Source organism: Sinohyriopsis cumingii, chromosome 15, assembly GCF_028554795.1.
Source record: "Sinohyriopsis cumingii isolate HCF-2022 chromosome 15, ASM2855479v2, whole genome shotgun sequence".
Taxonomy (NCBI): Eukaryota; Metazoa; Mollusca; class Bivalvia; order Unionida; family Unionidae; genus Sinohyriopsis; species Sinohyriopsis cumingii.
The window spans coordinates 48,135,219-48,279,397 of NC_142975.1; the positions used below are offsets into that span (position 1 = coordinate 48,135,219).

At 36.2% G+C, this 144,179-nt stretch overlaps 4 protein-coding genes across 6 annotated transcripts; 2 read left to right on the plus strand and 2 right to left on the minus strand.

Annotated features, from left to right (window-relative positions):
• Positions 1 to 26,161: 26,161 nt before the first annotated feature.
• On the plus strand, positions 26,162 to 48,713 carry LOC149781755 (NXPE family member 2-like). Of its 2 annotated transcripts, none has more exons than XM_089935882.1 (8): positions 26,162 to 26,384; positions 26,636 to 26,864; positions 31,498 to 31,750; positions 32,733 to 33,039; positions 35,069 to 35,241; positions 36,713 to 36,988; positions 40,046 to 40,101; positions 47,789 to 48,713. In XM_089935882.1, the coding sequence occupies exons 3-8, from the start codon at positions 31,638 to 31,640 to the stop codon at positions 48,586 to 48,588; spliced, it is 1,725 nt and encodes a 574-aa protein (XP_089792008.1). In that variant the 5' UTR covers positions 26,162 to 26,384; positions 26,636 to 26,864; positions 31,498 to 31,637; the 3' UTR covers positions 48,589 to 48,713. The 2 variants fall into 2 exon arrangements, with proteins under 2 accessions (XP_089792008.1, XP_089792009.1); XM_089935883.1 differs by having other exon boundaries at positions 26,165 to 26,384; positions 31,498 to 31,828.
• A 20-nt stretch (positions 48,714 to 48,733) lies between these two features.
• On the minus strand, positions 48,734 to 54,438 carry LOC149781756 (uncharacterized). Its single transcript, XM_089935884.1, has 2 exons — positions 54,238 to 54,438; positions 48,734 to 53,337 (listed from the first exon to the last, which is right to left on the minus strand). Exons 1-2 carry the CDS (start codon positions 54,436 to 54,438, stop codon positions 52,705 to 52,707), a joined length of 834 nt encoding a protein of 277 aa, XP_089792010.1. The 3' UTR covers positions 48,734 to 52,704.
• Positions 54,439 to 60,394: 5,956 nt separating this feature from the next.
• LOC149781757 (uncharacterized) lies at positions 60,395 to 83,583 on the plus strand. Its single transcript, XM_089935885.1, has 13 exons — positions 60,395 to 61,047; positions 65,805 to 67,030; positions 67,425 to 67,595; positions 71,726 to 71,810; positions 72,513 to 72,673; positions 73,822 to 73,916; positions 74,803 to 74,882; positions 77,624 to 77,722; positions 78,136 to 78,249; positions 79,062 to 79,163; positions 79,674 to 79,814; positions 80,109 to 80,210; positions 81,098 to 83,583. Exons 1-13 carry the CDS (start codon positions 60,933 to 60,935, stop codon positions 81,259 to 81,261), a joined length of 2,655 nt encoding a protein of 884 aa, XP_089792011.1. The 5' UTR covers positions 60,395 to 60,932; the 3' UTR covers positions 81,262 to 83,583.
• A 25,009-nt stretch (positions 83,584 to 108,592) lies between these two features.
• LOC149781758 (hillarin-like) lies at positions 108,593 to 140,536 on the minus strand. Of its 2 annotated transcripts, XM_089935887.1 has the most exons (10): positions 140,112 to 140,536; positions 125,187 to 125,299; positions 123,244 to 123,447; positions 122,529 to 122,761; positions 121,081 to 121,644; positions 119,473 to 120,458; positions 118,611 to 118,778; positions 115,473 to 115,753; positions 112,975 to 113,160; positions 108,593 to 111,950 (listed from the first exon to the last, which is right to left on the minus strand). In XM_089935887.1, the coding sequence occupies exons 2-10, from the start codon at positions 125,226 to 125,228 to the stop codon at positions 111,855 to 111,857; spliced, it is 2,760 nt and encodes a 919-aa protein (XP_089792013.1). In that variant the 5' UTR covers positions 125,229 to 125,299; positions 140,112 to 140,536; the 3' UTR covers positions 108,593 to 111,854. The 2 variants fall into 2 exon arrangements, with proteins under 2 accessions (XP_089792013.1, XP_089792014.1); XM_089935888.1 differs by lacking the exon at positions 125,187 to 125,299.
• Positions 140,537 to 144,179: the final 3,643 nt, after the last annotated feature.

A 144,179-nucleotide genomic window follows, 5' to 3' on the forward strand; every position in this document is an offset into this window, starting at 1 on the left:
AAGATAAAAGCCATAAAAGGGAAAGCAACTACCTCAGCCCCAAAAATTAAATATGCCATAACAAAAAAAGATAAGGCAGACCCCCTAGCGAAGCATTTTTCGAACATGAGTAGCAACAATAATCACACCAGAAACTTTCAAGAACACAAAAAAACTAATGGAGGAAACCCAACCTCAAATGTTTCAAGACCAAGGAACAAAAGAATCTCACCTAAATAGCGACATCACAGTACATGAATGGGAGATAGCCCTACGATCCAAAAACGAAACATTCCCTGGTAAGAATCAGTTAGGTTACATTATCTACAAAAAAAACTACCTATCAATATAACAATAACCATAATCAAACTCTTTAATAGGATATGGGATAAAGGCCAACTACCCACCAAATGGAAACAGACTATAGTAATACCAATCCCCAAGCTAGGCAAAGATCCCAACAACATAAATTCGTACCGACCCATCTCCCTTACAAACAATATTTGCAAAATAATGGAGACAATAATCGCAAATAGGTTAAAACACCACCTAGAAACCAATAACCTACTCTCCATAAATCAATATGGCTTTTGGAACAAACGGTCCACCACTGACCATCTTCTCAGATTGGAAACAGACATCAAACTCGCTTTTAACGCACATAGGAAAACCGATCGCAACCTCATAGCGGTTTTCTAGACCTAGAAAAAGCGTTCGACCTAGTATGGACCAATGGACTAATGGCCAAATTAAACCAATTTGGAATAACTGGACGCTTGTTGAACTGCATTGGCGATTTCCTCACAGGCCGCAAAATTACCACAAGAATAGGCAACACCCATTCGGAAGAATTTTCACTTGAAAATGGAACACCGCAAGGCAGTGTAATAAGTCCCTTACTATTTAACCTAATGGTAAACGACCTTGACCTCAACGCAGCCTCCACAAAATAAACTTGTCACAATTTGCAGATGATAGTCACATATGGAGGAATGGAAATCCTGCCAATAACACAGTAGTTAAAGAAATCCAGCAGAGCCTAGACAACATAAGGAGATGGGCGGACAAATGGGGTTTCAAAATATCTCATGAAAAAACTGTGGCAATCATATTCACCCCCAAACGAAATAACAACTTAGTCTATCCAAACTTCTATATACAACATCAATTAATCAAATACGTAACAGTAGTAAAATTCCTAGGAATGTTCTTTGACAAAAACCTCACATGGAAACAGCACATTGAACAACTCATCCAGAATTGTAACAAAGATCTCAATTTACTCAGGAACATCACAGGGACTGACTGGGGATCCAACCTGGAAACCCTCCTCACGATATATAAAACCCTAATTAGATCAAAACTGGATTACGATTGCCAAGCATATAACTCGGCTAAGCAACCTGTACTACAAAAACTTGACACTATACAGAGAAAAACCTTACTATTATGCACAGGAACACTCCTCAACATCATTAGAAGAACTACAAACACTAATAGGAGAACTACGCTTAAAATTACGTAGGCAAGAACTGCTCTTCCGATACTCCATTCGATTAGATACCCACCCAGACAACCATCCCACCAAAATAGCTATAAACAAGTGTAAAGTTTTTTCAAACCCAAAATCATACCCACCACACCAAGTGGCAAAGTAATCCTTGAACTAAGAGAAAAGATACCTCTACTAAAAAAAACAGGTAACAAACAATACAGACCAGAACAAATCACCATGGTTACAAAAACCACCAAGGATTAACATCGAAGCTACCAAATTAGGCAATAAAGAAGGATAAGAAGACTTACTAAAACCTGTACTGGTAAACTAAATCAACCAAAAATACCCTGAAAATACCCTGAATTCAATATACAAACGGGATTTAGATTGCCTGACTATTGCTCCATTTACACTACTGAATTCTGGGCTATACTTGAATCACTACAATGGATCAAAGACAACCAAATACCTAAATCAGTCATTATAAGTGATTCCCTAAGCGTTATCAAATCGACCCAAAATCGCAATATACACTCTAGGGAACAATTCCTCGACAGAGCATGCCAATTAATCGACGATATCACATCAATTAGTCGAGCTCATGTGGATACCGTCGCACATTGGAATCTCTGGCAACAAAACAGCAGACAAAGTTGCACAAACCAAATTAGGAGATCAAAACTTTATCAAGCTTAACTATAGCTCTACAGAAGCACTAAACTTCGCACAAACATATTTAAACCAAACATGGCAAGATTTTTGGAATTCCTCCACAAAAGGTAAAATCACCATGAAACCCAAAAAACCGTAGATAGAAACATACAGCTACCTAAGGGTACCTATTTAGAACAGAAAACCATAAACAGGTTAATAACTGGAAAAACTAAACTAGCAAGCAGTTTTGGAAGGTTTATAGGACCCAAACCAGAAACCATTAACTGCTTTAACTGCCACACCACCGAAGATCTACACCAATATATGCCCAAAATATCAACCCGCTCGGAAAATATCTATCAAAAACCAAAAAGATATTGGATCACCACACACATACCCAGAGTTACTTATGGACTCTAATAAAATTAAACAATCAGCGTATAAAAATATAAATAAATTCATAGACGCAGCAGGACTTAGGAACAAAATATAATTACTAATATAACTACTATCCCCACAAAACCAAAAGACCCAGTAACTAACTAAATAAATTTAGAAGCCACCACATAAAAACTCATTATATATCATTCAATGTTATAAAAATAATAATAAATAATTCACTTACGAAGCACCTATCAAAAACTAAGGAAACCACAAAATCGGATGTCCTAGATGTCCTTAACGAACCGAGTAATCAGCTAGGACTCCTGTCCTAGATCTCCTTAACGAACCGTGTAATCGGCTAGGGCTCCGGTCTCTTGCTAAATAAAGTACAAATAACATTCAATCTCTAAAAACATTAAGAAATAAATAACGTGAAGAGGCAATATCTAAAACTTATAAACAACATAACGTAGGAAGCACATCCTAAACACCTCGACTAGTAATACCATAATAACCTTGAAAATCTCTCTTCATACATGATTTGTACTAACAACCTCTATAAACATTATAGAAACCCCCTCCCCCTTTTTTTTTAGAACATTTTGAGAAAGAAAAAAAATCGCAAGAAACACCAGGAAAAAGAAACCAGCGATGTAAAGCAAGCAGGACCGTTCCCGAGCTCTCCTTCCCACTAATGACAGCCAACCATTCAACTGTAAGGGATCTTTATAGACCCATAGATTGAGGCCAAACTATCAGGGTTCCTTGAACCCATAAAAGCCTGGGGGAGGTGGCACCATTCCCTTCCCCAGGAACAACTAGCAGACTGCGGTGCAGTCAGAAAAAAGTGGCACATGCACAATTGTGCGCACGCCACTATAATTAAACTCAATAACAACAACATGAATTCGACTATCTGATTTTTTCTGAACAGTTCTCTAAGAACATAGTAGGTCCTGGCAAGGAACAGTTTTCTTGAGTTAGGGTTATGAAATTTGTTTGACTTGACTATACTAACGGATTCGCTGATAATTACGGCTTTATGGATATTGTTATCTTTAATCCATTGTAAAGTTTCAATAATTACCCAGAACTTCGTAGCAATTATAGAGCAATCATCTGGTAGTCTTGTTCCCATTTGGATACCGTATTCGGGGATAACTACTGCAGCTGCTGCTTTTGGAGGCTCAGCTGTTTTGATCCGTCTGTGGATATTTTTTTACGAAACCAGAGTAGGTGTCCTGGATATTCTTTGCAATGACGGATTTTAGCATAGTTTTTTTGTTCCAATTTGTTTCCGTATTCACTTGCTTTGGTGTTTATTCTTGGTTTGGGTTGTAGCCAGGGGGTGGATCTGGTGGTTTGTTGAATTCCTCCTGTTGTTCTAGGATTGGCAAGGATCTTTTTTAAGTTCCATGATTTGTTTACCACCTGGAGGGTTTGGGACTACTTTTTGACTTTACATTTGTCAATGGCAATTTTGTGGGATGCCTATTTGGGGTGTTTTGCCAATCGTATTGCATATCTGAGTAGCATTTCATGTCTTCTTAGATTTAGTGGACGTTCTCCGGTGAGTTTTTGGTTGTAGCGCTTCTAAGTTTATGGGTTAAATTATTGTTTTCCCCTGATGGTTTTTATCTTATCCCAGACTTGTTTAGAGTTGGATTTTAAGTTTAGTTTGGAGCAGAAATATCGCCATGATTTTTCTTTAGATTGTTTTATAGTTATTTTAAGTCTTTTATCTTTTTCTTTTGTATGGATAAAATCTTGTCAGTTTCCCTGTATGCTTAAATTTATTTAGGGCTTTTTTTATCTTTATATGCTTTTTGGCATAGGTCATTCCACGAGGGTACTGATTGTTTGGTTTGTGTATTGACGGTTTTTGGAATACTTAACTTGGCTGCATTATGAATAGTTTAATAATTATATTATCATAAAAGATATTTATATCTGCATGTTTTAAATATTTGGTATTGATTCTAGTTAAGATTTTTCTAAATGTATCCCAATCTGCTTTATCATATTTCCATCTGGGTGGAGCTTCAAGGGGGTTATGTTGTACTGACATTTGGATAGTAATGATAATGGGGAAATGGTCACTGCCTAGTGAGTTATCTTGATCCACCCACCAATTAGTTAGTTGTGCTAGTTTGGGGTGCATATGGTAAGGTCAATAGCTGAGAGGAAACCATTCTCCGGATTTAATCTAGTTTTGGATCCGTCATTTTGTATGATCATATTGACTTCAGCTATCCATTCTTCTATAAATTTGCCCTTCTATATATCCTCTTCCCCCCCCCCACCACCACCACCACCATAATTAATTATGTGCATTGAAGTCGCCACAAATGATAAATTTGTTTGCTAAAATTTGGAAGATTTGGTGATAAGAATATATGTTGGCTGGGTTATCATTTCCTCCTGGGTCATATATGTTAACAGTTTAAATATACGTTGAACCAGAGTTTACGAGGATTGATTGAATTTCAAGGTTGGAGTTATTGACGTTGGACGTAGGAACTGTTATAGTTTCTGAATAGGTTAGGATTTCGAGTAGAAAATTGTCAGGACTCTTTTTTTTCTTTCCTTTGGTGCGATATTTAAATATGCCTGGGGAATACCCTGGTATCTTAGGTAGGCGGATATGATTCTTGGATATATGGGTTTCTTGTAGGCAAATAATATCCGGTTTGATATTAGCATAGTTGAGTTTATATAATAGTTCCTTGAGGTTTTTTGTTAATCCCCTACAGTTCCATTGCCAAACTACTATAAGGTCTTTTTTTGGTTGCGCTATCCATTGTGGGTGCTGAATTTTACTGTTGTGATTGGGGCCTGGAGAGTGATAGTTAGAGTGGCGTGGAAGTGACTTGAGAGGATTGTGTTTAGTTTAGAGACTATGGTTTCTAATGTCAGTGGTTTAGTGCTGTCTAATTTTGTTAGTTCTTGAAGTAGCTCTATGCACATCGGCGATGTGACTGTGTTATCCTTATTTTGGGTATTTATTTTTCCAGGATTGTAAGAGTGACTGCGGTGTTCATCTGGTTCCCCTTCTTTAGATGTTGTATATTTTGTAGTGTTTGACTTTAGGGGTGGTTTTCTGTTATCCCTGGCGAGATTTTGGTTACTAGGTGTGGTACTAGTTTCAGGTGTTTTGAATTGATTATTGGTATATCTTTTAACCTCAGGTAATTTTGATGGCGAACTGTTAACCACATTTTTTGTTGCTAAGTACGTCAGGTGTTTTTCAATCATGAGATCAGGTATCAGTTTCTCTTTGATGGTGTGGGGGTATTCCGCTGATCTCAGGTGATGATGTTCGTGGCAGTTGAGGCACTTAATAGTTTGAATTCGGCAAGTACCCCTGTGTTGACCACCGCATGTTTATAACGGCATTTGAGGGCGTAGTGTCCCCAATGTTGACATTTGTTGCAGAACCTTGGCTTGTTGATAAAGGATTCCAGTCTGTGGCGTACCCCGTATGGGTCTAACTTAACCTTGGTGGGGAGTGATTCAGTGGATTCTAATACTGCCTTTGATGTGGGTTGCTCTTTTAGATTTTTGAGGCGATATACTTTTTTTATCTTATTTCCATGTTCCTCATGTTTTTTAAAGAGAGTGTCATTATTTAGGTCTTTGTTATGGCCTCTTAGTGTTAAGACGGCTTTAAAGCTTGTATTTTGTGGTTGTTTTGTGGGTTCTTTGTTGGTTTTCGAGTCGTTTTGTGGTGTCGGGGTTGGTTTATGTTTGGAGTTGCAAGGGAGAGTGTGTTTATTTTGGATATTGAAATATCTATCTATTTTGAATTTGATGTGCCCTATGTTTTCTACTTGTAGGAAATTTTCAACCTGGTTGAGGGTACTGCATTGTATGATTAGGTAGTTGGCATTTAGTCTAATTAGGCTGAACTTCCCCTGGTGTACTCTAGCAAAGGCTCCTGTCATACTTGAAGAACTTAAATAGTGAAGTTGACAAGTTTTCCTGCTAATAAAGAGTGCGTGTTCAAGTGAGTAGTATTGTGGTTTTGCTTGTTGGGAGGGGAATGAGAGCTGTTTGCCCCTGAGTTTTTTAATCCATTTGGTTAGAGTTCTCTGGGTTTTTTCCTTTCAAAAGGTCCCTTCCCTTTTCCTGAGTATGGTATTTGTGTAAGGGCCCTATCTTTATTTGGGAGGTGGTCGGGATGTGATTAGTTTGCCTTTTGGAACTTGGATGTTACTCCCTTCCCTTTTGAGTTCCCTGATGGGCCTGCAATTTGGGTCCCCTGCCCAGAACTTCGAGGGGCCGGGAGTTAGACTATTTTGTATTACATCTTTCTTTTTTTTCTTTTTTTTTTTTTGTTGGGGGGTGGGGGTCCATGTTTAGTAGTGCTGGTTTGTTTTTGTTTTTTAATGGTGTTGCGTTTGGTAGACTTTTGATGTTTTAGTATTGCAGGGGTGGCATATTTTTATTGATTTTTGCTTTAACTGATCTGTCAAAATTTGGTTGTTGTTAGGGTTATATGCTAATTGAGGAGTCATGGTTTATTTGGAGTCCAATAGGTAATTTATCCTGTGTTAGTTCTAGCATTTTGAATGTTGGTTTTGGAGTTGTTGTTTGATTCAGGTTTTGGTCTAAATATGGGGAGCTAGTGGTGAAATTTCCTTCCATGAATTTAGTCCTTTCAGACAGAGACATGGGGAGAGTGTCATCCAGCTCCTCATATTATATCGTTATATTGGGGTCCTTGAAGAAGACCGGAGATACTGTGTAATCATGGCTTTGTGCAACTATATATTTGATTGATGGGCTCTTATTCATGTTAATTGAACCAGTACTTATGTGAGGAGGGGGGCTAATGTGTCCCTGTGGTTGAGTTGGGATATTCCATTTGGCCATGAGTTTGGTGAGGGAATGTGTCCTCCCAGCTAAATTGTGCCTTTGGTTGAAAGAATCTTTGTTAATTCCAGTGATTTGATACATTTTAAGTTATAAGGGTTGCTTTAATGCTACTCTGCTATTATTGAAGTTTAAATTATTGGTTAGATATAGTTTGTTTTCTTGCTATGTTTAAAAAGTTTTAATTAATTTAGTGATAAAAAGGGATGAGTAAAGAAGAAAAGTTTGTTATTTACACTGATTAATATTTGGTGATGTTTCTCCTATGGCAGAAAGTCTATGCAGAAGTTTATTAGTGCATATAAACTTGCTAGGATTCTACCCAGGTGTTCACTAGTGTAGTTCCTAGTACACGTTTTCGGGGTTTTATTTTTCACCAGAGGGGTTAGAGTTATAGTAGATGGGGAGATGTATAGTAGGTTTAGCGTTGCTAGTTTTCCGATAACCGCGAATATTACAGTGATGTTCTTGTGCCTGGAAATATGCAAGGACTCGGTCCAGGAAAATAGTAGTGCTGGGTCCTAGCACCTGTTTTCGGAAAAAAGGAGACAAAGAAAAGATATTAAAAATAGGGATATTTCAAGAAAATTAAGTAGAAAAATAGTAGGCGTTTCTGGACTAACCTATAACCGAGAATCTTACAATGATTTTCCGACTCTAGAAAGTACGTAAGTGTATGCTGGTATGGCACCTAACACTTGTTTAAGGACTTTGGTGCCGATGTTAATAATATTAGAATGTAGAGTATTAATTAAGGTAAGAAGGAAAAGAAAGATGTATTTGTTAACGGTAAATAATTAAGAATCAAATATTTAAATAGCACGGAAAGGTAATGTGCCCATAGGCTTAATAAATGATCTACCTGGTTACTTTTCTTTGTTAAGCGTGTTTCTTTGTTCCTTTGTTTCCTTTGTCCTTTCGTTAACTGCTGGGCGGCTGCTATTATTGTAGTTGTATATAATGTTTCTTCTTATTATTTTCTTGTTCTTCTTCTTCTTCCTTGATTCTTGGGGGGTGGGGGTAATCTGCATTAATTTGGTAGCCAAAAGATTCACAACCATTAACAAACTACACCTTGCACGTATGTGTGGTTCGGAAGCCGTGCTTAGAGTCTGAGTGGTAATAAAGTATGTTTGTAGGACAAAAGTGAACGTGAGTGTTTCGTTTAGGTCCGCGCGTTCCATGCTGTTGATGGCGGAGTGGGTATTTCATATAGAACAAGAGGGAACAGCATCGAAAAATACGCCAGAGAGAATCAGCTTGTAATATTAAATACCGGCACACCCACCAGAATGGACCCCATCCACGGAAAACTGACACCTACTGATTTAACACTCTCAACACCAAGCCTTGCACTTATCACGGAATGGGAAGTGCTGAAACAAAACTCACTTGACAGTAACCACTCCCCGCTATGTATAAAAAAATACATACAAAGTCCAAAACCGCAACAAGTAACCATACCAAATGGTAAACAAAGCAAGCCAATTGTGACCTCTTCCAACAAGCCTTAAGCAAGATGCAACTAGAAGAACTTCAAAGTAACGATGCAAATCAATACTATCACGACATAACCCAGGCTATCAATGAAGCGACACAAAACAGTTTACCTAAAACTAGCGGGAAATCCGACCACAATAGTATACCATTGTGGACAGACAATTGCCGCAAAGCCATCAAGGAAAAAAAGAAAGCCCTTACCCGTTTTAAACACACAAAACTAGCTTCGGACTTTATAACATATAAGCAAAAAGAAAACAACACAAGAACAGTAATACAGAAAGCAAAAGCTAATTCATGGCGAGCATACTGCTCCACACTCAACCATCACACCAGCTCTAAATAAGTCTGGGCAAAAGTCAAAGCCATGAAAGGGAAGGTCCAGGCAACATCACCAAAAATATCAGGAACCGACACCAATCAGAACAAAGTAGAACAGCTGGCACGACATTTTGCTAATTCCAGCAGTAGTAACAATCATACCCAAATATTTTATGGAGCAAAGACGGGCAATCGAAGAAGAATTCCCTCACATATTCACGGACCAAACCAACAATGACTCACAACTAAATGACTCATTCAATCTCGATAAATGGAGAAAAGCACTACTTAACAACAACAAAAAAAAACACATCCCCAGGTGAAGACAACCTCAGCTACGACATCTATAAACATCTCCCCATAAATATGCAAAGAATTATACTTGACATGATAAACATAATATGGCACACTGGAAACATTATGGAAACAAGCAGTGGTTATATCCATACCTAAACCAGGAAAAGACCCCAAAAACATAACATCATATCGACCCATCTCCTTGACTAACACCATCTGCAAAGTCATGGAAACAATGATCAACAACCGGCTAAGGCACCACCTGGAACAAAACCATATACTTACTGAAATCAAAGTGGATTTAGAACCAAAGCTTCGCCATTGATCATCTAATTCGACTTGAAGCGAGCATTAAACTTGCCTTCAATGCCAAACGGGAAAAAAGATAGGCACTTAATTGCGGTATTCCTAGACCTTGAAAAAGCGTTTGATATGGTCTGGACTAAAGGCCTCATTTTCAAACTCAATCAGTTCGGCATAACAGGAAGAATACACAGTTGGATCTCAAACTTCCTAACGGGGAGGCAAAACAAAACCAGAGTAGGCGATGCACTCTCTGCGACTTACACTCTGGACAACGGAACTCCCCAGGGAAGCGTAATAAGTCCAACACTGTTCAACCTCATGATCAACAACCTCTGCAACAATATTACCAACAACCTAGTCGAACTGTCCCAATTTGCTGACGATAGTGGAATATGGAAGGCAGGTAATCCCAACAGCCAAAACAACATCAAGCAACTACAGCAAAGCCTAGACACCATTGGCAAATGGTCAGACAACTTTGGATTCAAAATATCTGATACTAATACAGTAGGAATGTTTTTCTCCCCAGCAACCAAGAAACCTACTACATACCCAAAACTCTACATCCAAAATACACCAATCCCATTCGTAAAAGAAACATACTTTTTGGGAATGCTACTTAACGAAACACTTAATTGGAAAACGCACATAACAAACCTAATCAAAAAATGTCAACAAGACATCAACCTCCTAAAAAATATCAAGGAGACAACGTGGGGAGCTGACCAACAAACTATGCTCATGCTCTACAAATCATTAATCAGGGCTAAACTGGCCTACGGTTGCCAGGTGTATGCCTCGGCAAACAAGGACCTGCTTAAGAAACTGGACAGCATACACTATAAAGCAATTAGACTATGTACGGGGTCTCTACCTAACATCTCGCTCGATGAGCTACAAATACTGACGGGAGATCTACCGCTGCACTTCAGACGAGAAGAGCACATATTGAGATATGCCACCAGAAACTATACATCAAGACACTAACCCAACCAAAATGATGATTAAAAAGTGCAACATTCCGTTCAGGCAAAATCGAACTCTAAACCACCCAGCAGGTAAGAAAATACACACACTCTGTGATGAAATTCAACTACCCGGAATTCAAGCAGAACAATACAAAATCAAAGATCCTACCCCTTGGAAAAACTGCACGCCCAAAATAAACCTGTCTGCCCAGAACTTAGGATCCAAACTACAAAACTCACCAAAAATACTACCAGAAATCCAGAAAAAATCATCGAACAAACTTACTCTGGATTTCTTAAAATCTACACAGACGGATCTAAATCGAAAGAATTAAACAGAACTTCTGCTGCAATAGTGGTGCCGCAACAACAAGTTGAATTTGGTGCAAGACTCCCGGATGGCTGCTCCATCTATACAGCAGAATTCTGGGCAATTAATGACGCCCTCAAATGGATTAAGACCCAAACCCACAGCCAGTACGTCATTATAACAGACTCTCTAAGCGTATTCAAATCCTTAGAGACTGGCACATCAAAAAGTAGAGCAAATATGCTAGAAGACACTATGTTATCCATCAGTGAGATCGAAGATAAACAGCAAACCATCGAATTCCTTCTCGCATCAATCTGACTGGCAACGATAACGCTGACCGAAGGGCGAAATACAATCTCCTGAACAATGTAACAGAAACACTTAATTACAGTGTGTATGAGATATATAGCCAGATAAGAAGCAAAATGAACAAGAAATGGGAGCAGCTCTGGGACAACACCAAAAAGGGCAGACATTTATACCAACTGCAAAAAGCGGCCACAAGGGAAATCAAGACACCTAAAATCCTTAAAATCGTGGACATTATCAATAGGATCAAAACAGGAAAAACCTTACTCCGAAGCAGCTTTGGGAAACATCTCAGGAAGGAATTGAACCAAAATACTAACTGTCCACAGTGCCCTACTGCAAAAACACTGGACCACGTATTCAACACCTGTCCCATATAACATAATCAACGAGTCGGTTTCCAAGATTACCAAAAGAATATTAATTCCCCTACAACATACCCTGAATTTTTGGACAAGGTACGCAACAAAAACATTGATACCACATACATGAACATAATAAGGTACCTCAAACAAACATGGCAACATATAAATACAACCACAAGTAATTATTATAACAATTAATAGAAGGGCTAAAGCAGTAATGTAAGACTGCTAACTGAAGCGAACGCCCATGGTTGTTGTTGTGTGTGGCTTTTGGTTTTTTTTATATATATTTTTTTCTTTCTTCATGTAGGCATGCAGCTAACACAATACTAACCATCATGGCCTGAGAAAAACAACACATATATTCTCATAACTATGTATACATATTATAAAGGTGGCAAACTCCCGCCATCAGGCCCAGATACACACGACAAGAGATGTAGAATATAAACGAAAACCATTCTTAGGCCCCAACTATCTTAAGACATAAGGTGACCTAAGTCAAGTCAATAGGCCCCCCCAGACAGACGGACACACACACACACAATGCGGACTTTAAAAAACAACAACAACACAGTCCCCAATTATTAACACGACATGTAAATCCAACACTGATACTCAGACCAAACATACTAATTTATACAACAAAAATGGGCACAACATACCTTCCAAATTCAATATAGCTATTAAACAAAGAATCGTGGCGATAAAAGACCAGTCGCAAAATCAAGACCTAAGGCAATGGAAGTCGAGTCGAAACAGAACAGCAAACTCTTGCAAAACACTACAACAGCACGAAGAAGAAAGAAAGAGGGTATCACAGAATGAAGAAGTAAAGAAGAAAACGGACATCGACTTTCAAATTGCCAATTTATATGAGGTTCCTTCGGCTATTGAAGACCTCTTTCGATACAAGCTCTATACCCACAACCCTAACTCGATCCGTTGCATACCACCATCAAAAATGAAAACCGAAAGTAAACACAGCGTGACCCAAACAAGTATAGGGTGCCTGACACCCAGCTGATTGACAATAATTCGGAAAAATCAAAAGTACACCATGTACACCAAATTCCAACTTTAATTAAAAATAGTAATGAAATTACACAACTCAAAGGATTAAGAAAATTACAGGAGTGACTTACACACCATTGGAATAGATTTCTGTTCACTAGTACAAATGGACTTGATTTGATCTTACGCGCTTTGCCGTTTCTGGGCGTACAGCTTTCCTGTGGCGTTTCGCGTCCCGCAAGCCCCTTGCCTCCTCTCCTCGGCCGGACATGTTCATGAATTAAAAAGTGTGACATTCGCACATAAAAGCGGAACTGTAGTGGCTCCATTCCTACAGTCCCAGTCAATTGAAAATCTCGACCTTCGAGACTTAACCAGTCGCGAAAGCACTAGTTGCGTAGGCGACTTAAATCCTTTAATTGATTGTATTGTTAGTTTGTATGCAAGGGGATGTTTTTCTACACGTCCGCGCTTCAGGTATATAAAGTATAGCGTTCGTCGGTCTGGCTACTCCAGCCTTTACTCGTTAACTTCGAAGAAGATAAACAGAATAAAAAACTGTTGGAGCTCCAGATGCATCTGAAATATGCTAAGCGACTCCTCGACCAAGTAGCCATGGAAAAAGCTAGAACAGAAGAGGAGGAAAAGGATAAGAAGAAAAAGAAGAAAAGGAAAGAGAAGAACAATTTTGCCTCACCTTAACATGAGACAGGTTGTGAGGTCAAACCTACAGTAAGAACACTGTCACTACCACCATCACCACGTCAATTACAACCACCAGCAAGAGCTGCTGTCCCCCAGACATAAAACTGGGAGGAGGAGTTGGAAAGACAGCATCAAGAGTGGGAGCCGCAGCGAGAGCAACCACGACAACCACAGCATCGACATGTCGGGCGTAGAAAACAGAGGGTACAAGTGAAGTAACTCATGCCCCCTCTACACTCCCAAGAACAACACTGAATTTGGAGTAATATTGGAGTAGGAGATGCGTGTGTGATGCCCGACCTGGAAACTGCCAGCATTAACCAGATGCATTTGGAATTAGAAAAAACAGCACTTCTCGGGTCTAAGCAGATCTCTAGAAAAGAGAGACTGATCAAGTTACCAATTACATAATTAGGTGTGTTTATTTGTGTGTGCATATGTGTGCGCGTACGTTTGTGTGTGTGTTTGTGTGTATGGGCGCGCGCAGGTTGTGTGCATGTGTGTTTGTGTGTGCATGTGTGTGCGCGTACGTTTTTGTGTGTGTGTGTGTGTGTGTGTGTTTGTTTTCTCCTTAACAAAAAATATTTGTCTCTACACAAAATATTATTGTGTATGTGTGTGTGTGTGTGTGTGTGTGTGGTCGCGTACGTTAGGGTGTACATGTGTTTGAGTTTTCCTTAACAAAGTAACTTATCCCTACACACAAAAATGTGTGTGTGTGTGTGTGTGTGTGTTTCCTAAACAAAACATACTTATCCCTAACAGAGAAAGTTGGGTAGTAGTGTGTTGTTTTGTATAAATATTTATTATAGGTTGGCACTTACATCATTGTGAATTGTTTGGTAGGTGATGTGAGTTTTGGGTGAGAGGGGATGTTTTCCTTCCTGTCCGTGCTTGAAAAATATAAAGTGGGGCATTAGTCAATCGCGCAATACAACATTAAATAACAAAAATGTGGCAAGCAATCACGTCAACAAAATGCAAAAGTCGCAAGAAGTGATGGACGATATAGTGATGGTGGAGGAAATATTGGTTACATTGGAAGATATATGGCATAATCCTCACAGAGTGAAAATGGATATAAATAATTTAAGAAAGGCCAAGGAATAACTTCGAGAACTTATAAAAGAGGAGGAAAACAAAGAGGAAAAGGAACAAATGAGAGCCGTCAATACTAATCTTGAAAACGAAGAGAATGAGAAAAGGAAACAAGAGAAGAAAAAAAAAGGATAAGAAAGAGAGTGGAAAGAAGGAAAAGACAAATGTAATGGATAAGATGAGAAGATAATGGAGAATAAGAAGAGCGGAGCGAAATTATAAAAAGTTAAACGGAACTCTTTAGGGCCACCTCATTGACTCGAAAGGTATCTCTTTTGCCTAAAAAAAAATTCAGTCGATCTTTTGTGATATATTTATGTTCATAAATATATGCATGTCGATGTCTCTAACCATGTCTCTATGTCTATGTCTCTATTTTCCTGTAGAGTATTGCGTATTCAGGCCAGCCCTTGCCACACTGTTCCGCCCGACTGTTTGAGATTGTTGCCATTGTTTCCCCAGTGTTCAGTACCGTTCCCCTTGTCCCTGTACAGTCCCATCCATTTTCAGTTCTAGTGCCCCAGATATTCGCACCATGTTAAATTCCCATAGACTTACCCACGGTATAACCCCCTGTTTTTCCTTTTATGTTCTCATATGCCCCACAGAATCCCCCACTCACTACTCTCCTGTCAACTGCCCATACAGCGATTTGTCAGGCTGTCCATATGGCTTGATGGGCGGAAACTTTCCGGGTGGAAGCAAGAGGCGACACACGAGAATCGGAAAGAAGGAAGACACGTTGAGACCACGTGGGGGATATATCGTGACCTAAGCAGTCGGGTGGAAGCGTAGTACCGGAAAGAAACTTGGAAGAGAGTTCCGGAAGTGAAAGGAGAGCACGGAGGGTACCGGAAGTAGCAGAGGACAGATGAATAACAGAATCAACACCGAAGGGAAACACCCTCTCTTAAGACTGTAATTTTGCAAACGAATAGTAATTGGCAACGGGATAGGTCGCTGTTTCTATTTGTCGAAAGCATTATTTGAGAAATTGTAGATGAAATAGTTTAGTATGTTGATATTTATTTAATTGTTATACCTTTCACCTTGAGTGTTTTATACTCATAGTCTATCGGCATTGCTGACTGACGACTCGAAGCTATCTAAATTTTAAATTGTCCGTCCTTCTCCGGTGTTAGAAATAATACCGTAAGGGACACGTGACACGATATTTAATTTCTTTATTATATCTTTATTCGAATTTTATACTTGTGTATCAGCTTAAGATATACTTTACATGAAAACCTAATGTTATAGATGAATTTAAATTAACATAACTGGTCAAGAAACCGGTGTTCATTTGTACATTATTTAGAATTCTGTTCTTCATTTCATATATTAAACAGTTGTGAGAACAAACTATATTGTAATCCAATTCCACAGTTTGTCACAATCTTAATCATGCTTAATTAGTAACTTTGATTCAGATTTCATTTATAATGTAAATAGTTAAAGCGTTTCCAAGCACCGCATAAAATGTTTTGTTTTAAGGGATTGGTGTGAGTTAAAGTCTTCAGCTTTAGTATGGTTAGACCTTATGACTTAGTGTCATCTTAAGCAGAAACTGGACAAAATCCAGGACCAACCTGGTCCTCCAGCAAACAAACACTTAGTTGTTTGTTTGTGGGATTTTTAACAAATAAAAGCAGCAATGGTAAGCAAAAGATAAATTCCATAATGCCCAGAACTTTAAAAAAAAAAAAAGAACTTATCGGTTGCTGTGCCACGATTACAGATTCTTCAACGCAAATGGATTGAAGCAGATAATGACTGCCTGGATCAAAGTCTATGAAATAGAAAGAGAAGTGCTTTAACTTGTATTGTTTTATCTTGAATCAACTATCAAACCCCTGTAACCCATCAAAGAGATAAGCCGACTTTCCTTCCTGTGATGTGTTGTTTCTAACAATCACAGATTAAAGGCGGCAGGGATATGGAACAACAACTGTATGAATAGATTACGTCGCCTTCTTATAAACTTTAATGTTAAGACAGTTAACTTTTAAGACAGAAAACACTTTTTACAGTTTGTCGGTAGATTAATATTGACAGACATATATTTTCCGGTACAGGGCAAATTTTATCAGTGAAAACCGGCATATACCGGTGTATATGTCTATATGTTGGAGTGTTATGTATATTCATTTATACAACGTGCTTGATCTTTGTCCGTGATTGAGATTTGAGATCGGACCTACTTGACTATTGTCAAGTTTTTAAGATATTTTCTACACTCTGAGTTAAAGATCTAACTTTGTTTACGAGCTTCGAATGTTTTGGAAGCAAACTTGTTGAAAATTAGGCGAAATTTTCAATCGGAAATTGGGCATTCCAAAGAAATCTATAATTGTCTCACAATTGAAGTGAAATATGTAGATATTTTTATTTGATAGAAGAAGAAAAAAGTGCATTCCAGTTTCATAACAGTTTTCAGGAATATATGGTCAGAGCTTGCAGTTATGTTCAGATCTTATTATAGAAGAATTATTTTCTAATTATTCATTGAAATTACAAAGTCCTCATTCACTGTTAGGACCAAAACACAAAATATGGTCATTGTCTGTTTAGAGTCAAATCTATGTTTTATATTTTATCTTTCTTCATTGAATTATACGTTTTCCTGAAACGTTTAACTTTCTAAACCTTTGTTCACGTCACTTTGCATATCTCAAGCTTGGCTCTTAAATGACACTACTTATCCATTAAGCACTACATACATACATACATACATACATACATACATACATACGTTGTGTTTATTGTTAATAAAGAATCAATGCAGAATAAAATCTATTGCTGCATCACTTTACGTTACGAAATACACTCTATCATATCATACATTATATATATATATATATATATATATATATATATATATATATATATATATATATATATATATACTTGTAAAAAATTGTTAAGCACATCGATTTTAAAATCATCTTCCACTGATCGAATAAAACGGACAAGCCATATTTAATTGGTGTTTATTTATTTTATTGTTGACACCTATTAGCATTTACCCCAACTTTTAATGATTGCGATTTCTCCATATATTATTTACAATAAATTGAATTTGAGAAATAATCTAACACAATATGTTATTTCTTATCAAAACTTGCAAATTTCATAATGTTGATTCTAGCTTTTGGGGTACTTTTTCAACAAAAGAACGCGGAATATATGGAGGTTTCATTGACCTTCAAAATATATCAAGGTTTGATTGTGATGTTCTTCACATTAAACACATTTGGGCCATTTCTTTAGGGAACGTGTTAACAAAACTGTTCAATGCAGTCCTGGACACGACAATATGTAAGTATTATTCGTTGCACCTGTACCACTGTATCAATTAATTAATGGTGATGATGAACGTCATGTATACATTTATATTTCCACGTGTTCTTTTTCAGTGGATTATATGGTGTGTCGAAAAGGCTACGTATGGGATAAAGTTGACACTTTTTCTATAATTATAATAGTTTTATGCAAATTAGTCATGGTTTAGGGGAATCTTTTCTGTGTTTGTCACAATTTTTTATCTGTTGGTGTTTTAATAAGTGGTTAGAGATTTCAGTTCCCGAGCGGCAAATAAAATGAGGGAAGGCAATTTTATGAATATTTTTTTATGATTGGATTAGGACTATACCTACATGCTGAGATATATACATTACTTAAGACATCTACAGAGAAAAATCAAACGTCCTTTCCGTCAATTTAGCTAAGCACCTTTTAAACCCTGTTAAATAATTCAGTTTTCGACCAGCGTTCTTGCAATCTGTATCATACTATTATATAATCGAACTATTTGCCGAAAGGAGGCAAGGTTAATTCAATTGTAAGAGGTGAGTTTGTTTAATATGCATATCGATATATGCCTCATGGCGCCAGAAAGCTTTAATTAATGTTTTTTCAAAGGATTTTTTTAATGTTCAGATTCAGTCGTTTATGTTCATGCTTCCCTACACAATTCGTTGTGCAGTATGTTAGTATACAGCGATGCGACGTCTAAGGAAACAAGCATTGCATCTGGCAGTAATGGTTAGCTTGCTTTGCTTTCTGCGGTGATTTGTCGTGTTCAAAAGATATGATGACAAGTGGTCTCATGAAATGATCCAAATATTTTGATACCCTTTCTGTGGGATGCCTGTAGACAATTCGCCCACTAAATTCCTAGTCAGACTCCAGCAGCTTTGTCCTAAAACTCAATAACTTTCAAGGTAATGAAGCAAACTACCTCCAAATCAATGAAATCGCAACAACTTTTAGCATCAGTAGAATTTACACCATACCAATGGGTACGCTTTATCGATGATATAGAAATGTAGTGGCAACATGACATATAAAATCTGGATTATTTCATTTCAAAGGCAAACAACTTCTATCATTTAATAAAATTCACTTGTGAAGTCTCCAACTCAAACCACGTTTTCCTGGACACACCAGCCTGACTTGTAGAAAACAAACTTCATACAGACAGCTACTCAAAACCAACTGATAAGCACCAGCCTCTTCTCCCTACCAGTTGTCATACAAAACACTGGATTCGGAACATCCAATGTAGCCCATTACCGATGGTACGCAGAATCTGCTCCGACGATGAAATATTCCAAAACAGATCTGAAGAGTTATCTAAACATAACCGAGGCTACGACAAAGACCTGAGAGCGGAGGAAACCTAATGGGCTAAACAAATGAACCACAATGACCTCATAAGATATTGAGGGAAGGAAAATATTGATCGGATACAATTTTTCCTGGCTTACCATCCAGACCATCCCAAAGTAGGTAAAATCATCCGGCGAAAAAAAACTTGCCCATCGCGGAATCGTGTGACGCGCTCAAATTAATCCTCCCGGTCAAACCAGTAGTAGCCTACCGGAAACCAAAATCTCAGACATCATAGCCAGGGCGAAGCTAACGGCAATAACTAACGAAGACCACCCTAGTAAACCTGACCCATGTGGCGATAGAAAGTGCAAAATCTGTCCATATATAATAGAGACCAGCATATTTTCTAGAAAACTGTTTACTGAAATACTGAACATACATGGTCCAAACAGAAGGTACAAATCAGAAAATGTAATTTATCTCATCTCACATAAGATATGTAGCCTTCAGTATGTCGGAAAAACATAAAAGGTTGCACAAACAGATCAATTTTCACAGATCTGAGCGGATGACAAAGAAGCTGTACAGACGACCAGTTGCAGACCACTTTTCTTCCTTTTCCCACGCTTAAGATGTGATGTAACAGTTATTGCAATTACAACCCCTACTGGAGTTCCGAAACCAGAAAAATACATAAATCGTAATAAATACACTGCCTTAGAACTTCTAAACTAAGCCTTTTAAACCAAGACGACTAAGAAAAGACAGCGCACACACACACACAAAATCATTATCTGATTCACATTTTCATTTAAATAATTCTTTCAACTTGCTTTTAGTCACCCAATAACCTATAATTACTACTAACACAATCGAAGATCCATGAGATTATTTGTCGTTACGATGCCGATATGGCTCATCAATTACTAGGTCAATATAACATATTTTTCAGCATCAGCATCAAGTTGAAACCTAGTTGAAACATCAAACATTTCAAGCTTTTATTCCTATTGAAATAGTAATGTAATTTGTTTTAACTTCAGCGCTATTTATTGTCATGGCTCAGTTTTGTATTTGGCTTTGAAAAAGACTCATTTAGAGTCGAAAGCGCTTAGGCTAGATAAATACAAGTTTTGCACTGTTCGTTGCTTATTGCATTTATCTCAATCAAACCCTGACACACACGATCCCCTTGCAGGATACAGTCCTCTTGAAAGGACTGTTATTCGCCATATGATTTGCATTCATTATCCAAAACTTCGTATTTTGCAGGGGTGAGATGTATAAATCTTCTATTGTCAATCAACCCCTAATGCATCTCCTGTCAAGTGTGCAGCAGACAGTTCAGAGCTAGACGAGTCAGTAATGGCATGTTTGTTTTCGCATTCGATGGACGAAAAACATCGTTTTTGTTTTCGATGTATAGGTATGTTCCAGTAAGAAGAACTCCAAGTCCTCAAAAACAAAATAAAATAACAAAACAAAGTAAACAGTATTGGTGAGATTACTTCCCCTTCCTCGAAACCAATTGAACAAAGAACTATATCAAAATATGCAGGATTTCAACACAATGATTTTACACCTTCATATAACGATTTTATAATGTGAAACATTTTGCAACTTATTCCTCACTTATAACTTTTATAGAACACCCACTACATTTCAATCTGTTGAACCAAATCAACGAAGTCAGAGTTCGGCATTTTATGTTCACTTAGATATATCAGGGATCGATGGATGCTACAAATAATACCATCTCATCATCATTTCTCTTCGTTCCCAGTCGATCGTTGGACCTCACTGCAGCTCTCAATTCGACTCATTGTAAGAAAACCTTCGGAACCTAATTACTGCAGCTCTCAATTCGACTCATTGTAAGAAAACCTTCGGAACCTAATTACTGCAGCTCTCAATTCGACTCATTGTAAGAAAACCTTCGGAACCTAATTACTGCAGCTGACAGTTTGACTCAGTGTAAACGTTCGGTACCTAATTACTGCAGCTCTCAATTCGACTCATTGTAAGAAAACCTTCGGAACCTAATTACTGCAGCTCTCAATTCGACTCATTGTAAGAAAACCTTCGGAACCTAATTACTGCAGCTGACAGTTTGACTCAGTGTAAACGTTCGGTACCTAATTACTGCAGCTGTCAGTTTGACTTGGTGTAAAAGTTCGGTACCAAATTACTGCAGCTGTCAGTTTGAATCAGCGTAAACGTTCCGTACCTAATTGTGTTTCGTTAGTAACATAGCAGAAGTATTAGTTTTGATACACTTTGACCGACTACCTACTCGACTATTAAGATAATCTGCAGCTTTGAGACATACCCTGCTAACTAAATGGTATGTGGCTGCTTTTAAACATACCCTGCTGACTAAATGACATGTGGCTGCTTTGAGACATACCCTGCTCACTAAATGGTATGTGGCTGCTTTGAGACATACCCTGCTCACTAAATGGTATGTGGCTGATCATAAAAGTGTATGTATTTTACCCTTTCTCATTTCATGTTTGTATGGATATCAATATTGCAATACGTGTATATTTAATGACATAATGGTCACCTCCTTCTGTAAGGTCATTATGAAAATCACACTGTAATATAATTAAAATATCAACACGTTTTACTTTTATATTATATTATTACCCCCGCTTTTCGGATGCAATCCTCCAATGTCTCCTAAATTTTAACGGTTATATTCAGTTCGTCATAAAATTTGCTCATATCATATACATTGGTTTGATGCAGTTTATGAACTGCATCCAACCAATCTTTATGCGTATCGATGTCATACCTTGATGCTTTTAAAACCTTGTGGGGAAAGGGTATTTAAAGCTGAATTAGTAAATTTAAAGAAACGTTTCTTACTATTATTTTCTATTTTTGGTGCAGGTTTAAATGTGCTTTTACCCTAAAGGTAAATACGAATATAAATTAGCGCATACTAATTTCTGTTAAATATCCAATTAGCGCTATATAGTATTACTGGTTCATATCGAGAATGAATATTATTGAATAGTACATCGAGTATACAATTCGTCAGTAATTTATAAGAGACATTAGATTTAGTTGACTACGATGTTTTCTTTGTTTCCTTTCCAAGGAAGCCTAACTGTATGGCATGACTGGAATAACCCCTTCTATTTTGCACGATTGTAAAATCCTCTTCTGTGTTGCATGACTAATAAACCCCTTCTGTTTTACATGACTGTAATAATCCCTACTGTACTGCATGCCAGGTTTAACTCCTGTCTGAACTGCAAGAATGTAATAACCCCTACCGTACTGCATGACTGCGATAACCCCTGTTTGCGTTGCATGACTAGAATAGCCCTTTCTGTGTTGCATGACTGTAATAACCCCTCCTATAGCTGTATGACTGTAATAACCCCTCCTGTAGTTGCATGACTGTAATAACCCCTCCTGTAGTTGTATGACTGTAATAACCCCTCCTGTAGTTGCATGACTGTAATAACCCCTCCTATAGTTGTATGACTGTAATAACCCCTCCTGTAGTTGCATGACTGTAATAACCCTTCTGAATACTTGACTGTAATAACACCTCTCAGTATTGCACGACTGTAATAACCCATTCTGTCTCGTATGACTGTATTATTTGTTATTTCCTTGTCAAAGGGGGCTCGTATTGTTTATTTCTTCCCAGTATTCTCGCTCAGTTATCTGTTGAAATTCCATTCTTCTTTCTCTCCCGCCGGACTATAATATCGATGGAGGTCATCCTCTGGATAACGCAGCCAAACCCAATTAACCACCACTTTTATAAGAGGGCGACGTTACACTATAAAATTGTAATTCATAACAGATATTGTATCTTGAAGATCATTGTCAAGAAAGACTGAAATATTCTTCCAAGATGAAATAGATGGGGCATCATACAAAATATTTTTAAATGTCAATATTGTCTGTTTTTTCAAAAATAATTGAATTTATATTTAATAGCGATACGCGTGATTACAGTTGAACTTCACTATTCTTTTCATATAAGCCAGGGAACTTCCAGCTTTTTTTTTTACTTTCGTGCTAGGGGGCCCCGAGTGGCCGAGTGGTCTAAAGTGCTGTCTGTTACGGATCACTGTCATCTCACCTCTGTCTGCGTGGGTTCGAGTCCAGGATTCGGCCAATGTGGGTATGTGAGAAAGCTTGTCAGTCGCTTCTCGTGAGTCGGTGGTTCTTCCCAGGGTTTTCCCGGGTTCTTCCTCCACCATTAATACTGGCCGCCATGCATAGCCTATCGTGTGCTGAAAAATGGCGTTAAACCCCCCACAACAACAACTTCCTTGCTATAGGGTCACTTAATTTCAATTATAATCTATACATCATTGCTATGAAGTAAATACTGTTAACGACAATTAATCAGATTTTTATCTTGAATATACGTGTGATTAATATTAGCAAAGGTTTGTTAGGGGCTCAAAATGGCTGAGCATGCTGCATTGTGGGTATTTAAGTAAGAAATCGTGACATCTGTGAAACCCATAGTCTCAGATGCAGTTCTTGCTGCACTGAATAGTTCGGTAGGCGGGATTGAAGATAATGCAAGTGTCATTCTGTTCTTCTGTCATTCTGTTCTTCTCTGCAGTCAATACATACTGGATGGAATTGTTATCCAGGCTGTTATTCTTTGATCGAATCCAGGTCAGAACTGCGTTACTTTTGCTACATCATAACACTGGCATTATCAGAAATGTATTCGATGCAGTTTGTACACGAGATATGTTTGTTTGTTTGTTTCTATCCCAAAAATATATCAATCATATTAGAGAACGACTATTTATTTGGGGTGGGGGATATAATGTTTTCAATCTTTATTTGGGCCTTACATGTAATACAGCAGTACTAAATGTCAATCTCCAGTACAGGTGTTAATGCAATCTCTGTATTAACACAATAAACCTGAGCGCGTGACTATTTTTGTCTTTTAGCCAATCTATGTCACGGCTAAAGTCATCCTAAAAAGCATGTTTTTGATTAATAATTGGAATTTTAACAAAACTGACATAACGAATAAAGTAAGGAGAACATGAATATTCAATTAAATACGTTGAATATGTTCCGGCCTGCCCCGATGTTTAAGACAGGTGGTGCTGCGATATCATCTGATGACGTACACTTCAGAATGTCTTATGTTGATGAAAGAGTCTATTGACACGGACGCAGTGAAACTACTTTTTATAAAGCGCATTCGCATGGCCACTATAAACTCAGCTAAACATAATATATATTCCTCGATATCATTTAGGTTTTACGCCGATTTATCGGATTATAAAACACCATTAAACAAAGCAAATTATTCCAAAGTGTCTATTTCGTATTTTGGCCGTATACTAAGGTTTACAAAGACTATTCACTGGGCTACCTTTCGATAACAGTGTTTGCATTGCGAGTGGTGTCTGTCTCACCAGGTGGATTATAATTATTATGATATGGTGTGCAAACAATTTGATTTAAAAAGTCAGTGAATTAGTGGTTTTCATAAGAGAAACAATTTTAATCATTCAGTTTTACTATAAGATTTCCAGAATTTTGTTTTTACAATGTAGTCATAATATAAGCTAAGACATTTCATCTTCTAACGCATAAATCGTTGCAGTCGAGTGGAAATATATCGACCTATTACACAAATGAGCCAAGATCTAATTTCATCCTGTTTTTATTTTTAGTATATTCTTTGGTATCTTGAATTCAAAAATAATTTTTATCCGATTTACTGTACTAACATACAAAAATTGCAGAACATAAGCGTTAAACAGCTGACATCGCATGGGAAATCTCCTTCTTTTCAACACTTAATACAAAATTAACTAACCAATTTATTTGATCATTAAATGAAAAGAAAATTTGGGGGTGGGTGAGTGAAAACAGGAAGAAGTTCATCGACTGCGTGATAATACTGGTGTCTCAAGCTCACTGGATTCTCTTAGTCATTTTTCCGAAAGTTTGTATTTCTACGGAGGTGAAAGAAAATAGCATTATACAAGTTTTAACAACAACGACTTGTCAACATGGAGTTAAAGGTAATCAGTTGCAACAATGTGTATATTTCACAGATCAGGTACGCGGCAGCCGTACAAATACCTAGCTGTACGTAAGTTATACATAAATTATGTACACGGTGGCCGTACGATTAGTCTTTCTAAACTAGAGGAATGGCGGCCGTGCAAATAGTGTTCCTTCGTTAAGGTGCAAAGCAGCCGTACGAATAACTAATGCCAAAGTCGATATGCGTTTATAGTATGTGCGGTATATGCAAATAATGAATTCTCCCTCACCCCGCTGATGTGCTTAAATAAGTCGTACAGTGTCCACCAGGAGCCTTGGAATTATTGTTGTTGTTATAGGGTTTAACGCCATTTTTCAGCACAAGATAGGCTATACATGGCGGCCAGTATTAATGGTGGAGGAAGAACCGGGAAAACCCCGGAAAGAACCACCGACCCACGAGAAGCTACCGGCAAGCTTTCTCACATATCCACATTTGCCGAGCCCGAGACTCGAACCCACGCCTTGGAATTAAGTTTTACTGGGCTTTACTTGATTCAATGGCTGCTCATTGTTTCCTGAATCGCAGCTAAGTTTTGATATTTTCCATTCAAAAGTTAATCAGACTTAGACACTATTCCGACTATTGATATAATCATGTTTTGCGTTTTATACAGAGACTGAAAATCCGACCGCAAAGAAAACAAAATCGCCAGTAATCGTTAATAAAGATGGCTTAAATATCCTCATGCAAGGCAATAATATGTAGTCAATTTTATTCTTCAAAACGCATATCTTGGATTTATCCATAACTTTAAATGAAATGTGTTTTCCGCTTTGTGAAATTTGCATATGTAAGCTAGCATACGAGGCTGCACCAGAAAGTCATCAAAGGACTTCACCCTAGATAATGTCGGCCAATTATATAATATGAGAAATAATGGTTACTGATGCGTGACTGCCTTTCCTACCTGTTGTATCGTGATCAGTATCTGATTAGACTGTACCAAGGATAGTTTTGCATTAGCAGTTCTGTTCACTGTTCATACATGCTACATGTTACAGGCACATACAAATAGTTCCGAATGACTTCGTCAACCGCCATATTTGGGGTCAGTTGGCAGATTTACCGTTGATTTTATAAGGCGTTTGGAAAAGCTGCCAAGTCGTCCGTCGTCCAGGTAAAATGGGCAGAATATCGTATGTTAATGACGTTATCGGGAAGCATCTTTTGACGTGCTTGTTCCCGTCAAGATTACTGAAAAGCGAGTGTTTTGGAAGAGGGTTGTGGCGTGGGTTGGGAATAAACGGTGTTTTAGCGTGAGGTGACATGTTACATGGTTTAGAATACGTAAACATATAATACAAAGGCCAAACTATGGGATAATAATGATACATGGGATTAAAGAAAAAGTATTTTATCTCCTTTCAGATAGAGTCTTGTATTGGACGGAGATGAAATGCTAGTGGACAGAATAGTGACCAGCAGTCAAGTGGTGATGCAGGAAGACATTAAACATTACATAGTGACACACATTTGAAGCAGCAAACATGTATTAACGTGACTGTCCATCCACCGAAATTGGGAATAGTATGTGTGTGATAGCAGATTCAGCTATTCACAAGTTAAAAACCAAATGACGAACTCTGGTAATGACAAGGTAAGGTAGATGGTGCAGGGAGAGGTTTGTCGATTTTCACCATAATTAGTACATAACAGTACATAAATCTGAAGGCTGAATGGCAAAGCTCTACATTAAATTATATTATTATAAACAATATAATCTGATATGGAATTTTGCATATTCACAATGCATGCAGCTTAATTTGTACCCGACTGATCAGGTTTATGCACAGTTAAATCCTGCTTCTTCTACTAAAAGGGAATTGTGATCTTTACAATCTATACACGATGGGCATATTTCATGTAGCCATGTACATTTTTAAGATCAGAACAAAAGAGAACATAATTTTATTGATTGGACGTGTGCAAAAGAGTACAAAATTAACTCAGATGATATTTTTCAATATGTCAGATAATAATTATTATGTAGAATGATTACCAGTTATTAGGTATAATGGTTAACAATTTTTATTAAGTAGAATGGTTAGCAACTATTAGGTATAATGGTTGGCAATTATTGGGTATAATGGTTAACAAGTATTAATGGTTAACAATTATTAGGTATAATGGTTAACAATTATCAAGTAGAATGGTTAACAATTATTAAGTAGAATGGTTAACAGCTATTAAGTAGAATGGTTAATAACTATTAAGAAGAATAGGTAACAGTTTATTAACTAGAGTGGTTAATAATTATGAAATAGAAAGGTTCATTGGAATATAATATCAGTTTCTGCTACAATGCCACACGTTCTAAGTCAGTGTCTCAAGCAAATGTAACAAAAGAAAGGAACGTTGTTGGTATTAGACTTGGTTTGTGTTGACTATTGTCTCATACGCAAGTTAATAACACCAGCGAATTATATTTTATACCACTGAAATATATTTCTTATCCCAATTCTCATTCTACGGCATTCTTTATGGATTAATACAGTGCATAAAAAGTCTGTTATCATCAATATTTTCTCATTATATATCATGCCACTGTATCTGTAAACAACCGTTACAACTAGTCTCAGAAAATATGTATTACTAGCAAATCACACCATCATAGATACAGAAATTTGATGCATGGATTACTAGCAAATCACACCATCATAGATACAGAAATTTGATGCATGGATTACTAGCAAATCACACCATCATAGATACAGAAATTTGATGCATGGATTACTAGCAAATCACACCATCATAGATACAGAAATTTGATGCATGGATTACTAGCAAATCACACCATCATAGATACAGAAATTTGATGCATGGAGTACTAGCAAATCACACCATCATAGATACAGAAATTTGATGCATGGAGTACTAGCAAATCACACCATCATAGACACAGAAATATGATGCATGCATTACTAGCAAATCACACCATCATATATATAGAAATATGACGTTTGCATTACTATATAACATCATCGTCGGTATACAAATATGATGTACGCATTATTAGTTTATCACACTATCATAGGCATAGAAATATGATGTACGCATTGCTAATATATCACACCTTCATAGGTATAGAAATATGACGTTTGTAGCCATAACAAATAGTGTAAAGGACAACTACGAACAGTATAAAGTAGAAAGGTGTATTCGTGTGTTTAGAAAAAAGCCACATTGTGACATTTAAGTGAGGAACAATTGAAAAGGAAATCATGAATAGTGGGTGCAAATTAAGAAAACATTCACCGTACTTAGTGTTATTGGGAATCAATCAATACAAAGCTGCCAATATTTTAATGTCTGAAGCTTCATTATAATTCAAATACATTTTGTTAAAATTTAAAGCACTTCTAAAAATCTAAAAGTTTAGCATTATTAACTTATAATACGACTGTCAAAAGCGCTGAAAATTTAGTTTGTTGCTTCATTCATGTACTCCATATGAAATATACAACCATATGCCTCCCTAGTAGAGGCTGGTTTCTTTTGTACATTTGACATGTGATCATAATGTCATGTCACAACCATCAAACTGCCTGGTAAGTTCGTTGCTCATCCAACTCGTATGCCTTGCTCGAACTACAAAGCCATTATTTTCAAAGCATGAAATAAATGAAGTGAAAAGGTACCAGTCAACATATTTCAAACTTCCATGTAGTGTGCAAGCATAGGACGACAATGAAATCTGAAGGAGCCATCATTAAAGTCAATGTTTACCAAACAAAATATTAGATTTTCCAGGAGCTTTGCCTGAATTTCAATCATTTATAAGTTAAATAATTACATTGAAACATCAGCCATTGCTCATAGTACTAAAATGGGGGTGGGGTGGCGTATTTGTACAACAATTCGTGCATAGCTTAGGATATTAACATAAATAAGATATTTCAATAAGGAATTACAATTTTGGATAATAAAAGTGGATAATGCCTATTGTGTGTCTGGCAGATGTGCTTAAGAAACGTTTAAAACCATCAACTGTATCCTCAACTAAATGTGAAAATTCTGACCCCAAGATGTTCTAAACAGGGATGGATATTCTTTCATGCGGTGCATGTAACCAGTATTAACAACAGTGGTTCAAAGTTAATTCAACTGATTTTTGGATCATTACTGGTGTATGTTTCAAAGTTTCATTTTGCGATTATTAAATAGAAAGGTTCAATGCTATTTGTTATCAGTTTATGCTTCAATCCCACAATATGTCATCCTAAATCTCAACCACTATTAGCAAAACAAATGAATATATTTAATGCTGTACATGTTTCACTTTGCGGTTTTCCTACATCTAAGCTAAAGCGATCAGTGGAACTTATATTTTATACCTTTCAAATATATTTCTTTTCACATTTCTCATACTGTCAAAGTTTCAAATGTGTGGGTACATACACAGAATGGGCTGTACTACAGCACCTTCAAATGGCTTAGTAATTGAATGAGTGGGCTGTACTATAGCGTCTTCAAATGGCTTAGCAATCGAAAGAATGGACGGTATTATAGTGTCTTCAAATGTTTTAGTACAAAGACAGAGTGGGCTGTATTATAGCGTCTTCAAGTGGTTTAGTATTCAAATGAGTGGACTGAACTATAGCTTCTGCAAATGGCTTAGTGCACAGACTGAGTGGGCTGTACTATAGCGTCTTCAAATGACTTAGTACACCGACTGGATGGGCTGTACTACAGAGTCTTGAGTCTTCAAACGGCTTAGTACACAGTATGGGTGGGCTGTACTATAGAGTCTTCAAGTGAGCTGTACTATAGTGTCTTCAAATGGCTTAGTTCATCGTCTGAGTGGGCTGTACTATAGAGTCTTCAAACGGCTTAGTACACAGTCTGGGTGGGCTGTACTATAGCTTCTTCAAGTGGCTTAGTACACAAACTGAGTGGGCTGTACTATAGCGTCTTCAAGTGGCTTAGTACACAAACTGAGTGGGCTGTACTATAGCGTCTTCAGATGGCTTAGTTCATCGTCTGAGTGGGCTGTACTAAAACGTCTTCAAATGGCTTAGTACACAGACTGGTTGGGCTGTATACTATAGCGTCTTCAAATGGCTTAGTTCATCGTCTGTGTGGGCTGTACTATAGCGTCTTCAAATGGCTTAGTACACATAGTGGGCTGTATTTTAGAGTCTTCAAATGGCTTAGTACACAATCTGAATGGGCTGTACTAAAGCGTCTTCAAATGGCTTAGTACACAAACTGAGTGGGCTTTACTCCGTTTTCTATAGCCCAGACTGAGTGTCTATAGACTGCGTTAAAATTTGAAGAAAACAAATGAAGCTATATCAAACAGTTACTTAGTGAAATTCCATATAGTTGTTTAGAAAATAAATTGACACGACATTGTTACGTATTTTTATTCTTTATTATCTGTTGGCTTTTCTTAATGATTGTATATTATGTATAATGGAATTTTTTTATTTGACCTTGTCAAAACGAAGTTCGTGGTGTTCCTGACCAGTGACATTTATTTTGTAAATAACAGCATACATTGCTAGATATGTATCTATGCGTGTGGATTAACTATTCAGATCATTAATGGCTAACATTTTTATAGTCTTGATTCTGACATGAGAATGTTCTAGAATGGAAGTTTCCAATAAGTGACAGAGAATATTCAGAAATGGTAATTGCGACCTAGATTAAATATAATATTGTTGACATTGGGATTATTTATTCTTGCCTTAATATCTTGAAGCAGAATTAGTCTTATTGTTGTGTTCAATTTTCATTTGGGTGGAATTATTTATGCAAAATACAATTCACTGGAAATACAAAGTGCTCATTCTTCAACAAACATTGATTTGAAATTATAGTGAATTCAGATAATAACATTGTTGAATTATATTATTGTGATACACCAAAAGACTGCTAGCCCATCATCACAGATCAGGCTACTGGCATATTAACAAGTTCTAGACTACGGGTACATCAACACATTCGATATAGGAACTTATTTGGAAATGTATTGGAACTTCTTACATTTGAACTTGGAATAGAACCTGTATGACTATTTGGGATTTATTTCACAATACTGTGAGTTCATTTTTAAGTTTTCACTTAGCATTCTAGGGACATAAATTATTTGCTGAATTTTACAAAACTTGCTTGTTTTCGCTCTTTTATGTTATTTAGTTTAAGACCATATAGTCGTAACAAGATCATCTTGATATCGACCAACAACACTGACTTTTTTTGTCTTTTCTTAATTTCTTGTTTAGGTATTATCAAATTTACTTCGCTAATAACGACATAAAGTGTCGTTGCCAATATCAGCCGGGCACCTGCGAATAAATATTCCACCGCAAGGTGACTAGTCATAAAGTACCTACAAACACCAGTTTCAGTTTTGAAAGTCATCATGTCAGACAGACCCGAGACGAGGCGCAGACGATTTGGCCACGGAAAAGTTGCATTGCTAATCATAACATGTGTGTTTCTGTGGATAATAATGGATGACTATTTCCAGATCAAGTAAGGACAATGTTGTGAAGTAGTCTCTACTCCCGTAAACCAGTATAATGCGGCATGGAACCAAACGCAGTTGATTCAGTAATTTTTATTCTTTTTAACTTCATAATTATTAGGAAATCTACTAAGTCTGATCTTATGCTCAAGTTATACGGGATAGGCTTGATGATATATTGCCTGATTTTATGCTCGAGTTGTACGGGATAGGCTTGATGATATATTGCCTGATTTTATGCTCGAGTTGTACGGGATAGGCTTGATGATATATTGCCTGATTTGATGCTCGAGTTGTACGGGATAGGCTTGATGATATATTGCCTGATTTTATGCTCGAGTTATACGGGATAGGCTTGATGATATATTGCCTGATTTTATGCTCGAGTTGTACGGGATAGGCTTGATGATATATTGCCCAACTAAGTTTGACTTTATGCCTTTTCATGATTTTCGGTTCTTTTTTCCGTTCCCGTACCAGGGTTGCTTAGTGGAAACTATTGACTAGAAGGGTTTGGGTTCAATTCCCGCCATCGCATCAGTCCGAATCGACTACTATAGTACGTACTTGGGCACAATATAATCTTAAAAGTGTTGCTGTACCATACGACCTTGACATAAATATAAGCAAATCACCATCTTTTCAGTTCATATAATTGTGTTGTCCTGTCAGTGTTACACACACACACACACACACACACACACACGCACGCGCGCGCGCGCGCTTAAATAACCATATGTAATACGGATGTAATCACTTTAATTCCGTTAATAAATGTAATATTAACGTTTTATACTCAGCAATGAACTGGATGATACAAGTAAACAGACTATAAGATGCATGACTTAGTAAAAGGTCCTTTTTGACTGTCTAAAAATTGTTTGTTTATTGTGCCCACGACATTTATCTAATTTAGGCTTACAAATAAAATGTCGTATTCGCATAAAGAAATAACCAGTTGATGTTATGATCATATTTTAAATTTTGCAGAAAGAAGATCCTGACAATCGGTAACTTCCAGCCACTTCAATCCAATACCTTGCAGGAAACGTCTTTCGTACTGGGTGTTTGTAAATTCTTCGTTCTAAAAGACAACCAAACCAAATCAAGAATATGGGTTGAGGACTCGGCCCTATTTGAAACTCCTGTTTCAGATCACATGACCGTGTCTAATGCGTCTAAATCAAAGTTCATTGTACTGAACCAGAAGCATTCCTTTCGCTTGGGAGAAGAGATTCATGTTCTTGTCGAACTCTTTGATGGTTACGGGCACAAAAGAACCATAGGTGGAGACATGGTATGGATAAAGACTATAAAGAAATAGATGAGAGAGAATGGGGATGGGGGAGGGGTGGAAGGGGTTCAGCTGTTTTCGAAGTCATATTGGGGCATTTTAAAATCTTCTATTATTGTTATCTTTCTATTGCCTCTCATCGGTTCCCCCTCCCCAATATATAATTTCAAACAATATACAATATTAAAGTATAAGATCGATAAAATACATTTATTTTAAAGACGCATATGCATTCTCTATAGACCTACGAGTGCAAAATGTTAATTACATTTTAAAAATGTGATATAATTTGCTGTCTAGATGTCTTTCTTAATCATACAGACTGTTAGTTCTGCCCACCAACGCCTTTTTTATTGCCTGGCAAACAAGACAGTGAAAAGCGCATTTTTTTAAAAATCAGCATCTTTGAAGCTTGGTTATGAGCGTCAATCTCGGATTGCGAGGACAAAGTAAGTGGTCAATTTGATTTTCGAATATAGGCGTCTTCTTATCACTGACTTTTTTCATCACAAAACTCGCCTTTGCAAAATTGCAATGGTTCTCAAATGTGACAGATTTATAATTAATTTATTAATTGCGTTTTGATATATTGGACGAAAGTTTAACGGTTTAATAATTGGTATCGTTTGACAAAATGCGACTACCTCAGTGGTATTAACAATCTTTCTTCCACTATAGAGAAATTTTAATACATTTCTAACTATATCAAGGCCAGATTTTTTTTAAAAAATATTTCAAATATTAACATAATGTGCCAATTAGCAGGTCATAATTACGTTATATTTAAACTTTATACCAGTTATATATCAGAGTGAATGCATCTAGGAGTAATAGTGACAGAGAAATAAACTTTAGTGTAGCTTTGGCTTCAGAGTTATGATATTTGTAAACCAATCTGGGCGCTTAGCTTAAGAAATATATTTGTAAACCAGTCTGAGCGCACAGTCCTGATGATACAGTATTTACTGCCCATGAAATAAACTTAGAATTCGACAAACAAACGTGCATTTGACCTGAAACATTCCATAGTTTAGTACCTTTGACACTACAGATTTAAGACAGTGATTAAACATACAAAGTACTTAGGATATTGAGATGTGCCATGTGTTAATAATGGCTGTATAAACTACCTAATAAATGTTAATCCGAATCCAAGAACAATAAATATTTACCGAGTCTTTGTTCAGGTTGTAAATTGGGTATATGACTCACCTATCTCTATTTCAACAAGGTTTCGGTCGATCAACGGAAATAACGCAATTCTCAAGACATTGTTTCAAAGGTAAATGTACATGTACTAAGTACCAGATAATAACATATAACTGACTGTATAAATGACGCCTACATCTATTGGACCATAATGGAAGCTTGAAAATATTGTTTAATAAAATCCAGAATCGTGTGTCATTTTATTGGGATATTTGCTTGGTTTGAGTGAATAATGGATTTTTTAACTGAGTGAGTGAAAAACAGTATTTTTATCAGTAGCGCAAATATTTTGTTGGGGGTTGGGGGGAAGGGTCAACTCACGAGATGAAATTATCAGTTATATTACAAGGAAGAAGGAAATTCTTATTATGTTATGGTTATGTGCTTGTTTATATCATGAAGGACAGCAAGACTGAGGAGACAGATATTTGAATTAAAATGAAACTGCCAGTTGAGGGTCCTTAGAGTTCGGAATTAGGTAAACAAAAAGAAAACATATTCCACGATTGTTGCTGAAGGTGACTTTTAGCGACTTCAGTAAAGATTGCATATGGATATAAAATATATTTCAAACTATAATAAGAAAAGGCACAATAAAATTACTGCTGTAATGGCATAGCTTCTCTATTCACACTTCATCAAACATTCTTTAACAGCTTTTGATTTCAGGGGCAAATCGTCAAAAGTCGAGGTCACTGGGATTGAAATGTTTAAACTGGTCTTTTGCATAATGACTTAGAAAATAATCGTTTCTGCTTTGACCTTCTTGTCTAATATTTCGACCCTCCCAAAGCCAAAATTTCACCTTTATTGTGTTTCTCAGGTTCGCGTATGGATGCGTGAGGAAACTCTTAATGCAAGTTCTGCAGCCCGGATAAGAGACAATGGTAACGGAAGTTACACAGCCACACTCATTACATTTTGGTCAGGTGTGCCAGAAATAAAAGTCGTCCTGATTCATCCAAAGGAAGTTATTGACACATCCTTCAGAAGAAGGTAATGGCAAAAACCTGTTGGGCTTTTTTCTAACGTGTTTGTTTATGACAATCATACAGTGGCGTTGTTAGATAAATAGTCCTCAAGCAACATTAAAACTGAATGTTATGCATAATCTAAACACTAGTTCTTAACTAGATCGTTGATCGAAGGAAACCTATAATATGTCCAATTTAATAACTTTTGGAATATGTCTGACAGAATCCAAATGATGAAGCCAATATCAATATCCGATTGACTTCTACATTCGGATTCTGTCTGACACTATCCAAAATGATGAAGCCAGTATCTATATCAGGTTGGCTTCCTTATTTGGATACCGTCTGACAGTATCCAAATTATGACGCCAATATCAGATTGACCTCAACATTTGGATACTGTCAGACATATCTAAAAAGTTCGAATGAGGTTGGGCACTGGAAAAACCCAAGAATACTATTCTTTTGCACACACGCAAAAATATTAACCTTTAGAAGTGGATAGAAAAGCTGAAAACCGCACTGTCCAGTTAAAAAGCAGACGAATGACAACCACCGTACCAATTCTATGATTACTTACAATCATCATTAACTGATATATTCATAAATTGTAATAAATTATACATATTTAAAAGAAAATAAATATGTTTGTCACTATTTCTTTATATATGTTCTACTGAAAAGAATTTCCAGGAATTCAAGATAAGATAATTTCTTCATTTTAACTGCTAAATGTTTAATCCATCGCTGATATCCATGAATGATACGAATTTCGCGTTCACCGCAATGGCTGTCATAATGGACATAAGATCAGCACCATTTTCATTTAAAACACAACTGTACACGAGTAAATGGTATATGGTGAAACCCCGTGCCAATATGACCGTCCATTCAGGAGAATTGGCGAGAAGATGTTTAATAGGCTTTTGCGGCAGCCATATTGGACTTTTGCGGGGCACACTTTTTATTTTGGGAACACGTAGATATTATAAAAAGGCTTTTGTGAAAACCCTACGTTAATATGACATACATACCTGATGATTAGCGATAACAAGATTTTCAAGATGACCGCCATTGTGACCTTATTTCATATATAATCAGCATCGATTTCATTGGGATAAGCCAACATAACAAGATGTGTATTCATTCAGCAACTTTTTCTGGAGTTTATACAATCTGTCGTAACTATGCGTTTTAATACAGGGAGACAACTTTTATTGACTTATCGCTGAAACGGAACAAGAGTTATATGGATGTAAGTACACCGAACACATATAGAAAAATTGCTTGTCAACATTTACCAGAATTTGTTATCCACTATGGCAAGATGTATAATATCAGACTTCAGGAATAAAAATCATTACTCCAATGCCTAAGATGTACCATTCCAATGCAGTCGAACCTGCCACTGACTAACAATGCGTCAGAAAGATTCGTGGAAACCGTAAGTATCTGGGATGATCAGTTCGATTATTTAATCACTTTAATTTCAGGTTTACGTGTCCTCAAGTCCTTTACCAGTTAGCTGTCTTTGAGCATCCCGTCGATTCCAGCATCAAAGAGATTACAGTCTGTAACATAGATGATTTCATACCCGGTTATTCCGCGATATGCAACCTAACGCATGACAACTACGGTAGTCCTCTGTACTGCGGAAAACCTACAAATCGCCGACTTCAGTGCAGTGATTGGACAAGAGTTGGCGCAAAATCGACCTGGCCTAATAATGAACCACATCTAACACCTGCCGAGCGATTACTGTTACAACCGTAAGTGTGTGTTATTTAGTGTAAGCTACTGTGCACGTCTTGATGGTGTTGCGTGTAATGCAGAATTGTTAGGTATATGTTTTACGGTATATATTTTATTATAGTTGTCGCCTAACAACTGAAAGAAGAAGAAAGAGGAGGAGTCCTTTTTACTAACACCACCATTGCTATTACTAGCGCAAATTTCAAGTTTTCTACTCTCCTGAATAAGAAAACTATGGAATCTTTTCCAGGATTCATGTCCCCTTTCGTACTGAATTTAATATTTAGGGCCAGAAATATTACATTCAGCAGTCCTGCAAAATGTGGTATTTTCTTAGAATTCGTTATTCAAAGTACTTTTATGTAATATTACGACTTTAGACCGATTATGAAACAAAGAAACTGCCTTAGCCATTGCGTTACGGTCAAATTTGCTGTTACTTCAAAAATAACGTTGCCACGGTGGGTAGAAACTTTGTTTGATTTGCTATCAGTAGTGATGTCACGGTCGGCTTAGGCTTAGAGACCGGACACCCGATATTATAACACATCAGTGCTACTACCCCAGATAGTTTTCAAAGGGACCACCGGTGTCAAATCGGAACTGAGATAAATTTTTGAGCGGGTTTCTCGCGCAGCCAGACATTATTCTGCTACATTCATTGTGAACGAATCAATGAATGTTTGGACGCTTCGCGAGAGCAGAACACAGGGACGTTGGGGATACTAGAATGTGCTCCGAGTGCCGAAGTTGTGCGTTCGTTGAAAGGGCCGGATGGGAGTTCTAGGAACTTAGAACGAAAATTTTCAACAAAGGCTTCTGCTGAAGCTTTCCATGTGGGATAGGCCGCCACCAGAAGATTAAAGAGAAGGAGACGCTAACAAGTGGAATTAGGCAGTTATGCGAAGGCGCGGAGCCAGGAGACGGAAACAAGGAAACCGGAGGTACCGACAAGCAGGGCCGGGAGACAGAAATAAGGGTGACGGAAGTACCGACAAGGAGGCCGGGAGAACAGAAAGAAAGGTACCGGAAATACCGACAAAGGAATACAAGGCGGAAGTTACAAATGACTAATATAAAAAGGACACTCGAAGGAAACACTCTCATCTTTAATTTCGCGCGATAAAATAACTGACAATTTGAATAGGTCTTGTATTGATTGCATTTAAAAATTGTCCTGTATTTGTTAAATACCGAGCTATAATACGTTAAATTGTTATACCGTTCACCTTATTATTTTTATATTGTATACACCTAAACCGTTGGTTTTGCTGATTGGGGGCGGGCGGAGTTATTTAATCTTTTAATTGTCCGTCCTTCTCCGGGGTTAGTTATAATTCTGTAGGGGGCATGTGACAATGATAACGACGACGATGCTGAAGAAGCAAGACAAGAAGGATTAATTGTATGTAAAATATGATGAAAATGAAATATTTATTAAAATCTTCCCTTAAACTTCTTCAGTTTTGTTACTGTAGTCGACGACAGTCCCTGTGTCAAGAACTTATCAATATTTGTAAGCTATTTTAACAAGCAAAAGAGTATATTGCCCATTACATACTACAGTTAAAACTGATGCGGTTTTTGCAATGAGCTCGAAATGATGGCGAGAGGATGATAGTACGTGTGGATTTTACTTAAATTTACTTTTGTTGTAATATTGAAAACTCTATCATTTTCAAGTTACTTAGTGGTGAATGGTGATGGAGAGTACAAACGGAATGACCCGTTTGTATTAGCTCTGTTCTATTTAAGAGAGGTTCGGTATGCATCTGAGCTTTCTTCTGGGGCATACTGGCTCAGACTTATGGGCATAACTATATTGCGTATACCATTTTTTTTGTTTTGTTTTGTTGATTGATTTTTAACCCCTGCGCATCGGCAGACAAAGCAAATTGTCTAAAATTATGATGAAGTCAAGGGAAGTTATTCCTCAATCCGCTTTCGTTTCCAGGACATTCCCATTGGAATATTTTAAGAGCAAACAGACACACATTTATAATTGTGAATGAAAAGGGGAAAATGATAACAGAAAGTAGAAGAAAAGAAATGGAAAAAGAACACCTTTTGTAAAATTTAACAAACAATTGAATTATCAAAGTTATACAGGAAATGTGAGAAGAACTTATTGTATTTTGAATTGAATCCAATAATAGACCTTATAAAGGTCTATTAAAGTCTAAAACGAATGGAAAATTCCTTATACATTTCAAAACCGGGAATGCAGTGGTCCACCAAGAACCGTGACGTTGTCAAGATGGCGTTGTCCAGACTTTCTTTGAATATTTTTAACAGTCCCAGAATAATAATATAGTCCATATAATTAGTACGTTATATTTCCACTGAACAGTCCAAACAAACGTGTTTTCTCTCGAATAATATTTACGTACAACGTAAAACACGTATGCAGACTTACAACAGGAACACAGTAAGTGTGAATGACTCCAAAAAAATCGGAATCAGTATGATTGTTTGAGTCTCTTCTTATGTACACAGTATATAGCGGCTATATTTCGCCGCTTTGGAATATTCATGTGACCTAGCCCAAGCAATGGGAAGTTACGGAATTATTCTAGAAACGTCGAAACACCATCAACCAATGAGAAATTAAGCAACAAGCGTCATTTGACTTTTATTAATTAAATTATTATTAATAACTGTCAACACACATACGTAAACATCTATTTATAGATCCTATGCAATAGTATGATATTCATGACAGATTCAAGTCACGCAGGCAAACCGAAATGAATATGTTCTGTGCACATTACAGTCATGAATACAAATTATAAAAATGAGATAAAATCATGTACGAGGAGTTACTCTCTCTCTCTCTCTCTCTCTCTCTCTCTCTCTCTCTCTCTATATATATATATATATATATATATATATATATATATATATATATATATATATATATATATGTGTGTGTGTGTGTGTGTGTGTGTGTGTGTGTGTATTCCGGCACTGTTCCGAGTCTCAGAGGATATTTCTAACATGTATTTGTAAAATTTATAGCAACTATACTTCCCAGGTTCATCAAGACAAATGGACTTCTGTTTATAATTTTTCAGAGAAAACAAGGCAACATTTTTGCCCGGATCAATAAGCATTCAAGTGAAGGAAGCAGGTAAATAATTTATCCCTCACAGAGAGTATATATGAGTAGATGAATTGAGAAGGAAACTGGTAAATACGTCTTCTATCACTGTAGGCATTATGAATATGTGAATTGTTGCAACTTTTTAATTTATAATATGGAATGAAAATAAACATTTTATGGCAACAAACCAATACTGACTAAAGTGCGTGACGTGAGGCTTGCTGTGCGTGTTATTTAACTTTTTAAATGGCTTTTGTTTTAAGAAGAGACATTTCTCTTCTTAAAACAAAAGCCATTTAAAAAAGTTAAATAACACATCACTATGCACGTTATTGTTCCTGTATCAGATTTCAATATAATATTTTCCAGCTGGGAGATATTAATATTGAATAACGACTAATCAGGACCAAAACATACAATTGAAAATAGTTTAATTTATGAGTGTTGCTTTCACAGTTATTTCCAGTTTTAGTAGTTGTATTATTTATCAGTAAAATAAAGTAAACCTTAAATTTGCCCAAACCTGGTTTGAATATATTTAACTAATAAATTATCGATGCAACATATACAGTTTTATATTATTCGTTTCATTTGTACACTGATAATTATATTTCACAAAGACTAAATCAACGCATAATAAGGACCAGATCCAAACCAACCTTCATCCTTAATTCCTTCCTTATTGGTCCTTATGAAATAATAAAATATCACGGATATTGGAACATGACATGTTCTAAAAACGAACTCCTAATTATTACGTGTTGTTAACTGGCAATATTGGAACTCAAGAGGTTGATAATCAGTCCATAATATTAAACACTTTATTTCACACAACTAAAATATTGCTTTCCATATATTTATATGATTAAAAGTATATATTCCCTCGTGTTACTTGTAAATATTATGATACATTTGTGATTTTACGTTTGTCATATATTATAATATAGGCAGAGAATATTTTATTTTCATATGTAAAAAAAATACGGTATATTGCAACACGTGGTACAGGAAAAATGATATTTTAACGGGTGGCAATCCCAGGTGTTAAACCATCGTTTTTATACCAAAACCTACAATATATCCAGTATTTACATAGGAAAAGACGCTTTGTTTTGTTATATACCGAGCTTGCTTCTTAGCTGAATCTTAAAAATTAAAATCTTTGGCACAAAGCCCCCAGTAGCACCAAGTGCCACTACTAAAGGATGCTGGTGATCACAATTAATTTTATGCATATAGCAACCTCGTTACGCTTGGCAAGTTCTTTACAGTCGTAACAATACAATAGTTCTGTATCCGAATGTATTCACAGTTGAAAGGTCAACTGCCCATATATTGTGATTTTGCACAACTGATTTGGCAGTAATGAAGGTCAAATGAATTTTTCGTAAGCCATAAAAGGAAAAAAAAAAACAGTAAACGACCATAATAATATACACTTGTTTGTGAATGTTTTTGAAAAAGATTGTAGTCGGAATTTTCTTAACAATAACAAGGATAAAATATCTGCCAAAATTTGTGTAATACCCCGAATTGTGTCTTTTTAAGGTCGTTTAAGAACGGTACGTCTCGCTGCACGTGCCAACGCGCAATGAAAAAAAAAGCTGATTAAGATAAGAATACAGCATAACTGGGCTCAAAAACACATTTCCTTTTCAGAACAAAAAGCAGATATACCAGGTGATACAATTTTTTTTTAAAACGTATGTTTGTTTATACTAACTTTATCAACAAATTTTCGTATCACGTGTGTGATGCAATATATTCGTTATTTTAGACTTGTCAAATAGAACATGGCCCGATATCTCAGAAAACGATGCCTAAAATTGAACCAGTTCATTATAAAATGAATTAAATTGCATCAAGGTAAAATGAAGTTAAACTGAAAATATTCATATTGAGCACAATAATAAAAAAAAGTTCAATCGTTACGCAGAATTTTGAAGGTAACCAAATGAAATCTTGTCGAGACCTTGTAAATGAGAATATATGCAGAAAATCAAAGTGTAGTCTAATGTACCTCTATTTCGATAAAAACCTAAAAAAAAAAACACTTATCATTTTTTCAAACAACTCAATGCCATTTCCTTTTCTGATTCAACATTTTAATACTTGACAGTGCTTATTTATGAGCTATGTAATATTGCTCAAAATAATGGTCAGAATTATATTTTTTAAAAAGTATCACAATTTTGAAACTTCCTAAATTTAATGTATAAACGTCAAATTTGAACGTTTCATGTTAATTTATTTTAAAAGATTTATAAAAGAGGGATTTATATTTGAAATCTACACACTCAAATGATGCGGAAAACACTCCCTTTTGATATTTTTATGAATCTGGATAAATATTGTTATGTTATTACCCCGATCCATTTTTCTGAACTTCACACTTTTAAACTAATTCATACTCATAACACACACAAAAAAAACCCACAAAAAACATATGTCAGTGATTTAAGAGCATAGTTGATTGTAATAATGTGATCTGCAGCGATACATTTCACAATTTGTTGTAATAAATTTTTGACATTTTGAAAACTATATTAGAAACTAAGTCCGGTTCAAGCAAATCAAATGTATGAAATAGCTTTTCGGCATTGATGCCATGATACAGGGAAAATAACTTTGTAGAGACGCGAACACTATGAGTCAAAAATTCGGGATGAGGGCAGTTTCGGACAGACGCTGATTTTAAGACCATGTGAAATATTAAATTTTGTCTTGGAGGTAAATGTGACATTTACATTTGTTTCACATATAATAATTCTCATGATTTATCAGGTTCGATGAGATGTTCAAAACATCATGAAAAGACTCAAAACTTGTATTTTGTGAGATAATGACGCGGTTCTGTAATCTAATGGAATAATGAAAGATTGCTAAGCTACCAGTGCAATTTAACAGTGAACTATTTTCTATGAAGCGTTTTCACATTTGTTCTAAATTGAAATTGTTTACTTTTTGTAATTACTAACATACTGACAAGACAATCGTAAATGTAATGTTCATTTTCGTATTTTTATTTCGGAAGTGTTTCACCTTGTAATAACAAAGACGTGAAGGGCGGCGGCAGTAGGAGAAGAGTCGCTACATATTTATATATCGACTTCAGCGGGTTATTTAAATAAATTCTATTTTACTTTTGCACCCTAAGTCTGAGCTATGTTCGCCTGTGCGAAAATATATCATATATACTAATAGTGCTATGAAAATATTATATAGAAAATTTGACACTTGGGTCCTGTCAAATTCGTTTAATTCAGTACTTTTTCAGGCATTTTTATTTATAGTAACTTATAGACCTGTTATTTTGTGGTCCTTTATTACTATTATTATTATTATTATTATTATGTTATTTGCTATTATTATTACCGCTTCGGTGGCCTAGTGGTTAGAGCGTCCGTCTCGGAAGTGGGAGGTTGCGGGTTCGATCCCCCGCCGAGTCATACCAGAAGCTTATAAAATTGTTACTAGCAGCTGCCTCGCTTGGCGCTCATCATTAAGAGGTTAGTGTTGTCTCCGCTACAAAATATAGTTCTATGTCTTTTGTGGCGATTCACGTGCACCTTTGCATATTGATAAGTAGGTTGTTCTCCTTTTTGCCGATACTGTTTTTATTCACATTGATTAAATCAGTATAATATATAATTATGATTTAAACTTGAGGTTTTAAGGAAGAAAGTAGAGCACTACAAACACTGAACGCTCAGCCTTTACCATACCGGTGCATGAAAATACGTGTAGCATAAGCGAAATGACGAACCAACAAAAAGTAATTACAATATTTAATGCATTTACAGTTGATCTAAGTCATTTTTCAGCTTTAATTGTCATTACTACTGACCATTCAATTATCCCCCCCCCCACTTTTGCCCGGATTGACTTAACTTTTGCCATCTTTCACAAGTCTAGAGACATCGTTGTATGACGCTCGTATTTTCGTGTATTTTCGACCGTATTAGGCTACGATTGTCCAGAGAGAGAGACAGACAGACAGACAGAGACAGAGAGAGAGGGGCCTTTGGAAATTGTTTTCATATTTGATTTATAATAATCGATTTTATGAACATTTTACTAGGTTTAAGAAACAACAACAATAAAGCATTAAATACATTACAGTATGTGTGTCTGGTAACGAAGACATTTAACGTATAATGTCGACAGTCTATTGCAGCTTTGTATCATTGATTATATAAACACTGTAGAGAAATCCCAAGGAAAGTGTACAGATACCGTTACGATGAACCATATTCTTATAGGTTACCTGGTGCAGGTTAATTTTCATAGTTTTCATCCAGCACCAATTCTTTTTCTCTCTCACTCCATATTTATGCGTATGTTGTTCCTTATGCATGAATCCATGAGATAGGAGGGGGAAAGGAAAGCAGAAAGTATTTCGATGAAATCGTGTATCATATTAAATTAATTCAGAAAAAGGGGATTATTAATACTTTTTATCGTTATTTGTATTCTTTACTAATGATTAATGAGTGGAAATTCATCATTGATCTAGAATCATCAGCACACAGTGGCAAGGATGTTTATATGTGCATACTATTGCGCCACGGGCGGATCACAATTTGATATACGAGTGTATGCTCTTAAAATAAGTAACAGCAAAGAGTAAAAGACTAAAGATTTCTAAAATGTAAAATAATACAAAATTTTCTGAAATATTTTAGAAACTTCGTATCCCAAGGACGAGCGCCCAATTTTCTGTTTACGAATCTATGCTCTTAAAATAAGTAACAGAAAAGAGGGAAAGACAACAAGCTTTGTAAAAAATATCAAATAATTTTATTTCCCTAGAATACAAAACGAAAATATGAAAAACAATCTACGGTATTGTGAATTAAATCCCAAAATTATCCAAGAATTAAAGTCACAAGTCCTAGTAATTTAAAGTCCTGGATAAAATTCAGTAAAAGTTCCAAATAGATCCTAAACTGAAGGCGATGACGTGAATGTTAAAGCTTATGGAGTGCTGATGTGTTAACAGTCATTTTTGAATCATAGTAATATAATTCCAAGTTTGAATATAATATAAATTCCATTGAATGTCTTTATCCAAGAATTTTTTCAGAGCACGTTTGTTATTCCAGAGAAAATAATCATCTGAATTCAATAATTTGAAGAACATGAAACTCAGCCCAAACTTGTCACAACAATACAATTTGAAGGTGCTAGATGTTAAAGAACGACTGACCAAATGTTCACAATCACAAGATTAAATAGCTCTCTACTTGACCTCGGGTCACAACTTGCAATTTCTATAATAATAAAAAAATAAATTACCTAAATGAAAAATAACCTTCTAGAATGATCTAATGAGTCTTGTTAACTTACAAAACAATAACCTGTAAAATTCACTTAGGAATCTCCAAAACACTGACCCAAATTAACATATTTACTCCTTCTGGTTTACCGGAAGAATAATCCTGGTATTAGGCTCATACACATAGAGAATAATTTAGCTATGATGTATTAGTTGTTGACAGAAATGAACTCAGATTTGGACAAGGTCAAGTCCAGCATACAATGTTACATTACAACAGCATGTAATGAAATTTAATAAATATTGAAATAACAAATAAACAATTAAATTAAATATACATAACACAGTAGTATTGGTATATCGAATTGCTTTATACCAACACTTTAAAAGCAATGTTATTTTTACATACAGGCTGGCAACCAATTTTATAGGTGAGAATGGGTGCATTATATCGATGCCATTCTACATATATTTTTTTCAAATCCCACATTGCCAAAATGGTGAAGATTGCACTGCATATAATTTGTATAAAGATTACGGTGTATATAATGTTATAAAGATAACACTGTATATAAGTAAGTTGCATAAATATTACGCTGTATATAAGTTGCATAATGAATATACTGTACATAATTGGTATCAAGATTACTCTGTCTATAATTTGTATTAAGATTACGCTGTATATAATTTACATAAAGATTCTTTCGCCAAGGTATGATCTTGTTTTTTGCATATTTTGAACGACATCGACAAAAAATGACGAATTGTTTTCTATACTCCATCGATCTAGAAAATTGTTTGCCAACCTTTCTGTATTATATATTTTTTACATGGTTGGGAAGATTTACATTCAGTGTTTGCCGTTTAATATTTTAATTTGTCAACATAGTATATCACATTCTGTGCATCTTATTATTTCAAATAAGCCCATGAAATTGTTGTGCATTATCTGCATTATTGATTAGCTGCTACCGTGGGAATATGTTTTGCCCTTCCTTCTTTCACCTTATTTTATACTATAACTATTAGCAATCGAAAACGAAAGCCGAATGGACATTGGTCATTATGAAAATATACGGTTGGAACACACAGTAGTTCTTAACGTAACTCGGAATTTGACAAATTTACCCTACTTGGAATTATCGGAATGTAAAGCTATAGCTTGAGTTATATTGTACCCCACCCAGAGGACATGTGTGGTTTAAATGTCAACCTAAATAGGAGTAAATAAACTCACATATATTATGAAACAAATGGCGACATATGCTTGTCTCGGACAAGTCTGAAGTTATCTAAATATATAGACATTGTAAACCGTCTCATCGAAATCCATATGAATGGCGCTTCAACTTCTCCCGCTGACCTGACCTGGGCGAAGTATATGACGTCCAACGGGAATTTTCATTCGAGATCTAGTGTTGAAAATGATGTTTTCCGTGTCAAATGTTCTATTGATTTGGAAGGACATTTGCTCTCTGAATTATAATTTGTGAATATAGTTTAAAATTGTACAGATTATCGATTTGTGCATTACTGATTCAACTCGCGTCTAGGACTATTTTTTCACTTCAGAGAATTTTAAGGTGCATCGCCTGAGCAAGAATTTAATGATATGATGACAATCATCTGTCATCCTTTTGGCTTTTCTATTTTTTTCTACTAAAATAAAAACTATGTGATAAAGAATCTCAAATGGATAAAATATAATATTAACAATTTATGTAATTATTTGAATAAATTTGATAATTAATCATTACCCATTTGAGATCCTCTATATCTGTATAGGATTCGATTTGTTTCGTTTCTACGGAGGTATTCCGAAACGTTCTTACAACAGCAGTAGAGTTTCAAAGGCCTGTGGGTTTTAGATAGTAAGTGCTTTTACAGTTCGAGGGAGAAGTAAACCTTAAAACCAAAGTACTTGCGACAGCTCTAAAACTAAACAATTCCATAGCATAATTCTTTTGTAGTCATTTTTGCATCCACCGACCTGCAGCAAAACCTAAACTGTCAACGTGACGGTTCTAGAGAGTATTAGCACTTTCACCAACAGACTTGTATATGGGATATGACAACGCTAAATTTGTATCATTATATACCAAAGACTAACATTTAGATGACATACATCATTATACTTTGGCATTAGTGTCTCTCTTTCTAGTTTGCCTATCAGTGTAAGTGGTATACGTCCGTAACATAAAACCAAGTGGCAGAATGGGTGGGCTGGTTCGAAGAGGACAATGCTCTAAAGTACACATGGCCCATGTCTCTCGGGAGTGGTATGCTGTCAAAGTGAGGCCGTAATCAAGGCAAAACGTTTTTCTGAGTCGTTCATATTGGGTAAATAGCCTACATACTTCCTCTTCAGTGTTGAATTAATTGTATAGGGATTGTACACAGGCGCGCAGATTAAATTTCATTTGGATCTAATTTCAGGAACTCCAACGAAAAGGCTGATTGAAAGTTCGAGGCCATGTTCAGAAATAGACACAAGAACAGTTTGGAATCGGCCTTCTCCGATAGGTTATTTTTACAACGGTATTTGGTACGACAGACATTGTACCAGACGCCACACTTATCAAGACACCACGCTGAATAATTGCCTTGTGAATCGTTCAATGTATCTGCTAGGCGATTCCACTCTCCGTCAGTGGCATTACGTCATACAAGACCGCATTAACTGCACTTTCATCACCGACTCATGGGTTGAGAGTCACAAACATCGGCCAGCCACATGCGTGGACCGGAATTTAAATTTTACTCTTCACTGGGCTCCGCACGGACTTCCTTTCGCAACAGACAATACACCTAGGCGTTATTTCAGGCCAATGGCGTCGAATATTGATGAAATCAAGGGAGATAATCGTGTTATCATTCTCATAAATTTGTTCGCTCATATGATGTCCTTTCATTCAAATGCATTCTACAATAAAATGCACACAATAAAAAATGCAATACAAAGATTATATCAAAGATATCCAAATGCAACTGTGGCCATTAAAGGACCACATTATTATTCATTCGAAAAGCAGACATATCAAAGTTTGTGGATGCTTGATAAGTATGCAGAAATCTACACAAATTTAATGAGAGAACTGTTCGTAGACCTTACAGACAGAGTTATCTACCTTGACGGCATGGACATTACAATTTCAGCGGAAACAAAGCACATACACCCATCACGAGAAACGGTGGTACAAATGGTGGACGATATGTTTTCTAAAATCTGCTCATAACAGCCAGCTCTATAAATGACATGTTTATAAATGTAGAGAACACCAATATAATGTTTCGTAGTATTGTCCTTTATATGGGGTTTCCACGATTTCTGAGCAAAAATATAATACTATTTCGTGTCCTACATGTTTTACAGATTTTCAATTCCTTTATTCTTATTTTGCTATTTTGCTTCTATGCTAGAACTACGCTAACATTAAAATTCGCCATCCCCACACCCCCACCTGACATGTTAAAATATTCGACTGGCTATCGCACTGACCTCGAGCTACGTCACCTTTGTATTATCACTAGCTTTGTACCACTCGATTTGGATTTGATATTGAGACCAAAGGTCAGAAGGATCTATTTTGCAGATCGGAATATACGTGGATTTTTATGTTTGCTTAGGATACCAGACTTCGAGCGATAAATGACTAAATTTACAACCTCTAGAAGATTTTGTATGTGAACAAGCACTTCATTTATCATCTTCAGAATAAACGATTTGATATGAGGGATATTTCAAAAGTGTTGAATATCGGTGTTCTGAACAACAACAAAATTTGTTTATCAGTAAACATTACATTAGTGCATTCTCTCAAAGTATTGTCAGTTTACCTCTCTACGCTTCCTCATTCTCATCATTTACTTTTTTGTCAACTTGCTTTTGGCATTACGGTTGCAAAATGACGGTATTCAGATCGTCTGCCCCTCAGTGAATTCTTGATGACTAAATTCGAACCCCGGTCAAGTCATACCAGAAACTTATAAAATTGTTACTAGCAGCTGCCTCACTTGGCGCTCAGCATTAAGAGGTTAGTATTAGAAAGGGATGGCCTGGTGCCAGGATAATGTGACTGGGTGGAACATGGTGCTATTTGTCTGCAGGATGATGCCCCATTGCTAGATATCACTATAAACTGCCACATTGCAAACATCGTAGCGATATGACTCAGATTGTTAAAGCTACGTTAAGAAAAATCCAAACAAGCGAACAAACAAAATTCATTGACAATAGTAGAGATGTATGAAGATTATGGCAAAACTTGGATGCTGTGCTCCTTCATTAGCAACGTCCGGACGGGGATTTTTTGAGGCCGTGTTGTCATGGCCTTGTTGAAGAGATACAATACCAGTTCGTTCAGAGTTGATTTGTTAGCTTTAATCGACTTTGACAACACAGTAGAAGTATACAAATGCCCAGTTTCACTAGCCAGGCACCTACACCAGGACGAACGAGTCTGTTGCATTGAAAAATAATTCTAATTAAAAAAAAACTCTTGACTGTCCGACAACGTTCAGCAATCTGTGGTCTGTACTCTTTTTCTCTAATCGAAACCTTTGTTTCTTCTCTAGAATCGGGTTTAAAAAATAAGTAAATCTATGTTTCATCATTTGTTCAAACTCGTTCCACGTCGGGCGAGTAGCTCTTAAGTTATTTTAACCCGAGTACATTGGGCTGGTAGCTCTTTAGCTACTTTAACCTGAGTATGTTTGTGACCAGACAATTTCAAAAATAATTTTTCATTATATTAAAAACAAAGGACTAATTAATGCCCACGATAATATAAATAGCTTCAACTGTGTATGGATCATTTTTGTATATTCACACCGTTATAGCATCCACTTCCAACTCACCAATCGCATACTAACATCTTCGAGAACATCGATCGTCTTCCATTTACTTGCTACCACCTTTTAGACAATAAACCACCTATAACTCAACCGAATGGCAAAGATATACATCCATAAACTTCATTCAAGTCTGTCTGGATATCAGTCACAATGTATCCTAGAGTGCTTGGAATTTACAGTATGCTTTATGCACAATAGCTTAATTGTTCTCCTTCTCACACCTTTTAGGTAAGTCTAAATGTGACGTTACACACACACACACACATCTTATTGTATTCGACCTTTGTGTCGTTGTATAGAGCGTTAGCTTGCCTATCGATCTGAGCTAAATTTACTACCAGGTTCAAAGAAATAAAAAAAATTGTAATAAAATATTCAAAACTTGTCAAACTCACCCTCGTAGAAAAGACCCATCGCATCGTTTCATGTTACCGCATTGGTCTGTTTCTGTCACAGATTAAGTTTTCAACTGCTCGTGCTAAATGTATTTAATGATACTACTTACATGCTAGTACATATAACTGTAATGTATAGTATTCTAACAACCTCTTGCTTGTTTTTAATCCCAACCGATTTTTAAAACAGGAGGCATCAATGATATCATGCACACAATTTCAATGATGTCCACCCTGATTGCCGACAGGGGGTCCAAAAGAGTTTCTTTTGCAACACGATCGCTATATTTGCTTGGGCCTGTGAAAGTTTTCAAACAACAAATGTGACGTAGTTCACCGTCTTTGAAACTCTCAATAATTCTGTAACTTTTGGATTTACATCTCTTTGAACACATGCACGGCAGAGTTTCTCGTATTTATTTGTTCAGCTTGCTTTAGAACAGTGATTCTCAAACTGTGTGCCGCGGGAGATTTGCAGGTGTGCCGTGGAAGTTTTGAAAAATATTTAAAATTGCTAGCGTTTTGAAACCTCGAACATATCGAAAAATTAAATGGTAAATCAATGTGGCAAAAGTTAAAAAAGTAACATATATAAAAACGCAATATCTGTCAGTCTGTCATTCATTGGTTCCTTTCGTAACGCGAGACTTGTGCGAGATCTCATCCCCGAAATTCTGGACACACTGAGATACCTACAATCGGCACTGCAGCATTACTTCCCATCACATGCAAGTGATGAATATGGATGGGTGATTAATCCATTCGGAAACAACGAAACTACAAATCTTACAACCGAGGAAGAAGAACAGCTCATTGATTTAAAAAACGATACATTTTTTCAGTCAACATTTCCCGAAAAGAGCCTGGATGAATTTTGGATCTCAATCAAGAAGTCATATCCTGCAATCAGTACAAAAGAAATCAAAGTAATTCTGCCATTAGTGTCTTCGTGGTTTTGTGAGTTTGGATTTTCAGCATTGACTGAAATCAAACCGAAAAAGAGCGAGAGACTTCTTAAAATCGATAATGAAATGCGTGCTTGTTTGTCGACTTTCGAGCCTCGCTTCAATCTGATTTGCTCTCGAAAGCAGGTACATCCTTCACAATAAATTTAAAATTAAATATATATGTAAAAATAAATAAGTTCTTCACCACAAAAATTGTTAAATCTTTTCAGGTGTGCCGTGAAATTTTTTAGATCTTTCTAGTGCGCCGCAAGACAAAAAAGTTTGAGAAACACTGCTTTAGAAATGTTAAAACTAGACATTGCAAATAGTGGATGTAGACGATACAGTTTTGACTCAGACAGACTATTCTAGAAACCAGAAATGACAACGAGCAGTCTGTTTGCTTGTTTCATCGGGAGCTTCCGTTTGCGTTGAAACGCCAATAATTCGAGTGTTGGGGTCCTTTGGCGACAGTCAGACTAGAAATTATAAATCAATAATTTAAATCACTAAGTTTTGTGCATTTTTTATATCCTTGATGCTTTTCGTTTTTAAAATCGGTAGGGGGATACAATCGGACGGATATGCGAATAATACAGAAGAGATTATTTCAAACGAAGATCGCAAATTAATGTTTCCTTACTACTTTCTCTTTTAACTGTTCCATGGATAAATACGTTTTCACTGTCTTTCTCACACTATCATATACGTCAAGATTGCTTTGTACACCAACATGTTTCGGTTTATAATATCCATATGTCAACTTACTACAGGTTGGGTAAAAAATACATAAACTATATCTCACCTACCCACCCATCCACCCACCACATCCCCACCCCCAAATAAAAAAAGTAAAAATGAACGATGACTAACAAATCGTGCATTAAACACATGTATACATTATATGCAACAGAAAAAAATCCTTTATCACAGTTTTACATAATTAGCACTATTAGAGTGAATTATTGTTAGAATCATGGTCTAGCAAGGAGATTTTCTTGTATTTCTATTTCGTTAAAAATAAACGTAGTTATAGTATTTGTTTAAATCTATCTCCGTGGATTCCTAAACTTTGTCTCCGTGGATTCCTAAACTTTGTCTCCGTGGATTCCTAAACTTTGTCTCCGTGGATTCCTAGACTTTGTCTCTGATAGATTTACTGCTTCTTAAGTGCACTGAGGTTAACTGCAGTTTGAAAGTAGACAGGACCCAGTGTGCTCATAGTCACTTTGGGTGCGGCAGTTACATCTCTGTCCACTACATTCCTTCTGTCTATCAAAGACACTCTCCTCTCCAAAACCGTGTCTCTTCCACGAGACTCTTCTCGGTGCGTCTCCACTAAAGAGTCATTCTGTACCATTTCTTTTTGATCATCCTGTACACACGCTCTTGGTCCATCTGAATTTACGCCATTGTCATCTTCATACCTAGTTCTTGGAACATTATAGTCTTTCCAGTGTTTCCTATCGCTCAGCATTTTGTAGAAGGCATAATCAGGGATGGCCGGGTTAATTATGAAATTACTCTCCGCTTTATTGTGTTCCAAAAGTTTTTTCTTAAAACGACGTATCTTCCTCACCGGATCCATTTGTCTGAGTTTTCGTCTGACCTCTGGCCTGAGGGATTTCATCCCAAACCCCGAGTTAAAAACTCGGCTTTCCAGAATGAATCTCCTCAAAGATTTTCTATCCTCTGTGTCGATATCCTCGGGATTAAAGTTTTTCTTCATTGTGATAAAGTTGTCCACTCTGTAATCTTCTACAAGGACCCGATGCAAAGCTTTTCGCTCCTCAAAATGCATTAATAAATACAAATTAAAATTAAATACTTAAATATACCAACGAGACAACCTACCTTTACAGATGCATCCATAAATCCGTCCACCCATACCTACCTACCTACCCGCAGACACACACACACACAGATATATATATATATATATATATATATATATATATATATATATATATATATATATATATATATATATATATATATATATATATATATATATATATATATATATAGATAGATAGATAGATAGATAGATAGATAGATAGATACATATATACATACATACATACATATCGCAATTTGAGCAGGCGAATTTGTAAATTAGTTGCTAGACTGTGTTTGGTACAAATCTACCAGTATTTCTTTCATTTAATGCTATTTACATGATTGTCCTGATATTCGGAACTACCTTGGCGGAAGACGGTTAAACAACTTGGATATATCTTGCACTGAGTTTGATATCTAAGCTTCAAGTTAAAAAATATAAGTCTTCATTTTCTTTTTAAAGAATAGAAACAGTGCAATAATATTCCTTGTATGCACTAAAGCAAAAATTTTAAATTATCTTCTGGAGACTGTATTTAGGTTTTGAATAATACTCTTTTTCGTTTTATGTCTTCACAGCTGATCATAATAACTCAATTCATGACTCGAATTCATTATTAAAAAATCACGGAACTTATACAAAGGAATGAAACTCCCAAAAATCAGATATGACAAGTACAGAATATATATTTCATTAAAAGTATCTTTCTAGCAAAGTAACCAGTCATGAACAAATTGAGAAAGTTTGTTGATAGGTACTGAATTCAAAGCTTAAGAATTTCACAGTTTTAGTTTCTGGTTGTGAAGTCTATTTCTGTGTTCAATAAGAATTAGAAATATGTTTCCTTACTTGTAAAGATTTTGTCATCCTTTCCATAATTCTTGACTGTATAGCCTCGCTCTCCTTTTTCTCCTTTTCGATAAATTTGGTAATTTTTTCAAGCCGGCTGACTTCTACCTTGTTGATCTGCAGCGCCCTCTGTCGGTTTAAGGCACACTTATTCGCTACTTGTTTGTGTACGGAATCAGGTCCAGTCGGACATAGTGTCATGGCCCGTAGAGCCTTTAAATTAGTAGCTTGTGGCATTGTCTGATGATCTGTGTACGAAATGTAAATTATTGTTGTGGTTTTTTTCGTTATCATTGCTGGTATCATAATCCTAAAATTAACTTGTCGCCATTTTTCGGCAGAAAAAAGTTGAACAGTTTCATCTCGTAATCGGTCGTACTGAAATCACGAAGTTTATGAGTTTCAATCTTTTGGGGTTTCAGATGCTAGTATAGTGAATTAATTATGACTTTATCTTATCTTAATGTGAGTCTACAAATAAAAAACTATAAACTTAAGAACTGAAATACTCATCATCTCCCCACCACCACCACCACCACCACCATCACGCAGCGTTATTTCGTCGCCCTCTTCTTTTTTTTACGAACTTTACGTATGTTGCCCCCCACCATTATCATTACTGCATTGTTTAGCAGCAGAAGTGGAGGTCTGGTGATGAATGAAATGGAAGATCTTACATCTGGACTATCGTTTACAATAAGTTTATGAAAAGAATTGATTAATTCCCATATTATCCAAGCCCAGAGTAGCGACACGTAAACCGCTGGATCATTACATATATTTCACATGCAAATGTCTGAAACAAGGTTATGTTTATCGTAGGACAAATGATGTTAGGTATCTCATGCGTCTCGCACGATTACGCAATTACTTGTTGAAATTAGTAGAAATGTATGATAAAATATTTATGAAACGTCTTAACGGCGATGCAACATCACCGGGAACATAGTCAATGTTAAACTCAATAATTACAGCGTTTGAGTGAGAGCGACCGATAAACAACAGTTTATTCCATTTTTTTTTTCAGGCCAGGTCGTACGCACGTACAATAATCCTTCCTCTCTGAATGACCCATTACGATGAAAGTGTTATCTACCTCTTATGTTTTTGTTTTAAATAGGTGACTGTAATAAGCTTAGGAATGATATGTCCAACAGACTGCATGATAGTATAAGTTTGCAAAAACACAGCTCAACTTTACGTTTCACCGTATCAATGTAAAAGCAAGAAATTGTTGAGGATGAAATAGCCACTAATAACAGTACTGAAAGCTTGCAAATATCTGACTGAAAGAAAAAAAAAGACGACACATTAGAACTGTTGTTTGTTGCAATGATAAGACTGGAATATATTCATTTATTACACTTGTCTTCTTAGCAAGATCTTCTATATAACATCATTATATGCAGAACAAATTGATGCCATCGACACAGCCACCACCCAAAAATATCCGTATATTACCAGGTAAGATTGTGTGGTAATCACACCTGGACATGTATCGTAATCACACTTGGGAATATGTAATACTGTCCAGAGTTTCTAACACTAAACCAACAAAAATGAAGAAATCTTTCGTTCAGGTTTCTACGTAGGGTCACTATCCAGCTTGTACAATCTGGATTACGCTGGCGAATAAAATAATAAAAGTTAAAACACACTGAAGCAAAATAAAATACAATTAGAAAATGTACAGCACCCTACTTTAATTGTAAATCAGACAATTTATAGCACCATATCTTGATTTTAAGTTTATATAAATATTTTCATTTGAAAGGATAAAGTATTTTAATTAAAATCTTTGCAATCAAAAGAAGTTGAAGAGAGAAGAAGATAGATTTACCTCTTGTCTCGCTGTTTCAGAAGAATATTTAATAATGCATTTCTTCTCAACTAGATGGCGCAGCAAGTAGTCTATGCCTTATGGTCGTGCTAAATTAATCTCCAGGTTTGTCTGCTATCATCAAGCGAGCAAATAAACCGGTGACGTTGTCGGTGATAACATTTTACCTGCTTGACACATGTAAATACTGAAACTGATTCAGTGTGGTTGTTTCAGAATAATGTTTGATAGTATTTAGTGCCCGTGATATGGGTTTTTATTAAAACGTGATTTTGTTTTTATTTGACATGTTAAACTTTGATGTGTACATGAAACCATTTTTACATTACATGAATCACTTCATAGATTAGCGTTTTTATATTTCGAAATATGGTTCTATATTTAAAACAGAGAAGTTAATTCTAACGTCAACATTAAGACATTTACAAAATGCTCACCATATAGGAAATATGATCGTACAATATATTCTGATGGCATATACACGTCGTGCCACAAACATAATAATGTCAGGCATTAAATCGGGCCATGATTGTACATCTTAAATAAAAAGTGGTCCGAATGGCGGTACTCGTGCCATATCCATGGAAATAAACCATTGTTCTATACAGGCAGGTAGGTAGATACACAGGCAGTTAGACAGATAGAAAAGATAATACATGCGACAGAACTTTAGGGATCAACTAAAAGTGGTCATTATTAGCAAGTAGTCTTCATAAACAGGTCATTATTACTGACTTTAGTTATACATGGGACTTTTATGCTTAATGTCAACAGGTGATATCTGGGATTCAGTAATGTACACGTGATATACAAGTTCGTTTAAACTAATTGTGGGCCCCCGACTACATCCCTTTTTGATATATTTTTTGTTAGTTACTTATTTAAAAATGCTTGCCTAATGCGATTGTATACTGCTTGGCCCATTCATCTGATTACACAATAGGGTCTGCATTTCCTACGGCACTCTCAGTAGGTCTGATTACACAGTAGGATCTGCATTTCCTAAGGCACTCTCAGTCGGTCTGATAACACAATAGGGTCTGCATTTCCTAAGGCACTCTCAGCCGGTCTGATTACACAATACGGTCTGCATTACCTAAGGCACTCTCAGCCGGTCTGATTACACAATACGGTCTGCATTACCTAAGGCACTCTCAGTCGGTCTGATTACACAATACGGTCTGCATTACCTTAGGCACTCTCAGTCGGTCTGAATACACAATAGGGTCGGCATTTCCTAAGGCACTCTCAGTCGGTCTGATTACTCAATACGGTCTGCATTACCTAAGGCACTCTCAGTCGGTCTGATTACACAATACGGTCTGCATTTCCTAAGGTACTCTCAGTCGGTCTGAATACACAATACGGTCTGCATTCCTAAGGCACTCTCAGTCGGTCTGATTACACAATACGGTCTGCATTTCATTAGGCACTCTCAGTCGGTGTATTCTCTTTCTCCATCACATACAAAACCACGCTCGCGTTTATTACGAGATTTTCGAAAACATGTTCATGTCGGTTGTGTAAACTGAACCTTTATGTTTTGAACTGTCCTTTGAATTATCATACATTTCAATATTATTAGATATCCAAACGGTTAGAAGATTCACTATCATCCTTTCATTTCTATTATTTATTTTTTCTTTCTTTAGAAATAGTAGTACTAGTAGGAAAAGTATAATAATAATAATAATAATAAGTATGCATGTATCAAGTTCGAGTCTTCTACTTTGTTGTTTCACTTACAGTTACGTTGTGATAGTAAATAAAAGGAGATAACAGCCATGATGTCATACACTGAAGTTCAACCCGTCTGAAACATCATTGTGTACAATATGCTATGTACAGCTTTTGCTTAAACATCAGGGAAAGAAGCTTGCTTGGAAAATCATCGCAACTTTAAAAAAAAGAAAATGTATATTATGTTGCTTCATTCTGTAGAAGCATCTTATTTCCCATTAGATTCCTTAAAGATACACCGTACTTCACACTGGCATTTGTTATGTCCTATTTTCCACGGACATATGTCCCATCACCCACCCCGCTGATGATATCTGGACAGTTACTGTGCTGTTGGAGGTAAGAGTGGATGTCATAAGACTTAATTCTCTGAAACCATACGGTATCGATACAACGTTGTCGCTGTACACAGGAAGCAGCACAAAAAAATTTAAGTGACTATGATGCTAACTCTACCTGCTTGAGATCATTATGTAAAGTATTAATTGGTTATGAGAATTAAAACAATTTAATGACTTTAATCAGACAAAATATTGCTAATTAACACATTTTAGGAATAACTTTTACAGAATCACACAGCCTTGTTTAGTCACATGATTACCAAATCTCGAAGCCCGCTTATTCTAACGCAGTCAGCTTATTTTTGGACTTTTTAGTACAACACGTAACTTCTGACGCACCCGCCGCCCCCGAAAAATGCAGGCACATTTGTAGCTTCGATGTCATTTGTACAGATCATACCTCGAATATATGCAAATAGCTGCAATTGGGACAACGTCGGATTTAAGCGAAACAAGGAGTGAAAGAGAAATTGTGAAGGCTTCACCATTTTTTCTTCGCAGCTTCATGGCTGATCCAACGGTAACTCCAATCGTATAAATAACTGAGGTAGCTAAAATATGTCGTGTTGTTCTTTCTTAAAAGACATTTCCGGCGAACAAAATGTATGATTTTTCTGTAAATTACTGTGACTGCATACATCAGAAGCATATATTATCTCGCAGAAAGTACCGAGGTGGATCGAATGGAGGCGTTAGTTTGGTGAATTGAATATTCGATTTTTATTTCATAGGAGATGCACTTTAACCACCAAACCCCTCCCGCAACATATTATTATTATTATTATTATTATTATTATTATTATTTTCACAGTGTAAAGGTAAGATGCAATTTTTCGCCCAGAAATTTATGCAGAAATGCCACCAATGCTGGCATACAGGGATATAAAGCGGCTAGTTTTACGTCTTGAAAGGAGACCATTAGCACCTTTGTTGTGTGCGGTCAAGTGGCCAAAGTAGTAGTCGCCTGAATTGACCAAGAACATTATCTCGCCGGTGTGGACTGTCCGTTTTAGGTATTAAAAAGAGACTATAAGCACTTGTTCTGTGTGCGGTCAAGTAATCAAATTTTGTAGTCGCTTGAATTGCCCAGGAACATGATCTCGCCGGTGTGGGCTGCTTGGTGATGGGTCAAATTCAATGTAATGACAGCATGCGCGAGAGCTAAGATTAAAAAGCCAGTAAATCAAAAGAATGGTGATCTTGCAATTTTTATCTAACAAAATTAATGCTGAAAAGACAAAGGCTGCAAAATTAATTTTCACCTAACTGATTGCATATTAACACTCCAGTCACCTCTTGTAAACAGCATCATCAGCATCAACAACACGAACCTCTTGTAAACAGCATCATCAGCATCAACAACACGAAATTACTTGTAAAGTTTGAAGTAGATGACGGAGTACAGTGTTTCAACAACTCCCGGTAGATATCATGTAATTGTGTACTAGTAACAGATTTAAACTAATAGTGTAATGTCTATATTCACCTATAAGACGAGTCAAACTGCAATCAACAAAGATCACAATTTGTCATAGCATAATGCGCCTGCAGATCTTGGTCCGTGTTATTTGTTCTACTGATTACTCATAATAAACTGCACAGACCTTGATCTGCCGGAGCACGATTCGACTTCAGGTCTGGGTTTGTTTAGCTTGCAGTTGGCAAGACTTATACGCGAATAATTACGTTAGTTTGAATGCCTCTCTGAAGCTACACCGAATTTTCGGCATCACAGTTCTAAAACCATGCATGCTACTAAACATTAATAGTGTATTTAAAAATCCCAATTTTTTTTAATAACTTTTTTCTGCGATTGACGTACCACCCCCTACCCCGCCCTGTTTCCCCTTATCGTAAAATTATTATACCCATTCAAGCACATAATCATATGACATCATCAGATTTGAAGTCTATAAGCTAAGCTTAACATACGATACGCGTAAATGCCTAGTATAGTGTCATACTTCTCTTTTACGAGTGTGTGGGCAGCCAGTATACAAAAGTAAAAGTTCCTGTGAGTTATAGTTAAAAGAAATTACTAGACCTCTCTACTTGTACTGGGTGATCATTGCCCCATTTCCTGCTTTTGTTCACAGCAATAAAAGTGTGTTTGGTTTCCTATAAAACATCAACGGAGAATACCTCATTAATTCTCTAAATAGGAAATCCCAGCACTTAATGATTTTGTAGTTACTTAGATCTCGATCTCATTATTGTTGCATGGTTGGGAGGAGAACCAACAAATGTGCGTAGTTTTTTAACGTAATATACCGAGGATTCCAACCTGTCAGTCATTGTGATCATTATCCCAACGAATGATGAATAATTACGCGGAGCATAGGGGGGCCATTTGTTGACCATCGACAGATACCTGACTGGCAAAGGTGGACTAAGCATTATAACAAAGAACAAGATACCTATAAACAGTGATGATTCATTAATCTATGAAGAAACAAGCAACTATGAATAATCAAGGAGACCGCTAGGAAAGAAGAGCATTATATGGTCGGACGATTCAGGAAAGAGATATAAACTGCTGCGCCAGACAAAACAAAGTCTGTGGAATTGGAAACTGAAAATAAGAAAATTAAGAATATTTGGGCAGATGCTTAAAAGTGGAGACGAAAGAAATATATCTTCGGTTTGCAACCATTGCTTGACGTCTGTTGATTCAATTTTATTTCCAAAAGAGATACAATTATTTCATCTGTTTTATTGGTTGTTTGCCAAGTGCGATTGCTAATCCAGCAAAAGAAAACTCGCTCAGTTTTATAATGTCATTTAACGCATTTCTGTTCTACATTTATCTCTTGTGTGTAATTGATAAAGCAAATTCTCGGCGTCCTTCCTCGCCCCAGACTGGTACACTTGGTGTGCCCTCCGAGCTGGGTAAGTTTTGAAAGGTTATCATCATCATTATCATCTGTTACCTCTTCTTCTTCTTCTTCTTATTATTATTATTATTATTAAATCATTTAAGGCTCTATGTTACTAATTTCGTTTGTGACGATACTTTCTTTTTGTGAACAGAAGTAATTTCTACTGTCAGTATTTTATAACTCTTCCTGTTTCCGAAGGTTTATCAGCTCTCTGTGTGTGTGTGTGTGTGTGTGTGTGCTAGCCTTTATATCAGGGGTGCACAACCCATGGCTTGCGGGCTGGATCTGGCCCGCGAACGTGTTCTGTCCGGCCCTCAGGGCAAATTAAAACAACACAGAAATCTGGCCCGTGAATAGCAATTATATTAAAGAAATTAGTATTTGTGGCCCTCGCATGGCCTTAGAAAATACCATCTAACGTTAAAAACGTTGTGCACCCCTGCTTTATATTATTTTTCCGCTCAAGCAGGTACACACATGTAATTAACCCAATGATCATTTTGGATTTATCAGCGTTACGTGTTCCGGATGTTTTGCTGAAAGTAAATATGTCTTGGATGACGATTTCTATTACTGGCAGTAGTTCAAGATTATCTTTGTATCAAAAGAAAGTTGAAAACCGTGATCCAGCCTGCCTCTGTGTTTGCGTTTGAACGTGCTTATAATACAAACTAACGTGGTTCGTACAGTTCCCATCACCTCGCCAATTCCATGCTATTTAACCTATCCCATCTGCATGTTCATCATAAAGGAGGCATTCCAAATGTGTTTCCATGAATAATGAAATACTGTACTCATCATTTAACAAACACTATGCGCGATGTTACTCTGTTGATTCGTATCTTGTGTAATTTATTGGCTACACTTCTGGTATGCCACGCAGTAAAATTTATTACATTAAATTTTGATTGGTGGTTATTATTTCTTGCAGTCCCGGTTAAAACAAGAAACACCAATCAAAAGAACTTACAGCTTATTCCCTGTGTAGCACACATGCTGTATTGGCAAAGCAACAGAGAAACTTTGCGCAATAGTGGTTATGGGGAGCAAATATGGAAAGTCTCTTTTATGCTGAAATATTTAATCAGTGACTGAAAGTGGCGAGGGGTCAGATTTCAGACCGCGTGAGTTTACCACCTAGCGTAATTTTTTATTTTTATGGAGGTTTTATATTTAGACGCGGAGTAATTGTTGGCAATAGTTTTCCTTCTTCACTAACAAGTGCCCGTGGCCGCGGCAGTCGTTTTGCATCTGCCGAAAGAACAATGTCATAGATTTTGTTGGTAATCATCCCTATTCCCAAACCAGGACTTATTTTAGATTAGACTTTCCTTGCACAAAGAAATTATTCTTTTCTGTTTTGAAGATAACACCACAGTGCCTTTCCAAGTCTAAGTAAAAAAAAAAATGAAATTGATAGCAAGATTGTTTTAAAGCATGCAGTGCAAAACAAAACACGTGGCGGCCAAGATGAGTCATGGAACCTGACATGACTCGTCTTCCCTAGCCAAGGTTAACCCTATTTACACCTTACAAATGTGTTGACCTAATTCCAGGCTTGCAACAATTGACCGACACCAGACTTGGGGGAAATCAACGCCATTTACAAAATGTTGAATAGAAAATTTATCCCGGTAAAGTTATGCGTGGAAATATGTCGAGAGCATGGTGTAGCGGGATAATATATAATTTTCTACTCCGACAATGTACCCATTAGAGCTAGAGAGGGGTCAGTGACATGGTGATGAAACTCAGTCGGGGTTAATGACCATGATTAGAGGATATAAAAAAACGGGAATTTACCGCTATGCTGATGTTATTTAGTGCTTCAGTATAATATATACACGTCTGAACACTGGCCCAGAATCTTATTCACTGGTTCATGATTCTCATGTCGTCCAGTTGACGGTCAAGGTTAGAGACCCGTCTTGTACCCATGTCGTGATGACGCATGGCCAGGTCCATTTAATGCTATAGTTAATACCAACAGGGCTTGTTGTTTATATGTGCAATCATATTTATGTATTTTATATTACATTTAGCGACGTGTGATTTTTAATGGCAGACTGAAACTGATCAAAGAAAGGTGCCCACACCTACAGACTTTTTCCCCTCAAACTGGGGACTTTTTTAGTTTTTAAATCGAAACTGGCAGCAGATTTCCTCTTTATGTGGACAATTTCTTGATATTTTATCATTTTCTCTGCATATTCTGCTCATGAAAATGATAGTTATAAATGCTGAAACAAATCACATTATTTGACCTTCACGCTGGTTTAAGATCATATATAAATATTGCCATGACGCACGTAAAGATACATGTCTTTTGACCAAAGGGAGATAATAAACAAATTAATGAGCTGCTAAACCTCACAGAGTTAATCTGGACTTTAAATTCAGGTCACCATAAAATAGTGTCCCGTTGTCTGTCTTTATTGGACTAACACATATTTAAGAACAAATACAACTATGTGATGTGTTTGGAGTTGTTACTCGCAAATAAAAGAAAGGCGGCAAACATTGATACATCATATCAGCTTTTTCGACTAGTCGGCTGTTAGACCTAGTGAAGCAGTAAAAAAAAACCATGATATTTTGTGAACCCTTCTCCAAAATTCGGTCGACACTTATTTGAAAAGCTGCTTTTTAAAAAATTGTACTTATGCCACTGCTTTTTCATGTTATTTTTTTTACTTTTAGACTTATGAAATGTAATATATATAAACCAATCGCCCAAAACTCAGTCACCAAAGTTTGACAACAACAATAACATCAGAGAGTCAAAAGAGTTTTTTGAGTACATCAGTCATACGTACGTAGGAAGCGAAGACGTGGCCTCGTAGTTACGAATTTGAGCACGAAATAGGAACTAGTGATCTCATTTCGAAACTACGAATTTGAGCACGAAATAGGAACTAGTGATCTCATTTCGAAACCAACGATCTTCTATAAATTCATTCCGAGAATCACAAAATGTTAGGTATCATCTATGTACTTACCAAGTTTTTAACGAGACTGAGCCAGATTATAAGTATGATTTTTATCTTGGGATTTTGAGTGTTAATTAAATTTTTGTGTTCACAGATGTGTCCATGGGGTTCTGTTAGAAAATCTTAAAATTCTTGAATTTAATTTTGAACTTGAGGTTTTATTTTCACCAATGACAGCTTAAGTCACTTTTGATCTGATTGATTAGTAGAAATTCACTCTCAGAATTAAGATCAGATTTTTTTACGACGAGTTTTTTGAATTTAACATTGTAACTAAATACTAGTTTCGTCGCTCTAATTGACTTTTATAAATATGATAGAATTGGCTCAGCGCATCTATTATAACCCCTCTAGCTCTCCTATTTATCCGCATTAATATTGCTTACAAAAGTATCATGTTGTCATAGAAGTGAACACTAGAACTGAGTCCAGCCAGCATTGTTGTCTGCACTCCGACAAGGAAAGGTGCACACAACTGACTTATCCTAACCGGAATTATTCTTCATGTAGTAGTGCTATAGAAAAACCTCCACCTCCAAATAGTGGTATTAACCAATAGTAAACATTATTATTATTATTATTATTATTATTATTATTATTATTATTTTAAAATTATTATTATTATTATTATTATTATTATTATTATAGAAGTAAACAAGAGACCAGCTGCTCTTCAAATGATCACAACTACCTGTTGATTACTATGTCAAAACTTCTGATAATACTCTAATATCACTGGGACACATTGTTTCAACTTGAATACATAATTCGATCAGGATACTCCCAATCATATCTTTGGCATAAAAGTGTTTTTTTTCAAGAGCGCAGAAAAGGTCAACGAAATGTGATGTCAGTATTATTCACACTCTCACACACACACACACACACACACACACACACACACACAAACACATACATACATACACACACATACATACATACATACGTACGTACGCACGCACGCACACATACACACACCACACACACACACACACACACACACACACATATATATATATATATATATATATATATATATATATATATATATATATATATATATATATATGTATATATATATATATATATATATATATATATATATATATATATATATATATATATATATATATATATATATATATATATATATATATATATATATATATATATATATATATCACCTGTATGAACCTATTTATCATATTTCAGGTGGTTTTTGTAATTGGTAATTGGTATCAAGTATGAATTAATTAAATGGATACGAACTTTGAAATTGTAACAGTCACTAAACACACATAATGCATTCGTCATCAATTACCAGTAGAAGAAACAAGTGCTAGTGTGAATAAATTTTCGGACTAAAGAAAACTTTAGTGATAGCTTTTAGTAACTACTAAAATTTCTGGCAGAAAGAAGTTCCCTTTCCCTTTGTATAATTTGTTGTGTTAGACACTTTATAAACTGCCTTTCTTGTATACTTTGTCTTTACTACTTAAAAACAGCATTCAAGCTTAGCTCTCGAGCTCCTGTGTAGACGATTTAAATTGCAAAGAAATGTTTACGCATGTAAGCGCTTGTTCGATGTTTGAAACTATGTGATGAATTTATTATAATGTTAGTAAAAGTTACTACGTTACAAAAACGTAATTGTATTCCAATGTGTTTAGCTGGATTTCCGTATACAGAACTGTGCCACCGAGAGACATAAACAAATTTCCAAACTGGCTTTAATTTGACATTATGCTGCTATATGTTTGATTCTTCTACCTTTCAGACAGTACTTTAGGTAGAACAGGTGGTTTCCCGACCAGTAATAAACCCAGTGGAAGTGAAAGATTTTCAGATGTAGGAGATATGAACCGAGAGCCACAAAACCAGGAGACAAGTGGCCTACATGTTCGAAAAAGAGTTATGATGGATTCGACGATTGCTCGTAACACCGATTTTCCACGGTTTGACACCAGAGGACCCCAAGTAACATTTGGCAATGTAGGAGGAAAGCCTCTCCCAATCAGAAGGGATAGAAGAATACAAGTACAAAGAAACAAGTTGCAGAACCCGAATGGAGTTAGTACCATTGAGAATGAAATTAATTTCCAACCGATTGATTCGACTGCAAATATTATTCAAAAGATTAGCAAATTAGCTATGGATTTTGTCGAACAAAAGCAAAATTCAGCCAGTAACATGCGTAATGTTGATACAAGCGATCAAGCTGGTCGGGCCATCGCTTCTGTCTCAGTCCAAGGGTTTACTCCAGTGGCATCGGCGCCAATTACATCGCCATATAACCTGGACCAGGCCGAAAGTAACACCAGGCCATTCCAAGGGCAACTGCAACCAGAGGGCTCTCAGGTGCACGATGGCGACATAACAGCCAACATCTTCCCGACCGACACACTGGACATCCAGAATGACACCAAGCTCGACATTTTCGGCGACAGACAGTTCGTCACTACCGTCGTAAATCCCAGAAACAATCCTCAGTCGAATATTACATGGCTCTGGCAGAGCTTGGAAATCTCAGATGGGATTACTGCAGGGACAGATTCTGGGTCTCAGAATCCAACCGCAAATACCGCAGTTGACAGTGGTTCAGATAAAACGAAATCAACAAGAAATAATAAAAGGCTTCACGGTTCTTCTCAACAACCTCGCTTCACGCAAGATATTATGAATGGATTTAACACGCAGCAACCAGGAGCCATCAACGGGAACAACAATAGTACAACATCGTCACAGAATAAACTTCGTAACAGCAATAGTTTCTTGAGTTCAAAAAGAAGTTGGAATGTTGTCAAGACACTGCCGACAGTTTCTCCTGTCTCTTTTTTTGCTACCGAAAGTGGAAAAATCGATTTATCATCAGGAAGTTCTGCTGGAACGTTTGGGATCGGGACTTTCAGTTCGTCCAGTTCATCAAGTACAATGGATAGTTCGGGAACAGGTTCAATTACTCCGTCATTAAGATCTTCAACAATTATTTCTCAACAGGAAACTGTAAGTATACACAAGACAAAGAGTGACAAAGATACTAATATTCATTCACTTACAGACTTAAAGTGTAATTTACAATAGAGTAGATATGTATGTACAAATATATTGACGGAACAATGCATTTGTTTTCTCTCACGTAAATACGGGTTTCATCGTCTCTGCGTCATGTTTTACATTTTTGGCAAACCAAAAAAAAATTCTTTCTAATGAGATGGATCTTAAGGATCGCAATGCATTGCAAATCTAAACAAACGTTTGGCCTAGGTCTTCGTAACCTACATTTCATATTGTATAGTATTCGTGACAATGAAACCAAATCACAATATTGTGACTAAGGTTGTGAGATCTTGTCTTGTTGAATAAACCATCTTTAAACAGGAATCTTGTTTCTTTGCAGATACCATGCAGCGAGGAATACCAAGCTTTAAGAGGTCATACTCTGTGTATGAACGATGACCCCCGGGTTGTTGCAACCGGGATCACAGCGGCTAACAAAATGGCCATTTTAAATCTTCACAATGAGTTGAGATCAAATGTCCAACCACCGGCTACCGACCTTGTAGCTTTGGTGAGTTAGTTTCTCTAGGTTCGCGATAAATGTAATTCGATTTCAGTTATGTCCACACACACACACACACGCAGACATACAGACACACCATGCATCTTCTAACTCTACATCGACAATGGCATAAAAATTAAAGGTGTTTATACATTATATCTCATATATATATATATATATATATATATATATATATATATATATATATATATATATATATATATATATATATATATAAATATAAATCAATATTTTGTAGAAATGTGTCCAAACTAAGCCTTGGGATCTGAGAGCTAAAATAGGGCATAAATATCTCAAGAAACTAATCGACCTCGAGGTGGAATCAAGAATCTTTATTCAATGTCTCCTAGTATATATTGTAGGATTCGAAAAGAGTTACTAGATAATCTGATACATTTAAAATACACGAATTTACATTAGGTTTTGCTGCCTTAGTAAAGACCGTTACATTAAACTTTAAAAAAAATATTGGGACCCCGGACGGCCGAGTGGTTTAAAGCCTTGCCTTTACCAATCATTGCCAACTCACCTCGTTCAGCGTGGATTCGAGCCTCGGGCTCGGCCATTGTGGGTAATATAAGAAAGCTTGTCAGTAACTTTCCGTTTGTCGTTGGTTCTGACCATGGTTTTCCAGGGTTCTCCCTCCACCTATTATACTGGCCGCCATGTATATTCTATCTTGCGCTGCAAATTGACAGTAAACCTTAGATAACAAAACAGCTCAGTACAAATATGTAGATTACATTAAAATTATATTTACTATAAGATGAAACATAGATTTGCTTCCATAAAATATGCAACCATAATCAATCAATGAATAAAAAATGAAAAGATTGTTTCATTAATGACTATTCTGGATGGTATTGACTTTGAAGGTAAGTCATACGGCATGACCCTCAACCCCTTGCAATTTAGTTTTAATATAAAAACAAATTCTGCAGGTTAGCAATAATAAATTCTGCTAGAAGATACACACTTGGTAAATATTAGTTTTAATGGAACTAGAAATCATTTACAGAACATTTTATGGCGTCTGTGCGTATTGTAATACAAACTTGGTCTGGTTCCCTGCTTCGTTTGCTCCCTGCATTGCACTCCGCTTTACTAAGTTAGGCGAACGCCGACGCCATATTGTCACGTGATCAAAGCTAATGGCCTCACATGGAGAGATCTAGTTAATCTAACCGTGGCACATTTATTCCTTTAATATTTCCTTTCTTAATGACACAATATGAACTTTACCGATACTTTTGCTTTGAATTATATCCGTCGTTATCTTGTGTTCAAGCTTAACTAACAAAATTCGTCATCTAATTATTTTTACAAATATGTTTACTAGTAGGCAAAGATGAAGAAAAAGGGTACACATAACGATATTTTGATAATATTGCACATTGTACGCAGCGTCATCTCATATACTCCTTCTCCGTTCGATTCCTTGATAAATATCACGTCGAAATCGATATGAGGTGATGTACGACAGGCTAAATATAACCAATGATTAATACAAAAAAGATCACCCCTCCTTTACAAGGGGATGACTTGGTCACTTATGGCATTACACTGCCCATGTCCTTAGGAAACCTTGATATCACCACTGGACTACTGGAGAGCTTCCAAACTGATCTAACCCTCTAACACTTTGTTCCAGATACTAGGCTAGACCTTGAAAGATATAGCATGTTTAACTTAATTCTAGATCACAGTAAGATGTAGATTTCAAGATAACATTCAGTTTGAAAACATGGAAAAAATATTAAACTTGACACTCAGAAATGTGAAGCAATGGCCATGTATTAAAGTGATAAATGAAATGTGAAGCAATGGCCATGTATTAAAGTGATAAATGAAATGTGAAGCAATGGCCATGTATTAAAGTGATAAATGCATCTTAAAAATATGTGAGGTTTCTACAAGCATATTTAGCCATTAACAGGTTAAATTACTACTCGGGTAAAGTATATATCATAACGTTTACGGTAATATTGGAACGGTGAGGTTTGATCATTGGTGCAAACATTAGTACATACCAGTATACAGGAAAGTCAAGTGACAATGTACTAAATTAAAATATATTCCTTTAAGCAATCTTATTCATGAGGGAAATAACAATTTTATATTGCAAGTGAACACAGCCAAATGTGGCCACACATATCAACTATAGGTACCAATAGATCTTATATCATTAACTAAACGCCGCACTACATCAATCAATATCTTAACGAAACTGAACAATTAGATGGAATGCATTTTACGCTCAACTTGCATCATTTTTCTATGTTCTTACATGCAAGGGTAAATATACCTGGGGAAAGTATATTTTATCCCTTTGACCTGCATTTCACTCTTTGAAAGCTTAAAATATATAAAGTTATTTTCTCTGGCAAAATTTAACAAATGTCGATCATTTAAGCTTGTATATGGTGTAGGAATATATACATGCTGATATCATTTAATATCAATCCCAATAAAAGATATGTGTGCATTTTGGGAGAAATGTGTTTATTTTCTATATATTTTAAATTTTCATTTAAATTATTAAAATAAAAATTTATTTTTTATTTTGAATTTCATTTTTATATTTTTAAAGTCAATATACATAACATATTAAAATTTCATGTGTCTATCATTAATAAGATTTTATACCAATTTAAACTTTACTGAAATAGTGCATTGACAGGACATAGAACACAACTAATTTCACTATATATTCTCTACATTTTTTCCCAGTATTGAACTTTCCACTGTGTGACAATCAATACAAATCATATCTTAATCTAAAATACCTTCAGAGAGGACTTTACGGTGAAGTTCTTGTCAAATGTTCACCTGCATTTTTGTGAAAGGCTGGACTGTAAACAAAGCAGCGTGCAATGGAACACAGATTTCACTTCTGGATCATAACCAAGACCTTATTACTCACTGTACGCTGTCGCCGAAACACACACAATTAACCATACCATAAGCTCATATTCTAAAGAACAAACAATTGCCTTTAAATATATACCAAGAATGCCTAAATCTAACTCTTGTATTACCACCAAAAAGAGACAGAAAAAAAAGGCTCTAAAAATAGAATGGGACTACATTGTACTGAACCGGAACTATTAATTGTGACCTGATTCCATTTGTTTTATCACGTGACAATATGGCGTCGGCGTTCGCCTGACTTAGTATAGCGGAGTGTAACGCAGGGTGCATACGAAGCAGGGAACCATACTATACAAACTGAGAGTCAGTATTTCTCTTGAGCGTGAAGTTTCCGTTGTTGTAGCTGTACTTCGGCTGGATTTTGGTGCGGAACAAAAGGGCTTGTAATGTTAAAAAAAAAATAACTATGAGACAGCTTACTCCGAATTTTTGTCTGAAAGTTCTATAGCTATTTGAATAAAATCATAGTGGTAGTTTTTTTATATCTACACCTATAAAACAAATCCCTAATTCATGTGTGATCAATTCCTTTCATAGAAACTGTGTCGAATATATATTGTACAACCTTGACCTGGTTATGAATCAAAATGACTGCATGTAGATATCAACAGTCCCGCTCTGATTCTCTTCATTCCGTCCAACAAGCTCTGTTACATGACATTTGTAATGATCTTAATGTGATAGTAATGTATGACTACCATAGTTTAAATTACATGGTTCTAAGGTTAAGACCCTCTCTCTCTCTCTCTCTCTCTCTCTCTCTCTCTCTCAGTAACAGGTGCAAACCCAGAAGTTAGGAATAAATTTGTTTGCTTAGTTTGTAGTGTCGAAGCAGCGATTTTTCGTGAAGCAAAACCGTATATGCTAGTATATTTATGGCTATCTAGGTGTTTTGAGCACCTCACTCATTTTCTTTACGAGATGAAATTGTGCCACATCGCCACATTTAGTATTTCCTTATGAGATATAATAAAATGAAAGTAGATGGAATCCACTTTTAGAATCGTGAACATTGATACGTAAATCAAAGATCTTGGATAAGCCACTGTCTTGTGTACATTTGTATTTCCATTCTGATGATGATCTGCATCATCCTGTTAGGTATATATTGACATAGCATCGACCAGCGCCTGAGAGAGACTGCTGACGGATTATATATCCGTTAAGACGTTTTGAAATTATTTCAGAAATGGGACGAACGATTGGCAATCATAGCCGCGAAGTGGGCTAAACAATGTACTTTGGGCCATGATACTGAAAGACGTGTCCCAGGTAGGTATATGGTCTTCTACTCTATGTAATCTGCTGTATTGTATGTATATCATGTGAGTAACAAATGTTCTGCAGAGTAGGCGTTAATAAATTTCACGATTATTTACATGTTTGTTTCAATTTATCTCATTCGGTAGCAGGTAGACCGTAAGTAAAAGGGACTGATATAGTGTCAAAGTGTAAACAAAGTTTTGATTAAAAACTAGGACAATTATATAACAGTGTTTGAAAAGGGATTCAGATTATTCAGAGGTGTCACCGATGTATTGAAACCAAAATGTTCTGATAACATAAAAATTGAGTGAAATACGGATACTAAATATCGTGACGCTAATTCAACTACTTCCTACGTTTGGGTTCCGGAGAATGACACAAGACGACGTGCCAAGGCATAACACGACATAGCATACGCTACATATTTTCTAAAATTTGCAACATCATAATTTTCATATTATGCGTATTTTATACGGGTTGTCTCTTGCTTGATTATTCATTTTATATTTTAGTTAAGCAGCAAATAAGAAAGTAAAGGTCACGAAAATCGTAGAAGAATATGTTTTTCTCAACTAATGACATACCTCTGAAAACACAAATAGGCATGTACATCATAATTATTTCGTACTCATACAAAACTTATTTATAACTTTACGTAACTGTTTTTTAACAATGAAGAATACAAGCATTTTTTTTCTTACAATACAGAGATAGGAATCCATATCGGACAGAATGTTGCTGTTGGTTATGCGACATGGGAAGAGGTGGTGCGTATGTGGTACAGCGAGATTCGACTTTGGCAGTATGGAATTGACCCAGACACTTATCTTGGGACGGGGAGATGGAGGGAAGTGGCTCACTTTACACAGGTAACCCTATCTATCCTCACATCTCTCTCTCTCTCTCTCTCTCTCTCTCTCTCTCTCTCTCTCTCTCTCGTTATAATGGATTGCACATAGGTGCTGCCTTCAGGTAACTTTTGTTTTAAGATATAGGATTTATAACTCGACTCAGTATAATGCAAGTCAAAATTATCCTGACCGTACGTCGATGTCTATGCTATAAATGTATGCACCGTAAGAACGTAGTGTACGATCGTATGTGTGGATTCGGAAACTTTCACCCATTTTGTTCATGTTTGCATATAGTTCCTTTATTTTAAATTTATCTATCGAGGTAATGTAAAATATTCAAAACATGGTCTTTCTCAACAACATACTAATTTAAACTAATGCAATATCCATATAAATTCCAGCATCAGTTCATGCATTTAAGGTTTGAGTGTGGTTTTATTGGCGTGTGTGTGTGTGTGTGTGTGTGTGTGTGTGCTTTGTACCACACAACACTTTGAGAAATATAATTATCAGACAAGAAGATTAAAGACCCTTACTCACGGACACACGACTGTAACCTGTTCGGGCTGATCCCATGGTAGGTATCGATCCCCCACCCTTCTGGTCACGGGCTTAACGCTGTAATCAATGTGACACCGTGGCTGTGAATGACGTCAGTACAGCAATGTTTATTTAGTGCCATGGCAAACTTATGCCCCAGGGCCTTGTTCCTTGCGGTATGCATGTTTGTAAGATACGAACCTTATTTTATGACCCAGGACGAGTGGGGAGGAGCGCCCAGTGTAATATGTGTTTACAAACCAGCCAATTCTCAGGCATTTTAATTTTTTAATCATAAAATCATCTTATATTATTCCACTTCCAATAAACGCTTGAGAAATCGAAATTCCAAAAGTGTTGTCACAACCTACACTCATTGAACTATCACTAATCCAACATATGCATGTTCAGCTAAAACGACGCACGAGGAGGTGAAATGCATCACACATATATGTACTTATGTGCCTACCTACGTATAGACGGACGGATGGACATATAACAATATCCCCGAGCATTAAAATATGTCGCTAGGATAAATGGGGACATTAAACTTTATTACGGACACCGGGTTTGGTGGAAAGTTCATTTATTAGATTTCATGTTGATTCTACTGTTGTCCGTAGATTGTCCAGAATACTACGTATTTGGTTGGATGTGGTTACGCAGAATGCAGGAATACACCCTACATACGATTTTACGTCTGCAACTACGCGGCGGGGTAAGTTCTTTATTTCTAGAAGTCGAGGTATTTATTCCTTCCAGTTATTATAGCATACAAATATTTTCTTCATTTTCTCTCTAAGTTTTCTCATATTCTAAGACTGTATGGTGCAGAATATATTTATTCATTTTCTGACAACTCGGGTAGTTTAGCATTACGTTTTGTGCTTTATCAGTTTCACATAATGAAACGAGAGTGCTTGTATCAGCTACAGTGCCTCTTTCACACCCATGTCTTCAACGACAATTGACAGCAAACGATCTTTCTCGCTGGTAAATCTTAACTTATTTTAAAAGTGTTTTCTTCTTTTGATGTTCTTTTCTTTTCTTTTTTCTTCTTCGGAGCATTTGTCCCGTCACATTGGTATGAATAGTAAGAGAAATTTCATCTTTCTTTTTTTCTCATTTCAGGGTAAATGTTAATTAGCGATTTTAAAATTTGACCCAAACGATAACAGACAAGAGGAATTAGACCGATGACGGTAAGCGTTGTTTCCCATTCGACCGAAGATGGTGAGCTCTGCCGCTTTTCGAGTTATTCCGCGGTTTAAACAAGAGTCTTGGTCGAATGAAGCATATCGCGTACTTTCATCGATCGATCGAATGCGATACGAACAGTACCATCATCGGTCTAATGCATCTCTTTTAATTACGGTATATATCGATTGCAAATATTCCAGAAATGTTATCGGCTTAGTTGTGAATACACACAGACGCACGTACTTCATGTCAACAACAGGTTTTTTTTTCCAGAACACAGGGAAGTGGCACCAGGGTTTTTCCTCGTACACTTCCTTAGTGTGCATACATCATAAAATGCCTCTCTCGTTCCTGAAGCTTTTGCCACGTTTTCAATATCAATATATTACATTTCCTCTTTCCAGACAAAGTGACTTGGCTTACCCGTACACTACTGGATCTCGATGTGGGGCTTGCACTAAGAACTGCAATAATGGCTTATGTGGTGAGCATATTTCATTGATTTTGTTAAAACGTCTTTGAGGACTCATATAAAATTTCAACACAAATGTATTCAATATTCCAGTCGTTTCCTATTTTGCTTGAATATTTGACCCTAAAGAATTTCTTTACATTTTGTTCAGTAGCAGTCGCAGTATCGAGCCATTCTAAGTGATATTCAACAATTTGATTTACAGATATAGAATTCGTCACATAGCTTTTAAGCAGACAGGGTTGTGTCAGTATACCAGGGCGTCGTGCATTATCGCTTGCCTTGATCCGATGACCTTCTGACAACAGTTCTTCAGAGACTACAGTCCTTCGCGGCAGGCGATGCTTTTTCAAATGTCGTACCAGTCCATTCCAATATGTTCTCGAGCGGGTTCTTGCACTAGCGTTCTCCATTCATTTCGCCACATACAGTGCCTTTTAAGATGGTATTGGTCATGCCTCATGATCTTTGATGTGAGCAAACTAGTAGAGTTTTGTTTGCTGCGTTGTTGTTAGGAGGTCATCTTGGATGTAAGTGGCGGACTGGATAGTGTTGCACATTTCTCTTTTGTGTTGAGGTCGGTGCAGCCGATGCTTAGAACGTAACACTAGCATCGTGTTTCCAGGGCTCTTATTCTTCATTCATTGTCATTGCTAAAAGTCCTGTTTACGTGAGTATTGAAATGTTAGTTTGAGACGGTAAATCCGAGGTATCGTACAACCTCCAGTTTGAGGTATATGTGATGTCGGTTGATCGTGACATTTGGTTTCTTTTAGCACTTATCTCCAACTCAAACTACTCTTTCCTTTTATGAACCCATGAGTCCACCGATGTCATTTGCATAAACGGAGGTTTGTGATGACGCGTCCTCCAGTAGTCGTTGTTCCTCCTGGTGTTCTAGGGACTCTAACACAATATTCTTATGATAAATGTTATCTTGTATTGATGACAATAGGCAGCCTTAACGTGCGTCAACTGGTGCTCATAATACTTCCTAACTGTACCTTGTAAAAGGACTGCATCTGAATTTCTTTATATTTCTTGGATGGTTTTTGTTCCCATATTAAACTTCCTGATGATAACACAGAGTGCCTCGTGACACACTGGGTGAAGATTTTTATGAGGAAATAACAGTTCAAGTTGCTAATGTTCCACATTTTTCGAGAGTCAAGAGTAACTTGAACGTATGTTCTGAGTGATTCGTCCCCCTTTGAGACCTGCCTGCTCTTTGGCTATGCTATGAGTCATTCTTCCCTCTTTGAGACCTGCCTGCTCTTTGGCTATGTTATGAGTGATTCGTCCTCCTTTGAGACCTGTCTGCTCTATAGCTATCGCCTCTTCTGCTCGGGATTTAAGTCTGTCTAGAAACACTTTGAATGTTAACTTGCTGGCATGACTTATCTGATTCTGTAGTTTCAGCAGAGCTGGAGGTTACCGTAAGTTAGTAGTGGTGCGAGATCGAGTCGTTTGCTTTGATCATGGTCCTCTCTTTCAGACTTCATTGATTTAACACGTCATTCGTAGTAATTGCGACTGTCGTGATGACTGTTTTAGGAATGGCATATGTATCTGCTGCTTTGCCTAATTTAAATGACTTCTCTCACTGTGGGGAAGTCGTTGTCTATTAGTGTATGCTAGGGTATACTGGTTACATCTGGATCCCTTCTTGGTTGAGCCTCGCGGTATTACCGGTGTACCGGTTTAGCACGGTATTTTTCTCCTGCAGTACGTCGGGAGTTTTCGTCAATATTGAATGTACGTAAATTGCTGATGGATCTTTTAACGACTTTAGTGGTATGACAAAATAATTCAAAATATTAATCTTTTTTTTTGTTGTATCTGTCATAAATTAATGGTGATAAGAAATAGTTCTAATTTATGATCCTCTAATCACATCTTTGAGATCTGGCACATATTAATTGCTGTGAAATATATTCCGGCAGGATCCATATTTCTGAAAATTTTCGGATTAAGAAAACGAAATAAAAACAAACACAAATCATGTTTGAGTTATTTAATGTCGTATGTGAATGTGTTAAGCATTTGTGTTCCTTTGTAAGATTGAGAATCATCCTACGATTTTCAGGAGCGCACTTGTTTTCTTAAATATACATAACTTCTCAAGTCCACTAAATCTTTTCTCGCTTGCTGAGTCATTATGTTTAATATTTACTGGCCTTCCCTGATAAATAGCTTGCCCTGGTGTTGGCATCCCACTTTCTGGCATCGATTTACGCAATTTGGGAGAGTACTGTATAAGAAATTGAGGCAACTGCTGGTATATTATTGAAAGAAGTAAGCTCAATGGTGCGGTTGTACATTTTTTGGAAAATGTATGCAGTTTAACTCAACCCATTTGTTCGTATGAATTTGATGGTATAGATATATCACTTTTGTTGAGAATAAGGAAGTTGATCAAAAGTAAGACTCTATAATGTTTGTGTCTATTTTTAAATGTTAGCTAATTAAGAGAAACCAGCCTCTGTGAATCCAGTGACTTTATACGTTTGACATCATTTAACTCGAGAAACATATTTCCCAATTTATTTGTTTAACATCATATAGCAAGAGAAACATTCTCTCAAATAGATACGGAGATAATTGTCGCTATTATTGGAATGAGAGTTAAGGCGGAAGAAATGAAACTGCACCCCCGTTTACAGACTCAGTTTATTAACATTTAATATTTAGTTTTATTATTAGTACCGCCTGATATATCTTAGTAAGATTTTTGATGCATGTATTCATTGCAGACTGTGGGAATAAGGTATGCTACAACAAAGGAACTTTGGACCCAGATACATGCACCTGTAGATGCCGAAAGCCACATGCGGGAAGCATGTGCGAATTGTGTGAGCATTTCATTCATTTACGCAATGAAGAAATATCAAGAAGTATAAATGGTCGTTTTGTGAAAGAAGTTTCACATTACTTCTTCAGAAAGACTTTAGATTTAGATAAAATGGACATTAATGTAAATAATCCTCGTAACGGTTAAAATAAGCAAAACCGAATTCTGTCAAATTTGAATAAGCATGTTACCCTCCAGACGTTTTTTCTTTATGCTTCTACCTGTCTTTTTATGGTTTGAAAATAACAACTCTAAACCCTTCGTCTTTTAATTGACATTAGGAACGCAACAGTGTTACCTGACAACCCGATACGAACGTGACTTATTTGTCTAAACAAATATTAAGTTCACTAAACAACGTAGAGACTGTAATTCAATTGAGTATATTTATAAGTTTCCATCTGGTCATAACAGTGGACTGTCCAGTGGAAGATCAATGGATTTGCGGGCGAGATTGGCCCGCAGAGCACTGTAACATGTACTACAACGTCCCTGAGGTGTGTCCGCATATGTGTGGCCTGTGTAAGGGTAAGCAGAAGATAGTTGTTAGAGCTGTTCTGTATACTAAAAATGAAGCTTCCTCGGCGAAAATAAAGAATATCACTTGTGCAAACAATGAAATACTAGACATATTATACATACATACATACATATATATATATATATATATATATATATATATATATATATATATATATATATATATATATATATATATATATATATATATATTGAAATTGAGACAATGAACGAGAATTTCAAAATTAATACTTTTTCAATTAACAAAGGAAATAGATTTTCATTTAATTTAAATCTGTGAGACTGACTCATCTCAAAAAATATTTATTTCCCAAAGTAATAACTTTGTTTTTTAGCATATAATATTGTTAAAGAATATGCATCATTTTTAAACGTAACTATGAGAGCATAGAGTAATCAATGTTTCTACTGAGACTTTTTTATGTTTTTATCTTTTTTAATTTCTAGTAAGTGACAGCACCATGTTACCAAAATGAACAGATTAACTGTATTTTCATTTATGCCAAATTTTGATAGACTTCATTGTATTTGAAAGTATTCCAAAAAATACACTCCATATACATATAATTTTAAATATTCCAAAAAATACACTCCATATACATATAATTTTAACTATAAATGTTGCTTATTGTTCCACAGTGGACAGGTGTGCTAGTGGCTGTATAGATACAAATGTCCGTCGTGAAACGGTCATTGAATTTTAAGAATTCTTACTTTGTATGGAGCTGAGAAAACAAATATCTGCTAAATATAATATTTCTTTATAATAGCATGCTATATCAGATTCAATTAATGAACAGGAGGCATTGGTGCTGGTGGAAAGAGCCGCCAGCAGATAAAACCGAACACAACCTTTGTGTCATCCTACGGATGCCGATACTCGGGGATCAGAGCTAATCCAGGTCAGTAAGTTGACAATAAGTTTTGCTTTTCTCCACTGGAGGAGCGATTGTATTCATTGATGTTTGATATCAAATCTTATAATAAGTTAGACAATTTTTTGCACATATGTATTGATAGTTTCGGGGAGAACTTACTAATAGGCAACCCCTTCCTCAAAGTCGATGAGAATTATAGATACCGTACGTTTCTTGTTCATCCTGTCATCTGTTTGAAAAGATCAATATTGCCACTTCCAAGAGCTGACTGTTTCACACTTCAATGCATACATGCTACAATTTACTTACCATGAATAGATAAATTAAAAATATGTAGAACTAAATTTTAAAAAATGGTTTCTATGTTTTTGCAACCATCTACTTTTTAAAGATACATGTTTGTAGTATTCAATAAACAGTAGAAAGGCCTTATTTTCGTCCATACTATATTTCCTTGCGTGCTTTAAGCTTTTAACTTCTATCAACTGACCTACAATCTTAAATTCTTGTGTCATTTAAATTTTCAAATTTCAGAGGAATGCACACGATACGGCGACCATGGAGCTGATATGAATATGTGTGCCAACGAGGGTGGGACTATCGGCTGTGGAGACTGTGATAGATTTTTCAACGTCAAGCGAGACTACTGCCCTGTCATGTGCGGACTGTGCGACGGTGAGTGGTTTTTTTCTCAAGCTTTTCGTCCTCAAACAATACTAATGTGTTAATGAAACTTTGGCAAAATCAATGACTGAGGGGTCAATGATTAAGTTATAGATGTTAATAAAACCCATCATAAAATAAATGAACTGCTAGCGAAGAATGATCGAACACAGATGAGCTGTTAAAGCCTTATAGGTGTTTAAAATAACCGATCAAAAAACGAATTAGCTGTTTCGTTAGTACCAACAAAATTCAATGGCAGTTTTCTTCCTATCACAGGTTAATTGAGCTTTTTTTATTCTTCAGCACCTTGTGACGGAAAGAAATGCTCAAATCGCGGAACGTTAGATGTGATCTCGTGCAATTGTACATGTCGACCTCCATTCACTGGTTCCACGTGTGAACAAGGTAAGTGGTTTTAATATTTATGGAAGAAACAAAGTCAAATTCAATCAGCTAACGAACAAGAATGGACATAAGTTACAACGCAAGGGTAAGTATTGTTTGTCCCTTAGGGGATCCGGTGCTGAACACATGCATTAAAAAAAACAGATAACTTCCATGTGATGTTTTAATCAAGGTAATGCCAGAATAAGAAGGATTTGTGTTCGAAAGACAGAGTTGGGAACGAAAAGGGCTTTTGTAAAACAAATTTAGAAATGAATATTCAATTTCTTTTATTGGGTTGTTTTCTTTCACGGTTTTAAATCCTGTTTAAATTCACAATAAATATCGACATTTTTCAGTCGTTTTAAACGGTATTACGTTTTGTCTAAGTCCAGCTTAATGCTCATTGCCTTCGGCTTAACATCCAGTTACTATCTTTGAATGCTATATTTGAGGTTACTGGAAATCGAATACCTATTTAAACACGATATACTATTTAAATGCGAAAATTAACATCTTAACCGTTACGGTAATCGGATCTCGTGTATGTTCCAGTTTATATTTCATAAAGCCTGCGACCATTTTACATTCCCTATATATTACCATTAAACTGATGTGTTTCATTTGGTTCAATGTATTAGTCATATTTATGTCAACGATGGCTATCATATTTGTCTTTGTTCCAGTTTATTTCTACATATCTATCTTGTCATACTGACCTCTGTTATATTTCGTCGATTCTGCGGCTGAATGTTATTAAATTTTGTCTTCGTGTAGATACTAACGTACTCACTAAATACTTTTCGAAAGTGCTAACGTCACACAGTGCACTCTTTCATATGATTCGTTATTATATCTCTTCAAACGTTAAGATCATTTTCCTAAATTCTGTACCATTCAATTTGTAGTTGATTGTCCAGCCACCGGAGACCCTTTTTACTGCCGCCTTTGGCCCCGCCATTACTGCGGACTGTATTACAATGTCCCTGAGGAATGTCCGTATATGTGCGATTTATGTAGCAGGATGACCACACGGGCTGATCCATTATCTACTCACCAGACCATCCATTAAAGCCACAGCATATTTACTATATGCATCTCTTCAGGATCCTAGACATTCCTTGACAAAACGGGAAACCGATTTAAAAAAGTCATCGTCGTCATCATCGTCATCATCATCACCATGAAAATATTTAAAGACTCTTCCAAAACGACAGGACCTGCGCCAGATACACGTCTGATTGAACACAGATATCGTAAATGCCACGTGTCCTCCTTAATAGTAATGTATGTTCTACCGATTAGTTTTGGCAACACGGTACGACGACTTTTAAAATGCGTGCTCTTTCGTGCCACATTCAAAGACGTGGTATATTCTCATGTATCACAGTTCTTATTTTATTATGTTCAATGTTGCAACAGTAAACATAACTGGTGTTGTCATTGTTAATTGATTATTTATTGTGCCATACAATTTTATTCGGTGTTAATAATTTGAAAAGCATGCAAAGCAAATGAAGAAATAAGGAATGTGTAATTGATATTGAACCTGAAATACGTTAGTGTTACCGTTACAGTTTATTATCACACAGTCGGTACAGTTTTCCTATAGTATGCTCAATTTCATATTTTTTGTATTGCCACACGTTAAAATATCACTTTATGTGATTCTGATTGGTCCAAATAAGGCCATAAAATTAGTATGTAGTATCCTCATTACTGATTGGCTGCGATCGTGGGAAAACTCGCGAAAGAGAATTGGTGAAAACTGGTCTCGTCTGTTTCAGTGTGGCCAGTATACCTCTACAGGGGTTTGTTATGTCAAGTAAAACATATCATAACATGAAAAATGGGTAAAACTCCTAAGACAAGAACAATAACAACAAGAAAAGCTACGGGTATTGCTCACTTGATAGCGGGGGTGTGGGTGGGGGTAGAGGGAGCAGTAGCATGTATCATGGATTACATCCCATATACAAGTGTGGTTTAAATGTGAACCTACAGAAGGAATAAACTCACCTTTGTTCACAGAAGGATTTAGACATAAACCGGTCTCCCCAACTGACAGAACTTTATCCAACACAATATATTTACGCGGTAATTATGTGATGCAAGTCCGACTCAAAAAGAGATTTGTTTACGTCTTCTATACACTCTAATGTTCCAAATCAGAAACTGCAAATATCCGGTCACAAATACATTACAGTAAATATGTTTATTGCTGCATCCAGTAATCTTCTTTTCACAAAAATATTGCAACAATGTAATGTTTAGTTGTGATGTATAATTTTAAGATAAACACTGGCACTCTATTCTGCATGCCAAATCAAACCAGAACTGTGCACCGTATCAAATAAAGTGACATCACACGCATTGGACATTTTGTATTGACAAATGATTTTGTCTTTGTAAAATGTTCTGTTTATTTCGATGGACGTTTATTCTTTGATTTATTGTTAGCAAAAATGTATAATCTACTTCTACTATTTCAGCTTTGTTGGAAACTATTTTTTACGCACAACAAATGAAAGGTACAGCGTCTCTCAGAATGAATGAAATTGTTCATTTTTCTTTATATTTAAATAATTTCTACTGAAATAAAAACTGTGATAAAAAGAATCTCAAATGGGTAATGATTTAATACTAAATTTATGAAGGCTTGCAAAAGCTGGACATCACGTTTCATAAATTCAATATTAAGATACTTTATATATAATATAAACCATGGTGGCCAGATGGGAAAGGATCCAGGGGCTAGCAAAGGCACAATGTTTGTAGCTGCTTATCATATGTGACATAAAGATCAGTAATCCAAATAAAGACAGCGTTAAAAGCTTCTGACACAAATTAATATTTTCTTAAATATTAGCAGACATAAAAATGTTTAACGTTTACGATGCATTTTCTCATCTTACTTTTCATCAGCTACAATTATAAGCTGAAGCTATTTCTTTTCCTCGATCCGTCTATCATCGTTTTCGCTAGAAGTTATTCTTGCACACAATTGTTGAAGTATTGTAATTGATATTGTAGTTTCTTAGATTTTGACATGTACAAATAAAATAAGGTACACAGGTATGCGTATTTTATATTTGTCTACGTGTATATTTTCACTCTATAACAATGTTTGATGTTGGCTCCTAAACAAAATTAAAAGGCGTTTTACAGCAACGAAAGTTACATGTGCTAAAATAATTTTGTACCCGTCATTTTCTTTCCATAAAAAAAATTGCTTCTTGCTTTTCCGTTGCTTTTATTTTAAATCCAATAATTTATAAAATACATCAGATGTCGAGTCTACTGTATGACTGAACATGGCAAAATATATCAGACGTCGAGTCTACTGTAAGACTGAACATGGGGAAATATATCAGACGTCGAGTCTATTGTAGGACTGAACATGGCAAAATATATCAGACGTCGAGTCTACTGTAGGACTGAACATGGCAAAATATATCAGACGTCGAGTCTACTGTAAGACTGAACATGGGGAAATATATCAGACGTCGAGTCTATTGTAGGACTGAACATGGCAAAATATATCAGACGTCGAGTCTACTGTATGACTGAACATGGCAAAATATATCAGACGTCGAGTCTACTGTATGACTGAACATGGAAAAATATATCAGACGTCGAGTCTACTGTAGGACTTACGCTGCTGAGCTAAGAATTTAAAGACTGGGGGGGGGGGGATCTCAGCGCGGTAGTAAAAGGAAGCATCCTGGCAATGTTTCAAAATGAATATGAATTATAGGGCATTTGATCTCAAAGATATAGCAGAAGATATAAGGTCTTTATATTGAACTTATGCATGACTTAGGTATACTGAGAAGCTAATGTTGTAAATAGAACAGCTCGATTCTAAGTACTCCAGCGCACAGATTGACCAATTTTTAATAACACTTAGCATGCATCAAAATAATAATTGAAGAAAATATATTCTATTACAGCTGTTTCTTCTCTTTTGCGTTTTTAATGTAGGCGCATTTACAAATCTTAAATATTAATTGTTGTTCCAAAACTTAATACTTATATAGCATAAGCGGAGTCTGTTCAATCCTGATTATTGAATGTTTTGCACCTTAACCGTCACGAATAAACATCCACGCATTTTTTGTATCGCTACGGATATTTGCAATGGTAGCATGGTACTAAACTGGGTTAAGAAAAGAGCATGTCTGGTCTAATCGTCACAATATAGGATAGTACGATTTTGTTTTAACATGCATGGCTTTTACTGTGGCATCACTGCGCGCGACATTCAATCTGGTTTGTACTGGATCACACCTTTATGGTGACCGCGTCCAAAAATATCCACATACTTTAACATTGAGTTTTGCCGCAGGTGTTTGTCGAGGCGTGTAAATAAAATTACCTTCCAAGGAAATATGGATGTATGAAGATTAAAATAAAGTGATTAATTGCCATATAACGTTGTGTGTTATCAAAATTCTAAAATAAGACGGCCGTTACTGAAATTTACGGTAATCAACACATACATGACTTGTATGCCTTTCACTATTTAAAAAAAAGTCGTACAGGTCACGAAGGCATTCAGAATCGACTATTTCAGGAATGCGTGTCTTTTCTTTGCCAAATATTAGTCCAATTTTTGCCACGATTTACACATTACACGAATATGTGTTTGTTTGTTGTTTTATTGGTTTAATATCATTTGTCAGCAGACGATGACTATATATTTGCAATATGTTTTAAATTATACACAGAAAAACTACATAGAATGTTCGATTGTACGCTAACTGAATATATGTTCTTTACAAAGATGGGAAACAGAAACACTTTTTACGCACCATATACAGTTAGGGAACATAACGGATATTTTGTTCAGGGTGTGCGACAGTGCTTTATTCTGAATGAACTTTCATGTCTTACATCTAACTTGTACATTTACTAAAATGAACTTCCCGAATAATTAGTTTGTTTGCAATGTTATACGGTATCTCTTTCTGCAATATATCTCCGATTCAATAACATGTAATATAATGCAAATTCTTTATACACGCAGAACTTGGCTGCACGGTACATCTTTTTATATCAGGAAATAGACGGAGCTCCTGCTTTTTCTTCAGTAGGTCACTACCACTTAGTCATTCTGTCAGCGGAATTAAATAAGTAAGGCGCGACATATAAAAGTTTAAAATAATAATTATTAGTTCCATAATTATGCAGAGCGTTATAACTTCAACGTTTCGATTTTTGTTTATTGTTGTTGTGGGGTTTTCTTTCGTTTGTCTCTTGCAATTCTCTTTGACAACGACTCGTTGAGAGTATAAAGCGCATATGCTATTATATAAAAAACAACATAGTTTGCCTTTTCGTTGTCAGCTTTTGCAGGATACACAACAAGACTCAAAAAAACCGAAATTTCAGTATATTACAATCCCTCAGAACCTAAATGTTTCTTTTTTGTTCCTAATTTTCCTTCTTTATCGTCATCGTAAGGTTAAACCCCTCAACTCCGAACCGAACAAAGTTTGATCATATTTTCTTGCGAAAACAAACCTCATAAACCGAAAGTCAGTAAGAACGTGAAATTCTGTTGTATTTGCTAATGCTAGAAAATACTGATTACGGTTAGCAAGCATTTGTAGTATGCTGATTTGTGAAACAAAGGCCTGAAAAATTGTTTAAGCACACGGGCTTAAAACAATACTTGTTATGCGCACCGACACAGGTAATGCCAGACATTAGGCTAATCAGACGTCTTTGCACAACAGAGTTAGGTTTTAATGCGAATTATTTATAGCTAACTGCTTTTAGGAAAGCCATTTATGAAAGAATATTCTTATCTGCTTATTATTTGAGTGTTATTCGTGTTATTTATTTGTATAGATGATCACTATAAATTTGTTTTTGGCTTTCAATTCAATGTCAGGGCTTTGTGAACAAGAAAGATGATTCCTCGTTTTCTGCCGCTTGGCTGTATCAAAAACCCGATTCACTCAATTGATTTTCAATGAAGAAAAATTATTACATACACGTATTTAATTAGGTCGCCATGTTTTCATTTGTCTTTATCTCATATGTAAATATGTCTGAACGACCAGATAAACTTTGAAGGATTGAAACATACTTTTATGAATAAATTAGTCTGGTCAGTGAATAAACCTACATCGATATAGGTCGAGAAGAATAAAATCAGTATAGGAATATCCACTGTTTCAGATATTTCAAGGAAACTGGAAACCTACAATTTTGGAAATATAAAAGTGACGAAAACAAGCTTTAGTTCAACAATGAACGATCATCTGTAGCAGTGATCTAGACCGACTAGGACCAAAATCATTCCAATTTGGGCCTTATAATCTCTCTCTCTCTCTCTCTCTCTCTCTCTCTCTCTCAAAACGGGAGGAAAGAGATATATTTTTCACATCAACGAAACCTTAGTAAACCGAAATAATATAAAAAAGCCGAAATTACTTGCCACGATTAAACCGTCCAGCCGAAAATGATTGACCACCACGGACTTTTGCAACGGTAGTCACTTACTAAATTTGATCAAGAAAAGAGAATGTCAGGTATATATATCTATATTTTTGTAACTATTGGTACACGATTTTTCTCAAAGTTTTATAATTCTTAGTCGTGGTTGTAATGTGTTCAGACTATATTTAGTTCAGTCTGGCCTACGTGACTTGAGTATAGTATTGAGTATAGTATTATATAGGATTTATAAATAGGCTGTGTTTTGGTGACAATTAGTAATAATACTCTTAATAATAAGATTTAAAATGACGCCTATGGCTTAGTTTCTCAGTAACTGTTGGGATGTCGATGTTTCGAGAATAATTATGTGGCTTTCCATTGGTTATGCTAGGTCACGTGAATATACTTAATACAACGTAAAATCAATAATGTATGTTGTCAGGCGGGGTCTATTGTGAAGTCCAGTCGTAATATGCTGTGTATATAAGGAGAAAGTTAAGCAATCAGTCATTCCGATTTTTGGAGTCATTTACATTTATTGTATTCCTATTGTAAGTCTGCAGACTGAGGCCATTCTGATAGCAACACAAAGACTTTCTCATTCACATCCTTTACCTCAAACAATAAATATCAGCAACGCCAACATTAAATTCACACAATCAGTACGAAACCTAGGTGTTTCTCTGGACAGTACTCTCACATTGCACCAACATGTCATGAACATATGCAAGGATGCATATCTTGAGCTGAGACGCATCAGCTCAATTCGCAAATATCTTTCAGTTGATGCCACTAAAACACTTGTGTGTTCATTAGTACTTTCAAGATTGGACTATTATAACTCAATTCTGTCTGGTTCATCTCAATGTCTACTCCAGAAACTTCAAAAGGTTCAAAAGACAGCTGCTCGGATCATGCTTAGAGATACCACGATCAGAGCACACCTCCCCGCTGCTCTGTACCCTACACTGGCTATCCATTCGATCCAGAATCAAACACAAAATTTGTTCTCTGTGCTACGTTTCACTGTCGGACTCTAGTCCAACATACCTATCTGACCTCACCCATGTGTACACACTAGCAAGATACTTACGCTCCTCATCTGACAATCGTATACTCATTAATCCCACTATGAAAACAAAGTCATATGGACAGCGTTCTTTTGCATACCGGGGCCCAGCAACGTGGAATGAATTGCCCACTGAACGTAGACACAAAGACACAGTGATTACATTCAAGAGGGCTCTCAAAACTCACTTATTTCGACTGCAAGAACAAACTTAAAGACCTAATAATGTTTCCTACCTGAAATATTCTCAGCATTTTTTTAAAGTTTTTAATGTTTTTCTAATTTCATGTTGTTTGTTTTTGTAATAATATTATGTTTTTTATCTTATAGGTGTTGTCTAATGTTGTAAAGCGCTTAGAGCTTCTAAAGATTAGGCGCTATACAAAGTCCTCATTATTATTATTATTATTATTATTATTTTATGTTGTACTTTGATATTTTTCGAGAGGAAAAATATTTGCTTTGACTGTTCAGTGGAAATAGAAAATGCTATTTTTTTAAATAATAATATTCTGGAACTGTTTTCGGACAATGCCATCTTGACAACGTAACGGTTCTTCAAGGATCAGTACATTTCCGGTATTGAAATTTTATTCGGAACTTTCCGTTCATTTAGGACTTTCGTTGACTTATAGGGACTATCTAGGATTCACTTGACTAGACTTTAAGTTCCTCTCACATTGTTCATTTACAAATTTGATAATTAAACTGTTTGTTAAGTTTTTTAAAACTTGCAGGTTTTGCTTCTTTTCTGCTACTTATGATTGTAACCATAGATAGGTAACACTATCGTAATAAATCACAGGGTATTATGTATTTGTTTTCAACGTATGCTGCTTTCAATGTGACATCACGTCACGCGACATTCAGTGCGGTTTACACTGGATCACACCTTTAGGTTCCCCTCGTTGAAAATTGCCCATATGATTTAGCATTGATTATGACGCACGAATTTCTTTTGGCGTGTAAAGAATGACATTCCAAAGAAATACGGATGTAAGAGGACCCAAATTGCGTAAATAATTGCCGTACAGAGGTATGGGCAATCAAATACGAACAAATGACACCCATTACTGAAATAGTGGGTTCTGAATGCCCATATGACCTGTACTATGACTTTTTACTTACACTATTATTGTCTAAGTTGTCCACCTTATCCATGATGTGGCTTGGTCACGAAATAAGCGTAAAAAAGAAAATATTTTTTTTAATTGCTGTAGAAGAATATCAAACAAAATAGATATAAAAAGAATTTCGGGTCGATTTAAATCAGCCGATTCCACTTTTTTGCACTATTCTTTCATTAAGGTTTCTTTTTTCCCTCTCTCCCCCTCTACACACACGCACACATACATGCACACACACACACACACACACACACAGAAAACACGAGCAGAAACATGTGCAGTCTAAATCTCTATTATATGCGCATAGAAGAGGGGTAACTCCAGAGGAGATAAAACTCCATTGGAATTTCCCGCTGAGACAGTTTATTTATTGATGCAGAGTAAATATGTGGACTGGTTAATTAAACAACCTCAGAAATGTCGGATATAAAATGGGGATAATACCGTTCTACGTCATGTAAATCTAGACGATTGTTAATAATACCTTCAATGAATGATGAGCATCCAATAGATAACGAGGTGCTTAGATTCAAACCTGGTAATTAAAACGTTGACTAGTCTATCAAATTACATAGTTATATGTCTGGTTTCTAAAATCTCGAAATCAATATTTTTATAGAAGAGATTTTTAAATGTGTCTTTTAAAGGATTTATATATTGAATAGCTATGAATATTGAACACTGCAGTCGTGCACCAATTCTAACATATTTTCGCGTCTCCAACTCATTTTATTGCATTTGTTCTTTAAATTTTATATTGTTTATCTTCGTTTGACCGTTTCCCTATACTTTGGTTTGTTTCTATTCATAAGAAGTGCATGATTTTGACTAAGTGCTCTTTCGTTCTCTCCGGATGGTGCTTACATTTTTTTTTCTTTATTCTTCTCTGACAATCTATTTTATCATTTATCTTTTCTGATCTTTTGTCAGGTTCGTTGAGGAATTGTCACATATAAATCTAGTTCATAATCACGAAATTTCGTAGAATCGACAAAAATACCAAAATCTATTCATTCCAGATCAAATGGAAAACTTGTTGCAATGTGCATTCTTTCACAATATGACTCCATATCACCACTTATTTCTCCATTACCCAATTGTCTCTTTTTCTATACTCATCCCGTCTCTCCCCATAAAGATTTTTCCTTATAGGACAAAATTACCCTTAAATCTATATATATACCACTTTTTACACGAACATAAAATCCCTCACTTACGTTACTCAGAAGTATAACTACTATCCGAACACTACTTTACAAACAATCCAAACATATTAATTATAGTACACGGAATACAGTGATGCTAAGTTCTCTGGACTGGCCCACTTGTTAGACTGTTTGTACATAGATAAAAAACCCAGACCCTAACCACTACCAATGTGCCCTTTAAGCTGCTCGCGCGCGAACGGCCGCACAGCGATCAGACATCACCGCGCAGATGAATTGTTTTCCGCGCAGCAGAACAAAATTACCAAATATTCAATCCAACATTAATGCTAAAATGACCATAATGCTTGCACAAGGCAGCGCGCACATATACCAGTCGCTTAGAGGGAACGTTGTCACTGACTAGTCCTAGGAGGTTTCCTTGTACTAATTAATATGTTTGTATGTCTGTAAAGTGTCTACAAGTGTGTTGATAGGTACACACATGTGTGTATTGATGCGTGTCTATATCGTACGTATGTTTGTATGCATGTAATTGTATATATACAGATTTATGCATAAATGGTCTAGTGCAGACATGGATCGTAGGATTGTTGACCAAAACCATCAAGTGGAAATATGAAAATACCATGTAATATATATGTGTGTGTGTGTGTGTGTGTGTGTGTGTACCCCCTTTGTAGCTCTCTCTCTCATCTAGTGATGCTTTAAGCTGGCAACGTTGATCCACTATCTATCAATATCTCTTTTCTCACAATTATATTAACTCAATCCAGGGCCCCAACACTGGCATTGTAAGTGTGTCTGGGGTAATAGAAAAAAAATCTTTTTCTCTGAATAATTTTCAGTTAGGAAAACACTGTAGAAAAAGATTTGGTGCAAACAAAGTTAACTACAGCCGAATATTGAGACAATAAAATAGCAATTTAAATACAGCATAATAAGTATAATATAGAAATGTGATGTAATGACATGTATATATCAACATATAATTTGAATTACCACAACGGTAATTTCCAGTTCATAACCTTGCAAAATGGAGGTAAGCTAAGGGAGGTTTGATTATCTAAACTAAAAGTAATTGATACCACATAACAGTATATGTTTGCTACAGATAACGGTTCTACAGAAGTCACTTCCCCTTTCTACTGGTACACTATGTCAGAATCCCCTCCATTTTTTCTTAACTTTTCCTTTTCGATAGTAACGTTCACAACAGCTTGTAAGCATTTCAAGTACAATGAACATGTTCAGTACAGTAGATACAGATACAACGAACATGTTCAATACAGTAGATACAGACAATGAACATTGTGAAGTGGCAAATTTTATGTCGATCTAACAAGAATACATTAGTTGAGACCAGACAACCATTAATTAGATTTATTGAGACAGGCGCGTATCTTATCGCCATACTACCGTGTACGGTAATGTCCTTTAGAGGGAGAATTCTGTTCATAATTAAACATTTGTTTATACAGCAGCCAGGCGGACAATTTAGGACAAGCAAAACTTCATTATCATGGTAAAGTTGTCACAGTTGAGAGAACGCAGAAACTCTGTTACTCAAACTACCAGGGTCAAGCTGACCCTGACTTTGGCGCCTCTGGAAAAAAAGGCGGCAGAGATATTTGATTCTGATTGGTACGTTAAATGAGAGGGCGTGTTCCAACACAAAATTTCATAGGTTTTAATATCGCCCGCGTCGAATTTTAATCAGTCTAAGCTTTTCCTACAAGAGGGGACCCAAAGGTTACGACTCCGAGAATTTGCAAGAAATTTCCGTAAAAATGTTGTCCAAAAAAGGGGACGATTGTCGAAAGGACCGAAGAACTAATTTACCGATTAGAGGGAGGAACGTTGAAAGCAAAGGTAGTGTGACAATTCCATGTAATTTGTTGATGCCATATATAATGCTTTGCTGAAGTTATTTATTTGTATCTGCATGAATCTTTTTTCTACATTCGTGTAATAATTTGCTTTATGAAGTATAACTGTGTTGAGTTTATGCATAGGAAGTTGTACATTAATCTTCTTTAGATAAGTTTGACGATTTGTTTGAATTTGTCGTCTTGTTTGCATAAGAATCATGTACTAAGAATTTAATACATTATATTAGTTAATATGATTACAAGAATCCGTGTGAATTCACCGAATTTAGAAGATTTCACGTATGATTAAGAATAAGTGTGTATTGACGGAAATGATCTAGTAATTGATTGACGTGATGTATCCTATTTATTCACTGTGTAAATTGAGGCTGGCTCAGAACCCCAGGCCTCGCGTATGTGTTAATGTGTAAGGTCAAGGCGTAACGAATTAGCCATTTGACTAACTAGGGTCATTATAGGACATGTGGAGTCGATTGATAGCCTTAGCGTCTGTTTAGCACTGATAGTGAAATCTGATAGCGAGGGAGAATAATGAGGAATTAACCGTTTCATAAATAACGGGGAGTTTAGGTTGTCTCTGTTTATATTTATCTAAAAGGGAGACAATAGATCTAGAGACGTATGGAACGAATGAGGGATGTTATTCTGAGACCTATACGGAGAAGCATAGAGAAGAGTGCAGTGAGACGTATAATCCTGTGACGCAATCCTGCGACGTATTAATTTCTCAAGAAGTATTTTGAGAATATCCTGAGACGGTTGGTAGAAAGTATCATCCTGACATCCAAGGGTCTGAACAGCGACAGAGGAAGCAAAAACAGACTGAGGACGAGCAGGTTATGAAATCGTACAAGACGTTGACTTCGATTGTTCACTCGATCCTATGATGAACTAAATCTATCAGTAACAGATCGGCTATCTTATTTAGGTCTATTTGCGTTTTCTTTGTATTTCGGTGAAAGTTAAATTTCTAAAAGCAGAGTACATTCCTGATGTAATGAATTTTCACAGTGTTTGTATGTAATTGATTAAATTGTTTGTTTACATGTACGGGGGCTCGTGTTGGTTTGTTCTATATACCTGCTCAGATCTCTATCAGTAGTAAAGTGGGGCACTAAAGGGACAATGGGACTTACCATTAAAAACACCCCTGGGTCACTATAGGGACTAGGTAAATTTAACATGGGGAAAATTGCTGGGTCACTATAGGGACAAGGGAATTGAACATGGGAAATAGAGCTTGGGCTTGTCTAGGGACAAGGGGAATTGAACATGGGGAATAGAGTTTGGGCTTGTCTAGGGACAAGGGGAATTGAACATGGGGAATAGAGTTTGGGTCTGTCTAGGGACAAGGGGAATCGAACATGGGAATAGAGTTTGGGCTTGTCTAGGGACAATGGGAATTTAACATGGGAATAGAATTTGGGTTTGTCTAGGGACAAGGGGAATGGAACAGGGGACAATAGTGTGGGTCTGTCTAGGGACAATGGGAAATTTAACATTACGGAAACCCCTGGGGGGATATAGCCTCAAGGGAATTTAACATATGGAAATTGAACATGGTGGGTCTGTATAGCGTCAAGGGGAATTGAACATGGTGGGACTGTCTAGGGACAATGATCGTAGAGGGTCAAACACAACAGAGACAGAAACATACATACACTAGTACAAGCGTGAGATTTATATATAAAGCATTACCAAGACCTGAAATCTTGCTGGGGTGTTCAAAAATTTGCATAATTGTAATGATCCTATAAATAGTTATAATCAAGGAAATGCTCAACGACAAAATTGATGTGACTAAAAGTAACGCTAAAATGACGAAATTGTCCCAGAATTTAAAAGAAAATAAACATATCCCCGAAAATTAAGTTACAATGGTTATACTAAAATGGATACAATTAGTAACTACTTACAATATCAACTTGTGTGACGATCGTGGATAAACACCCATGTATCTATTTATAGCTATAATCAGCTGAAATTCATATGAAATCCCACTATCTATTTATAGCTCCAACTTGTGGGTTATTCCTTTGGAAAATCCCACTATCTTTTATAGCCTCAGCTTGAGTGACGTTCCTGTTTATGAACTCTAATACATATGTATAGCTACAACCTGTGGAAATCCCCAAGTCCATATTTATAGTCTCAAAATTTCCAACGTCAGTGACGTCACTGTACTGAACAATAGGGGATAAATGTCAACAGTGTTGCAAGTGGCTGACCTGAATAGACGCTACTGTAGGTAGGTAGGTAGAGTGTATTTGATAGGGATAAAGTGAGTTTTATAGGAACAGAGACCAATACACACACACACACACACACACACAACGTACGCGCGCAGACATACGCAGACGATTGAAACTCTAAATTACACGGGCTTGAAGGAAAACATCGTTGTGTTCATTCTAATCATGCTTGCCGTATCTCTTTGTGTTTAGAGGTCATATTTCTTCTTAAGTAAATACACGCATCAATAGACAGACAGATTGGGTCATCATCCTTGAGGTTCACTGTACTTTCGGTTCTTTACTTCATACAAACCCCAAATTTATTAGTTTGAAGAAAGAAAAAAAAGATAACATGCCCCTCAATACTGTAACACGTCTGTTCTGACTCTACCGATGTGAGTGTGAATGTTTATGTTAAAATGTTTAAGTGAGATATAAACAAATGGTCAGCTTGAAAACGCGAACCAATACTGTGACGCTCAGTATTTTGATGTGGTAAGAAGAAATGGTACAACATACAAAAAGAGGGCTTGTAAGTTCACATTTCAGTCTGTCTGCACTGTAATGGTAACAACGCAAGGACATAAGGATTATTATGCCACACAGTCCTGGAACAAAACAATGCATCACCCGTTGTAAGCCATTTCATTGGCTATACTTATTTTCTTACCGCGTTCACTTCGAATTGACTTGAGTAGCTATTCAGACAGTGACGAGAATGGCCATGCTTTACTGGGTCTATCCTATAGGCGATTTATATAAAAAAATATTTAAAAAAATTAAACTAATGCGCGAACAATCGTACCATGGGCGATCCCATGGAAATTGTGTCCGACTTATTGTAAAATACATCAACATTTAATTTAACTGTGCAGATCGCTAGAACAAACTTCTGATAATATACATTTTGAAAAGTGTTGTGTGACACGGATCGCCATTGTCGCTTGGTGTCTGCTTTCTTCTTTGAAAAGAGATCGTTTCGTCTTGACTATAAAAATTTAATTTGACTAAGTTTTACGCACTACTTGAACTCATAAATTTACGTTGTAGGTGTAAGTCGTCGTTCTCATTTTTCTGGAAGTTCGTTTTTGCGTTTCTCAGATGTGATACTATTTTTTATGGACCGAACGAAATTTCTTTTGGCGTGAATCAGGACTCGTGGTTTTGTGGCATAAATGGAGAACATTGATTAAAGCTCAGTTATGTCGTCTTCGAAATCGCTAACACGGATTTGAACTAACACTTCAGGTTTTGTGTGAGGCGATACGGTACATCATTGCCTTTTACTTTCTCAATGAAATCGTTTCATCTTATTGCAAAATTACATTTGACTAGGTTTCATACGCAGCAGGTCCCTGTATATAGGGAGAGTGTCTTAGCGTCAGAGTATTCATTCCACTCTCAAACGATCAAGAAGATGGAAGAGTCAGCACAGATCGACCTGCTGGTCAAATATTTGCTAAAAGTCATACGAAAGCATAATTCACATGCGAAAGTGGCAACAAAACATACTCTTTTGGTCGTTGATTTGATGAGAGTCATACGAAAGTGAGTAAGTGTTAATGAAGTTTGCTATATCTGCAAAGGTAAATGGGTATTTGTCTCCAGAATACCTGCTTCGTCTAAGAAAGAGAGACAAAAGTCAAGATACCTAATATCGTTGTCGGGAGAAAGGACACTGGGATTCAGAGTGCCCTACGAGAAAAGAGAAGAAACAGAAACAAAACGAAACAGAGAAGAGGGATTCAGAAGAAGAAGAAATTGAAGATGATGAAGAACTTGTGCCAGTAAAGGCATGGAAATGGAAAAATTGACAATGTGAGCCGATGCGTTGGCCCTGATGTGAAATTTCATACTACCTTCTAAAAGAGAATAGACCAGAAAGAAAACGTAAGTGTCTCTTAGTCTTGACATTCTATAATAAGGATGGCGTGATTTGTTTTTTACTCACACTTTATGAAATTGTGCTCTTTCACCTATCTCTATCCCTCTGGAACATGTTTTAGTTAGAATTGAAATGAAAGGATGTTTTCCTTCACGCACGCTCTTTAGGCATGCAAGTCGGTAAACAATAGTCAGTATATTCATCCATCATTTTGTGTCTTGATGTTTCGTAAATCACACACTGATGCCATAAAATAACGGGTTTAATGGGTTTTGTAGTGTTGGGGGTGGGGTGGGGTGTAGGTGCTTGGCAGAGTTGGTCATTGCAGGTGAGGGCTTAGGTGCTTTCAAAAAACTTTTTCTTCTTCACTGTGTTGATGGAATATAATGGGCTATTTTCTTCATTCTATGTTGATAGTATATATAAAGGGTTATTTCTTCACTCCGTGTGGATAGTGTATAATGGTTTTCTTCTTCCCTCTGTGTGGTTAGTATATTATGGCTTTTTCCTCTTCCCTCTTTGAGGATAGTGTATATTGGGTTATTTATTTCTTCCCTCTGCGTTGATTGTAGATATGGGGTTTATTTTATTTACATCTCACCTCCGTGTGGATAGTAGGTATGGGATTTGTATTCTTCTTCTTCCATGTGTAGATAGTATATTTGGGGTTTGTATTATCTCCCTTCTGTGTGGATAGTATATTTGGGATTTGTTTTTTTCCTCTTCCCTCTGTGTGTGTGTGTGTGTGTGTGTGTGTGTGTGCGTGTGTCTCTGTGTGTGTGTGTGTGTGTATTCGCGTACGTTGTGTAGATCGTATATTTGGTTGTTTTTTGTTTTTCCTCCCGAGAGTAGATCGTATATTTGGGGTTTGTCCGCGTTAGCGACGTTGTGTGGATAGTATATTTGGGAATTGTATGCGTTCGGGTACGTTTGTATGGAAAGTATATTTGGGGTTTGTATGCGTTTGCGTACGTTTGTGTGGATAGTATATTTGGGGTTTGTATGCGTTCGCGTACGTTTGTATGGATAGTATATTTTGGGGTTTGTATGCATTTGCGTATGTTTGTGTGGATAGTATATTTGGGGTTTGTATGCGTTCGCGTACGTTTGTGTGGATAGTTTATTTGGGGTTTGTATTATCTCCCTTCTGTGTTGATAGTATATTTGGGGTTTGTTTTTTCCTCTTCCCTCTGTGTGTGTGTGTGTGTGTGTGTGTGTGTGTGTGTGTGTTCGCGTACGTTGTGTAGATCGTATATTTGGGATTTTTTTCTTCTTCCTCCCGAGTGTGGATAGTATATTTGGTGTTTGTATGCGTTAGCGACGTTGTGTGGATAGTATATTTGGGGTTTTTATGCGTTAGCGACGTTGTGTGTATAGTATATTTGAGGTTTATACGCGTTAGCGACGTTGTGTGGATAGTATATTTGGGGTTTGTATGCGTTAGCGACGTTGTGTGGATAGTATATTTGGGTTTTTATGCGTTAGCGACGTTGTGTGGATAGTATATTTGGGGTTTGTATGCGTTAGCGACGTTGTGTGGATAGTATATATGGGGTTTGTATGCGTTAGCGACGTTGTGTGGATAGTATATTTGGGGTTTGTATGCGTTCGCGTACGTTTGTATGGATAGCATGTTTAGTTTTGTTTTTGTTTTTTCTTTCCATTGTGTGTGTGTGTTTGCGCGCGTATGTCTGTGCGCGTACGTTGTGTGTGTGTGTGTGTGTGTGTGTGTGTGTGTGTTGGTCTCTGTTTGTCCCTATAAAACTCACTTTATCGCTATCAGATACACTCTACCTACCTACCTACAGTAGCGTCTATTCAGGTCAGCCACTTGCAACACTGTTGACATTTATCCCCTAGTGTTCAGTACAGTGACGTCACTGACGCTGGAAATTTTGAGACTATAAATATGGACTTGGGGATTTCCACAGGTTGTAGCTATACATATGTACTAGAGTTCATAAACAGGAACGTCACTCAAGCTGAGGCTATAAAAGGATAGTGGGATTTTCCAAAGGAATAACCCACAAGTTGGAGCTATAAATAGATAGTGGGATTTTATATGAATTTCAGCTGATTATAGATACATAGGTATTTATCCACGATCGTCACACAAGTTGATATTGCAAGTAGTTACTAATTTTATCCATTTTATAGTGTGTGTGTGTGTGTGTGCGCGCGTATGTCTGCGCGCGTACGTTGTGTGTGTGTGTGTGTGTGTGTGTATTGGTCTCTGTTTGTTCCTATAAAACTCACTTTATCCCTATCAAATACACTCTACCTACCTACCTACAGTAGCGTCTATTCAGGTCAGCCACTTGCAACACTGTTGACATTTATCCCCTAGTGTTCAGTACAGTGACGTCACTGACGCTGAAATTTTGAGACTATAAATATGGACTTGGGGATTTCCACAGGTTGTAGCTATACATATGTATTAGAGTTCATAAACAGGAACGTCGCTCAAGCTGAGGCTATAAAAAGATAGTGGGATTTTCCAAAGGAATAACCCACAAGTTGGAGCTATAAATAGATAGTGGGATTTCATATGAATTTCAGCTGATTATAGCTATAAATAGATACATGGGTGTTTATCCACGATCGTCACACAAGTTGATATTGTAAGTAGTTACTAATTGTATCCATTTTAGTATAACCATTGTAACTTAATTTTCGGGGATATGTTTATTTTCTTTTAAATTCTGGGACAATTTCGTCATTTTAGCGTTACTTTTAGTCACATCCATTTTGTCGTTGAGCATTTCCTTGATTATAGCTATTTATAGGATCATTACAATTATGCAAATTTTTGAACACCCCAGCAAGATTTCAGGTCTTGGTAATGCTTTATATATAAATCTCACGCTTGTACTAGTGTATGTATGTTTCTGTCTCTGCTGTGTTTGACCCTCTACGATCATTGTCCCTAGACAGTCCCACTATGTTCAATTCCCCTTGACGCTATACAGACCCACCGTGTTCAATTTCCATATGTTAAATTCCCTTGAGGCTATATCCCCCCAGGGGTTTCCGTAATGTTAAATTTCCCATTGTCCCTAGACAGTCCCACGATCTATTCCCCATGTTAAATTCCCATTGTCCCTAGCAGACCCACACTATAGTTCCCTGTTCCATTCCCCTTGTCCCTTGACAAACCCAAACTCTATTCCCATGTTAAATTCCCATTGTCCCTAGACAAGCCCAAACTCTATTCCCATGTTCTATTCCCCTTGTCCCTAGACAGACCCAAACTCTATTCCCCATGTTCAATTCCTCTTGTCCCTGGACAAGCCCAAACTCTATTCCCCATGTTCAATTCCCCTTGTCCCTAGACAAGCCCAAGCTCTATTCCCCATGTTCAACTCCCTGTCCCTATAGTGGCCCAGCAATTTTCCCCATGTTAAATTTACCTAGTCCCTATAGTGACCCAGGGGTGTTTTTAATGGTAAGTCCCATTGTCCCTTTAGTGCCCCCCTTTACTACTTCTATCTATTCCACCTATAAGTTTCACCACTTATATTTATATTTATTCGACCGGGCAATAACATCGAGGGCGGTCAACCCCTAGATAACGAAAACCATATACGGAGGGACATTCACTCCCCCCCCCCCGTGTAACAAACATGTCCAATACAGTAGATACAGATAACCAAAGTTGATATGATAAAAGAATGCAAGATTTACGCTTGCTGTGTATACATTATTGTCAAGACAAGACAGATAGATTAAGGGTAAAAGGGAGGGTGCACTTGGTTTCTGATGTAAAATGTGAATATATATATGAAAATAAAAGTTATCTGATCGATACTTTACAGTTTGTTTCTATTTTGGGGGTGGGGGTGGGTACATGTTAGGAGGTCAGTAGCAGAGATCAAATTCTATCATCAATATTTCATGTAGAAAGTTAAGAAATGCAATTTGTTTTTAAACCATCATGGCGTTTTCTCCCATCTAATGTTTACACTGATTACATACACTCAAGCCACGAATACTTCCATACCTTATATTTTAAGAGAAATGATTTACAGCGTTTCCAAACCATACTTAGTCAAATAAAACTGCAAATTTAGTAATCTAACAGACCATTAGATTATCTCATAGCATTCCCGAACCGATGTGATCAAAACTCAGATAAGGCGATCAAAATGAAAGTTTAACTTCCAAGGTTTGGTATATGACAGTCGACCCAGGATGTTTGATTATTGTTGCAATGCCAAGTGTTTCACACTTAGGGATATAGACACCAGAGCTTTCGTGTAAAGTTTCTTTGAGGGTAAATAATTCAAATCTATGATTTGAAATTTATTTGATTCTGACTGGTTCTTTGAAATAATTCCAAAGGTAAATCAATCTTGTTGAGCTTTTATAGATACCAATCTTCTATTTGTACAACTACTTCCTGAATCCACACGTTTATAATACTAATAATAATAATTTATATATTTTTTATTTTATTTTGTTGAACGAGGAAGACACGTTCCGGCACAACAAATCCACCTGCCACCTAACCGCAATCTTGATAGGTTCTTTTATAATAAAATCGCTCACACGCGCACCGTGTTGTAATCACACATGCATTCACAATGGTTTGGATTGTTTTTAATAGAGGTTAAATGTACAGCTTAACATATGCTATGCACAGGTAAACACCTCAGCATATCAGTAATCATAAATACATTACATTACGATAAAACACTTAGATCCACGTGACGTTTGAATGCTAAAAAATGCACTTAAATGGTGTATAAGAATACTAATGTACACTTACTCTCACACCATCTCCGGAATATATGTATAAATTAAATTCTAATTTTATTTTCTCCCTAATTAAATAACGAAAAGTAGAACAAATATAAGTTGTAAAGGAAGAAGGGAAATCGCTTATCAATGACGGCTAAATCATGGCGATGTAGAATTCTCTTTAGACTCATTCACTGTCATTACATGGCGTGATGTGTTTTGCGTGTGTTGTACGTCACGCAGAAATTGATCATTTCTTTGAGTGTTAATTTATACACTCACAAATTAGATCCCTTAACATCGTGCTTGTTATACAAATGCACAGTGACACAATTCTTGACTAAGGCTTTCTCGAATACTTGAAGATTTATGCAGAAAAAGATCTACACTGATGACGTTCGTGATACTTTCCTGTACCTTATCTATTGTTGAAAAAACATTCCGAACAATTTGGTTTACGTACATGGTCCAAAAGAATGCTCACCGTGTGGCAGTACCCATTACTCACACTAGGCACGTGCTTAGGACACAATCCCAACAGGGGCGCCAGAAAAAAAATTCAAATTAATTGTTGATAAAATTGAATGAATTATATATGACCATTTCGATATGCATATGTAGGAGTATTTTAAGGGGATTGGGGTGGGAAGGCACCATAATTTGCCGTGATCAGGGACCTGGAAGGCCTCCAAACAAAAATGGATGAACCGTTACTAAATCTATAAACTAAGTTGTGCAAGATGACTAAGCGGGATACGGAACAAGCATCCGCCATTCAGGATTAAAAGTCCGCAACTTCTTGCCAATGGCAGTGCGCTGATCATTTGTTTGGTTGTTTATTTTATTTTTTATTTTATTAGACGTTGAGACTGTCAATTAATCTTTGTCATAGAAGATATTTCCAGAATCAGTCAATAAAATGAATTTGCGTCGGGAATTTTGGGACAGTGTGTTTATGATGCAAATAATTACAAAATATTCATGCATGGGAAAATGTATACTACGGGTAAACACATGCTAGCCATGTAATAGGATCACCAGAACCTTTGATTTTCCTTTGGTTGTCTTTGTTTAGCTATAATAGCTCCAGCAAGATCTGCAAAATGCTATTTTCTACAACAATCGCAAAAACGGATAAAATACACAAGTGTGGTAACCTTTATAGCCAAGCATTATATTGTTTATAGCCAAACACTTTTGTCGGGGCCCTATCCAATTCGCTTGAGATTATTGTCTCCCGAACGGAAGTACTGAAAACATACTGATATCTTTGTGACGTTCAATACTTTCTTTGCTTAAAGACCAACGTCTGTCGAGACATTGGAATATGCTCGGAACAATAGTTAGCTTGTTCTATAATTTGTTTCTGCAGTGCCTTAGTCTCAGATATAGCATTATATACGTAGACACGAATAGAAAATGGGATAATACAGATAAATTAAGCAGCTAGTAGAATCTCTCCATCTCTCTCTGTCTGTATGTCTCTCCCTCTCTCTTTGTCTCTCTGTCTCTGTCTGTCTGTCTCTCTCTGTCTCTCTGTCTGTCTCTCTCTGTCTCTCTGTTTGTATGTCTGTCTGTCTGTCTCTCTCTCTTTGTATCTGTGTGTGTCTTTCTCTCTGTCTCTCTCCCTCTCTGTCTCTCTCTCTCTCTCTCTCTCTCTCTCTCTCTCTCCACCACCACCACCTAACCACCCACCCAACCTCTCTCTCTCTCTCTCTCTCTCTCTCTCTCCCTCTCTCTCATATGGAAGCTGTTTGGGGATTGTAAGTACACGTATAAGTATAAGGCTGCATTACTCCGTTTCTCATGTTTTAGTCAGGACTCTTTCCATTCTTCTGCTTGAGTAGAGCCTCTGTGCCTCGTTGGTTAAAGCGTTGTCAGAAAGGTACGGATTATATTCCCACCATGCATCGAACCACATCGGCTATTGTAGTGTGACCTAAGGCACTTTATTCAACATGTCTCTGTATCATATAGCCTAAAATGTGTTGATGTGCCGTTAAATACTAAGCCCCAAAAGTCTAAAGACATATGTCAGTGACCAGCAAATGAGATAGGCTGAGTATTATCTGAACTGTTGTCCCAATGTTATCTTTGTCCACTTTCCTGCCAGGTATCTCCTAGCTGGAGAGATGACGTCATAACGTGGTTTCTGTTTATCTTTTATTAATTTTTTAAAATCTGTTTTTGTTTAAGTGTAATAGATTTACCAGGGGTTTCTTTTGAACTCAGTATGTATCATAGGTATGTTATGATTATATGTTGTGCTTTTGGAAAATTCTTCCTATTAATTCATTTTTTAATTTACTTCTCTTTATTTTAATCTTATTGTAAATTGAAAATCACCAATTCGATGGTAAAATATGAAAATTACTGCATGCAAACCTGTAAGTAAATATCTGCGTCTATGTTAATTTGTGCGAAAATGATTTAATTGCAACTTTCGCTCGCATATAAGTGTTGTGACTGGTTCATATCAAACACACACAGTCTCTCTCTCTCTCTCTCTCTCTCTCTTCCATTGTAGCAATCGACCCCACGCTCCTCTGGTCCCGTAACTACTACGCCACAGCTTAGTTTTAACGTAGTAATAGAGTTGACTAGAATTCCGTGTTTGTAAAACACGCATCCAAGTGCTTCCCAGTTTTTACCTCCACCTGTGAGCTTGAGTCAATAGGTAAGAGTTTACCCAATCTCAGATGAGTGTCATTTACCTTTTCATGCCCAATAAAATCTATTTGGTTAGCTGATTTATTGGTTATCTGGCTGATTTGTTCTTTATATGGCCGGTTTAATGGCTATCTGGTTGATTCATTGGTATTTAACTGCACATGGCAATGTTGTGACCCAGAGACCAAATTCTTGGGATAGTAATGGACTCTGGTTTTAACATCATTTAATTTGTTTGTGGTGATAGGGATTAACGCAGTGTTTCAGCACAAGATAGGCTATACCTGGCGGCCAATATAAATGGTGGAGGAAGAAACCGGAAAAACCACGGGAAGAACCAGAGGCTACTGGAATGCTTTCTCACATACCTACATTGGTTGAATCCTAGACACGAACCCACGCAGATTGATGTGAAATGGCAATGATCCATAACGGTGAACGCTTTAGGCCACTCGGGGCCCCAAAATACTTTGTTTTGTTCATTCCCGGTAATGGAGAGTTCATTCGACTTGGGACTAGGGGTGGGGTGCTTAAGGAATGACCCTGCGATGTGGTCCAGACGCCCGGTTCAAAATGTTTTGACAACTGGGTTACTAATCACTGCAGCCAATGTCAGACGTCTGGATTTCTTTGAAATTTATGTGAAATCACTCCATTACCCACCCCCACCTCCAATTCCCACGGGTGAGATCAACAGCTTTGACACTAGCAAAAGAGTTCACTTATGCGCTGTACACGTCGATCGATGAGTTTATTACCAAATCAACATCAGCAACAACAAAATAAATGACTCTTCAGAGAATCAAGTGATTCACAATGACAGAGCCTAATCTCCTGTTAATTATGTCATTTGCTTACTTTTGGACTGGTCCCTATGAGTCAGTATAATGACATCGATGGTTAGGTTTTCAATCTGAAGCAACCAGTCTGTTCTTAATGAATTACTCAATATGCAATACAGCTATAAGAGAACATTATACAAGAATGTTGGGAAAATAGATATATGTTGGCTTAAATCTTTTAAATACAGAAGCGCCAAGTGGATAAAACTTCTTTCTCCGATCTGTTTTGTCAACAACAACAAATTATTTAGTTGGAAGCCCATACGAAACCGGCCATAACCACAACAATATACAAATGTTTTACACGTTATCCAGCTGTGTTCCCCATAACGCACAGCCAAATACAGCTGGTATACCAGTTTTAATTAGTGCTGTGAAATATTGTACTTATGGAGAGGAATATATTCTATGAAAGCGAGAACTGTTCAAATAGGTGTTTCATCTTCAATATATTAGATTGAAACTCGTGCCTAACGGATCATGTTTTTGCGTCGAATGTCAAAACATTCTTGAAATGCTTTTAGAACTATGAAATTATATCTTAACCATTTGCCTTTTAACTTGAACGATAACTAAATGATTGATATCAACCCATGAAAATTGAAAGTCATTCAATATTTCCACTTGTTTACGTATCCATATTTTTATGTATCTGTTAATCGATATATTTATTTATTATGAAAGAAGAGCAAGGATGGTTGAAGATTTCGGTGTTGTTTTATTTGAAGATACAGTGAAAATATCACGCATTTCGTCTCGTGCATTTGACATGCCTAACAGAACGTGACGTATTAAGATATCCATACGCCAAAAATTAAACGTGCCTTCGTAATTTTCAGGTGAGAAACTTATTGTTAGGTGCCTATTTGCGTGGCTAATAATTCAAAATGGCGGACATGATTTTGTTGTTGTTGTTGTTGTTGCTGTAGGGTTTAACGCCATTTTTCAGCACACGATAGGCTATACATGGCGGCCAGTATTAATGGTGGAGGAAGAACCCGGGAAATCCCCGGAAAGAACCACCGACCCTCGAGAAGCTACTGGCAAGTTTTCTCACATATCCACATTGGCCGAATCCGAGACTCGAACCCATGCAGACAGAGGTGAGATGGCAGTGATCCGTAACGGAGAGCGCTTTAGACCACTCGGCCACTCGGGGCCCCTGGCGGACATGAAAGTGCACACGTCGGATGACGTGACCTGAAATAGTTGTTATTAACTGTACTGTTCAGTTTTTTATTCTTTGACATATTTTAGACAGAGCGCGTGACAAAATACAAAACGTCCACTATGATGAAACCAGGAAATGATTTAGGTCTTATTTAATTCAGATTAACTTATATTCACGAGTCTATTTACATACTGGCAACAAAATAAGACGAAAACAAAATTCGTCCACAATGACACGTCCATTTTGGATCCTCCAGTGAAATATTATTGTGGGAACTCAACAAATAAGTTTTGCTTAGTATGGCACATTATCTGCGCTCACATAAATCATAAACATTCTCCGACAGCTGAGTCACACTTCCAGTGCTCGTAAGACCGCAAAAAAAAAAAAAAAAAAAAAATATCGCCCTCCATCCTTTGCGAAAGTGCCGAATCCACCGTACTATTTTTTTGCGACACAATAAATTTTGATATTTTCCCCATGAACTTACAACCAATCACTACAGCTTACGGTGAACGTCCCAAGCTATCTTGTCATTGTTTGGCGAATCTCGTAACTGACTAAACACTCGGGAGACGTTGTTTTACTTGTTACCGGCCTATGGTATTGGTTTGCCAATTTAGGCCGGGTACCAACGAAACAATGAATCCATCTGTTTATCTCTTGGGCAAGGCCTACGTGAAATGTCAAATGAAATAAATAATAAAGATCTATCAACACAGCACATTGACATAAAATAAATAGCATTCAATCATTAACATATGTTGTTATAATTTTCACTGGTATTATCATCTTTTTAGTATTCAAACCAATGTGCAAATAAAAACAAGTGGTTATGCAAACTAGTCAACACCGTTTAGCTAGAAGACTGTTACGCACGGTCCCACTCTTATATTTAAAGTCACAATACCGCCGTTACGTACAAAAACATATGCCAAGTAAATACCAAGTATTTCAGTATGCAGAATATTGAAAGGTATTGGTTCTATACACTTTGTTGGGTCCCAGTGAAACCAGATAATATTGACCTTTCATCGGATTATGATTCACGTAATTTCACCCTTAACTAAGAAATCCGGTTAGTTTTCACATGCGTACGAATTATTCCGATGTTGATCGGCGACATTCGTGGGTCAACTGATTTAAGTTGAAAGCTGGAACACAAGATTTTATGACGTCACCGTTGTAAACATAACAAACTAAGACCATGCAACGATGGATACGGTAAGTGATCCTGAAGTGATACATTATTCTCATTTTGCATTGATATGAAATAGTACTCGGTCTAGCATTTATGAGTACTTTTTTCTTTTAAAGACAAAACTGAAGTACATTATTTTACGAGTCCGTGTCTTATACTTACCAATCAAAATGGAAATCTGTAACAGCTGCATTTGTCTTCAGACCACGTTCATTTTCGAAGTATTCAGCGCATCAATTGGTCACCAATATTCACTCGAGTTGTTTATCTGATACAAACCTTTTCTTCTCAGATCCACTTCAAAGAGCGGGCCTGCCTCTCTTCATTCCCTCTCGAATCATTTTGTTCGCCACGTGCGAATATTGTTGTTATTAGATTAGTCTCTTACGGTATTTGTCGAATGTATAACATCTCAACTTTGGAGCACTCCCGAAAAGAACGGAATCACGAGCATCTTCTGTGACTGAGTTAATTGGTGACACCTCTTAATTCTAAACTGAATATCTGAACGTCGTTTAAACCTAGCATCTTTATTATTTCAAAAGACGGTTTAGGTCAGATAGCTTTTTTTAACAAACCATTTCGTTCCGTCTTTATTATTTCAAAAGACGGTTTAGGTCAGATAGCTTTTTTTAACAAACCATTTCGTTCCGTTCAATATTTAGATATATTGGAAGAATGGTGAAAATTAAGAAAAACTTTGACATTGGAGAAATAAGAGCATTCCCGCGATTCATTTCATCACTCAAACGCATTTTATATCTCCTTATCCTTTATTGTTTTCGTTTCGCTCTGCTAATCTCAAGCAGTGTATCGGCCTTTGTGGAAACGGATTTATCTCCCTTGAGAAGGAAGCTACTTAGCGCCTACAATGACTTCCGGGGACTATGATGTTTAAAACGATTACATTAATCTTTGAAATTAATAAAACACAGAAAGACAATTCTTCAAAAGGTAGCATGATAATTATAATGTATAGTCAAATAGTATAAATGATAAAATTAGTACCATAATGAATTATATTAAAATCGATATGTCTTGTCTGTATGGTTTCAGTATGATTTTTCCATTAAGTTTTATTCCGTTCTGTTTGGTATTTCTACAATTTAAAAGAAAAACAAAAAAAAAACACCGAAACCCATACTTTAATCTGATAACAGTAGTGCTGAAAGACAAGTGAACTGGAGAAATATAACAGTTTTCATTCTTTTCAACAACTTTTGATTATGAACACTAACTCTCGCATTATACTGAGCTACATATACATGATGTTGCCTAAATCATACCTTCTTCACGTGCATTGCTTTGATCTTTGCAAGAAGACTAATTATCATAGCAATGCGTGCTGACCGACAATTATTTAAAGGGGTGTCCATATCAAACGAAATTTCAGTGGATAATATGTTTTTACCTCATCCAGTCTGTTGTTCTTTCTGTAAACATATGAAAGAAAATCAATCTACAACCAGATATACACATCTTACCGAGAAGTAGTATTTACTTTTATACGGAAAAACAATAATAGCTGTCATGGCTTGCTTTAATTTGCATATTTCTGGTTTTTCAAATGCTTACGTTAATAATTTGACAGATTACGGGTATCAACAGTTCTAGAATGCTGAGGTGCCAATATGGTTATTAGCACTAAGTGGACAGAAGAGTTTAAATTAAAGGGAAGTAACATAGTTTCCAAAAAGGCCTACAGTATGAGCTCTACGCATCACTCAGTAGATATATGGACAATAAGGTACGAACCTTTGCATCTGGTGTCTCTTTAACTGAGAATGCTGAAAACATTTGTAAGCATTGATTTTGTTAAGAACCTAACCTCTATGTTCTGATTTATACCTAACACACGCACTTTGAAAAAAAGTGAGTGGCAACATTTGCAAATGGATAAAAACGGACAGTGGTTGATTAAAAGAGGAAGAAAAAAGAAAACGAGGAATCATCTCATGAATGCACTTTTTAGATTTAATATTACAAACGTAGAACTCTTTCATTGAGAATAAAATTATTTGCACACAAATAAAAATTACAATATACAGTCTGTAAAAATACTCTAAAATAGGCAAACGACTAGCTTAAATCAGATCACAATCGGATAAAATGACAGAGAGTTCAAAATTAGAAAAACTTCACCACAGAAAAGTTACAACTACAGAAGGAATGGATGGTAAGCGGATTCTGACAGAAATGATAAAACGATAGACAAATAGGAAGCAGCAGATTCAGACATGAATAATGCAACGATAGACAGAAGGGGTGGCAGCAGGTTAAGACAGATATGATGCTATGATACAAACAAGGGATGGCAGCAGGTTTAGAAAGAAAAGATACAACGATAGACAGAATGGACAGCAGATTCAGACCGAAATGATACAACGATAGACAGAGTGGATGACAGCACGTTCAGGCAGAAATGATACAACGAAAGAAGTGATGGCAGCAGGGTCAGACAGAAAACATAACGGTAGACAGAATGGATGGCAGCACTGTCACACAGAAAATATAAAGATAGACAGAATGGATGGCAGCAGATTCAGAACGAAATTAGGCAACAATAGACAAAATGGATGGCAGCAGGGTATAAGGTTGGGTAAAGATTATGCCTCATTTAATTACGAGTTCAACTGGGACTATTAAGTTTTATAAGGCAGTCAATGGTGTTACTTTATGTTTTACTTAAAGAAAGTCGACAAGTGAAGGCTTTACGAGGCAGTCAATGTGTGTTACTTTGTGTATTTCATAAAGAATATATATATATATATATATATATATATATATATATATATATATATATATATATATATATATTAAAAACTCAGTCGTTTGTCATTAAATTACATCAGATGCCATGTTCATTATATATTAGGAATTTGTACAAGATTGTATATGTTTTAAAATATATACAATATTGATGAAAACAATACCGAAAAGCATTGAAAAGAAATTAATCATAGCAGAAGCTGAATGGAGTAAGCGTACATTTCAATTAGGATGTAAGCGTTGGCTGGCAACAAAGCATCGTCAGAAACTACCAACACAATTCCGCTATGATCTGTAAACTACTACATGGATATAGCACGACACAAAAGCGTATCTCAACCTTGCAAAGACTGAATTTTTATTGAATATATAAGCCAACATTCTATCTAGGTTTTATCTGTACTTAATTTTAAAACGTATTGCAAATATATAAGACACAAACATGTGGTAAAAACTGGACTGACATTCAGTTCAAATCATCAGTACTCATCTAAATGTCCAAGTACGATGACAATGAAACACAAGGTATGTACAAAAGTTGATTCTAGGAAGTAAGATAACATTAAAACACCTAATAGACCCGACAATACTTACAACCTGATAAACTATTCTCCAAAAATGTATTAGCATAAATTCTTACAATTAGAATAGGCAGTGCCCCCATCCCATCCATACCCCCACATTACATGTGGGGAAGTGACGAAGATGTGGAACGACGAACGTACCAAGGAAGAATATAAACGGTTAGAATTTCGTAAAAGATTTAAACAAAGTGAGGCATTATATAAAACGGATTTGGAAACAATCAAATGACTAAGCTTCCAGAAAGAGATAAAGATTTAAAAAAAATTAATAGTTAAAAAGAGCAATACGCATTTTTGTAAAGAATCAAGATGATCTTGTGCAGTAATGCAAAAGCACAAGAGTTTATAAGCTAATATTTTCACGTTAGTCTCAAAGATTACGTATGTCCACAAACCCGTTTTGTTGAAATGTCCAGCAATAATATGTGCAACAATTTGTGTAGACGGAGACGGTTAATGTGAAAGGCCGTCTATATATCTTTGCATGTCTTTTTCAATAATCGTTCACTATATTGATTTATATTTGTCCTTTTATATTTTTCTTTGGCTATAATTTGAAAATTTGATGGAAGCGTAAGTTATACAAAAATCTGTTCTTAATTTTAATTCTTTACGTCTATTATTGTGCGCAACTTATTTTTTCTTGATGCCATTTTCTTTTTTTTTTCTTTTCTCCTTTATATTCCCTGATGTCATGACAACGCTGGAGTTTAGATACTATCTCAATTAATGTGCAAATCTATACTCCGCGTTACGAATGAGTTGGTTAGCCATACTAATATGGTAATGAAACTGACTCTGGTCAGTACACGTACATATCTTGATCAGACTTTTTCAATTAGTAAGTCCTTCGCAGGCGTGGCTTTACTCCTCCTGGCATTAAGATAAATCGTAAACGAAACACGTTTTTCAAGTTTTTCGTACGTTTTGACCGCAGGCAACACACACAGAACCTTAGTAAATGGAGGTATGGCAGTCGGTAATTTCGGAGTAAGTCACTGCACATTAACAATTCGAGTATCATGTGCTCTTCGCCTGAAACAACTCGCAGCCAGTTTGAATTTCGTTCATTGTAAATGAACCAATCACTTGAGGCGATCACCGGAAGAAATATTACTTCACTATGTATGTGAAAATTAAAGTTTAGATTCTTCTTATAAAATAAATGTCCAAAGCTAATTTCAGTTAAATTATAATTTTTATATGAAGATGTGTAATTCAGCTGTTATTTAGTCAACATACGTTTCAGAAAACAGACCAACGGCTATTTACTGCATTTTCACACGAAGTTTGTGCTGATGGTAATGTTTGTATTTTTGTCATTAAAATGGGGAAGAGGTTGCTCCCATTATCTATATTAAATTTCAGCAATACGAAGAGGTTTATTTAGTCATATTAATCCTCGACATGTACTACAAGTATAGTTATTGACGACTTTGTCCACATTTGATCTTTAATTGGAGAAGTCCCATAAAAAGCTTATAGAAGTCAAATGATGAAACTTGTTGACAAGGTCTAAAGCGTCTAGGTAAATAAACAATAAAATGTAGCAACTGTTCCAGGCAATCCATTATCACGGCTGTCAAATGGAGATAAATAACAGTCAAGCTGTGTAAAAGATATTCTTTATAGATAGTATGATAGATCCAAGGGAAATCGATGGTTAAAAATTATCACTTACAGTGTTGTTGCCCCACTACTCAGTTTTGAAACTGATTTATCTTTACATAAATAACTGTATATTCTACGAAATTAAAAAACAACAACATCTGTAGAGACATTTTTGCAGATATCAAGTTACGTTACTTTGGTATTAGTTGACTGTGAAAAAAAAATCAGAATAAGTCATTTATTTCCGTAACTGTCTACTCTCTCCTCCGTCGTTGTCTCGTCCTGGGACGAGCACTTCCGACTTTCTCTTCTCCAGCTCGTTTCTCTATTTCCTCCGCCATTCCGTGCACCTGTTGAAACAAAAGGTTAGGCATTTATTATGTATGGTGCATACTTATGTCCATTACGCATACATTATAGCAAATTAACACTTAAGAAAGGTTTTCTGTTGAACTAAATCACATTTAGCCACGCTAATTGAATTAAATCACATGTAGCCACGCTAACTGAATTGAATCTCATTAGCCACGCGTCTTTTGGGAAGACAATTCAAAGGTTGTACTGGAAATTTCAAAGGTTCCATGCTCTATTTTGGTAAGGACTGCCATCAGATCATATCTAGATATATGCATGTCATTTAAGTTAATTTTAGAAACATTTTAATTCAAGGCTTCTTAATTTAATTTGGAAAACAATCCTTTCATATATCTTGACGAGTGGTCGTCTTTGGCTTTTCATCTGGAAGTAAATGTGACCAACGTTTAAAGGACAAATGTACTTTCTATCTATATACAGCTGCAGTTCAAACCTTTAAGTTACGAGCTCTGTCCTATTATACCTTGTTGAATGCTTTTTGAGAAAGAGTCGTCCAACTGTTTTCTACAATATTATACACCGGACTGGAATCTATTGCAAAAACATAATTGCAGACTGTGCGAAAGTTTATCAAAATGTATCGTTTTATTTGTTGGGGTTTTTAAAGGAAAAAAACATGAAAACATCAAGTGCTGACATACGTATTCTCAGTAAACAAAGCCTAAGTTTACGTTATGGACACGTTCTTGTATATGCGGAGTCTGTACCTAATTCACGTAACATATATATTTGGTGTGGTTTATGAAATGTTGAATTATATGTACCTACCAACCGCTGCATAGTCCAGCTTGTCAGCACACTTTATCATCAGTTTCATTCAGATGGGATAGTATTGAGAAACGCGCATTTTAATTGAAAGTACATGTACAAAATAAGTCATCACTATTGAAATTCTTTGGGTGTATTTTACCATAGTATTTATATATAACTTGAAAGCCGGTGGGGGGAGATACCCTAAGAATAAATGAAAATTTAAACGATAGCGCAGGACTAACTTACCCAGACGTAAAAAGTAGCAGCTCCAGCGCTAACGAGACGAACTTGCTCAAGAGTGAATTCTCGTATCAGATCTCGTGCCCCAAGGGCGACATCTAGTGGGACTGATTCGATCTTGAACTCCCCTATTTGTCTCTTAATTGACTCCTTACCCGTCTTTCCGAGTGCAATCTGGATATTTTTCCATTCCTGTCAAGAAAATGATATATTAACATAACGAATATTAACAAAAGAACATATGTCTAGTAAAATCTCATTATAATACCATTAGTTATGATATAAGATACATTTAAGGACGAAATATCGCTCGGATTGAATTTACAAAGTCTTAAATTGACCTTTGCACCGGAATATTTCTCATAATGACTTTTATAATACAATGAGCTTTACGACGAATATTCCTCATAATGACCTTTATACCGGAATATTCTTCATAATGACCTTTACACCGGAATATTCCTCATAATGACCTTTACACCAGAATATTCTTCATAATGACCTTTACACCAGAATATTCTTCATAATGACATTTACACCTAAATATTCCTCATAATGACCTTTACACCAGAATATTCCTCATAATGACCTCTACACCGGAATATTCCTCATAATGATACATTCTTTTACAAAGGCTTGAAAAAGAAATAATCTATACATTTGTTCTCCTATGCATTGTCTGTATTTCGGGTTTCGCATTTGCTTGCCAAGCTTGTAATGCCCTGTTTGATATGGATATCTTAAAGCTGGATTCAATGAATGCTTAGCAATTTAACCGCTAACATATTGTATATTTATATTGGGTTAAAATAATAATATGTATTCTTCAATATTGTAAACTGGCAATTAGTGTATCCGGTTAATGTCTCTGCACTCCCATTATTATGGATTTGACATATTTCGGCATAATAATGTTGATTTATGTTGTCTTAGTGGACTTACCAATAAAAGATAACAATTAAAGATTCTAAACTTTATAATCGTCCATTGAATAAAGTAATTTCCAAATACAGTTGACTCTCGTTGCAACGATTTCGTTTGCCCCAAGCCAATTTTGTCGTTGTATCGATTTAGTAATTTCTCATCATGTGTTATGTTTTATTGAACACATTATGCAATAACGGAGTGAGAAAAATGTAAAACGGAAAGATCGTATGCTGTGTGAATTGTCTCAAAGTATTCAACTGAAATTAATAAATATTCCTGGCGTTTTTCTTACTGACATAAAATAGTAGCATACAATTAAAAGGAAAACAGAGATTATAGTAACATTTTCTTAAAGTAGTAAATGTACATTCCAATAGATTTTCCATCTCGTTTAGTGAAATAAAATCATTATTATGTGATATACAAGTAATCTAATACACGCATGAATGATAAAAAAATTCAATCATGTTTACTTTATTATGAACAATTGTGAATAAAGCATGTGAAAAATTGAGATTGCACAGAATTTCCTAAAATGAGCACACATCAACGTGTAGTTATTTTATAATACAGTAATATTGAGATAATTGTATAAAAAAGGTCATGGAACGAACAGTGCAAAACTATTTTTTAATTAACCTAAGCACTCTCAGCTTTCAGTGAGTCTTTGTCGAACACAGTTACAAAAAAGACAAATCAAAATAAATAATTAACAAAAGAAGAAGTTGATTTATCAAACATTAATGGATTTAATAAAAGTATTATTTCAAACTTGTGAATATCATGCCTAAGTTCTAAGATAAATAGTATTTGACCGTTTAAATCCATAGAACAGGTTTTGAAAATAATCGGTATAGAAACGCGATATACAATCTTTCCGGTTTTGAAAATAATCGGTATAGAACCACGAAATAAACTCTGTCAGGGTTTGAAAATAACCAATATGTCAACACGAAATAACCTCTTTCAGGCGTTGTATTTAGAAAGAGCATAGTGTTTTGTCACCGTATTCAACTATCATCAAAATGTTCAAAGACAAACGTCGAAAATTAACGAACTTCATAAGACTATCTACCCTTCATGGATAGTTCCACTATTTGTCCAACGCTCCATCCACACTAATTGCATCAGATAAGTGTTGCCAATTTTTAATTGTTTCATTTATATATGCTCTATAAAAAAGAAATCAAATCACAAGATATGAAGTAAATCCAATTTATGTTGCGGAGTTTTGACGGTAATAAACTGCCAGTTTGTGGTCCCACTAGCTGCATGTGTTATATTAAATAATGAAATTACTCACGACATACCATAGGTAATGAGGTAAATGTTAGCACAGAAGCAATATACGTCTCTGGAAAGGCTTTGGTCTCAACCGAATCAGTCGAGAACAAAACACGCGACTTTATTCTTCCGATTAGGAGGTGTGGCAGCAAAAAGACCTTGTGTAAGAAGGGTATTTGAAAATCATATAACAAGCATTTTAATGCTGTCTGCAGACAAAACAAAATGCTTCATAAAACCTTTATTCATTCACTACAAACATTTTTGTTAAACTGACTTCAGCCAAAACCTACCTCTGTCTCCTCCTCCCAATGTCCCAAGAGAAGCAGTGTAGCCTTCATGACACAGTGGACAGCGGGAGGTGGATTCTGGTAGCCCCTTATTTCCGCAATGGTCCGCTGGTCTAGTGCCATTATTGCATGTAGAAGCCTCTGGATTGTCTTCAACCGGTCCAATAGCGCCATGGCCGCCGCGAGCTCGCGTGGCAGGCGAGGCTCGTACCGTTTCTTCTTAACTTCATCTATAGCCGCCGTCAGGCGATCGTAATTCTTTTCATCAGTTGCTTCAATTAATTCTGCAGAATAAAGTTGACAACATCTTACGCAAATGGAAGAATGGTATATGGGACGGTCAAACTTGGCTCACTCTCAACGAAATACTATTTATGGAGATTTAAGCTGGACGAATACTAATTGCGACCACTAATTTCAGCAGGTATAGATGCAAGAAAGCAACGTTGTCTTGAAAACCAGTAGGTATGGTACGTTGTTTGAAAAATCCCCCAAGTCGATATGAAACACCTAAGTTGTAATAGTTTCAGTGAATACTCTGGGTCACGTAGACATGCAGGTTTATACTAACGTTTTAAGATTCTAGGAAGGGACAATATACGGGAACAATAAAGCTTGTTCCGTCTGAAATTTGAAATATACATTATCTAAAGTAAACAATACGATTTACGCAGTTTTCATTTAGTGTTCATTTAGTTTTCGTTTAGTTTACATTTAGTTTTCGTTTAGTTTTCATTTAGTTTTCATTTAATTTTCAGTTAGTTTTAGTTTTACACAACACTGTGATACCACAGATTCAATCTTTACATTGCTATCTCGAAATTTGAATTAAAAGAATCCGACAAACAAAAGCACTTTCAACGCAAAATCTTGGTCAAATATTTTAATACGAGCGAAAGCACTGCACATTTCGATTCACTGGAGCAATAAAAATGAGCGAAAAAGTGTTAAGGTAAACAATATCAGCGGGTTAGAGAAACGGCAAATATTTACATCAGTTACTTAATGTAATTTAGAATATATTTTTGACGACCTACAACTGAAAGTGCCAATAACCACATAAAACTAGAAAATGGAAGAGTCTGATGAATTAATTAAAATCTGAGATTAAACAACATTGCGTCTACAACTCCACCATCATGACTGTACATAATACTTTGTACGTTTCTTGATTACCTAAAACTAATGCAAATTTCCATGTTGTCTAATTATGTCTGTTTTAAACATTCTCCTCACCATGGAATGCACCAAACTGACTATTTAAGTTGAAACAATGTATGAGTTCAATGAATGGTCTGCTTATACTAAATAAACAGAAGAAAAGCCAATTATTTTGATTTAATCTTGAATGTTTGTTTGTTAGAGGAAATCCGTTACCGAAATCCAATGAACTACATTTGACGTTAAATGTTTTGAAAGAAACTGAAAATTACAACCAAGGAGTTTAACAATTCCAATCAAAAGGAGCACATTTAACATGTGTCAGCGAAATTTTTTAAATCCTGATCAGATATTCTAGTCCTCATCTTTTGTAAGTGCACAGTTTCGATCGACACAATCCATCATGGTGCGATATCTTGGAATAAAAAGTTTTCTTATTCATTATATCAACAATTTTTATTCTGTGTCATTTTCTCGGACATAACACGTTTCGTTTTACCCTATCTCGACATCTAACTTGAAACCTATTTTATCTTTAAAATGACAGCGAAAAAAGAAAAAACGAATAACGTATAGCGAGAATATACTGTCAGGAACAAAAGTAATGTTTAATACGATATATGCATGCCCGGCCATAGGATGTGCGGGACCCAAGGCAGCATGCGGGGACCAAGGCAGCAAGCGATGAACGCGGAGCCCCGAGCCAAAACGTGCGTTGCGAGTTAACGCAGGGCCCAAGGTGGTTGCCTCGTTCGCTTTGCCCTAGGGCCGGACCTGAATACTACTATATGTATTTTGGAGTTAAACAACTTTGCGAAGCAGTTACACAGCTACTGGTAATAGAACGGTATATATCCAGGAAAAGCCAACCCGAGGGAATCTACTGGCAAACTTTCTCACATGTCAACGTTTGCTGTGCCAATACTAGAACGCACGTGGGTAATGGTGAGACGTCAGTGATCCGTAAAGACAGCGTATTAGACTACTCGACCACCCGGGCCCACAAAAGAGTACAGAGTTATTCAGTTATTACGTAACGTATGTCTTCGTTTTTTATATCTTAATGTACAAGTACCTTATCCTTTTAAATCACAGACATGAGCAACACGTACTGGATCATATTATCTAGCCAAGGATTGGCAATCCACTTTCGTTCTTCATCGATCCATGGAATATGCAACTTGCCACAACAGTATCTACCGTATCGATATCTGACTGAATTCAGCTGATTGGACCTGATCCAATCATATATCAGGGAAGACGGTGTGTGTGTGTGTGTGTGTGTATGTGTGTGTGTGTGTGTGTGTGTGTGTGTGATATGAATTTTTAACGTAGCTTTAAACAAAAGTTCAGTAATATCGCTACGATGTCTGCAATGTGGCAGTTTATAGTGTTGTCTGTGACTTGTAGCATGAGGCAGCTAATAGTGTCATTTTTATCAATCTTTCGTATGATTCGGCTGGGGTTCGAACCCGTAACTTTCCGCACCAGAGGTGGACGCTGTAACCACTAGGTCACCGGAGCGGTAACTGGGAAGACATAATAAGACGTCGCCTGTCAGTTTCACCAGTTTTTACAGTGTCACGGAAGATGTTAAATACCCAACATGTGTGATGAGCTATCTCCTTGGTAAATTGATTTACCTTGCTGCGGGCAGCAACTCTGATCCGCAAGAGGTCATTTGTTAAAAAACAAAATGAGTTTTCGATAGTTATATATGCCAAGAGTCGATGTTGGACCAAGTGGATCGACAACACTTTGCGAAAATGATGCTTGATGAACAGAAACAATACTCATTTAGTTCAATGTAGGACAACTGGTTTTAGTACAATTATGCACCAGTTGTCAAACAACATAGCATGTCATCACAGTGGTCACGTGATCATTTTGGCACATCTGACTAATTATTCCGTCCTGAAAGCAAGGTATCATGCAAAACATGTGAAAAAAATGGAGTAGAATTAACTTAATCAGACCCACCTCTTCTGACTTTAAGGAAGTCTAATTCTCCTTCGGCATTGTCAATGGCCGCCTGTGCAGTGGGTAGATCCAACCCCTTTAGCTCCCGGATGGCCGACTCCAAGTCATCTATATTATGATCTGCGATCGCCTGCTGGATCTTACGTCTCAATATCTCCGGAATATCACCTGTGAAAGTATCATACAAATGACAATTCAAGGCACGTTTATCACCAATAACTCTGTTCTCGGCTTATATTTCAAAGTGTAATTGGTATTATTGTGTTCTCTCTCTCTCTCTCTCTCTCTCTCTCTCTCTCTCACACACACACACACACACACACACACACACGCATATACACATACGAAAGCGCATGTATGAATTATAATGATAAATTATATTATAAACAACAATATATTCATGAAAAAGGTAAATCTTCAAAGTACATCGTAGAGAGTGACATGTGTTGTTGTGTAAGTAAACGTTTGCAGACATATGATGTTTGCACATGCTGTGTTTATTCTATCATTAGTCACTGATTTTCTTGCATGCACGAAACAATGTTCAAAGTAGATTCTTTAAAAGCAAATGATTTCGATCGAAATATGGAATGTATTCAATACACACTAAGAGTGTATGAATGCATTAATCTTATTTCACAACATTAAATATATAGTAAGGTGTTTGATAAACATACCAGTTACATTAACTTATTCAAAAAGAACACATACATACCAAAGAGGTAAATAAAATAATCAATAAAATAATACAAATTACGTCTAAAGCAGAGAACCTGCTCAGAATAAAAACAAAGATCATTAGTGTTCCATTTCCCTGCATTTGTTAAAGACGTCAGACATATATTTCTTTGTATATACGTACTCAGACGCGTTTCTTCCGGCTTTACTTCTTCCTTTTCCTTTTTCTTCTTTTTCCCAGACTGTCTACGGTAATCAATTATGTAACTGTAAATGTCTTCGTGCGGGGAATTCGGTGTTGCTGTTCCCCGGATTTTCAAGCCGTAGGCGTTGGGACTGGGAAGCCTCACTTTGATGATGATTTCTGTGTCAGTATCTTGCCGTGTAATCAACCGGTGTGCATCTGTCTGTTTGATCTCTCCCCCTGAGAGATTTATGGAAAGGTCTATGTGTTTTGTCTTTTGGAAGGAGAGCGTGACTTCTTCTACATCGGTGTAAATCATACCAGACACGTGGGATGGAGTGAGACCAAACTCATTAAAATTTTTGCTCGGACCGAGCTTATCCTGGAAACCCTTGGGGTAGGATCCGTTGTGATGTTTCTGACTTGAAACTACAAGGTAATTGCATATATTTTGTGGTTCATTCGTCTCACCTGGTTTTGAGCAGAACAGATGCAAAGCGTATTCTTCCCTCCAGGGAGCCCTGACATTGAAAATGACATCCCCATTTTCCACCCTATGGACTACCCTGTCCGGTATCTCCGTCTGCTTCACTCCGCCGGTGTACAACTTTGCCGTGTAGGCGAGATCAGCAAGTCCTCCAGTACTTTTTGAACTAAATTTGATCTCCGCCATTCCATTTTCGTCCGTCCTGACTTCTCCTGTGCAATGACTCATCGGCGCCACACCAATCTCTAAAAGTGCCCTCCCTGGGCCCCATCCGATAACAGGGGTTTCTGGATATGGCTGACAACCTTCTCTTCCGTCCTTGGCTTGTTTGAAGATAATTTTGTATATAGCCACCCAGTCGTAGTCATACAGATGGCTCTTAATGGTGATATCTTTTCCGACAAGTTCGAATTTGAAAGTGTCAGCAACCGGAGACCGGATACGGGCAACCAGTACTTCCATGTTGTGTTCTCTGTGTAGAAACACAAACCGGTCGTATCTGCAAATAGAAGAAAAAGGAAAAACAAATTTCACAATTGTAAATGTCTTAAATCCAGTGTGCTCTTTAGCATGATTGAGAAAGAAAGAAAGAAAGAAAGAAAGAAAGAAAGAAAGAAAGTGTATCCCAGAAAAGATGACAAGAAGGCAAATATAAAGCTGTACCTCAAATAAACGATATTTCACGTTATTCGAAAACGCCAACATATAGTGAGCCAGACTTGTCAAAGTTGTATGAATGTAACATACCGAAATCGAAAGTAGTACTATGATAGGCATTTCACACAAACACGATGAATCAGGCGAAGGGCTTAGATCTCATACAATAAATTAATAAGATTTTGTCCTAGTTTGAAAGTTGTTGATATTTTATCAAATCTTTTTTATTCGCTTACGTCTCTACCATCAGTGTAAAGGCTTACCCGTAATTTAATTTTGTATAACATTATTTAGCGATTCTTCTCTTCCTTGATGAATGAAGAAAATTCATACCAAAATCCATGGAGAAGACAATGACAAACCAGTTATTGTTCGATAGTCCCATAAAAAGATATCAGTACTTTGGTATTTGATAGAATATTATTCAGAATATGTACTAAAATTCCGATTACTTATATATTTACCTGACTGTTGATTTTTCTTCACTATTCTTCAGCCTGAACAAGAGATATTGGAAGTCAGCATTTATTGAAATTTCTTTGGGCACTCCGAACCTTATTTCTAGTTCGCCATTTTCACTATATACATGGCATTTCTCGTGCGAAATAGTCTTCATTTTTAAGTTGAAGAAACGGTCCTTCAAGAAAACCATCTCTTCAAAGGATTGCTGGGACATGACCTCAGTCTTCAATTGCCATTCTGGCACATCGGGGAGATGGGTGCTCCCCATCTGTTCTGGATCAGTAAGGAAATAGTTCTCGTCGCAGTGGTAGAACATCTTTGCTCCAGCTTCACTGGTGTCTGACTCAAGTCCATCAGGGAAGCTATGTTCCACCGATGTCCACTCCTGTGCTTCATCCATACCCTCTGCGCACGTGCCCCAGTAGGCGTTAATAAAGCGCCAATGGTTGTCGATTAAGACAGCGTTCCATTCCCCGTAGTGCGTTTCGCCGTCAAGTTGATCCCCAACGTCGTAGGTGGTCCCCTTCAGTTTGCCATGGATTATCACACAAGGTATGTGAGCAAACCTACATGTGTGAAAGAAGATGTAAATAATTTGTTTCTATCCCTTAGACAATTGTAGGATTGTAGGAGCGTTAAAATTGATCCTTAAAGGACTGCAGTATATATATATATATATATATATATATATATATATATATATATATATATATATATATATATATATATATATATATACGAAGCTTAAATAATTCAAACATATTTACACAGAAACGCTCACAGACATGTCATTCTCACGCTAACACATACAGAATTATCACCATCACAACAATGATTATAAAAGCTAATTATGATGTAATTTGAAGTAGTATAATGAAATTGAAAATATCAATATGAACCCCAGGTGGAAGGGGAAATGAAGAAAAACACATAAAGTGGTCTTTTCGGAGTATATTTTGTATGATTGCAATTAAGAAGTCATATATATATATATATATATATATATATATATATATATATATATATATATATATATATATATATGTGTGTGTGTGTGTGTGTGTGTGTGTGTGTGTGTGTGTGAATTATTTCTCCGCACTTGGAATGTATTAACTATGTTTGAAAAGTTCCTGGTACCATACATAATGAAAAAATGTATATCTTTTTAGATCGTAAGAATATGACACTGACGTTGTATTCTTTATCACTTTGTAAGGGGATAATAAAATGAAAGTTGTTGTTGTTGTAGGGTTTAAAGCCAGTATTAGTACATGATAGGCTATACATGGCGGCCAGTATAAATGGTGGAGGAAGAACCCTGGAAAACCCCAGGAAGAACCACCGACCCACGAGAAGCTACTGGCAAGCTTTCTCAAATACCCACGTTAGCCGAGGTGATAAAGTGATATTCGATTGATTTGAGATAACGAGAACGAGGTGGTGGTACTACCTGCATAGCAAGCTGACAAGCTGAGCGTAGTTCCCTTTCTTCTGCTTTATTCTCCACAGCTGATACTGGGATTGTGTAGGTGAGGGCTCATTTTTGGGGAACTTTATGGTATCGATGGACTGGTTCGTAATCCAGCGGTATATGACTCGTATTTTGGACAATTCATCAGTATACCCCTCAATCAAATAATTCACCAATGCCTTGAGAGGTTCCTTTAGTAGTCTGCCTGGTGCCTACAAATTGCCATGAAATGTTTCATATTTTGGAAGCAATGCCTTCAAATTAAAAGGAAGATACTAAAATACATCTAGGACCAAAAAATATTTGACTTTATGACAATAAAGATATAAATTCGGCTCAATTTTTTAATGAAACAAAAGGCGTGTTAAAATCTTGACTGTACTAAACCCCACAATTCATCCAACCAATCATAATATCTTAAATATACAATATAATATTTTTTACCCTTATGTGTGTAAGTTCGAATCCTGTTTGCCTCTTCTATCTATCAATATATATATATATATATATATATATATATATATATATATATATATATATATATATATATATATATATCCGCCTAATATTTAAGCTATATACTTGTTTAAATGATCATGAACGACCTCGTAACAGTGGTCTTTTCGGTACTAGTGGTTTTTTTTCACAGTGTTAATTAATAAATGAAATGTGACCGATTCTACTGTAGACATACCTTGAGAGCTCGTTCATCGACTTCAGCAAACCGTTGCACGTCAAATATCTCCTCCTTTCTGGTCGGAGGAGGATGCGGTTCTGGAACAAGTGATTCTTCATCTTCCGTCGGCTCTTTGTCCACGAAGCATTTCAACTTCTCTGAGTAAACGAAGCTGGGCAGGAGTTGGTAAGTAGCATACAGCCGGTTCGGAGTCGGTGCCACCTGAAACAAAAAAAATAAAAAAAATAAACCAGTGATTCATTAAAGGGCTTCTTAAACTGGAACGAAAGTATCTACGGCAGTATTTCAGTTTACCAAACAGTGTGGCCGTTTTTCACACGATAATGAGATTTATGCTATCAATGTTTAAGAGAAATTAATCGATTAATCTTAGTAATGATTCCTATGTCAGTCATCAACAATAAAGAAATACATAGATGGAACTAAAAGTGTGAAGGAAAGCTGAGACGAAAGAAGGGATAATAAAGAACTTTCACTTTTTGTTGCAAATACATATCTATAGAAATGAAACATAGATGTTTTGTGTTATGAGCAGATATAAAAGAATATTCTACGAGAGAAGTGAAAACTTTATATTGTTACATTATATCGGTTATATTGCATGAATAATAAAGAATAGCTGTGATAAACATGACACGTGTCCATGTGTTGCTAAATAAACATCTCACGTCATTGCGCATCCTGATACACGTCACATGAGTCATGTGTTGCCAGATACATACGACACGTCATGTATTGATAGGTACACATCACACTGGTCATGTTTTGCCAGATACATACCGAACTTGCAATAGGTTGCCAAGAGAAGATATATGTGCATGGTGTAATGTTTCGAAATAAAATACACAGAAGCATAGCAGGCATAAATGTAAGGAAGATGGGGAGAAAAAAAAACAGATAAAAAAGTAGATTCCATTCAGACAGACAGAAAATTAAATGGCGACAGATATACATAGATCTACAAAGAAACCCACATAAAGCATCTAACTGCAAAAATGCTTGCACGCTCCGTTACAAAACCAACCATAACTGACGTGAACTCCACTTTGGATATCAGTTTATGGTTTTAAGCTCTCTGCTTGATTGCCAACTTTATTGCAACTCTGCATTTGACTTCTTTCCCTCCTACACTGCACTCACATCTAAATCTTAATTATAAATATAATTAGCCCAATTACGTAACATGACATTTGTCACCCTTGTAAATCTGTTCATAAGTCTTGAATCAGAACGTCAAACTACAAGCAAAATGATATTTTTTCCGTATACGAGATTACCAATTTTGAAAAGGCAATTAGCATTTTTCATAGGTTCCATCCTTTATTGAACACAAGTGGGTTTTTAAAAAAAAATTATCTGTACGAAAACAAAGGTTTTTGATCGCTGTGTATTCACTCTGACATATATACGGGGTCAAAAAATCAATACAAGTTAAGAACAAGAACAAATTGATTCCAGAATGTATATAGTCTGTACATGATAAAAGTCTTCGAGACGTCTACGATATTCTAGTACAAGCTGTTTATATACGTATACGTCATTTGCATGAAATGGAAAGTTCACTACGTGTACAGTATCTAAAATACAGTGCCCCAAGTAAACTAAGCATGCTGAATGTAAAACGTACAAATAAGCGTGAGAGCATGCATGCTTCACATCTGGCATAGACACAATATTCTGAATGAGACACGAACAGATGCGGAGGAACAGTTGATTCCTCAGTGAAAAGCAAATATATTTCTTTTTAAAAAGAATACGGTGGTGCGATAGGTGCACGAAAACTTATATATAAATATCTGTAATTTGGATACACTGAGACCATTAGCGGAGATCAAATTCCATCATCAGAGTAAACTGTAGAAACTTGAGAGGTGCGCGAGAAAAATGTTGTCCCATCCCATCTTTACCCTGGTTACACACAAGCCATGGATTGTTCATACCTTATTATTTAGCAGTAATGATTGCGATCGTTTCTTTCCCATACTTGGTCAAATAAAGCTGCCAATGTAGTGGTCTCTTATACTACTTCATAGCACTGCAGAACGTCAGCGAGCTGTAAGTATCAGACAGATCGATCAACCTGGGCAGTTCATCTTCGTGATAGGAATATATTCAAGTCACCACCAGGATGTCTGATTATTGTTGTAATGTCAAAATGTCAAAATGAAGTGCCCTAAAAGGTACAGCTTGCAAATAAATTTATTTGAAGGCAAATGATTAAATTTACCAATCTGTAGACTTATCTTAACACAGTTCCATCTGATTGGCAGTTGAGTTAACCCCCGTTGTATAACTCGTATAGATAGTATTTGTACAACTACTTCCTGAACACCTGAATATATATATATATATATATATATATATATATATATATATATATATATATATATATATATATATATATATATATATATATATATATATAACGTTTTTGAACGTATCATCATACAATAATATCTAGGAACACTCGTGCTGCACGCTCAACCGCACACTTATTCTCCCATTTTATTACATATCTATGTGTGAAATATAGCAACTTATAGGTAAAATAATTTTCACATTTTTCTGTCCTTTATTTTCATATATATATATATATATATATATATATATATATATATATATATATATATATATATATATATATATATATATATATATATATATATATATGGGGGTGACGCATTGCACGATCTAACTCACTTTGTATTCAGATAGGGTCAGATTATCTGCAAAAAGAATTTACTGCGACAGAATAAGTCAACCCATTCTTACCGCTCTCTTAAGTTACTGATATTTATATGATCAACCTATGGAAGTGGGGTGACTGTACAAAAAGGGTTGTCGTGTTTTGTTGAAAAGTGAATTTAATTTTCTAAGATTATATTCTGGTGCAACCCGGTATATATTAACCTCGAAAATTGTCTTTTCCTAAGTAAATACCAGATATATTTCATCTTGCTCTACCAAAACTTAAATAGTTTAAGTCGAGGCTTCGCCACTCTTTAATATATCACATTTGTTTAAAACACCATGAAATATAGTTGGCATTTTTGCAGGAAAAGAAAATATCCAAGTATACATTTAGTTATAACTTTAATTTGTCCTCTAATTCGATAATTTAAAAGTATAATAACTATGAGCTTTTAAAAGGCAGGTGAAAAACGCTTATCAATGACGACTAAACCATGGAGTATAGAATTTCTTTAGACTTCCTTCTTGTCTTAACACCGTGTGATATGGCTTGCGTGTGTTGTGCGTCATGCAAAAAGTGATTGTTTCATTGATTGTTAATTTATATACTCACAGATTAGATCCCTTAACATCGTACTTGGTATGCAAATGCACAATGACTACAATTCTTGACTAATACTTGCGGATTTATACAGAAAAAAGATCTACTCTGACGACGTAATCCCGACCAATACTGGTGAATTACACGTTCCCGTACTTTCTTTATTGCTGGCCAAACTGTGGAACGATTTACCCACATACTTGGATCAGAAACAATATTGGATATCATTGATATGATCAACGTCACAGATACTAAAAACAGAAATACGTGGATCCACTATTACTAGATATATGAATCGGGACGTAAAGTGTTGCTAAACAGGATACAGGACAAGAATCTGCAATTCAGTTGTTTTAGAAGCTAGCAGCTTCCTATCAATATCAGGTGCTGTGCAATTGTTTGAAACCTTGACACTGTCAGTTTTGTTGTCGAAGAAGACATTTCTTGCATCTATTTTGTAAATTCTCGTCAAAAACAGTTTAGTTTTTTCGGGTTTTTGTGGACAATCTGCATATTATTCACATTATTAAGAAATATTTGTTTATATTGAATTTTCTGCCAGTGGGTAAACATGTGCTTGTACTGAGCTTAGGATCGGCAAAACCTTTAATATTGGACGTCGTTGTTCATTTGTCATATCTCCTGACAAATGTTCTATATGTTGTACAATACACTCAAAATCCGCAGTTTGCAAATAAATTTTGTGGTAACTCAAATATTCTGTTTACTGAGCCAAACCAGTGGCGTCACTAGGGTTGGTATCACCCAGTGCGGTAACTCTTGGTCTCACCCCCATGGACCTCCTTCCTGCACAAACATTCAAAAATTGTATAGACAGTAGTTTGCGCTAACTCATTGTGTCACTCCCATGGACCTCCTTCCTGCACAAAAATTCAAAAATTGTATAGACATTTGTGTGTGTGTGTGTGTGTGTGTGTGTGTGTGTGTGTGTGTGTGTGCGATCCCCTCTGATGGTGTCACCCGGTGCGGTCCGCACCCCTTTGTGACGCCACTGAGTCGAACTTGTGTTTCAGTGCAGTGTACGCGCGCTTGCGTCAAGCACCTTCTAGCGATCTTGGTTATGTAGGGTGAAAGACCAATGATGTCACGACAGCATAGCTGTTATAATTTAAAACATATCAAAGAATGTCAGTAAAGAGACAGTGGTTTATCTAAATGCAAAGGATGCTAACACGTCATGTAAAGACTATAAGAGAAATTAAACTGCGCGCTGGGTGCACAACCTTTACCGTGATAAACTCATTGATAAAACAAGGGGGACGGGTTTAGAAAAATAAATCATGCAGAACCTTCAGTAATAAAGTATGGTTTTAAACAGGAGTTCCAACAAAGCACTAACATGGCACGATATTTTATTTTCAAAGGATATATGAAGGTAACGCTTTGATATTATTATCCCAATTTATTTCAGTTTCTTTCATTGTGAAAAAAGAACGAGTTGTACGATGATCTTTGGCTTTTTAAGACTGGTCTTTCAAGTTTGGTTACAATGCTTGATTGCTGATAACTCTACATATTAACGATAGTCCTGTGCAGTATATATGAACATACATGCTTATATCGATAAAAAGCAGAACTGAAGATTTCCGGTGTACGTTGTTATTCAGTTTGCTTCCAAGCCTCCCTCATCCCAACCCGGTTTGAAACCCAGCCTTACCCCTTACCTCTGTCATGAAACGCATGTAATCATTACTTGAGTATGCCTTTATTTGTTCCTCAAAGACACACGTATTTCTTGTGATCTAAGACTCAAACCAGGAAGAGGGTACAAAGGTGAAAGCTTCAGTCTTGGCTTAAATCCAAGCGCGTTTGTCGGGAACCAGTTAGATTCTTCTGAGCGTGCTATCACCCGGAAAAGCCGTCGTGAAAAGTAATGGTTATTTTGGTACGTTCAAACAAAGACTTTCTTGACATAAAGACCAACACCTATCAAGTCACTGGACAGTTGCCATGAGCAAGAATTGATTTAATGACTATGGAATTTGCGATGAGGTTTACTTTTTGTGTGTTACGGTACAGCAAGACTTTGTAGGTTACTCTGTACAGTGAAAAATAAAGACCATGTATTAAGGAGAACATTAAAGTTTAGTATATACCTATTCAAATTATCTTTTAATATGTTCAGTGTTTTAGGACAATCCGCATATCAGGCAAATTACTGCATATGTAAGCTGAGAGAGAGAGAGATCGAGAGAGAGGGATCATTATACGTCTTTCGCCAATGACAATAAAACATTTTATTCAGTGGAATTAATTAGGAAGATAATTTATTAGTTAGGCTCGACTAACATCTCATTTACACTAAAATATCACTAACGAACCTTGATGAAAATTAGACTAATAGAGGTAGTACAGATTATGCTATCTCTATCTTAGTTTCATTTTTCTTACATTTGAAACTTCATTCAATTAGCTTTGTAAAAAAAATTCAGACTTCTCTTTGAACTCAATAAATCGATTATCTTATAGAGAATGTATTGATCACAGTTTATAGACAGAAAATATTGCAGAAGAACTGAGTGGTTTAAACAACATCTAGTAAAATCCTACCGTCTTCGTTCGTGAATAAATATTTTTACAAAAACAAAACAAACCATGAAAAATGATGCAGACAATTAAAATTTATCAATGAACTCACACACATTCTCTCTCTCTCTCTCTCTCTCTCTCTCTCTTTCAAAAGGTATTCTAAGTGTTGGGTCAAGTAACTTGGGAGCGGGGGGGGGGGGGCAAGCACGAGAGTTCAAGGATGCGATCCCCAGTTTCTCCTTTCTAAAATCATTGCTATTTCCCATCACCTTCAACTATTTCGATTCTCATAATGGATCAACCCACATTGGCTATCATGCTGTGTCCCTGGGCAGGACACTTTACGCATCATGTCTAACTACCAATATAAATGTTACGAAAACGTTTTTGTGTATCATAACCTTCTTTTCATTTCTTGCGTTGAGAAGGAATTTGCCCATGGTAAGAGAGATAGAGAGAGAGAAGAAAGAGTTCAGGCTCTCTTAACAAAGGGGCGTCACTCATAAAAGTGTAGATACAGCTACATCTTGGGTAATGAGGTACGGAATCGCTGTAAGGAAAGACAGAGCTGATCGGACTCTCGATGATCGAATTTTATTTAAATAATTGATATATATAATACTACATTCTAGAGATACATCTATACAGCCTTTATATTTAAAATACACGAAATACATATAAGATGACACTTTTCCTTCGAACTTACCAGCTTCATTCATTGATATAATTTCTGCCTTTTAGAATATAATACACTAAATTTAAAAATATAATACTAATTTGAAATAGGTTATTAAAACATTATTCTTTATTACTTAAAGAATCTTTCATTTCCAAATTAATACTAAAGATGAAGCTGGTATCGAATTCGTCTTTTCCAATAATATATACCTTAAATAATAATGACTATATATTTTTTGAAATAACTAATAATTCCATTACAATATAAAATATAAAGAACTCAGACAAATGTTCCAAAAATATGAACTTTACCGTTAAATTTTGAAATATTAATAAGTGCTTATTCTTTAAAGAAGTCTACTAACACACACGATTTTTACCTATAATGAAAGACAGAGTTGTTCTGACTCTCGATGAACGAATCAATTCTGCATAAGCCTGCTCTCTATTTATACGCAGTGCTTGTGGTCGCTCATTTCGAATCAGAACAAGACTCTCGTCCTTTCGCACGGGAAACGCGTGAATCATCTAGCTTACTGATCCATTAGGGATTTAAGTAATTTCTGTTATGCAGCTTCTCACCAAAACTAAATTACTGACCTTTGGATACAATGGAAATGTATTTTATGGGGTTTTGCCCTTGTTCGTAAATTGTTATTAAAATAATATAATGTTGTAGTAAAGAAATAAAATTAATCTCAATATATTTTAGATGAAAATTACTTTCAATATAATTTAATGAAAAATTACTTTTAATACAATTTTGATAAAAATAAAATCTTAATATACTTACTCATAAATTCTGTCCTAATAATACCCTCCGGGTCATTTAAGCTGAGTCTTTGAGGCTCGATAGAGGAAAAAATTACATTCATAAAAGACCGGTCATTTAAGCTGAGTCTTTGAGGCTCGATAGAGGAAAAAATTACATTCATAAAAGAAGGTTAAAGGTGAAAGATCAAAAATAAAATGAAAATAACATTGTTGAGACAGTTTGTAAAATTAAAAAATACAATTAAAAAAACATTGCCAGACATGTAGTAAAGTTCAAGAATACAATGAGAAAAACTGCAAAATACTCAGTAAACTGCAAAAAAGACGATAAAAAGTACATTGCAAAATATTTAGAAAATTTTTAAAAAATACAATGAATAGAGCATGGCACGACATTAAATAAAAGTTGAACGAATACAATGACCAAAACGGTTTTAAAATATTTCAGTAAAGTTCTACGTAATTTACTTCTACAACTAGTACTAGTACGATTATCGCCATAACAAGAGGACATACAGCTGCCGTCACATACATCCTACGGATCAAGGGTAATTTCCTGTCTATGTACCTTAATAACCGGAAAGAAACAGTAACATTTGTATTATCTTACTGTGTGTTTGTTTTGCGTGCAGGAGTGTTTTGAGTATCCTTAAGTATTAAAAATGAGGGTAACGCAGACTTTTAGGGAAGGATACGTATTCTACCTGGATAATCAAGTTGGGATGTATATGTGTTAGGACATGGTTGAAAACGTTCTGTGTGGTGCTGAGTGCACCGGGGACACACACAATGTAGTCTCACTCGTTTGGCCAAATATTCCTCAAGATTATGGTCATCTCGGCATAAGGAATATGTGGGTTTTGTAACAATGAAAGAGGTTAACAAGCGGCACGAATATATAATTCAGATCAGTCTAGTGTAAGCATGGGTTAGAAGTTGATGGGAAAACCCTAAGAAACTCGGAATAATAATTATTATCAACAGTGAAATCATTACTGACTTGAAAAGGCCCTAATCTGTAGTATTTTGGTGTGCCGAACACGAATATAACCGTGAAAAATTTGTATTGGCTCTCGTTTTGAAGATATTCATATACCTCATTTTCTATGTTTCACTGTGTAAATTTCTCCAGTAGGACTGCAGCAACATCCGGAATAATGATGTAACATTGCATAATACCATCATGCTCACATCATCCACAGTTGATTGCATCATTTTCTGATGCAATGCAATACTAATGCCATGCGGCTGCTGAAGTAAGTTGACGTCAGCAGTGTACTATACATGTGTAGGCCTATTATACTAATGCCAGGCGGCTGCTGAAGCTGACGTAAGCAGTGTACTATATAAAGCCCAATCAGATAGGTTCAGCATTTAAAATATTTTAGACGTTGTGCGAGACAGTTCAAGCTACTGTTACATAAAACTTATTATTTTATCCATTTACGTACAATAAAGAACAGTAATGCCTCGAAAGTGTGTTAATACCGCGGACAATTTTTGCTATATTTGTGGGGAAGTGACATTTGCCAACCAGAAGAAAAGTATCAATTCTCAAGTGAAGAAGGCATATCATCTTTACTTCGGATGGAAGGTTGGTGACCAAGACAAGCCTTGGGCTCCGCATATATGCTGTGCTACATGTACAACACAGCTTTCACAGTGGTTGAATTGCAAAAGGTCATCAATGCCGTTTGCAGTCCCAATGGTGTGGAGAGAGCCAAGCAACCACCTAAATGACTGTTACTTCTGCTTGGTTCCTCCTCTTTCCGGCGGAATAACGAAGCGAAAGAAGTCGAGAATAGTCTACCCAAACATTCCGTCTGCATTGAGACCAGTTCCACATGGTGAGGGACTTCCTATTCCAGAACCTCCAGCAGAATATTCTCTTGATTCATCTGACGAAGACAAAGGTGAGTCGACCTGTTCTTCTCCTGGTCCATCAGCATGCAGTGATCCAGATTTTCACTGTGGTGCATCATCAACCCCACACAGAATAACACAGGAAGAACTAAATGACCTGATTCGTGATTTGGACTTATCAAAGAACAAGGCAGAATTGCTAGGATCAAGACTCCAACAATGGAATCTTCTAGAAGAAGATGTCACAATTACTGCATATCGAAAGCGCCACCAGCAATTGGAGCCTTTCTTCAGAAAGGAAAGTAATCTGATATTCTGTTCCGATATTGAGGGCCTCATGAAAGCTTTAAAAATCACTCATGACCCACAATAATGGAGACTATTTGTGGACTCTTCGAAACTGAGTCTCAAGGCTGTGCTTTTGCACAATGGAAACATTCTTCCATCTATTCCAGTAGCGTATGCTGTCCACATGAAAGAGACATACGATAACTTAAGGCAGCTACTGAATTCCATTGAGTATAACAAGTACAGCTGGCACCTCTGTGGTGATTTGAAGGTAGTTGCCCTTTTAATGGGACTGCAGCAAGGATATACAAAATACATGTGTTTCTTATGCGAGTGGGATAGCCGAGCAAGGGAAATGCACTACATGAGGAAGGAATGGACTCACAGGCAGAATGTAGCCATTGGAGAGAAGAATATCCAACACCCAGCTCTGGTTGAGGCTCAGAAAATCTTGCTACCACCCCTTCACATCAAACTAGGTTTGATGAAGAACTTCGTGAAAGCCATTGACCGGACTTTGCCAGCATTCCGATACCTGCATGAAAAATTCCCTCGACTCAGCGAAGCAAAGATTAAAGAGGGAGTTTTTGTGGGTCCTCAGATTCGAGAGCTTTTCAAAGATGACCGGTTCAACAACTTGCTGGAAGGTGACGCGAAACAAGCATGGAATGCTTTTCGCCTAGTTTCTACAAACTTCCTCGGAAATGTTAGGTCAGAAAACTATAAGGAACTAGTAGAAGACATGTTGATGAAGTATAAGAAACTTGGCTGCAATATGTCTCTAAAGATTCACTTCCTTCATTCCCATTTGGATTTCTTTCCTAGCAACTGTGGTATTGTTAGTGATGAACACGGCGAACGTTTTCATCAAGATATCGCAACAATGGAACAAAGATACCAGGGAAAATGGTCCACTACAATGCTGGCTGACTACTGCTGGACACTCCTCAGAGATGCTCCCGAACAGCTGTACAAGAGACAGGCGAAGAAATCTAAGATGTAGTCAATGACTTGATTTTTTATAGGTAGGCTATTACAGTTGACCTTTTACTATTGGAATGCATTTCGTTATGTAAACATTAATTTCTTGCAGATTACAAAAAAACTAGAGCCAATTTTGCAATTTGACTGTCATATTCGTGTTCAGCACATAAAAATTGATAAGCATTGACTAATTTTATTTCAGTAACATGACTTTTGTAAAAATTTGTTGTCCAGTGTAACAGAAGAGGGCACAATACCCGTGAGTAAGTATGCTAATGTTTCTTCAGTGAATAAGAGGTAAGCTGCGATATTGATAGCTTGAAATAAGGAATATGGGTTGTTATATAATGTGCCTTTGTCGATTGATAAAATAAATGTCTAGCTACAGTGACATTAAATTTATCCATACGGAGAAAAGATCCTCACCACCTCTGAAGCGCCTGTAACACGGGTGAATGGTCAACCACTTTTTCGAGTACAGGTGATCGCAGAACAATAATCTTGTTCGTACCGAAAATTAATGTGACTGACTCTTACATCCTTCACATGTTGCCTTAGTTAATTATTTTCAATAATAACTTGCTTTAGAAAATCAACCAGTAACTGTCTCAAAATTATTCTCAGAAAAATGAATAAGTTTGGAAAGTCAAAATGGAAATAAATAACAACACTAAAAAAGCACAAAACAATATTAACATAACAAAGAAAGATTATGAATATTTTACTTCATGTCTGAAACTATTTAATGTTTCAGCTGATTAAGTTTTTGAAAAATAACATGGATAAAATGATGGTCATGATAACAAAAAATCAGATAAACGTTAGTTCAGACATAAGTGCCAAAGAACAAGAAGAAAATACCACTGAGCTAGGAAGATATACAAGATAAATCTCTGCCATTCAACAAAAACTACACAGTATAAATCCTTGTCAGTCAACAAAACCTACACAGTATAAATCCCTGCCAGTCAACAAAACTGCACAGTATAAATTCCTGTCAGTCAACAAAAACTGCACAGTATAAATCCCTGTCAGTCAACAATGCTACACAGTATGAATCCCTGTCAGTCAACAAAAACTACACAGTATAAATCCCTGTCAGTCAACAAAAACTGCACAGTATAAATCCCTGCCAGTCAACAAAGCTACACAGTATAAATCCCTGTCAGTCAACAAAAGCTACACAGTATACACTCCTGTCAGTTAACTAAACCTGATCTTTAAATGGCAAGCTAGGAAAATACACAGTATAAATCCCTGACAGTCAATAAAAACTGCGTAGTATATATCCCTGTCAGTCAGTAAAAACTAATTTCTAAACGGCAAGCAATGAAATTCACAGTATTAATTCCTGTCCGTCAGCAAAAACTACTCTCTGAATGGCAAGCTACATAGACACAGTATCAATCCTTGTCAACAAAAGCTACACAGTATAAATCCCTGTCAGTCAACAAAACCTACACAGCATAAATCCCTGCCAGTCAACAAAAACTGCACAGTATAAATTCCTTTCAGTCAACAAGACTTAATCTCCAAATGGCAAAGACACAGTATAAATCACTGTCGGTCAACAAAAACTAAACATGTATAAATTCCTTTTAGTCAACAAAAACTAATCTCCACTTGGCAAGCTACTTAGATTAACAGTATACATCCCTGTTAGTCAACTAAAACTACACTGTATAAACCCCTGTCTGTCAACAAATACTACACAGTATAAATCCCTGTCAGTCAACAAAAACTGCACAGTATAAATCCCTGTCAGTCAACAAAAACTACACAGTATAAATCCCTGTCAGTCAACAAAAACTACACAGTATAAATCCCTGTCAGTCAACAAAACTGCACAGTATAAATCCCTGTCAGTCAACAAAAACCACACAGTATAAATCCATGTCAGTCAACAAAAACTACACAGTATAAATCCCTGTCAGTCAACAAAAACTACACAGTATAAATCCATGTCAGTCAACAAAAACTAAACATGTATAAATTTCTTTCAGTCGACAAAAACTAATCTCCAAATGGCAAGCTACTTAGATAGACAGTATAAATCCGTCAGTCAACAAAAAGTACACAGTATAAATCCCTGTCAGTCAGCAAAAATTAATCTCCTAATGGCAAGCAAAGAAGATACACAATATAAATCCCTACTAGTCAGCAAAAACTTTTCTCTAAACGGCAAACAGGGAAAGTGAAATTCGACCAAGCTACACAAGTCAAACTTATAAAAAAAATAGTTCGGAAAACAAACTATAATCAGATATTACATTAGAAATACACTGCATGAATTCTGTGTAGATTTAAGTGCCATTACCGAGGGACTTTAAATAGGTATGGACAATGATGATATTGTATTGACTTCCCGAAAAACAAATGACGATATCCTAAAATGCATTAAATCCCTACTAAATGATAAGATAACATCGAATGATAAAAAATATCAATGAATATATGAAATCTCTCTGAGATATAATGACACCTACTCACTTCTCAGTTTTGTATTTATTTTTTTAACCTGAAACTCGAGACGGGAATAATCCCAGATTCTTGGCCTAGGAGAATCATGACACAACTCTACGGAGAGTTATCGTCCAATAACAATTTTAAACTGTTTCAGTACAAAACCTGGAAATGTCCAAGCCATAAACTATTTGTATATTCAAGAATAGAATGTAAAATTAGCAGCCTCATTCAAAGGTAAGCATTTTTTTCTTCCAAACAAGACCCGAATTTTGAAAGTGATTCTTTTTATATCCGTAGATCGAAAGGCCCATGCTCAAATCAATAGGGAGTAATCACAGACTTGACTGCTCAAATAGTATGAAATATATATCACATTACGACTGAAAGTGTCAGTCTTACGAAAGAAACGACATTGGTGACGGACACCACTATATATCTACCTACCCATTTTTTTTTAAAACCTTGTTTTATATATTACATTAAACGTGGCGAAATTTACACAAATGCTTTCAACGGGAAATAATTCAACACTGATATAATTCTCTAAATTTGTAAACATTTTAGCGAATAAATTTGCATTACTGACATTACAGAAATGGGAGTTTAGACATACCATGTTGTGCTCCTCGGGCCAGTTATTTGAGTTTATCTGGTTATCAGACACTCGTACTTTGAATATGATACACAACCAATGTAAAATAGGTTTGGCTATTTACGTGTAAACGTCTTGGTTCAGAACTACGATGATGTTGTTAGATATAAATTTACAATTGACGTTCAAACTATTTTTATCACAGAAAAGCATTATATTATAATATTATGTTTTATTCTGTTCCTCTGTTATCCATCTATATTAGTCGTGAACCACGCACAATTGGCCATTTAAAAGTTGTGTTTTTGTCGTGAACCACACACATTTGGTCTTTTAAAAGCTGTGTTTGTTGTGAACCACACACAATTGGTCTTTTAAAAGCTGTGTTCCTTACCTAACAACTTTCAATGAATGAGTGAATGATTTCTTTTCACAAACACAATAAATGCTAAAGTATCTGACATCCAAGGGCTTTTTGTTGTGCATTGTCATATCATATAAATCTACTCCACATTGTGTTAATAACCTTAACAGGGTCTGTCAAACCTCACGTCGTTCTTCCTCAAATAGCAAAGGCTCCATCTGTTCATGTATGAAACAAAATTTTGATGGCATTTCAATCCAAATTAATTGTTTGTCATACACTTTTCAGTGAAAAAGAATATTTAGTTGCACAGCTAGAGCTACAGTATGTATGACATGCACAGATAGGTTAAAATATCACGAATATTATGTAGCATCGGGCGATTCCACTGTTATAAGAAAATATGGAATCAGATTGAAATTTCTAAATTAAACTCCTTTAATCTCTAAGAGAATTTTGTACAAACCGCGTATTACTTTAAAATTACTTTCTACCTTTATTAATACTTTGAGATTACATATTTCGTTTACATATTTAATAAATTTAATTTGGAAACTATTTCTACCCGACTACGCTGTTGTATTTTTACAATTGAATTCTACCTAGCAACTTCATAATATTTTATTTTATGCGTACCGTATTTCCAGGCTTTTTGTTGTTGTTGTTGTTGTTGTAGGGTTGAACGCCATTTTCAGGACATGGTAGACTATACATGGCGGCCAGTATTAATGGTGGAGGAAGAACCCGGGAAAACCTCGGAAAGAACCACCGACCCACGAGAAGCTACTGGCAAGCTTTCTCACATACCCACATTGTCTGAATCCGAGACTCGAACCCACGCAGACAGAGGTGAGATGACAGTGATCCGTAACGGAGAGCCTTTAGACCACTCGGTCACTCGGGGACCCTGTTTCTAGGCACATTATTGCTTATAACAGTGGTTTCCAAACTTTTTCGAGACACCGTCCTCTTGGTTATCCTCAGCGCCCCTCTACTTAACCCCGGAAAAAGCATTATTTAGCATCAGCGCCCCAATCGGTAATAACATCGCCCACTTTGGAAACCACTGGCTTACAACATAGATCCAGATCTGACATAGAATTCTGAATTGGCAGATTTATAAGTGTCCATAAAATTAGTTTTATTTAGAACCAAAAGTGACCGCCATTAAACATCATGGTATACTATATTGGCAGTTATCAAGATATATAAGTAATAAATAAGGACACATTTTATATCCATCAATGTATTTCGATCGTCCACTTTAAAAAAAAGAATAAAAAAGTTTTTAAAACGTTGTCCAAACTGAAATCGAATCAACAGAATCCTTTCAATCTTTAATGTATTTATAATGAACACAAACGCGGTCCATTGATATATGATTTATACGCACTGAAAAGAATTAACAAAGAACAGTCTCGTGTTAGATGTTATCTAGAAGAATAAAAGCTTTATGCGAACCTGAACAATCGTATATCAAATTTCTTTGTAATTAAATCTGATCATGAATGGAAAATATTCCCCCTAGTGATTAATAACATAACAATCTACATGTGATTAAAGCGTATAAAAATGGAGATAAAGAAAAAACTTCCAACTTAATTTTAAAATGTAAATATTATGTGCGCACACATTGCAATTAATGAAGCAGCAATTTGATTTGTTTATATGTTTGTTTCGATACAATTGCTTAAAACAACTCGATATTTTCGCTTAACAATCAGTTTTAACGGATATATATGGTTTAATAATGAAAGAACTGATTACCAGAGAGTTAAATAAATACGAGATGAATCGATAAATGGTTCTACCAATTACCTAATTCAGAACGAAATTAGAGCTAGAAAAGAAAATATTTGGTCTTGAAGTGTAGTTCTCTGTTGCACGCGTACAAGGGTATAATTCTCCTATTAAAAGATACCAAAAGGTCCACATGTGCTTATTTTCCACATACGGGTATTTTTTTATGTACGATCTCATTATTTCTATGCTGCACTGTTACTGCCAAGCTGACAGAACATCTTACAATGTATATACAAAGATTGTGACTTGGCTGCAAAATGCAACACATTTTACAATGTATATACAAAGATTGTAACTTGGCTGAAAAATGCAATACTTTTTACAATGTATATACAAAGATTGTGACTTAGCTGCAAAATGCAATACTTTTTACTAACCATTTGTACCAGAACAGCATTTTTATTTAGACTGTCCAAGGGGGCACGTGCCCATCCACCCCACCCCACCCCACCCAACCCCACCCCACCCCCTGATTTCACTTCTAAACATGTTTCGGCTTATATTCGTAAAACTGAATAGCTAATCACTGTATGTTTGTCCCACATAAAGTATTGATGTAATTTATATTTGTTGCTGTTCAATATGTATTCTTTAGATATATCAATAAAGTATTGACGTATTTTATACTTGTTTTTATTCAGTATGTATTGTTTTTATATAGAAAAGGAATCAGCTTTTTTTGTTCTTAAGAAACACTGCTACGATTAGAAAGAATGTGAGAAATTCAAAAAATCTGTAAAGATCATATTCTGTGCTGAGTCGATGTATTTGTGTTTGTATATTTGAATTCTCTCTCTCTCTCTCTCTCCAGAGAAGACATATCTAGCTTGCTTTTACATTTTCTTATATCCTTATTTCCTTATGTTCAGATAGACAGTGATATGTACAGAGATATACAATCAAATATTCAGATAGACAGTGATATGTACAGATAGACAAATGTTCGTGTCTAGTATTAGCTTTGGATTCAGATGGAGTAAGTGTGTGCAAAGGAAGACCTCAGGAAGTTCAATCGAGTTAGCACAGTACATGACAGAAATTAATAATTAAGTTTGTTTTTGTTTCATTTTAAAAGAAAAAGAAAGAAAAACACAACAAAAACCCTTATTTGTAGAGAGCTAAATCTGTTCATTGCTATTTCATATCTTGAAATGAAGCATGGACGGTATAGTACTGTATGAAATATCACTGAAAACGTGATTTTTGCTTACCTGTTGGTCAAATGAAGACGGGGCACTACCCATGGCTGAGAACTCTGATCAGGTATTTCTTACACATACAAAGTCCTTAGGCTTTAACTGTTGCTTTACACGATGAATTTGTGTCCCCCACTCTTCGTAAACATTAGCCAAGTAGAGTAATTATTCACAAAACTGTATTGATTTCCGATAACAAGGAAGTACCAACGATCACAGTTATAACTGTTTGACTTTGCTATGTCCAAACGGGTATTCGACAATTCATCCACGTTTTAATATATATATCTATACTTATTTTGATACAATCTGCAATCACGCTGTTTTATGCCAGTTACTTCCTACACTTATTATGTGAGCTATACACGTCTAGTTCATGATTCAGTAACATTTTTCTGCTGTTAAGTCGTTATATCTACTCCAAGTCTCGTCTGGCTTACACGTACATTAGACCCGTACCTGTTATGTTTTATCCCAGGTACCGTTCGTTATCAAAAGCGGTGTCGTATTGATTTTTCTGTCATTTAGGAAACTTTAGGTCAAACCTGAGCGTACCTACGGTAAGTTGGTCCGCTACGTGCTATATGAGAATTGCTGAGGGCAACATATTATGTGAGAATTTGGAAATACTCAGAGTGTATAGTGGATTATATACAATGTTTTTATTACAACTGGAAAATCTTTACGTCTTACGCATGAAGTTTATCTCAAACAGAACCAGTTTTACAACTGCAGTACTGGCACACTTAACTGAATATGCAAGCATAAATTTTCTCTATCGTTGAGTTAAGGTTATTCCCCTTTTCTTTCGCGTTATTTTTTAAAAATACGTATTCATGGCCACTTTTAAACCTATTTACTATTGTCTTTTATTAAGCGATCCCAAAACATAAATATGCTGCTCATTTTACAAACATTTATGTTTATCTGAAACATAATGTCGAAACTTTCGTATATTTAAGGACATGTTACATTTCATAAGAAAAGAGAATAACCATATAGGTATTTGCTTAAGAACAGTAACTTTTGCCAATTATTACAAAGTCTTACAAATTACAAATAGTACTTAGGATATAAATGCAGGTCATAAGGACGTATAATTTTGTGGATATATTTCATTACATTTAGGAATATTTCCGAGTTTATTTCTTCGCTTATTTCGACTTCGCCTTTCAATAAAAAAAAATCTAGAGTTACACGAAGAGTGGGGCCCCGAGTGGCTCTCCGTTACGGATCACTGCCATCTCACCTCTGTCTGCGTGGGTTCAAGTCTCAGATTCTGACAATGTGGGTATGTGAGAAAGCTTGCCAGTAGCTTCTCGTGGGTCGGTGGTTCTTTCTGGGGTTTTCCCGGGTTCTTCCTCCACCATTAATACTGGCCGCCATGTATAGCCTATCGTGTGCTGAAAAACGGCGTTAAACCCTACAACAACAACAACTACACGAAGATTGTTAAAAGAACAATCAGGCTGAAATCTTCGGATATTAAATAAGGGGCAATAGCAAAATCAGTGTTTGTCATTACCGCATGCTACATTCACTCGGTGAAGACCGATTTCAGCGGACTACATTCGTGTCTAAGTTTAGTATATAGGATAATATTGTGACGTTTACCAATATCATAATACGGTGATTGTTAGTTGAATTAGATAAAGGTTTCTTTCTCCTTTCTTCTAAAGATGTAAAGAATATGAGATTTTCGCATATCTTCGGGTTGTGATTTCCAGAGAACTATCTTAGATGGGGAAATGACAAATTTAAAGTCTGTTAGAGAAGGGTCTAATGGTTTTGGTTTACCCAATGAATACTGTGATCCATATGGTACTCCAACTTATAAGTCATTCCATCTGGTTGAATTTACGCCTTCTCTGAATGATACTGTATTATGACTTACACGTAATATGTCTTTTGTTTGTATGTTATGTAATCTGCCAGGCATTGATGTAATCTCTTTTTAAGATTTATTTACTTTCTTCCTTGTTGACCTCAAAGAGATTTTAATAGACTAAATAACCAAGATACAGTATCACAGATTTTACAAGCCCCTGGCCTGAATCCCTTTCCAGTTTGGTCTTTTGTTGGAGGTTTCGATGTTTTTTTTGGCTGTGATCTTGTGACGTTATTGTTTCAAAAATAGCATAAACGAGGCCATTATTCGGATCGACAAAGGCGAGACGGTAAATATGGAGGCCGCCATATTTACATAGTGAGTAGTATGGTGAACAAGAGTTTGCCATTTTGTATTCCACATGGTCATTTTCGTAAATGAAGAACATGTTTATGGTTAAATGATTTTTTTTCAGAGCAGATACCTTTGATCAATGCTCCAAAACATAACCCCGATTACAAGACAAATCATGACCTGGTTCTTTCTTGCATTGAAAAGCACTGTAGGGCTTAATATGATTCTCCATGGATAAATGTGTACTACCCTAGGTGTGGATAAATTAACTTACATTATACAATTATTAGCAAATGTATGAATGTCCGTCTACATACAGCAGGTGTTGCGGACCATCAGTTAGGAAACTTTTGTACAGAGTCACAATGTGAATGGGCCGATGTCTAGCGAAAACCAGCTCTGCACACACTGCACCAGTACCGGTTTGTTAATTCTCAAAGGAAGTAATTTTGGGTAGAAAAAAACAGGCCGTTCATGGTCCACATTTTTATTGACATTTTGCATGTTTGGGTTAACTTGATACTTTCCTTTCCACGATTTCGTTTCGAATTCATCTCTAATCGTTTTGTAATGTAGAATTTCCCAGATTTCCACTCACCGCTGGAGGCTGGGTGTGTGTCATATAAATAATTTAAATAAACTAAATAAATCTAAACAAATGTTTGCCATTCAAATATTTTATTTAAACAGTTCTTCAGGGTGGATTTTCATCTGACCCGTTGTACATAAGCGCGTTGACGATACACAACACTTATACAACACTGTTTATTGCTACCTTAATTACAGTCTCAGAAGGGAAATAACTATATAACTCATGGCGATCACTCTGAATGCTCTGCCTTTATGTGGGGAGGAAGAAACCTTGAATGGACTCGGGTCACAATTATTTTTCCTACACAGTTCTTACATTTGTTTGCCAGTACTGAACTTTCCAGTATGTTAAAATCCTAATAAATCAAACGTTTAACTAAAGTATCTTCAGAGATGAACTCACGGTGAAGTTCTTGATATAGGTTAACCAGCATTTCTTGAGAGGCTGGACTGTAAACCAAAGAGTGGATCAATTAATTTATTTCTTCTGGACCAGGAACAATGCATCATTACTCACTGTGCGCTGCCACCAAAATACACACAGACAGACATACTATAATGCTTATAATCTAAAGAATAAAACAATTATTTTAAATCGACACAAAGGGATGACTAACTTTTGCAGCATCACCAAAATGAGAGAGGAACAAATCTAGTAAGAACAGACTGGTACTGACCCTGAATAAATAATTGTGATTTGAGTCTTATCAGACCAGTTTAGTTAATGCCACTTTTAGTGTTACAACTCTGTGTTCTTTAGGCATGTAACAGAAAGAAGCGTAAACCAACGAGTTTAGTAAAATTAACAAATACATTTTTTTTCTATGTTACAAAGTGAATATTTAAGAGGAATTCACAATGATGTAAATGAATCACAAATAATCCCAAAACTTGTATCACAAGTCCAAAAATAGAGTGTTCTGAATGAATTGCAATACTGAATGTGCTGATGTACCAGCAGTCTTGATGTATCACAATGATATAATCCAGAATATCGTTGAATGAATTCACAATAAACCCCAAATAGCGTTTTAGTCCAAAATGTCCATGAGCATTTTGCAATTCCAATACATAATATTTAAATAAATGACCCCTCTCAGATTATATCTGAACAAAACGGAAAATTATTCTACATACTTATCTTAAGATGGGAATTAATAGTTTTATATACCACATTCTTAAATTAAAAAACCAAAGACAATGTAAATAACCAAGATGTGGGTCACAAGTTCTCTTCCAGAATATTCTATGTTTGTAAACAAGACGAGAACTTGAGCTTATATATCAGTAAACAACTATTTAAAAAAATG

What these genes read in the sequence shown, in the direction of transcription:
- LOC149781757 (XM_089935885.1), top strand. Translation starts at nt 60,933, where the DNA reads ATGTCATTTAACGCATTTCTGTTCTACATTTATCTCTTGTGTGTAATT. An exon ending in GGGAAGCATGTGCGAATTGT is followed by an intron (nt 77,723 to 78,135) that starts GTGAGCATTTCA and finishes TGGTCATAACAG; the next exon opens with TGGACTGTCCAGTGGAAGAT. An exon ending in TATGTGTGGCCTGTGTAAGG is followed by an intron (nt 78,250 to 79,061) that starts GTAAGCAGAAGA and finishes ATTAATGAACAG; the next exon opens with GAGGCATTGGTGCTGGTGGA.
- LOC149781755 (XM_089935882.1), top strand. Translation starts at nt 31,638, where the DNA reads ATGTCAGACAGACCCGAGACGAGGCGCAGACGATTTGGCCACGGAAAA. An exon ending in GATGACTATTTCCAGATCAA is followed by an intron (nt 31,751 to 32,732) that starts GTAAGGACAATG and finishes TAAATTTTGCAG; the next exon opens with AAAGAAGATCCTGACAATCG. An exon ending in CATTCAAGTGAAGGAAGCAG is followed by an intron (nt 40,102 to 47,788) that starts GTAAATAATTTA and finishes ATCTAATTTCAG; the next exon opens with GAACTCCAACGAAAAGGCTG.
- LOC149781756 (XM_089935884.1), bottom strand. Translation starts at nt 54,438, where the DNA reads ATGACACTATGTCCGACTGGACCTGATTCCGTACACAAACAAGTAGCG. An exon ending in GGATGACAAAATCTTTACAA is followed by an intron (nt 53,338 to 54,237) that starts GTAAGGAAACAT and finishes ATGCATTTTGAG; the next exon opens with GAGCGAAAAGCTTTGCATCG.
- LOC149781758 (XM_089935887.1), bottom strand. Translation starts at nt 125,228, where the DNA reads ATGGGAAAGAAACGATCGCAATCATTACTGCTAAATAATAAG. An exon ending in TCGATGAACGAGCTCTCAAG is followed by an intron (nt 122,762 to 123,243) that starts GTATGTCTACAG and finishes GGCAATTTGTAG; the next exon opens with GCACCAGGCAGACTACTAAA. An exon ending in CTTGTCAGCTTGCTATGCAG is followed by an intron (nt 121,645 to 122,528) that starts GTAGTACCACCA and finishes TCACACATGTAG; the next exon opens with GTTTGCTCACATACCTTGTG.